We start from the raw sequence: 144179 nt of genomic DNA on the forward strand, positions 1-144179 counted from the left end.
AATGTCATGTGAAAAATGTATTTGGCTTAACAACAGATTATAGCTACATGTCAAGATTCTATGATGCCTGTGTTTTATTCTATATGGAGTGTGAAGCTACTTAGACAAAGGGAGATTAAAAGAAGAGCAGTCACTGGGGCGCCTGGGTGGCTCAGTTAAGCATCTGCCTTTGGCTTAGGTCATGATTCTAGGATCCTGGGATTGAGCCCCACATGGGGCTCCCTGCTCTGCAGGAAGCCTGCTTCTCCCTCCCACTATCTTTTTCTCACAAATAAATACAATCTAAAAAAAAAAAGCAGTCAAGGGTATCAAAAGTTCTAGAGATCATCAGAGCTAATTTAGAGTACAAAACACTAGCTATGACAATCCAATCACTGTTAACCTTGGAAGAGGTTAATTTTTCACTGTGACTTTCAAGAATTTGACATGGTTAGAAAATAAAAAGTATTCCAGTGCTCACCAATTAAGTGCTTTCACAGATGCCAATGCTCAACAGCAATCTTATAATATAGCCATGTATGGCTATGTACATTTAGCAATTCAAGGGCTTAATCACCAAATTTGACTAGCGGCTACTGTATTGGACAGCCCAAGTACAATCTATCATCACAAAATTCTATCAGACAGTGCTGTTCTAGGCAAAATTCAGAGTGTAGGTGGCACTTGGAAGAGACACTCCTTAAAAACCTGACTCACTTGTGATAGCAGCAAGCCACCTATAATGCAGCAATAGGCATGAAGACACAGGTTAGACAGTGCTTTTTAAAATTCTTTCTTAAGATTTTGTCAGAGAGCGCATGCACAGGAGCACACTTAGAGGGGGAGGGACAAAGGGAGATGAAGCAGGCTCCCAGCTGAGCAGGGGCTGGATCCCAGGACCTTGGGATCATGACTTGAGCTGAAGGTAGATGCTTAACCAACTGAGCCACCCAGGAATCTGTTGTCTTTATTTCTAGAACAACATATATACCTCACAGCAGGAAATCTCACTTCTAAATTAACTATAGGATCACCAAATGTTATATATAAATCACCAGGGGCACTTAATGAGTACCACTGTCCTAGAACACAGCAGGTACTTAGTAATTATCTCTGCCAACACAGGCTTTAGTTGATGTAGAAGGCACAGAAGTATATCAACTCTGGGCCTTCATGTCTTCCCATAATGATCTAGAATTCTTTTTAAGCTAAATTTCTGTACTGTCTCTGAATACCACTAATTTCTACAGTTAACAAGTTCTCTGTTACAAAGGCTTTTCCTCTGAATTACAGCAGGCTTTCTTTTGCTTTCCCAAAATTGTTTCTGCATGTTTCCTGACTTCTTTGCTTACTTACATTTCTCTGATAATTAAAAATAAGATTCACGAGTTACAGATTGCTTTGTCAGGCCTTAACATCACCTCCATCACCTCTGAAACAATTGACAAAGCCTCTTCCCAGTCTCTGTCCCATAGAGGGCCTTCATCACCACCAGACTTCCTTCACTGAGAATTTCACCACCTCGATAAAACTTCTAGGGCCTATTCTCAATCTTATGGCATGGACTATGTATGCAATAACTTGGTACACAAATTATAGTTATATGCCCCAAAACTATGACTAGAAGCAGGTTAGTCTATCCACATTTGGCATAAACACTACAGTGGTCATTCTGGCTGAGGAAACTCTATTAAGATGAATTATTGAAGGGTTGTTCTAGTTCACGGTGTCCTAGGGGACTAAGAAAATACAAGTACTCTAACTAGAAACACTGCTCCACAAGTACTTGGAACTGTTTTACTCAAAATTTTGGCATCAGTCATTAAATCAAGCACATTAGAAAAATGATTTGTGATTGTTTTTAATTATCTTAAGCCTTATCACATAATTTACAAATTTGTGCTGATGATGTATCTCCCATTTTAACCCTTCTAACAAGTTGGCAAAAGGACCATTACCAATCATACATATATGGTATTTCCACAGTTGTCTCTCTGAATAGCTATTTAAAAGACAATCCTGAATTATAACTTAGTCTGACTTAATAGATAATTCACAAGCCATGTCTGCTGCTTATCCTGTCACACTGAATTTTAAAAAGCATCTAACCTTAGATTATCTATAAAATGAGAAGTGTTAAATACTCTTTATTTAATATTATACATAAACCACACTAAAATGCCTTTCATTAAGCAAAAGGCAACATTTTAGATGCAGGAAATTTTAATTAAATTGGCATAGTTAAGGAAAAAAAAAAAAAGTGGACACTGCCAGCTTCTCTTCAACCCTTGCCTTTAACAGGCTAATGAACACAACCTGAAACACAGCTCAGTCTTGCTGGTTCTGAGACAGTGAAGGGATTTCCTCAGTATTTAAATATATTAATATAACCAGTTATATAAATCTAAATATAAAACCAATCTCCTATAAGTTTAGAGATGCATTTACCACCTCTGTGAAAAGTTGAACATTACTAATCAATTCCGATCATATTTTTAAAAGGGGAAAACTGACAGCACTTGCTGAACCAGAATTACTATCAAAGTTCAAAAAGCTGATCATATTCATTTAACCATAAGCCAACCTTATTTTAATCAGGACTGTCCAAAAGAAATATTCTATCGGCCATTCATGATCTGAATTCTGGTGTATGAGATCAATTGAACACATAAAAAAAAGTCATGAAACATTTTTGTTTTGCAATAAATAAGGCAATGGCCAATTATTACTCCTTAGTAGCTTTTTTGAGATAAGCTATCAAGTCTGCTCTTTCCCCTGTCTTCTTAATGCCAGCGAAGATCATTTTTGTCCCAGGGATGTACTTCTTGGGATTCTCCAAATACTCCATCAGTGTCTCCTCTCCCCAGGTGATGCCTAAAAAGGAGGAATGTATTGTTAAATATTTTACACTCCTGATAAAGGATTTACCATTGGTTATATTCATGCAATTTGTGCTCCTGTTATTTACAAACTGCCCCCTGCCCCCAACCCCTTACCTTTATTCTTGTTGGCATCCGTGTAAGAAAATCCAGGGGCCTGACCGGTCTTTCGGCCAAATAAACCATGGAGATTTGGCCCAGTCTTGTGCTTGCCTCCCTTTTCCACGGTATGGCACTGGGCACACTTCTGAACAAAAATCTTCTTGCCCTTCTCAACATCACCCATTTTTAAATCTAAAAATGAAACACTCAATTTATTACTTTTTCCCTCCAGGTAAAAATCCAGTGGAAAGCAATCAGTGGTTACTCCACTGACAATTACTACTGACTGCCAATCTAGGATATAAGAACCAGGATGAATCTCTGAATCTCGTTTTACTCAGTACACTTGCAACAAGACTCTGTAATACAGAAACCACTAGTTGGAAGGAGAACTTCCTTAAATACACATCCATGAGTGTTTACGACGGAATTAAACACCAAGTAAGCAAAGTGGGAGCCTAGTTCAAAATGGTTTCAAAAGTTGAGGTCAAGGTCACAAAGAGTCACAAATCTGAGTAAGTTGAAAACCATGATTACGTTAAGCCAAAACCACAAAAATTTCAACCTTTAAATAAGTCTAATTATTCATACTACAAATCGAAGCCACTTCGCTGATTAAGTTAGAATACATTTAAAAAACGTAAGTCGTGCTTGATTCAGGCTGCTCAGGTCACTATTAACTGCCTTACTGTGTAGGTGAGAGGGCAGTGGAGGTCTCCCGGGGACACCCGTCCTCTAGTTCTGGGATCTCAGGAGGCAACTACGAGGTCACCCAATCAGGCCGGTTTCAAGGAGACTGATGAAACCTACCTTCCCGAGATGCCTAGGCTGGTTGAGGGGAAAAGCGGCAAGTGACCCAGAAGAAAAATGACCTCTTTTCGGAGAAGCAACAGTTTTTCCTCCCTGTGAAGGAGAATGTGAGGCGCTACACGCGTCCCTCACATTCCCGCCCCCATCTCGGTTAGTTTTGTCACTTCCACAGCCCCTCAGCCCGGACTACGAGGGCCTGGGTCTCAGTCGTATTGTACCCAAGTCTCCTCCAGGCTTTCACGACCCTGATCGAGTCCATATCCCCACGTAGTCGGGGTTCCGCCCCATCTCAAGCCGTAACCCATCGGGTGCTGGCTGGCCACAGGCTGGGGTCGTCGTCACTCCCGGGCTGCCGGCCTCACGTGGGCCGCACCCGCAAAACCCGGGCGCTGGCCTCAGCCTGCCCGCGCACCCTTCAACGCAATCGCGCGCCCCCGCGCTCGGCTTCCCGCCCGCTGCGGCCTCCGCGCCGCGCGCTCACCGCTCTTTCGTAGCGCGCGAAACGAAGGTGTCCGCTCACAAACCGGACGTCCCGCTCTCTAAACCCAAGGACACGCCGGTGTGCACCTAAGTACCGGTGTTGGTGCAACCGAGCTCTCTCCGTCCCCTCGCGGCAAGACGTGCGGCTGCGCCGCCTGGTACGTGGTGACGCCACCGCGCCTCATTGGCTCCAGTCTCCAGGGCCTACGTCAATGACCCGCGCATATGCCGGCTAGCAGGGTAGGGTGTGCTGCGCGGTGCCCTTCTGCTCTCTTGCCGGCAATTACGACAGGCCATTGGATGTACGACAACGAGGTGGTGCCGGAAGGGCTGACATCACCGTTCTGCCCGTGTGTGCATGCGTGTACCCAAGGGGAGGGTGGAGCGGAGTTGCGTGCTGGACCGAGGGCGTTATCCTGCCGAGGTAACTGCTCTAGTGCTCGCTGACGTAATGTGCTTAGAGGGGAGGTGTTTTGCCTGCCCCGAGGGGAACGCCCTGACTCTGGCGCACGTAGAGGTCTTCGGGCTACGGTGCCGTCAGCTGACGACCTTTACCCAATTTCTATCGTGTTTCCACGAATGGTGCTAACCGCACCCAAAAGGGGTAGCCTGGAACTAAGAATTGTTAAGAGTTGGACCAGAGCTCCTGACGTGTTCTTGTTTCGCCTTCATTCTGATACTTGAAGTCATGTTTCAAACCTCCCCTTGATGGACGCCCCAAAATTGTGGAATGGGGAAGGTTCTGCAGCTGCGGCAGAAACTGGACTGTAGGTCTGGCCCCACACCTGCCGGCTTCTTTTGTGCCGACACCCGTCTCTTCCTCGCGTTGCTGTACGGAACAAGGAGGATGTGTAGGCAACATTAGGAAGAAACATTTTTATGGGATTAGAGAATAGTTGGAAATCTAGAGAGGATTTGCCTCTCATCCAGCCTAGGTGGAATGATGTTCAAGTAAGAGAATGCGGTTGGTGTCGTATGAGAAATGCAGGTTTGGTACTACAGCTTCCGGTTACACTTTTCCTCCAGAACTAGCTCCCCTTCCAGACCTGGTCAGTTCCACTGGCAGGTTTCTTCTTGACTCACTTGTCCCTCTGATTCAGACCCCAAGTCGTGAATGAATTTTTCCTCTTACATTCTAGCGCTGCCTGCATTCAGTCAGATGTTTACTGAATACATACTATGTACCTGGAGTAAATCATTGAGGACTCTTTCTCTGGTGGAGCTTACATTCTAGTAATCTTTCTCCTGCCCCCAATTTAAGCAATAGATATTAGATTGCCTTGCAACCTTTCCAAATTACGGGTACTATGGTATCTGCTCCAGACCACCCATCTCTCTGTATAACTGGATTCTTCTTTTTGTTTTCTGTGTCCTGACTTCCAGTTCCCTCCTCTATAATTGCACACACTACTGCTACAAAAGCGGGCTGTGAAACAGCAGAAATTACACTTACTCAAGACCTTCTGTGGCTTTTGGAAGCGACCAAGATAGTGAGCATTTAGGTGTACTGCTGAAGTAGGCTTATTTGACTAACCAAGTATTTAAAAGACCAAGCTTAGCAACACCTTGAAAATTTAGCCTGTACTTTGGAAACCAAGTACTGGTGTTCTCACCCATTTCCCTCCGAGAAATACGTGTGGTCTTTAAATATAGTTCTATCAAAATCTGTTGTATTAGTTATATCAGAAGTTACTAGTCTTTTTTCACAAAGGAGTTGACTCATGGGGAGTATCATTGTGCTGATACTGCAGATCATGTAGATGTAATATTAAGTCACTTGACCAAGTGAATTGATTGACATCATTTAAAATTTATTCCCATGAAGGGGAGAATAGAAAACAGAAGTTCTTAATACTTTTAATTAAGAACATTGTGGATAGAGTCTTGTTATTGAGAGTAATGGGAAGATGAGGAAAGAGAAAACAGCAAAAGTAAATAATTGGCACATTCCTTTACTAAAGCAGATACCATAAATTATGTTTTATAATATCTTTGTATTCAAGTTGGAAGAGACAGATAGTACTTATAGTTTACTCAAGATACCTGAGAGAATTAGTTGAGAACAATAATATTCTGTTTTTTATTCTATGTCATGTCTTTTCCACCTACCTCTATCTTATCCAATACGTTTGATAGTGGCTGGTAAGGAGTATAGCTATCATAAAACAAAGGTCTTTGATATTTCCTTCCACCAACATACTGGATGCCATATTTTTAAAGACCCTTCTGATGAAAAAGATCTAATAAGATATCTTTCCCCCAGATCAAAACATTTAACAAAGTCACATGAAAGTAAGAGAAATCGGATTGAAGGCAGGGGTGATGTGGGGAATAAGAACTGAAAATGAACATGGCAAGTTTAAGCTGACTTTAGGGACATCCTGGGGACTTTTGCTGAAGTAAAAGAACTTTAGGCTTTAACAGCAGCTCAGCAGAATGAAAGTAAACCTCATAAGAGGTAAGAGTAAGGGGGTGAGGAGGTAGGCTTGGCTGAGACCCCAGCATAATGCTGAAACACTTGAATCCAAAGGATAAATTATAGTCTGTTAACCAGCAAAGGGAAGATCCAGGTTAGTCTTGTTAGTCTTGTTTGGCTTGGCCCTAGATGATGTAAGGAAGAACTGACGTTCTTTGGGTTTGAAGCAGTTGGCCAACAAAGAATTCTTGAGACATCTTTGGTGCAAAAAGGTGGTTTTAGTAAAGCACAGGGGCAGAACCTGTAGGCAGGAAGAGTTGCACTGGGATCATAAGGAATGGTCCATTATATACTGTAAAGTTGGGAGGGGTTTAGGGAATAGCACAAGTCTCTAAGGAATTTGGAAGCAAGGTTTCCAGGACTTTGAGGGGGCTAGCTATTGTTGGGACAGGTCATTTATTACTGTTGGGACAGGTCATTTATTACTGTTAATAAAACCTTAGTCATAAGGCCCTTCAGATTTATATCAGTGGGCCTATGCTTGGGGCAGGGGTGCTTGCCAACACACATCTTCGGGGGTTTAGAGAATAAGTAAATTTCTTTTCTTTTCTTTATTTCAAGATTTTATTTCTTTGACAGAGAGACAGCATGAGAGGGAACACAAGCATGGGGGGTGGGAGAGGGAGAGGTAGAAGCTGGCTTCCTGCTGAGCAGGGAGCCCGATGTCATGATGTGATGCAAGTGTTGATCCCAGGACCCTGGGACCTTGACCTGAGCCACCCAGGCGCCCAGAGATGAAGGAAATTTCTAAAGGATTTTTTATATGTTAAGTAGATTTATAGGATTGGGGGTGCGGTTGGACTAGGATGTCTTTTGCCCTTAGCAAAGTATTAATATCGAGGCAGTTGAGTCCGTAGAGGACTGTCACTCTGACAGTTTCAAGGACTTGTCAATAGGCTGTAGGTAGTAAGGAAATTTAATAATTTTTCTTCTTTGTTTCCCACATCATTAGGTACTGGGCGGAAGGAAAAAGTATTCCCTGAGAATTCATAACTGCAGGTCAGCCCTCATGCAGTTTTAGGGTTTGATTTTACTCTACCCACATGGTCTGGGAAATCTCTAGCTGAAAAGTTAACACAGTAGTTCTGGGTGAGCAGTGTGTTCTGGTGTCTGGCAGAAGCAAACATAAATCTGCAAAGGAGTATTTTAACCCAGGCTCTCAGGATTCCCATTCTCAGTGGGAATCCTGAGAGCCTGGGTTCTTAGGCTTAAGAAATGCCAAGCATAAGATCATCATGAAAAACAGCAAAGAGCAAAATTACACCCACAAAGGGCAGTAGGAGTTGGAATTCTTAGATATCATTGCAGAAGTAAAAATAGGACCAAGAAAGAGATGTGTTCTCACTTTACTATATTACAAAAATAAACTTGTTCATTATTGAGTAAGCACAATGTAGTGGTTGTATATAGGTAGCTCACAAGAAACTACCCAATCAGAATAAAATCTCACAATTTATACAGCTAAATTAATTATAATGCCTTTATGCCATGCTGTTTTTAGCTAGCATGTAACAAACATGAGGCTTTAGGATCAATAGTAGTCTGTTTGCTTTTGGCAGCACAATTACTGCTTGTTATTTGGATTAATGGTAACCAGTTTTCTGTAGGAGGACTTGTCATCACAGTTTGTGGCTAGATCCTTCTTGGTTGAGTTTTTGGTTTTTTTTTTTCAGTCTTTCACCCTAAGTTCACTCAGGAATTGGCGATTTGTTTAATTAGTTATCCTCATCCAAAAGAATAATAAAATTTATTTTCTGAAAGAACAAGTAGTTTTACCTACGTTAAGGTCCTAAAGGTGAAGAAGCTCTCTCTTCCTAGGTGTTTACATACCGCAAGGGATCAAGCCCAGACCTCTCAGATAGTCTTACATTCTTAAAGGCTAGGGTGAGGACTTCGACCATCTTGATTTTCACAGGAAAAACTTAGAAGGGGGAAACAAGAGAAATGGTGTCATTTTCCTTTATAAACAAAGAAAATAATTTTTATTTACCTTTTGAATGTATAATATGAAATGATATTTAAAACATTTAGACAAAGTAGAAAACAGAAGCGTTTGCAATGAACAAGAGACTATCAAAAACAACCAGGCAGTTTTTTTATGTTTTTAAGGATTTTATTTGACAGAGAAAGAGTACAAGCAGGAGGAGCAGTAGGGAGAGGGAGAAGCAGGCTCCCCTGAGCAGAGAGCTTGATGCGGTCTCCATCCCAGGACCCTGAGATCATGACCCGAGCAAAAGGCAGAACCTTAACCCATTGAGTCACCCAGGCACTCCAACCAGGCAGATTTTTTAAAAAGCTAAAGCTAACTTGTAGAAATAAAAATTATGATCATTGAATTAAACTGCATATAGTATGATAAGCAGACATTTATTATTTATCTTACAGTTCCTGTAGAAGCACAGTTCTGGCTGTGTTTGCAGTCGAACTGTTGAACAGAGATACAGCTATCTGAAGTGTCAAATGGGACTGGAGAATCCAAGTCTCTCTGCCTACTTGTTATCTCTGTCAAATAAATAAATGAAATCTTAAAAAAAAAAAAAGAAAGAAAGAACTCAGTTTGCACAGCAGATCCCTGAAATTGGTGGGCTTGACTTCCTGGCAAATTGCTGCATTTTTCCACTTTTCTATTCAAGACCACTAAATGCTGAGATATAGATGCATACCAAAATAAAAGTATTCGTTGTGTTCTAAAGTGTTTTTTTTTTTTTAAACTTATTGTTTGTGTAAACTACTTTTTGAGGCAGCAGCTTTCAAGTCTGAAAAGCAAGTGATGTTTCCATTAATCTTTTTCTGGGGGAAACCTTAATTCTATAAGATCAGTGCTCTAACCCCTGACCTATGGAGGCTTCCCCTGGGGGAAACCTTAATTCTAAAGATTTAACATCCTCTAAGTAAAGTTTAACATAGCAATATTCCATAAGCAGCCTTTTTATTGTCAGACCGTTTTAATATAGTAGAAAATATACATTAATATTTAAAAATATATGTATACATAACAACTACAGCATATAAATCCAAAAAAACATAGTACACTGGTCATGTATGACAGATTTAAACCACTTGTAGGGAATGTAATGGTTTGGGTTTCAGTGAGGTTTTCTATGTTGGGGTTTTAATGTCAGCTCTCTCCAGTACAAACCTTCTTTTTGGTATCTGTGAGTTTTGGAAATGTTTTTATGTCATAAATGTTTGATCTTTTGTTGGGTAACAAGGTGGGGATGCATAGGTAGATAGCAAGCTTTGTTCTTAATCTTGTATTCTGGATGTTTGTCCTTTGTTAGATATGTGGCGTACAAAATATTTTCTCCCAATTTGTAGCATAGCTTTTCATCCTCTTAACAGGCTCTTTCATACAGCAAAATTTCTAAGTTTTGATGAAGTCCCCTTCATCAGTTCTTTCTTTTATGTATCACATTTTTGGCGGCAAGTCTAAGAATTTATGTCTGAATAGAGCACATCTAACAAACATTTTCTCTGTAAGGCACATCCCAGACTTCTTGCACTTAAGGGTTATTAGATGGCACTTCAGCACTGAACTTGGGGACTGTCTTAAACAGCAAAATTACAAAAAAAAAAAATACAAAAGTGTGAAAAACGTGGCATGAAGTAGAGCGTGAAAAGGATGTTTTTAATGTGAGAACGAAAATAAGAGAATAAGAGGGCAGTGTGTAGCTTGTTCAACCTCAGCTGTGAATTCTTTCTGTCCTGGAGAGTTGATGTATGTCAGTTTTCTGGTAGCCTGGTGTGGAAGGAGGCTGTACCTGTCAGCACTGAGGAGTTGGTATTTATGAGAACATTGTGCTGGTTATTTTCTTCTTATCTGTCTACATCCATTTTCCACCATTCTTTGCCTTAGTACAGTGGAATCGAAGGATACATCACATGCACCTCCTTACTGTCTGGGTTCTGGTTGGGTTTATCAGCAGGAGGCACTTGTAACACTGGACTTGACCTCTCCTAAAGGGCTGGGAGTAGTATGGATTTCCTAAACCTTTCCTAAACCTTTTGAGCCTGTGTAAATCAGGCTGTTTTCCCCAATGCCAGTTCATAGTTCTTAGTGTCTTCAGCCAGTTAGAATCTATCTTTCATTTATCTCCTTTCCAGAATGTTCCTAATGTCTTGGCTCTATTCCCCCTACTGACCAGGCTGGTTTATACTTTTTTGTGTAGGATAAAACAAACAAAAAAATACAGTAAAAAACCAAAATAATTTGCCATAGTTTTAACATGCTATTTGGAGTAAGAAAGAATAGATGCATGGATTCAATATATCTTAATCTGGAAGTCTCCATAAATATTTATCAAAGTTGAGCTTATGATGAGCATACTTGGAGGATAGGTATTCGCTGTCACCTAGTGAGGCCTTAACAACCAGAGAGTTAGGAGTAGGTCTGACATCCTCTTAGGAGTATTGAGGAGTTAGGGCTATGGGCATTCACTCTACCCACCTCTATGCAGCAGTGACACAGCCTTCTCTCTTCACACATACCCACATAGAGGTGGGTAGAGTGAATGCCCATAGTCCTAATGCAGTTCTGTGTGCCTGCAATCCGGGGAAAATGTACAATTAAAACCCCCAATTCCCATACTGCAGAGTCCTATCTTCCAGAGTTTTTCAGAATTGTAGTCTGATAATAACCTGTATGATAAAAAGATCAAATTAATTTGAGAAATGTGTATATCCCTCCCTTCCCCTCACGTTCCCAGATATGTTTCATATTAAAGTCTGTGGAGAATTCTGTGATTAGTAATGTGATGGTTTTGTTGCCCTTAGTTTTCTCCAATATTATTTTTATCACGTAACTTTTTTTTTTTTTTAAGATTTTATTTATTTTTTTGCCAGAGAGAGAGGGAGAGAGAGCGAGCGAGCACAGGCAGACAAAGAGGCAGGCAGAGGCAGAGGGAGAAGCAGGCTCCCTGCCAAGCAAGGAGCCCAATGTGGGACTCGATCCCAGGACCCTGGGATCATGACCTGAGCCGAAGGCAGCTGCTTAACCAACTGAGCCACCCAGGCATCCCTTATCACGTAACTTTTTGCATCCCATAATACCTAATATAACAAGGGCTCTAAAATTGAGATTGAAAATAAAATTCCATTATTTTGGTCCAGAAAAGTTTTAAAGGAGGTGTAATTAAATGACATGGTCAGGAAACATAAAAACTAAATGAAATCTCAACAAAACACTCCTTAGAATTTCCTTATGAACTCTTCTTGATAAACTATGTCTAAAATAAGTCTTTTGGGGATGCCTGGGTGGCGCAGTTGGTTGAATGACTGCCTCCGGCTCAGGGCGTGATCCTGGAGTCCCGGGATCGAGTCCCACATCAGGCTCCCAGCTCCATGGGGAGTCTGCTTCGCTCTCTGACCTTCTCCTCGCTCATTCTCTCTCTCACTGTCTCTCTCTCTCAAATAAATAAAATAAAATCTTTAAAAAAAAAATAAGTCTTTTGGCACATTAAATGAGTTGACTTGCATTTGAGGGTTAGCCAAACTCTTGGTAGACCCCTTCCAAAAATACATGGCTTTAGAGTAATTGCTATCAAGCCATCTGCTATGATGTATATGTTTATGTCCCCCTAAAATTCATATGTTAAAATCCTAACTCCTAAAGTTTATTAGGAGGTAGGACCTTTGGGAGGTGATTATTTCATGAAGGTGGATCCTTCATGAATAGGGTTAGTGCCCTTATAAAAGAGGCCCTGGAGCGATCTCTTGCCCCTTCCACCTTGTGAGGTTACAGGGAGAAGATGGCCATCAGTGAGGAAGCAGACACCAATTCTGCCAGTGCTATGACCTTGGACTTCCCACCCTCTAGAACTGTGAGAAGTAAGTGTTGTTGGTAAGACGCCTAGTTTATGGAATTTTATTTTAGCAGCCCAAACAGACTAAGACACCATCCTTTCTTGCCACAATTAGAACTAACCAGTTATTAATTAAAGCCATTGTTAGATTTTCATAATAAAATCAATTTTTTTCCCTGCATAAAAGAAATATGTTTCTCTGTAAGGGAGCTAAAGGAAAGGAAACATCTAGCTTTGAATGTGTGCATGCAAAGCATTTTTGGTTTTATTTTTTCTACCAACTTATTTTGTCCACATGTTTACTTAAAAAAAAAAAAAGGGCCCATATATTTAACTTATTAAGTTAATGTAATTTATAGACCTGTCTCGCAATTAACTGGGCATTTGAGTTTTGTCTTTTGTATTTGGTGTTATTTTGTACAAATATTTACAGAAGGGGACAGGGTTCACATTTATGAAGGTACTATAGTTGTATAGACATCTGTCAGTTACTGGGCATAGAAATTTCAACTACTCATTTTTGTAAAACAGTGAGGTAAACTTTATCATACACATTGTTTTTCAAGATTTTGGAAAATTTCCTTGGAGTATAATTTGAAAATGAGATTAAAGACTTTAAATATTTCTCATTCTAATATTTTATTGAAATTGTTAAACTTTTCAAGAAGTAAGAACATTTCCTTTTCTGGGTTCCTCTGACCAGATCCTAACTTAAGTTCCTGAAAACATAAACTTCATTAGCAAGATCATTATGGCTCTTCTAGAAAACAGAATCCAACAACATGAAGAACTGTTATAGTTTTACTTTCCTTGCAAGAAGCTGGGTTTCAAAGGAAGGGATGAATATCTCAATTGTAGAAATAATAGGAATTATGGCCATAGAATTGGTGTTTCATCCCTGAATGCTCCTTATCCCTGAGATCTTTATGGTCTTGTAGAATTGATTTATGGAAACGTTTTTGTGCACCAGTTTTTGAAAAATTGTTCTTAAGCTCCAGCAGGTCAGTCTGAGGCTTGGCCACTCCAGCTCTAGGAATCCAACCCAGAATAGGTCTTGTTTCCTCATCGTTTTCTATGTCCAAGGACAACTGTTCTTCTCGCTTACTTAAAAAATGTTCTAAATCTAAGGCTTCCAAGTCTTGTTTACTTTCTAAAATACTAGGCTTATTAAGGCTAACAGAGTTTTGACACATACTACACTGGTCACGTATGACAGATTTAAATCGCTCATATGGAATATAATGGTTTGGGTTACAGTAAGGTATATGTTGGGGTTTTAATGCCAGCTGTCTCCAGTACAAATCTTCTATCTTTTTAGTATCTGTGATTTTTGGAAATGTTTTTATGTCACAAATGTTAGCCAGATCTTTTGTTGGGTAACTAGGTGGGGATGCACAGGCAGATAGCAGTTGTTGTTCTTGCTTAATCTTGTCTTCAATTTCCTGTTTTTTATGGGTGGCTCCCGCCAGTGTGTTATCACGAAGTGCCATCATTTCTGTAGAACTGGGTATAAAGGTATGAAAATTACACAAAACTCTAGGGGTACAATCTGGACAGGAAGGTGGTTTTTGCTGGACAGTAGCCTCCAGAGGACGTCGGTTCTGAATCAGTCGAGCAATTCGTCCTTCCAAGGGCCTTGGAGGTTTTAAAACAGGATGGAATTTTTCTTGCTGTAGTGGTGGGATAAAAAGGAGGAAATCAGTTAATAACTCTGGCATTGTAAGTTTATCACTACAAGTGGCAGGTCAAATTCATACCCATTTTCACTGAGTAAACACGGGGTGGGTGTAGGAGTACATATTGCAATATTTGTTTGATTATTTATAGACATTGACATTTATGCCATAATAAACACATGTTTTTCTCTTCTACTCATGTGGAAAGGGGATAGATATTTTTACTTGGCTATAGAAAAACTCCTCGATGTAGGAAGTCTTTGCTTTCAAACTTTCAGAGATATTGAAGGGATCTCAGGAGCAAGACTTCTGCCATCCCGAACAGATGATGGTAACAGTTATGTGCAGTTATTTAAATCTCAGTGTAAGCTTTCTTTATTTGGCCAGCCCAGCCGTTCTTAAACCTTGGTTGAATCAGAATCAGCTTTGGAGCTGGGAGAAAAATGAGATTCCTAAGCTTGATCCTTTGAGATTGTGATTCAGAGGTTCTGCAGTAGGGCTCAGGAATCTGCTTTTTTAACAAGCATCTTGGGTGAATGCTGAGGCCAGTGATGTGCTGTGCTCAGAAAAACACCCATCTGTGGGGAGATGTTATGTCTGTGCTTTTTGAGATGTTTTACAAATATTGTTAAGTCTGTCTGGTAACTGCAAAAGTAGTGTGGGTATTTAAAAGGTTATTCATAGATGTCTGTGGTGGGGGGACAGGAGGAAGAGGGAGGAGTTGATGAAGAAAGGGCAGGTAGAAACTTGCTGGGATGATAGTAATGTTCATTATATCCGTAAGTGGTTGGGTTACAAAAATATGTGCATTTGTCAGAACTCATTGAATGTATGCTTAAAATTTGTGCAATTTCAGTGAATGTGTACTTGCCTTAAAAGAAAAACTGCAACAAATTGAGCTGTTTAATTGTATGCATGCTGAATATTTAAGGCTGAAGTAGCCTGTTGTCTGCAATTTACTCTGACATGTGTAAAACATAATAAAGTGTATTGATGGATGGTTGGAGGGATAGAAAGATGGGTAGATTATGTGATAAAAGAAGTATGGTAAAATGCTAATGGTAGACTCTAGATGGTGGGTAGATCAATGTTAACTGCAAAATTATTTCAACTTTCCATATGTTTGAAAATTTTAATGACAGTATATTGAAGAAAAATTAAAAAAGAATGGCTGGATGGTGAGGATGGAATTGATAGCAGAGATAATACAAACGAGAATGGTGACAAACTGTATTTTGGATTTAGAAAACAAAATGGATTTAGGAGTGTCTTCTTGGATCCTAATTTGCTTGGAGTTGGAGGAATTTCCATGTTATTAACAGATCTGTTATAACCTTTAGGCAATCAGGTTTGAGTAGATACTATGAAGAAAAAAAGAAACCCCAGCTCTTTGAAATACTGTGTTAAATTTTGATAAGGTAAAAGTCTAGGTTGTATCATATCCTACTTTACAGTGTCCTTTTATGCAAAAATCAGTTTTAAGTATCTGTATTTCATTCTACTACAACAAAATATTTCAACACTTTGTACCACTACAACATGCATTCCCAGAGTCTGTTGTCTTTTAGAAACCAGCAAGACTCACTAAAACTTACTTTTAAACTAACTATTTTAGGCATATTTTATCTTGTTATTAATAAAAATTTAGTTGATGATTTATTGCAGAATAATTTTGCATATAATATACTCGACAACCATCCTTTGTATAATTATATATGTATTTTTTTGGTAAATATGATAAAGCTGCTTTCCTATAGGGTCAAATCTGTGGAAATCTGGACAGCTGCTAAACATGCTTGACAATGTCAGTGTATGTATAGTGTTTTCTAGTATTAGAGAATATTTGCTGCAAGTGTAACATAAAGGAAAAAACCCTTCAGTGAATGATAAAGCACAGTCTGTGTAACTACTTCAGGTGTTTCAGTTTTATCACCTTGGGAAATAACTGAAGCTAATGTAAAATAAATGAGTTCAGTCTAAAAAGAGTTCATACTGAAATATCTTATAATTACCTTTTATGGGTCTTTCCACAGTTTATATCTTTGAAAATACTTATTTTGTTTTAAAAACTTTGTAGTTTTATAGGATAAAATCTAGGCCCTAAATAAAACAACATATGTGTATACTATTACATCATTATATTTCAAGTAAATCAACAGATGATAATTTCTGTTACTAAGGGCTTGATCATTTCTTTCAGGTCATTTCACATAACTGATTAAAAAATCTGTATTAATATTGGCAGAGAATTTATTGCTTTCAATTTTAATTCAGCAAACTAATTATTGTGGGTATTAGGAAGAGGCCCTATCTCTTCAAAAGCAGTGATACTGTACAAGATACACAAATATATAAAGATGCATGGAATTTATTAAGAATCGCATTAAAGGGTAAGCATTTGTAAACTGACTCCTTTGTAAATTTTAGAAGAATAGTATAGTAGAAAATCTGTTTAAAAAAATAAAACATAAAACACCAGCGCTGAGAATAGGAAAAGAAACCTTGCCTGTTTTTGAAATAGTGGACAAGGGTATTCAAACTGGTTCAACTCAATTCAGAATTAACTTCTAAAATGAGTTAAATTTTCCCTTTGCTAACTTGGTCACCACGACTCATGAAGAAAAAGTGGTAGGAGCCTAACACCTGGATACTTTCACCCTAAATAACTGAGAGTTGACTGCAATTACTTACAGGCTCCGGGTCAAATCCTATCTGTCCAGTTAACTCTGCTACCTCCTTTTCATGGTAATCATCCAGTTCAAGGGGGTTCATGGGCCCCAGACCTTAATGAAAACATCACATCTTATTACATTGTTAGAGTAAATGAAAGATGACACTTAAATGACCTTTTATAGAAAAACTTACCCATTTCTCTTTGTAATATAATTAAAACAAATAAAATGAATTTTACCTCCCAGTTTCTCACTAAGAGAAGCTTACCACCCACCCTAACTTCTTTTAGTACTTTGATTAAGAAACAGGGAAAAACACTAGAAGATATAAGCTATATAGATATAAGAAGATATAAGCTATATAAGATATAACAGCATTTCTCAAATATTCTAATTTTGTTCTTTTTACTTGGATTAAAGTAAACCCATACCTGTAAAATCGTGAGTGTACGAAGTGATCCAATGGGACCTCTCAAGATTTCTTTGTATGTTGGCTTCTCTTAGAGAGCTAATAGGGTCCCACGAATTTAAAGTAGTGTTAGGAGCGAAGGTTTTAGGAGGTTTTGGGTAGAATATAGGCTTGTTTTTCTCAACGCATTTAGGAAACTAGAACATGAACATAAGAGTTTATCATCATTAATGTTATCTAGTAGAATAAGGGCTGATTGACCACGTCAGTAGGAAGGAGGGTAAAGGAAATTCTAAGTTGAAATCAGATACTGTTTTTTTCCTTCATTAATTACTAACATTCTTCAACTTAACCATATTTAGAGTTAAATACAATATTTTATCAAAGGAATGGTGAGGTCTTTTCTGAAAGGTTTTTTTTTTTTTTTTTTTTGCTTTAGCAGGGACTCTGTCTGATAAAGTACATTGGAGAAATGTCCCTGGGAATACTCTACCTCCAGTAACATTTTGTTAGAGATATAAAGGCTCTGAGGTACTCCTTTGGCTAAATACAGCCAATGTTGTGTGCCTCCTACTTCTTTTTCCTTGCCTAAAATGGCACCATTTGATATATTATTTTTATTTATTTATTTATTTTTTAAGAGAACGGGAGGCAGGGATGAGGAAAGAGAGAAAGAATCTTAAGCAGACTCCACGCCCAGGGCATAGCTCGACACTGCTCATTCGACCTGAGCCTAAATCAAGAGTCTGATGCTTAACCAACTGAGCCCCATTTTATTGATTTCTGATGAAGTTTAAGTCACTCAAATTCAAATAAAAATTTTTATTCTGTTGACATAACTGTTTACTATGGATTTTATTTTGTATTTTCAAAAGGAGGTATAAAAGTAAATGAATGAGTTTCATTGTAGTCTTTTTGGCTATTTAGAAATTCACTTTTTCTCAGATTGATAACACTCAATAAATATTTACTGAGTACCTATATGGGCAAGGTAGTTGCAGGGAACAAGGATGGATCAGAAACAAGTCATCCAGGAATATTGACTAGAGGGGAGATAAGGCATGGACATAAATGACTATAAGATGAAAAGTAACTCTTTGTTATAAAAGAGGTTAAGAAAGAATTATTTGTTAAAAAAAAAGTAAGAATTATTTGTAAATTCAGAGGAGGAAGAGATTGATTCCAGCTGAACAGTAAAGTAGTGCTGGGAGCAGAGAAGGGAGACAAGAGACCATGTTATGTTATATTATAGAAATAGGCCTTAAAGGACATGCAGAGATGGGGAGGCCCAAGGAATAGTAAGAGCAAAGGTATGGATGGTGGTGGAAGTATTGAGTTAACTTTCTTGAACACTATGCATTTGTCCTGACAGGCCCACCCTTACCATTTGCAGGTCTTCGGGCTAGAGTATAGTGAGAGCCCACAGTCCATCAGTCTAACTAGCTTAATTTATAAATTAAGCAAATAAGCTGCTAAAGAAATAAAATGTGTTTCATCCTTCTACCTTGACAAAATACCTTCATGACAACTTGGAAGACCACGTTCAAATTTAGACTTCTTCGACTATCCTAATTCTGTATTGGGATATGGTAGTTCAGAAAGAGCTAGTCGATGGCCCTTGGCCTCAGCATCTCTTACGGCTTTCTTCCTGCCCCCAATTCCATCCCAAATGATGAAGTGTCTTGAATATAAGTGTACCCGGTTCAAGCTCCATTATGCCTTTTACCTCTGCTTCCAGCAAAGAGCCACCACTTGGCCACCCCTTTGAGTTAGAGGTATATACTAGCTTAGAAGCAGTGTCAACCCCGGGAGGATGGACCTGAGGAAGAGACCCCCACGAAGGCCCTAGTACTGGGGTCAGTGCCATTTTGTCAAGGATTTCTTCAGTCCAACATCAGGCTGGGGTGGGAGACTGGGGAACATGGGCTCTTGATAGATATATCCCCTTGTACCCACAAACATTCTGTGCCATAGGGAGGGGTACAGCCAGAGGAAGGCTAGGGCTGGGCCAAAAGGCATGGAGCCTTCTAAAGTTCTGGATCTAAGGATGATACTGATTATAGCAAGCTTTTGAAGTTGGAATGATTCCCATTTTCCATATATGGAATAGTCATGGTAAAAGGCACTTGACAGAAGACTGTTTCAAGTATTAAGTAATCACCTCTATAAATCTTTAACAAATACGTGACTTGTTTATTCTTCTCTCTCTCTCTCTCTTTTAAAATATTTTATTTATTTATTTGACGAAGAGAGCACAGCATGGGGAGCCGCAAGCAGAGGAAGAAGGAGAAGCAGACCCCCACCGAGCACGGAGTCCGACATGGGGCTCCATCCTAAAACCCTGGGATCATGACCTGAGCTGAAGGCAGACACTTAACGACTGAGCCACCCAGGTGCCCCATTCTTTGTTCTCTTCATCATGATTTGCAAAAGCAGCTTAGAAATAAGGACTTTTAAAAAAAAATATTGTTCCAAGGGGCTGGATTAACCCTGTGTCTTAATCTAGTTTAAATAACTATAATGATCTACTGAAATGCAGGTAAGGGTACAGAGGAAGAAAGAAGGGGACATGAGATTTTATTGGAACCCATGGTATCTTGGAAAGAGTTTAAAGAGTCAGGAATAGGGACACCTAGATGGCTCAGTCAGTTAAGTGTCTGCCTTTGGTTCAGGTCTTGGTTCAAGTCCCACATCCAGCTCCTTGGACAGTGGGGAGCTTGCTTTTCCCTCTGTCTACCACTGCCCCTGCTTGTACACTCTCTCTCTCTCTGACAAATAAAATCTTAAAAAAAAAAAAAGGAATATTTGAGAGTGGAGAGCTCTCCGATTTTCAGTATGTTAAGGCAATGGTATTCTGAGAGGATGGTGAGAGGGGGCTGCTGGTGATCATCCATCCACTCGATAAGAATTTGTTGGTCCAATGTACTATTCACAGGGTGACATTTGTGTTTGATACGCAAGACAAGTACAAAAGCAGGAAGGAATTCCGGTTCCTGAGATATTATGTAGCTAGGCAGATACTCCAGTCTACAAAGGAGTGGTGTCAGTTGTTTTAACTGAGGAATACATTTTCAGAGGAGTGGTGCCATATAAATTATAGTTACATTCCCCGGTAGCCCATAAAGTCTGTGTAATTCATAAGTCGCCTAATAAACATTTACTGAATACCTGGTACATGCACAGCTATATGCAGGCATCTAAGGGTCTGTGGTAAGGACCAAAACTCCATAAGTTGCCATAGAATAACAGAAATTAATACTATTACAATACATTAAAAAAACCAAGAAATTAAATATCATTTTTTGTTCTTAGTCTTGAATGATGGCACTTAATCAGGTTTAATAGGGGGAATAAGAACAGGTTTATTTTGGAGACCACTCTGCCCTTTGGAGAGCTTAGTACTGGATATCCTGGCTCCTTAGTGGATCATGTTTCACTTAATTCTTTTATATCAGCATCATTTTACATTAAGTTGTGATTAGAAATTATTTCATTTATATACGAAATGAATAGAGAACACAAAAGAGAGTGTGTGTGTAAATAAGAGATGAGAGACTGGCAGAGATACTTTCCCTTGGTATCTAGCTAGGACTTGGGAAGAGAGAGATGAAGGGAGAAGAGGTTGCACAATAGGAGGAAAGTCTGCCTGTGATGGAGGAGGAAGAGTGGAGGGGCAAGACCATAAATGGGGAAGCCTGCAGGGTAGAGAAGAGAGAGCCTACCAGTTTATTTCCCATTCTGGATGCGTTAGCTGTTGCTGGAGATGAGCAGGTGGGAGGGTGGGGCCCAGGGTCCTGGTGGTGATGGGAAGGTGAACTGTGGGCAGCCAGTTATTTGATGACACATCTTTAAAGGAGGAATCTGTGTCCTTGCCAAATCTATTGTGGTTATTTGAGGATGAGTGTGGATTATGGGTGTTCTTGTGGAGAGACAGAACTGTCCTAGGAATGAGGAATATATCTTTAGGAGGGGAATGGGCAGAAAAAGAAAAATAGCAAAGAAAAATAGCAGGTAGTTCAAGCAGGAAACCACAATCCTCTGTAGGGGTGATAGGAGTGGATGCTCTTTCCAAGAGAAGCCAAAGGTCTTTCCAAATATTTACCGTTAAGGAAAATTGGATAGCAGGCTCAGTTAGGCTTTGAAAACGGTTTGTTGGTTAGAGAGGTTTATGGCGCTTGACCTCCGTGGTTATTATATCTCATCATACTGAAAAGATCATTACAAGGGGCAACTGGGTGGCTCAGTTGGTTAAGTGTCTGACTCTTAATTTTGGCTCAGGTCATGATCTCAGGGTCATGAGCTTGAGCCCCTGTGTTGGGCTCTGAGCTGAGTCTGGAGCAGAAGGCAACGTTTAACCCTAAGCTTTCTGTCTACTAATAGTGCTGAGTGCTCTTACATGCATTTCATTCTTAAGACAGCCCTACGAGGTAGAGTGCATTATGATTGGTATTTTATCTATGAGGAAACTGAGGTGGTAAAGGGTTAAATGTATTATTCAGGGCCATACAACTGATACATTTTAGAGCCAGGAGCTGTGCCACTTTAAAATGTATACTCTTTACTAAATGTTACACATGTTGTCTTATTGGCTTGGATAGAAACACTAAAATATGGCTTCTGCGGTTTTCTGTTCTATAGCCAGGAGATATATTTTGGAATGACTTAAGTTAGTCATGTCCTTACCCCTCCCTCCCACCCTCAGTGAATGACGATTATAATTATGTCATCAGTTATGATGTGAGTAGAGTACAGCCTGAGAATTGGGATTTCTAAAAGCACCTCAGGTGATTCTAATGTGCAGCCAAGGTTGAGAACCACTGTTTGAGCAATAGGAAAGGTAAATACTATGAAAGTATTCTCCTTTAATAAAAATAGAACATTGCAGATACAGTTGACCACTTCCACCGGTGAAGTGGTGAAAGGAGGGGAGGACCAGTATAGGTATTATCGTAAAAGGGGAAAAATGAGCCATGAGATACTCCCATCAAGCTCAGTATTAATTTTATTTTTATTTTTTCATCCAGCAAAGTGCAAAACTTGATTAGAATTAGGGATAAACCAGAAAAATAATTGAGAAGTTGATGAGATTAGAATAGATTAAGAAAAGATTAATCATTGGAAGAAGAGTCAAATCAGTCAAAAATATTTATATACAAAGTGCTATGGGAAATATACATATTATAAAATATTCCATTTTTAAAGAGCTTGTAACTTAGTTGAAATATAAAATACATGTGAAAAATTACTGGTTACTATAAGTGTTACATAGGGGCACCTGGGTGGCTGGGTGGGTGAGCCTCTGCCTTCGGCTCAGGTCGTGATCCCAGGGTCCTGGGATTGAGCCCCCCATCGGGCTCTCTGCTCAGCAGGGAGCCTGCTTCCTCCCCACCCACCCTCTGCCTGCCTCTCTGCCTACTTGTGATCTCTGTTGAATAAATAAATAAAATATTTAATAAAAAAATAAGTGTTATAGAAAGTCAGAAGAAGAGAAATCACTTCTATTGGAGTAATAATGCTTATAAATTATAGCCCTTTCTATTTTTCAAAGTGCTTTTATATCGCTCATATCCTCATATCCTGTGAAGTTTATAGGACAGATTTTACTGAAATCATATAGGTACATTTTACCAGTGAAAGCTCAGAGAAGAGAAACAATATTTCTTATATCAACAAGAGAACAAATGGCAGAAATTGGAATAACTAGAACACAGGTCTGCTGATTCGGTTCACTTTTTGATGTGCAGCAGAAACAATGAGAGTTGCACTGAGCCCTGAGGAATGAGCAAGTCTGAGATAGATCAAGGGGCCCTGAAAGGAGAGCACTGCAGGAGTGGGCCATGGCCATCCACCTGTTCAGGGACCGGGAGCTGAGCCAGGCTGTAGGAAGGAAGGCAGGCCAGACTCTGAAGGGTCTTTGGAGCTCAGTTAAAGCCTTGGGATTTACACTTAAGTGAAGTGGAGCTAGTCAAGACTGTTGCAAAGGGGCAAGATTCGGGGACAGCAGCGTTTTCCTGAGCAGGAAGAAGGGAGGGAGATTGAAAGAAAGAACTGAACCACAGAGCTGGAGACTTGGGCTATAACGTGTAATGACAGAATAGTCTCAAGAATAACATCTATTTCTAGGTTGCTTTGATATACAGCTTGCAAGGAAGAATGAAAGAGGTCCAGTAAGATAGATGATTCTTTAAGGATTTTTCTTGATGTACAACTTTACAAAGAACAGACACGAAATTGCTTCCTTCAGAGGTGACTATGTGACACTGCAGGGACCACACTCCAGCCTGCCACAGTCGTCCCCTCAAATAAAATACAAATATTTCTAGCCTTGTATAATTATTTCTTGCCCACCTCATGGATTCTTAGATGCAAGAGGATGATATATGGAGAATGCTTGGCACTGCCTCTCACAAACTAACTGGTCAATGGTAGCTCTTATAATTTTCAAATGTGTAGATCTTTTCCTTCATGATTTAAAATTTTGTCTTTCTATCTACGTGGAGTCCTGGTACAGAGGTTAAGAGCAAAGACTGGAGTCTGACAAGCTTGAGTTCTATGATTATAAGATATCCACAAACTCTCTGAGCCACAGAAATGGGAATGATGACACTAAGTTTTGGAGTTCATGTAAGGGCTAAGCAATATACTGTATCCAAAGTGCTTAGTGTGTAGCAATTTCTCAATGCACAGTGGCCATTGTTTTACTTTTGATTCTATACAAATATAGTGCTTGGAACAATAAATTGTAAATCTTCCTGAAAATTTTTCATTTACCCTGTATATTTGGAGTTACTTAATATACGGTGAATTATAAGAATAGAGTTAGGGAGTACACAGTGAGTGAAATGCAGCCCTCCACCTTCTTTCAGTGGGGAACTTTTTTTTGTAATCATGGAAATATTGTATAACTGCCCAAAGTATATGAAATCAGCTAAGAAAATAAAGAATGTGTATCATGGTCAAAAATCTCAAGTTTTTTAACCAGATAGAAAATAAAAGAATCCATCTTTTGGATTTTTATAAATGTATACAGTAAAAACATTTTTTACTTTGTTTTAAACACACATTTTAAAAGGTACTTACATCATAGTATACACCCTGTCCTGGCCAGGTCAAGCCTTTCTTTTTTGAATCCATTGGAAGATCAAGCAGTTCATATCTGTAAGGATTACCTGAAATTTTCAGGAAGAGCACAGTTATCCTGAATATACAAGAAAATTTTCTGTGAGTGGGGTTTTGGGGTGCAATAAATAGAAATGAGATGATGGGATAGAGAAAATGCAGGTGGACGTTTTAGTTACTGTTATAGCTTTGTTTGAATTCCTCCTCCTCTTAATGAGCAGCACACAGGCCACACACAGTGAGACTGAGCCTCTAACCTGAGGTGTGGCCAGCAGTACAAGAGAGCCCTGTACTGCACCTCTCTGATTAATGAAAGGGATTCCCAGGTAAGTTGTTAACTTTTAAAAAAATTAACATATAATGTATTATTAGCCCCAGGGGTACAGGTCTGTGAATCATCAGGCTTACACAATTCACAGCACTCACCATAGCACATAACCTCCCCAATGTCCATAACTCAGCCACCCTATCCCTATGCCCCACCACCCAGCAACCCTCAGTTTGTTTACTGAGATTAAGAGTCTCTTATGGTTTGTCTCCTTCCTGATCCCATCTTGTTTCATTTTTTCCTTCCTGACCCCCCAAACCCCCAACGTTGCCTCTCAAATTCCTCATATCAGGGAGATCATATGGTAATTGCCTTTCTCTGATTGACTTATTTCGCTTTGCATAATATCCTCTGGTTCCATCCATGTCATTGCAAATGTCAAGATTTCATTTCTTTTGATGGCTGCGTAATATTCCATTGTGCATATCTACCACATCTTCTTTACCCATTCATCTGTTGATGGGCATCTAGGTTCTTTCCATAGTTTGGCTATTGTGGACATTGTTGCTTTAAGCGTTCGGAGGCATATGCTCCTTTGGATCACTACATTTGTATCTTTAGGATAAATACCCAGTAAGTTAAAATTTTCCTGGATCCTCTTTCTGGTCTCTGAAGGCTTGGCAAATACATTTCTATACCACATGATTTGGGCTTTCCCTGACCAAATATCAAGACACAGAATTAGTACTTGCTTACCAGAAATTTATTGCAAGAGAACATTTTAAAGACTCTAGCTTCATAGGTATTAGTGGTGGTTTGATAAACTTTATCAAACACAGCATGGCCTCCCCTGATCCTGTAATAAGTTCTGCATTAAAGAATGCTCTAACATCCATCCTCAGGGGTAATAAGAGTGTAGGTTGGCATTTAGTGAACATTTACCATGTACCAGTGCTGTACTAAGTGTTTTATATCTATCATCACATTAGCATGAGGAACATATTGTTATTTCCACTTTAACAAATGAAACTGAGGCACGAAGAATATAAGCAGCTTGCCCAAGATCACACACCTAGTAAGTTGAATAATTCAAACTCAGGCAATGTGGTACTAGAGCCTGCACTCTTAACCCATATACTATTGATTTCTATTAGAGAAAAGTTAAAGTAAGTGTAAAAAAAAAAGAGTAGGAAACCTAATGCAATAGTAGTTTTTGGAAAGGTTATTTATGAGGTCATACAATATACTCATTTTTTAAAATACTTATCTTTTTAAAGTCCTCCGAGAGGAGCTTTGCTATGGTCCATGGTACGTGGCAGAGCTAGAATTTTATCCATGTAGTCTGACTCCATAGCTCTTAAACACTCCACTATTCTGTCTCTCAAAATGTTACTGTGTCCTAATTAAGTACTGAAGCCGATATTGATGATGGTAAACATTTGGACCTCAATATTTATGTACAGAGGAACTGCATTATAGGACAGGTCTTGGGTCTTCCCTTCCTCAAAGCCTAAATGTATTCAACAAATATCTTTTTCGGCCAACCATGCACCTTTTCTGTCACCTTCAATTACCTCTTCTCTAGTATGTTCAGTCTTTCTCCATAGGTTTTTTTCTTTGTGTTAAGGTGTCTAGTGTAGGGGAATCTTGATGACTAGTATATGGGCTTACTATCCTAATACACATCTGGAAAGACCCCAAGGTGTTAAGAGGACCTAAACAACCTGTTCCCATTTCCTTCCGAGTGTTATTTCAGTGACAGCCCTTCAGTTTCATCACAACTGCTATATTCATGTCTAGACCCTGATGATCTGATCCAGATATCATCCTTGTGCTGATCACCTGAACTAGGGTGAAATCTTGAAAAGGTAAACCATGAGAGAGAGCAGGAAGGAAATAGAAATAGAAAATACAGGTAGAATAAAAACAATGCTACAATGTTTGGTTTCTGATTCTACCATGGAAGGTTCTGTATAAAGAAGAAAAGTTAAGAGCACCTGCAGAGAATCTGATGTACTTGGTCTGTGGTAGGGTCCCAGATAATTCTAAAGTGCAGCCACTGTTAAGAACAACTTTCATAATGTACTGGTGGGTCACACTTTTGTGACTTGAGTCCTTTGCCCTACTTAATTTTATTATTGAATACAGTTCACATATGAGAAGACTCAATACTGTTTTGATATCAAATCACATTTACCTCTTGTTTTCAAAATCGTTGTACCATAAGCCTTTGTTGGCACAGTGGGAGGAAATGGCTGTTGGCTTCTGGCTTTAATGCCTGTGTAGAGATCCTTAGGTGATGTAAACGTCGGGAACATGGCACCACGGGAGATGTGTGTGTGGTATGGATGTTCAATCGGATATGAGGAACAGATTTCTCTGAGATTTAGTTGAGCAAACAAAACAGAAGTGCAATTGAAAAAAATTAATCATCAAGTATTTATTGGGATTCTTCTGGCAGGTACTGTTCTAATCCCTGGGGATATGACAGTGAGCCAAAGTCCCTGGACTCATGGAGTTAGTGGAGTATATTCCACTAAACATGAGATTTTCTTAATTTTGCTAGACAAATTAATTTTTAAAGTAAATCATACTGAATTATTTATTGGTGTATAACTCTCACAACTATTGCAGAAGATACATGAAATTTGTAGTTTTTAGAATGCTATAGGAAGTATTTCCAGTTGCTTTTCAATTCCTGCCACTTGTTTAAGAGGATTCCATTACTTTATTTTATGGGATCATTTTGGGCATTCAGTATGCAGAATGATCTCTAATCATTTTGCATTGAACTTTCAATCTAGGCCATCTGTTTCTTTTAAGCAGTCAATCAACAAACTATCCTGCCTGTTTATGCATGCAGGACTGTTTAGAAATCAAAAAGCCGAAAATTGCTAGTGTGCTGATGGAAAAAAAAAAAAAACCAAGTTAAAAAACCCACAGGGATATAATTTTCCTATGATTTGAAAAACTAGCAGAGTTCTTAAAAGAACTAGCAGAGTGTTAAAAAAATTGTGAGAGCTGGCCCAGATTTGGGCCCCTACTACTTCCTTGTCATACTGATGCTAATCTGTACTGAATTCAGCAGCCTTGGCATCTTGGTGGGCTCTCTGAAATACCTAGCAGTATAAGATTCTTAACAAGTTCTTGGTCTCTCCTAGATACCACAAGAAGTTAAGGTTGATTTGTAAGAGAAAAAGTTGACTCCCAAGCAAAAGTCATTCACAAGGCCAGCGAGTTTTTTCTGTTTTTGTGTATAGTGATTGGTTTTCTTGCCCTTGTGACAAACTCTTCTCAGGTGAACACATTTTTGCCTTGGGTGTAGCATCATTTTATTGTGAATCACTAAGCACTTTTCTGACTTATTTACTTTGCTTAAAAAGCACCACATCAACTACTACATGCTTGGTATGAGGCACAAGCTCATCAACTCTGTGATGACATGAGAACATAGAATCAAGACTTTCCTTCCTCAATTCTAACTGACTGATGTCCCTCGTAATTATAAAACCACTAGCCTAGTAACTGCTTTGAATGAAGCAATACCAGCTGTACTTCATTTTATAGAAGACACAATAATTTCCATTTATTCTAAATAAATATTTCCATTGTCTTAATTTGGTAGATTCTGTAGTTCACTATCCCTCTTGAATTCACTTCCCCTTACAAATTGGCTTGAAAATAAGTGATCATTTATAGTTTGAGCAAACTATTTGTGTGAATAAAACAGGAATGAACACATTTTTGCTCATGGGGAGGATGTCCAGTCTAAGGAAAAGGATGGAGTTTACTGAGGTCTAGTAAAAAGCCCATGTTCTAGGGGAAGTTCTTAGACATTCAGAGCCTTGGGTGACTGCAGGTGAAGTGGTCAGAAAGCAGGGGACCTGGGCAAGAAAGAGACCCCGGGGACAGTGGAGAATGAAATGAGAAAGGCTGGGGTTCAAATACTGTCCAACAGTCAAAGACATTTAGTCACAAAACATATTGGAAAGAATGGCTGAGTTAATAGAGTGTAATGATTGTCTCAATATTTGCTAATTAACTTACTTATCTGGGAAGAAGATTCGTCCTGATTCTCTTGGATTTTTTCCTAGTATGTGTCAGTTTGAGCAAAGATGGATGAATTAGTGGGAATGGGGAATCAATGAGGGATTAAATTTTTAAACTTCCAGTTCTATTTCCCACAGACTTGATGAAATTTAAGGAAATGTGGTATGACTGTTTCGTAAAATGGTCATATTTGTACAAAAATATCTCAGTGGGTAATGTGGAAGGTCCTGAGACATTGTAACTACTGTATGAATAGGAATTCTACTCAGAGGACATTGCCTTGACATGATAATCCCAACAATAAGTACAACAACAACAGTGAAGCATTTATATGCTAGGCCTTGTGCTAACTGCTTTATCTCTAACCTTTATCAGAGCATCATTCAACAAGCTAAGTAAATGCTAGCATGCTCCCAGAGGTCAGGGCAGGGTGGCCCCATTTTCAACTAATCTGATGTTGGTTAGGACTTCCTGACAAAGGCCATTACATTGGTTTTCATTGTATCTTGTTCTCATCACAAAGACAGGAACAGAAAGTAGAGATTGAGGCCAAGATCATGTTAAATTACAAAAAAAGAACCACAAAAATTTCATAAGCCATTTTTCCCCCCTGGGAATTGGTTCCCTTGATAGAAAGCTTGCAAAATGTGTATACATAGTTATTGGGTTCTTTTGGTTTTGTCTGTAGCTAGGATTTTGGCTTTGTGAAGAAGGGATAAAAGGTTAGGAAGTTAGGAAGGCATGGAGTGGCCCTGATTAATTATGATCATTTGGGATGAAGGCAGAAATTTTTTCCCCTCAGATTCTGGAAACTGTTTCCTAGTTAATAGTATTGAGTTATTTCTGGTAATGATTTAGCAAAACATATTTTATTCTAAGACCTGCAAGCTATGGACTCTGTGTGTCTTGAGTCTATGTATGATACAAGATTTTATTCAATATCTTGTATGTATTATAAAGGTTATTTTTGTTTGTTAAAAAATCTGAGTAAAGTATGGATTTTAGTTAATAGCAATGCATCAATAATGGCTCATGAATTATGACAAATATACCATACTAATATAGGATGTTGTTAATAGGGAAACTGGGTATGAGGTATATAGGAGTTCTATACTATTTTTCAAGTAATTCTATAAATTCAAACTCTACTAAATTAAAAAGCTTATTAAAAAAGGATAGCAGTATATAATAGCCTCTTCTCCCACTTGATAATAAAAATCTTTCATGAGGGGCGCCTGGGTGGCTTAGTAGTTAAGTGTTTGCCTTCAGCTCAGATCATGATCCCAGAGTCCTGGGATTGAGCCCCACATTGGACTCCCTGCTCAGCGGGGAGCCTGCTTCTCCCTCTCCTATTCCCCCGGCTAGTGATACATCTCTCACTGTGTCCCTCTCTGTCAAATAAATAAAATCTAAAAAAAAAAAAAAATCTTCCATGATAAGGTGTATTTATCCTCACGCTGTCTGAGGATTGCCAATATTTCTTTCTTGATTGTAACAGGGAAGGAAAATATAAGTATATACTTACCCTACTGTTGAATTAGGTGGTTTGGGTATCCTAGAATAAAAACAGGAAATAAATCCCAATTTTTAATATTAAGGACTTTTAAAAGCATACATTCCTTTTAGAAATTTGCTTAAGAATAATGATGTATCCCACTTTCAAACTACAGTGTCTTCATGATAATATTCTTGATTGGCTTTCTGGAACACTGGATATTGGCCAGACAGATACGATGTCCTCATATCTCAGTTCTGTTGATCCATCTAACTTTAGTCCCACTCACCACCCATTTTGCATTTCCTATTAGCAGTACAGGTGCAGGACTTACTGCTTCTAATGATAATATGGTTTTGGTTCTTATTGACATTCACCCTCATAATCAGGCAATAGCCAAAGTGCTCAGAGGCAGCCTGACACAATATATGTGGTGCAATTACATGACCTAAAGTGAACTGAGTGGCTGGTGGGACAAGATGTGTAAGTACTGTGTGTGCTTTGTCCCTTTGCCCAGGATTGCTGATCTCTCATGATCGTAAATATTGCCCACTTCACAGAAGGGCTAGAACAAAACTGAACAAGTTCCTGGAGGCATGTCTTTTCTGAATCAGTTCATTTGAGGCCAAGATCATGTTAAATTACAAAAAAAGAGCCACTGTTGTGTATTTACTAATTACTCTGAGCCCTGCCTGCCAAGAAATAATACTGAACCTCAGGAGCAAAGTCCACACTAGAGAAGGAATGTTACCTGCTTTTATTGGACTCAACACTTAGTTTCAGCCTATGCAGATATTTCTGAAATATTTCAGGCATGAAAAATGAATATAATGTTATCTGTTGATAGCAAAGATCCATAAAATAGAGTATACTACTCAATTGTTGTATGTTTATTTAGAAAGTAGTACATAAGCTATATACTTTTTTAAGTCCACAGTGTATTACAAACACATAGTTCACATTAATTTTAAGAAATTTATGTCTTTCTTTATTTGGACTCCAGGTTTGTAGGCTTGGTACTAGTAAAAAAAAAAAAAAAAAAACCAAACCTGAAATATATCTTCTAGTTATATTTGTGGTTGAGTTGGGATGGGGGGGCAGTGAATATGAAGAATCCCAGGGGTATTTTTACTAGGGTGGCTATGAAACATTAAATCAGCATCTAAAATTTTTCTCAAGTGATAAATTTAGCTATGCTATTGACAAGAATATACCTAAAATGCATTTACTTTAAAATGGAAAAAATAAAGGAAAGCTTTTCAAAAAATTACAAGTTTAAAAGTTTGAATAAAAATTAAAAATGCTCAGAGACACCAGTTCCTTGGCTTGAACCCGTCCATTATTTTACTGCTGCACTCTACATTTACTATTCAAAGTTTACTGATCCCAAAGGGATAACCAGAGCCTACCAACCACAAAATTCATGTCTTTTTGGCTCCCTCTTGTGGCTGAACTCTGTATTAACTTTCTTCCTATAAATAGTCCCAACAGTTCTAATAGTTAAAGGGAAGGAAGTGGTATTTTCATTTTTAGTTCAGTGTTGTCAGTGTTTTATTTTTATATGAAAATTAAAAAGTATGCTTTTGTAATAATGTACACCAAACTATTTCAAAGAGGAAAACATAATACACTGGAAAATAATTCCTCTGATTAAAAATATCCCTATCCAAAAAGGAGACTAAGGGAGTAATTTTATTACAAATTATTTGTTAGTTGTCATAATTAAGCTCCAGGCTCATAAGATCCTGATGAAAACTATTGTTGAGGGAACTGGGGCATTTTCTGTGAACGTTTTAAGAAATTTAACTGATTCTTACTAGATTAACTAGGTCAAAGGCCGGGAAAGGGACCCAGATGACTTGTGTGAATTCTTTCAAACATTACTATTCCATATTTTGTGTCTTTTTCTTGTTAAATGCCACAAACTCTTAGTGGGTTTTGGATTATTTGTTTTATTTCTGTTTCTTTGGTCTTGGTTTCTATTATTAATGATAGCTGTTTTAAGAAAAAAAGGAACACGTTTTCTAAAAGTTCCCATTTTGGGGCTTTTTTATTTCTCATATAACTCATTTTTACTTAAAAAAGTTATTTGTCCCAATATAAGGAAAAGAAACCCCAAACTTACAAAGAATCATTTCCATAGATGTCACTTTTTTTATTCTGCGTCAAATAATAGAATTGTTCAATAGGAAATTTTCTGAAAAGAAAAGATTAAGTTGAACACCTTTTCAAATTAAAGCAGTGATGTCAGATATAAAAGACAAATAGACTAATATAACCATGTTTATATGGAAATTCAGTATATGAAAAGTGGCATTTTAAGTCAGTGGAAAAGGATTTACTTTTCAGTAAACAATGCAGGAAAAATTCACTAGCCATTTGAAAAAGAATAGATTTGTATTTCATACTGTGCATAAAGATAATTTCAGATGGATTAAAAATATAAAGAATTGGGAAAAACAAATATTAAGATATACAAGAATATGTTTTTTTCTTTGTGGTGGGGAAAACTTTTTTTTTTTTTTAATAAAGGGAGAGAGGGGGAGAGGGAGAGAGAGAATGTTAAGCCAGGCTTGCGCCCCCGGCAGAGCCCAGGGCAGGCTCAATCTCACAACCCTGAGATCGTGTCCTGAGCTGAAATTAAGAGTCCAGTGCTTCACTGACTGAGCCACCCAGGTGCCCCATGTGGTGAAAACATTTTAAATTGTATTTTTCTTTTAAACTCAAAATCTAAAAGGAAATTTTGTAACAGCAGAAAAACTTTGGAAGACAGGATGGAATAAAAAAGCTAAAAGTTTGGAAGAAATTTTTGCAAATAGATATATAAAGGAATATGTAGAACATAAGAATCTGTAACTAAAAGACAATAAAAATGGGCAAAGAATAAGATCTGAAAAGGGAATGTAAATGACCATACATAAGAAAATATAAACATAAGTACTCAAACAGAGAAATGTACTCTGATAACCAAGATAACCTTTATACTTATTAGATGGGCAAAAATTATAGTTTGATAATATAACACAGTTGTCCAAGAGTATGGGGACATAGATATTATTATATAATACCATGAGAATATAGGGCTATATTACTGAAATTGAAAATATTCATATATTGTGACCCATAACTTTCACTAAGGATTTTCCCTAGAGGAATATTTGTGCCTGAGCTCAAGGAAGCCTGTACAAGAAGAATATTCATTATATATAGTTAATGCCAAAAAAAAAGAGGAAACAATATGAAGATGTCTAAATAGTCCATGATGCATCTATATTGTGGAACACAAAGAGAAATTAAAAATAATTTAATAGATCGGTGTTTACAGTCTCTAGATTGTAAAGAGAAAAAAAGAACCAAGTTGCCTACTACTATATATGCAGTGATTCCACACATAAACAATATACTGCATGTATTTTCAATGGGTACATGTACGATTATATAATAGTGAACAAAAAGTGTGAAGGAGACATACCAAAGTGGTAACAGTGGTTCTCTCTAGGAAGGAAACTGGGTTTAGTGGGGTAGTGGTCAGAGGAAACTGGACCTTGTGTTTGATTTTTTTTAGAAAGACTTATTTTTTTAGAGCAGTTTTAGGTTCACAGCAAAGTTGAGAGAAGATAAATTTCCTATACACCCTTCGTCCTCACACATACTAAGCCTCCCTCACGATTAACACGTCCCACCGGAGTGGTACATTTGTTACAGCTGATGAACCTACATCGTTACCACCTAAAGTTCATAGCTTACATTAGCCTTCACTCTTGGTGCCTGTAATATTTTAGGATGTATGGTGGTGCTCAACTGTCACTTGTGGCTCCCAGTATCTTTTAAATACTCATCTTTTATCTCACCTACCCAAGATAGGTTCTAAAAAACTTGCTTTTCAGCCTCTGAGAATGGTCCTAGAGTGTGAGGGTTATTTTTACCACACAAGAATGCTTGAAGGGTACTTCATCATTAGGTAGATAAAGTGACCAACTCTGTATCAGTCAGGCCCTCTCCAGTCACCCCAGGGCTTGCTCCGTGGCTTCATACACATGGAGGCAGGACAGAAGTCATGGATAGATTCAGCAACATGAACTTCTCTTCAAACTCACCTGGCCACATCTGAGTTTGCCAGCAGAAGTCACTAACCCTGAGTATCTCATAGAGAAAAATCTCCTTAGGTGTGCTAGTCAGCCCTCTGGGGGCAGGTTGATTACACTGGACCCCTTCCATCAGGAAAGAGGTGATTTATCCCGGCATGAGTATATACTTACAAAGATGGACTTGCCTTTCCTTCTCACTAAACTTCTGCCAGTTACATCACCAGTGGACTTACTGAATACCTTCTTCGCTGCATGCCATCTTACAGAATACTACTTTTGACTAAGGAACTCAATTTACCACCAAAGAAATAAAGCACTCATTGAATATAGAGAACACACACACTTACCATATTTACAGAACGTAGATGAGCCTAATGAAGATTCATTTCTGGTTGAAGCTTGTCCTTAAGAGTGTGGCACATGCTCTGAATGAGTGACCAATAAATGGTTTCTCTAGCCAGAATGGATGGTGTAAAAAAAATGAAGGGTGGAAGTGGGAGTGGTACCTCTCACTGTTACACTTATTATTACACTTGAGAAAAATTTTACTTCCTTCCCAGCTACATTGAGTTTTGCTGGTTTTGAGGTCAAGGGAGAAATGCTTCATCAGGAAACACAGTGGCCCCATTGAATTGAAAGTTGAACTGATGATGTGGTAATTGGGGTTCCTTATGATTGGGGAAAACAGGCAAGAAGGGATTATACCAAATACATTGGGATGATTGATCCTGAATGTCAAGAGTAAGAGGACTGCTGTTATGTCATGATGGGGAAAAGGAGTGTCTCTAGAATCTAAAGAATATTTTGGGCACCTCCTGGTATTGTTTCTAGTGGCATAAAGTTAATGGAATACTGGAGTAGCTTCACACAGGCAGAACCACTAATTGCTAGATCTCTCAGGAAGAAAACTGCAGGCCCTGCACCAGGTAATGAACTCCTACCAGCTCAGGTACTGGCTGAGGGAAAGGGAACTTGGATGTAGGTATGTAATTATATTAATATATAGATAATGATATTATACAAGTATGTTTTTATAGACAGTAATATATAACATGGAAATATTATAACGTATTTATTATATTTCTAAGTATTAACTAGTTTTATTTTTTGCATTCACCTTTTCCCCTTGTTTCTTTATTACTCTTTATAGGGTGTTAACGATGATTTACTTCATTAAGTGCATAGCTGTGGATATCAGGACAAGGTTATGACTGAACTAGAGAGGAGAACATCACCCAGAGCTCTTGGACTTGGAGCTGGATGCAGGAACTGATAAGACTCTGAATTTCCCCTTTTGAGGAGGTGAGTGCATTTTCATTTGTATGAAAAAGTCTTGCATTTTCTTACTCTGGCAGCAGTTCTCCAACTTTGTTACATGTTAGAATTACCTGAGGGATTTTCTTAAAATGGGGATTCTGTCTCGGTCAACCTGGGGTGGGGGGCGGTCCAAGATTTTGCATTCACCGTTTCCTTGATGCTGCCGGTCCCTGGACCCCACGTTGAATAGAAAAGTATATTATTGTCGTTGCTGCAATTATTTAGCATGGCAGTTGGCTGGCTGGCACAGATGGCTTGCATCTTTATAACACCCTCTCTACATTTTGTTAGTTTTCCACATTTTGAATATCCCATTTGCCCAGGAAGAATCCAGAAAATCTACTTCCAGCCTCTTGAGCAACCAGGGTGCAAATGTGTACCCTCCGTTCTGCCAGTCATCCATATCTGCCCTGGACTTTGATTTGAATGTGAGTGGCCTGAGAACACAGGCTTCTTTGTGAATAAAATAATATAACCAGGTTGTATCTCAGTGTCAGTAGTTCCACTTCAGTTTTTTTCCATTGTATTAGGTAAGTCTTTTTGATTTTCAGATTCAGTTCTTAATTTCAAGGGAACTTTCTTGTGTATCTCTGAGTACTTATTTCTGTTAGATTTACTTATTATTTGTTGTTTTACTTGTTAGATGATCTACATTTGGGACTTTAGTTTTCCTTATGATAAGTAATTATTCTTATCTTTTTAATTTAGCATATCTTCATTTTTATTGCTTTAATATCCTTATCTTTCCCCTCTGCCTTACCGATTTGCAGTCACATCTATCTGGTTTCTTGCTGCTGCTTTTTGTACTAGATTTGTGCGTGCTTTTGTGTAGTTGTTTTTCTCATTTTTCCCTTAGCCCTGTGATCTCCCCTTTTATAATGTTCTATTGTTTAATCATCTTTTTTTTTTTATTAGATTCACATACTTATTTTGTCCTTTAGAGAATCTACTTTTGTTTCCTGGGCTGTTTTTTCTCAGACTAGTTTCTTCATGTGTTTTATATACTAAAAAAATATGTAATATATGTATTATACATATATATCATATCTTTTCTTTTCCTGTTTTACAAAATTGCCTTACCATATGTTCTCATGTTGCATGTATTTAATTCAACAGCTCTGCCTAAACCCAGCTATTTGTTGTGATACAGTGTGAGTAAATTCTTGATTCTGTCATCTGAAATCAGTTTGCCTTTCTGTCTGTGCTACAGGCTTGACGACGGAATATTATTGTCTCTGTATTTCTTTAGCCTCAGGGGATGGAGGTGTCAGAGAGTAAGTGCTGAGGTTGTGTCAGATAGAATACAAGCATCTGGGGTACGACAGTCTAAGATCCTGTTAAATGTCCTCTATAAGGCTCATTCCTTTCAGTTAGGGAAGTAGCCATACCTTCCCTCCAGTCATCACAGTATTCTGGAAGAGTACACATTCTGCACAACTTCATCTCTCTTGAGATCTTGCTGTTTTAAGATAGAGGCTTCTATTCTTGAGGCATTCTTTCTACTCTAACAGGATTACCTACTCAGTCTTTCAATCTTCTCTTCAAATTGGAGGATTTGAACAAACATCAACAACACTGAACAAACACTGAACAACAAAATCAGGATTTTGTTGACTCACCTAGTCTCCATGTGCATTTGGAATGAAGGGATGGGATTGGGTATAATGCCTCTCAACCAATAATGTGGCTTTCCACTGTGCATCCAGCACTTCCAGGGAGAGTCTGGAAATACATGCTGCTGGTATTATTTTGGTTGTCACAATGAATGAGACTGGTATTAGGTTAAGGGCCAGAGATGTTAAATATCTAACAGTGTATGGGCCAAAGAATTGTCCTGCTCCAAATGCCCTCTTGAGAAAAATTTAGTTAGAACTGCAATAAACTACATAGAATTTTCTTTCCTTAGCACATTCAAATTAATGGCATAAGGTGTTCTTTTTGTATTGTTTCGGGGCCTGCTGGTAAATTTTCCATTTATTTCACTTATTTAGGTAACAGGAGAGGGATATTCTATGATTTTGCTTCATAAACATTAACCTTCAAGCATCACTACCATGACCACCACTGCCACTGCCCTTACTACTTATCATTATTATAGAGTTCTAGTTATAGTTAGCAGGAATTTCAGAGTAGTCTTTAGTTCACAGAGCTCTGGATATCTATTTAACAGCTTCTTAACATTTGCCAGTACCTTAGAGGAAGATCCATTTCCTTTTTCTGAAATAAAGTAAAAATGTTGCTACTTTACTAACTTATAAAAAGAAGTGCTTATAGGGGCGCCTAGGTGGCCAGTTGGTTAAGCGTCTGACTCTTGGTTTCAGCTCAGATCATGATCTCAGGGGGGTGCGATCACATGGGCTTCACGCTCAGTGTAGAGTTGGCCTGAGATTCTCTCTCTCTCCCCTTCTGCCCTGTCTCTGCTTTCACACACACATGCACTTTCTCAATAAATACATAAAATCTTAAAAAAAAGAGAAGTGTTTATGGAAGTGAAAATGAAGTTACAAATTTTTATTACTTTGTAACATCATTCTTCTTAATGAATGTGTGCCGGGGCGCCTGGGTGGCTCAGTGGGTTAAGCCGCTGCCTTCGGCTCGGGTCATGATCTCGGGGTCCTGGGATCGAGTCCCGCATCGGGCTCTCTGCTCAGCGGGGAGCCTGCTTCCCTCTCTCTCTCTCTGCCTGCCTCTCCATCTACTTGTGATTTCTCTCTGTCAAATAAATAAATAAAATCTTTAAAAAAAAAAAAAAAAGAATGTGTGCCAAATTAGGTGATGACAGCTTTGCTTGGAATTTCTGAAACTTGCCCCTCTGGTTAAGTAGATACTGTTAAAGTTCCTTTACAGGAGTTTTACTTAGATATATAGTTATGTCATGAAGCGCTGGGAGGAAGAGTGACATTGGGAAGGGGGACGTTGCACTGGAAAATGCATATATAAATGCATGTGATCATAATTCCATTAGTAAGCCATGTTCTTTTACTTTCTTAACCTCAGATGACATACCGTAGGACATTTCATTAGATACTTTTCTAAGCAGTAGGTACTTTCAGTTTACCAAGTCAGATGACAGGAGGGCTGGTGAGGCAAAGGAGTGATCCTGTTCCTGATAAGTGACGCCTGTGTGTCACCACAGCACCCCCTGCAAATCCCCTGCAGGGAAGGTGGTAGAGTATGATTGGTAGCACAGGCTCTTACGAGGACCACGTGAGGCTTCACACCTCAGAGAGCTAGAGAATACTCTTATTATTTTGTATAAAAGGCCCTTTTTTTGGGAGAAAAAAACACTGTGACACAAGTTATTCCCAATAAGAAACAAGTAAAATCTATGTTGTAGTGGTTTGTCAAGGGATGTGCGTTATATCTGAAAACAGGACTGTGTCCTAAATATATTTTTAAGAGATAAATATGCCAAAGTGGTTACATTTGACCTAAAAGGATGTGAAGAGAACAGAACACAGGAACCTGCATTTCTGAGTCGGGGATGGTGGGTGTTCTGATTGGAACAAGTACTTCATCTCCCAGTGGCCTACCCAAGGCTGCCTTCAGTGAGGCAGCAAACACAAACCTCTCATTTCAAACTGATTTCCCTTAAGACACTCCTCTTTGGGTCTCTCTTTGCTCTAGGATTCTGTGAGTACAATTCTGATCCTTTTAGAAGGTTGTGCATTTTTTTAATACATAAATTTTGAGGGTAACCCACATAAATTCCGTAAGGAGCTGTACCTCTAGTATCTAGCACAATACTTACTATACTCAAATTGCTGCATAAATGAATAGCTAGAGTAAATCATGAATGAAATGAACGGATGAAAGAATTTGCTTGGGCTTTGGACTCAAAGAAACATGGACTCCAGTCCCTTTCCACAACTTCATAGTTGTCTGATCCAGGGAAAGTTCCTGCTGTGTATTGTAAAACCAGGAGAACAATAGTTTCCTTGGAAAGTTATTATAGATCTGTATTATATTATAAAGTAAGTTCCATGAGAGTGGGAACTTAAAAAAAAGTGTTGGATGAATGAATGATTTTGAGGTCCTTGCTATCTAATAATGTGTCAATATTTGCATCTAATAGGACTGACAGGCCTTTTCATTTGCCTGCTTTTTATTGCTTGACTGAGGCTTCATTAAAGTTGTTGGCTGCCACATGTCATTAATGTGGCTCTTTCTCTACTTGCAGCCTGTCTTCCTTTATTTTTTTTAATGGCTTTGGCTAGATTGTTGTAAACTAGGTAAGCAGGTTTGTTAGATAAAAACAAGTAGGTAGGTACCGTGTTAAAGTTTGATTGTGCTTTGAGTAAATTCATAGTTTTTTTTTTTTGAAGTTTCATATTTTCCGTAAATAGTTAATGTGACATTTAATTTGCTCAGATTTTTTTGCTTTCTCTTCAGTTTTAATGTGTTTTGAATAAAATTGTTGCAAGTGACTGTAGGGGCGCCTGGTGGCTCAGTGGGTTAAAGCCTCTGCCTTCGGCTCAGGTCATGATCCCAGGGTCCTGGGATCGAGCCCCACATCGGGCTCTCTGCTCCGTGGAGAGCCTGCTTCCTCCTCTCTCTCTGCCTGCCTCTCTGCCTACTTGTGATCTCTGTTCTGTCAAATAAATAAATAAAATGTTTAAAAAAAAAAAGAAAAGAAAGTGACTGTAAAAGTTATGATTATTGCAATATTTTAATACTTGAAAATGGTGCCCAGTAGATTCTGATGAGTACAGATTGATGAACAAATTAGAAATCAAAAGTTCCCCAAATCAACAACATCTGTACAAATTAGGTCAGCTATTTACTCAAGTAAAAACATTTTTAATTTAATGTCTCTCAGGAATATTCTCATCTAGTTTTAGATAAAATGTGATTAGCAAGGGAATTAATCAAAATTTCTGACCACAATACTCAAACATCTTTAAGGATTGAAGAAATATCCATAAACACAGATTTTTTTTTTTTACTGATTTCAGAATTAGAAATTATATAATTAGTTTTTCCATTTGTGTCTTTTCATAAACAGTAAAAAAAGTAAGTTTGGAGGTAGATTTAACTCATAGTAGAAATAAAGAAAAATGAAAAATAAAGACCTCTGTGTGAAGGGTAGGAAGTTTACTTACCTAGGCCAGGTTTCTCCACCAAATCCATAATGCTGATGTCCTTTGCCCATGACACGAGGAGATCCACATTTTCGCCTGTGTTCCTCAGGGAGTGAAATGGGCATTATCCCACCATATTCCCTATCAGCACCCCATCGATGTCTACATTGTTGGAGTGACTCCCTTAATTCCTGATACCTATGAGAAAAGAGAGACTTCTGAAATAATTTCAACATGGAATGCAGTGGTCAGAATGTTTTTGTCCCCAAAGTCCATAGGTTGAAATCCTAATGCCCGATGTGATGGTAGAAGAAAGTGGGGCCTTTATTCAGTGACTAGGTCGGAAGAGAGTCGTCATGAGTGGGACTAAAGCTCTTATGAAAGAGACCCCTGATGGGGCACGTGGGTGACTCAGTGGGTTAAAGCCTCTGCCTTCGGCTCAGGTCATGATCCCAGGGTCCTGGGATCAAGCCCCACATCAGGCTCTCTGCTCAGCAGGGAGCCTGCTTCCTCCTCTCTCTCTCTGCCTGCCTCTCTGCCTACTTGTGATCTCTGTCTGCCAAATAAATAAATAAAATCCTAAAAAAAAAAAAAAAAAGAGAGAGAGAGACCCCTGAGAACTTACTAGCCCTCTCCACCATGTGAGGACACAGCGAGAAGGTGCCAGGTCTCCAAAAACAGACACGTAGATCAATGGAACAGAATAGAGAGCCCAGAAATAGACTCTCAACTCTATGGTCAACTAATCTTTGACAAAGCAGGAAAGAATGCCCAATGGAAAAAAGACAGTATCTTCAGCAAATGGTGTTAGGAAAATTGAACAGCCACATGCAGAAAAACGCAACTTGGACCATTTCCTTACACCACACACAAGAATAAACTCCAAATGGATGAAGGACCTCAGTGGGAGAAAGGAATCCATCAAAATCCTTGAGGAGAATACAGGCAGCAACCTATTCAACCTCAGCTGCAGCAACTTCTTCCTGGAAACATCACTAATGGCAAGGGAAACAAGGGCTAAAATGAACTTTTGGAACATCATCAAGATCAAAAACTTTTGCACAGCAAAGGAGTCAGTCAACAAAACCAAAAGACAATGGGAGAAGATATTTGCAAATGGCATATCAGATAAAGGGCTAGTATCCAAAATCTATAAAGAACTTATCAAACTCAACACCCAGGAACAAATAATCCAATCAAGAAATGGGCAGAGGACATGAACAGACATTTCTGCAAAGAAGACATCCAGATGGCCAACAGACACATGAAGAAGTGCTCCACATCACTCAGCATCAGGGAAATACAAATCAAAACCACAATGAGATACCACCTCACACCAGTCAGAATGGCTAAAATTAACAAGTCAGGAAATGACAAATGCTGGCGAGGATGTGGAGAAAGGGGAACCCTCCTATACTGTTGGTGGGAATGCAAGCTGGTGCAACCACTCTGGAAAATAGAAAGTAGGTTCCTCAAAAAGTTGAGAATAGAGCTACTTTATGACCCAGCAATCGCACTACTGGGTATTTACCCTAAAGATACAAATGTAGTGATTGGAAGGGGCACGTGCACCTGAATGTTTATAGCAGCAATGTCCACAATAGCCAAACTATGGAAAGAACCTAGATGTCCATCAACAGATGAATGGATAAAGAAGATGTGGTATATATACACAATGGAATACTATGCAGCCATCAAAAGAAATGAAATCTTGCCATTTGCGATGACGTGGATGGAACTAGAGGGTATTATGCTGAGTGAAATAAGTCAGTCAGAGAAAGGTAATTATCATACCATCTCCCTGATATGAAGAATGTGGGGGGCAACGTGGAGAGTTTGGGGGGTAGCGAAGGAAAAAATGAAACAAGATAGGATCGGGAAGCAAACAAACCATAAGAAACTCTTAATCTCACAAAAACAAACAGGGTTGCTGGGGGAGGGGTGTAGGGAGATGATGGTTGGGTTATGGACATTGGGGAGGGTGTGTGCTATGGTGAGTGCTATGAATTGTGTAAGCCTGATGATTCACAGACCTGTACCCCTGGGGCTAATAATACATTATATGTTGATAAAAAATCAAAAATTAAAAAAAAAAAGAAAAAAAGAAGGTGGCAGGTCTCAACCAGGAGGAAGGCTTTCACCAGAATGTGACCATGCTGGCATTATGATCCTGGACTTGAAGCCTCCAGAACTGTGAGAAGGAAATGCTGTTTGTAAGAAGCAACCCAGTCTATGCTATTTTGTTACAGCAGCCTGAACAGACTAAGACAAAGTTCCTATAGCTCCAAATTACTTTTTTTTTTTTAAAGATTTTATTTATTTGACAGAGATCACAAGTACAGAGAGGCAGGCAGTGGGGTGGGTAAATAGGCTCCCTGCTGAGCAGAGAGCCTGATGCGGGGCTCTATCCCAGGACCCCGGGATCATGACCTGAGCCGAAGGCAGAGGCTTTAACCCACTGAGCCACCCAGGGACCCCTCAAAATTACTTTTGGATTGCATTTTTAAAACACGGACTTCTCTGTGCTGGGTAAATTATGAGATACACCGTTGCTGTAGGAGATCTTCCATGCCTTCTCACCCACCCTCTCAGAGACGTGGCCTGCCCCCACCCCCCATTCACTGCCTGAAACTCTGTCCCATTGGAATCAAACTACCCAGAAGACCCCAGAATGTCCCTTTGTTCAAAACTGGCTGATGGTAACACAGGAAAGGGAAAGCAAGATGGAGATCACTTAAATGCCAAGCACTGTATCATGTACCTAATATATGGTATTTCGCTCACGAGAGCTCTATGATATGAAAGTAATAATGATATGCCTAAATAATGGGGCAGTAGGAAACAGGGGGAGTCAGCATTATTTCAGGGGTCAGCAAAATCACAAGCTCACTAAGAATGATCTGTAGAACAAACAAACAAACATCTTACGAATACCACACTACCAATTTTCAAATACATGTGGGCATTGCATACTTAAATGAAACTTCATTGTAAAGCATTGTCAAATACATAAAAGCTTCTGGTCATTATGTTTTTTTCCCAGTGTCAGACAATGAATCATGACACGTGTGTGGGAGATAAAAACTATTGACAATGAACAGAAAAACAAAGAGATCCTCGTCTTCGAAAAATACTGAGAATCACTGCACTGTCGCATTGTAACTGCACTGAATCCTCAGCAGAGTCAGTACCTTTGGGACAATGCTGAAGAGTATTAGAGTGGTATCCTTATGCCAAAAGCCTAATTTTTGCCATCAAAGTATTTAAAACTAGACAAGGAAGTCAATACACAGCTATGAAGGACATCATCAGATTGCTGAAGGAACAAGGTTAAATTCTTGAGGGCCTACAGATGATTACTATTATTATTTTTTTACTGTTATTCATGTGCTAATTTCTTTTAAACATCTTTATTGAGATACAGTTTACATTCCATATAAGTCATCCATTTAAAGTGTACAATTAAATGGTTTTTAGTATATTCACAAATATGTATAACCATCACAATAATTTTAGAACATTTTATCACCTCAAAAAGAAACCTTGTACCCTTTAGCCATCATTTCCCCACTTGGCCTTCCCCACCCAGGCCAAAGCAACCACTAATCTCCTTTCTCTCTTTTTTTATATAGCCTTCCTAGTGCCTTGAAATAGTAGCTCTTTGTGGTTCTGATTTGCATTTTCCTAATGACTAATGATGTTGAGCATCTTTTCACATGCTTATTGGCCATTTGTATATGTTCTTTGGAGAAATGTTTGTTACTCAGATCCTTTGTCATTTTTTTTTTTTAAGATTTTATTTATTTATTTGTCAGAGAGAGAGGGAGAGAGAGCGAGCACAGGCAGAGAGGCAGGCAGAGGCAGAGGAAGAAGCAGGCTCCCTGCCGAGCAAGGAGCCCGATGTGGGACTCGATCCCAGGACGCTGGGATCATGACCTGAGCTGAAGGCAGCTGCTTAACCAACTGAGCCACCCAGGTGTCCCTCCTTTGTCATTTTTAAATTGGGCTCTCTTTTTATTACTGAGGTGTAAAATCACTAGATAGGAGGAGTCCCTTCTCAGATACATGATTTGCAAATATTTTCTCTTACTTTGTCTCTATATTGTCTTTTCATTTTCTGGTAGTATCCTTTGAAGCATAAAGTTTTTTATTTTAATTTTGATGAAGTCCAGTTTATCTGTTTTCTCTTGTTTCTTGTGCTTTTAGTGTCAAGAATATAGCACTGAATCCAAGATCATGAAGATCTACCCATATGTTTTTTTTTTTAATAGTTTTTATAGTTTTAGCTGTTACACATTTAGGTCTTTGATCCATGTTGATATGTTGTTAATTTCTATTCATGGTGTGAGATAAGGATACAGCTTCATTCTTGTGCATGTGGATATCCAGTTGTCCCAGCACCTTTTGTTGAAAAGAATAGTCTTTCACCATTGAATGGTCTTGGCTAGAGATTTTTTTTTTAATTTAAATTCAGTTTAATTAACATTTGAGCATATTATTAGTTTCAGAGGTAGAATTTAGTGATTCATCAGTTGCATGCAACATCAGTTGCATGTAACCAGTGCTCCTTCTGCCAAGTGCCCTCCTTAATGCCCATCACCCAGTTACCCCATCCCTCCATCGTCCTCCCCTCCAGCAACCCTCAGTTTCTTTTCTATAGTGTTTCTTTCCTATAGTTAAGTATAATTTGTCTCCCTCTCTGCTTTCATCTTATTTTTCCTTCCCTTCCGCTATGTTCATTTGTTTTGTTTCGTTCTTTTTTTAAGGTTTTATTTATTTTTTTGAGAGAGAGCATGAGGGGGGTAGGGTCAGAGGGAGAAGGAGATTCCCTGCTGAGCAGGGAGCCCGGTACTCCAGGATCATGACTTGAGCTGAAGGCAGTCACTTAACCAACTGAGCCACCCATATACTCTCTGTTTTGTTTCCTTAATTCCACATTTAAGTGAAATTATATAATATTTGTCTTTCTCTGACTGACTTATTTTGCTTGGCATAATACTCTCTAGTTCCACCCACATTGTTGCAAATGGCAAGATTTCATTCTTTTTGATGGCTGAGTAATATTCCATTACACACACACACACACACACACACACACACCCATCTTCTTTACACATTTATCTATCAATGGACATGCAGATTGTCTTTTAATTTTTAAAAATGGAAAGTCATGGGGTGCATGGGTGGCTCAGTGGGTTAAAGCCTCTGCCTTCAGCTCAGGTCATGATCTCAGGGTCCTGGGATCAAACCCCGCATTGGGCTCTCTGCTCAACAGGGAGCCTGCTTCCCCCCATCTCTCTCTCTGCCTGCTTCTCTGCCTACTTGTGATCTCTGTCTGTCAAATAAATACAATATTTTTTAAAAAATGGAAAGTCATGTAAGGAGCAGAAGCCCTTGCTCCTAATCTTTATCTAGAGCTCCTTTAATAGTGGTTCTCAAAGTGTGGACCGTGGACTAACAGTAGCAGCAGCATTTCTCTTTTTAAAAAAGATTTATTTATTTATTTATTTGAGAGAATTTGAGCTCACAGGTGGAGTGAGGGGCAGAGGTGGAGGGGGAGAGAGAGAGAGAATCCTCAAGCAGACTCCGTGCTGAGCACGGAGCCTGACACGTGGCTTGATCCTAAAACCCTGAGATCAGGACCTGATCCAAAACCAAGAATTGGCTGCTTAACTGACTGAGCTACCCAGACCCAACATCAGCATCTCTTAAAAGCTTACTAGAAATATAAATTCTCAGGCTTTCCCTCAGGGCTAGGAATCAGAATTTCTTGGCGGGGGGCATAATCTATTTTAATAAAGCCCTGTCGATGATTGTTATACATGCAAAAGTTTTAAAAGCGTTGCCCCATTCAACAAGTTACTTTTCATAGGAATCAGATGTGATTCTTCCTTTTGATCCCTAACTGATCAGGGAAGTTTACCAGGCTCACAAATGCTCTGTGTGGATGAGGTCTTTGGAGGAAACTGGAGATGACTGTGTTTCACATCTGGGTCAAAGTGTTACTGAACAAAAGCAGCAGAAGTAGAACAAAAGGAAAACAAAGTCAGAAAGTCCATTGGTGACCACTCCCACCCCTGTCCTGAGAATGTGGAATATTTTGAGAAAGGCTTTGGACTTCCAGAACGTATAGAATAAAGATTTGAGTGGAATTTATCTTGATTTTAAGGGCTGAGAAGTGGAGTTGAATTTTGGGCCAAATCAGTAGAGATGATATAGAATTCAGGTATTTAGAGCACATTGGAGAAGAGGTATGGTAAGAGGTGAAGCAAGAGAGGACAACAAGAACAATAGCCTGTGGGCCTTATAAGCCCTTTGGACTGTAACTGTGTAGTGGGGAGACAATCAGAAACACAGGAGAGGAGTCCAGAGAGGGCTATGTGGAACTTCTCTGTACCAGTATAGCACTCGGCTTAATGTAAGCCCTCTGTAAATAGCTGCTGAATGGAATGAAGAATTAGCACTGTCTTATAAATGGAATACTTTATCTTGTGAAGTTACTAGATAGGGGTTGGCAAATTATGGCTTACAGGCCAACTCCAACCTGCTGCCTGTTTTTGTTAGTAAAATTGTATTGGAATGCAGCCACAACCATTCATTATGTATTGTCTATTATCTGTGGCTGCTTTTTGCCCTGCAATAGCAGAGTTGAGTAGTTTGACAGACACCATACATAAAGCCTAAAATACAGTTGACCCTTGAGCGATATGGGAGTTAAGGGTACCGACCCCTTACACCGTTGAAAATTGGCATGTAACTTTTGACTCCCCAAGAACTTCACTACTAATAGCCTACTGTTGACCAGAAGACTTACAGATAACATAAATAGTTGATTACACTATTTTGTAATATTATACACACATGTGAGCACACATATTTTGTATATGTCTTACATACTATATTCTTACAATAAAGTGAGCTAGAGAAAAGAAAATGTTAAGAAAATCATAAGGAAAAGAAAATACATTTATATCACTATATTGTATTTATGGAAAAAATGTGCATATACACGAACCCATGCAGTTCAAACCTATGTTGTTCAGTGGTCAGTTGCATTTACTATCTGACCCTTTACAGAAATTTGCCAGCCTCTGTACTTGCTTGTCAAGGAGAACCTGGATGGCCACTGACTTAGGGTGCTGTAGAAGACATGGCGGTATTCAGCTCACAGACCTCTCAGGCCTTCACCAGCTCTATGGCTGTGATAAATAGACATGGTATGAAGGGCTTGACAAGTGAAAAATATTTAAACACATTTGATTAATGGCACCCAAAGCTTTAATATCTAAGTTTTTTTAAAAGTTATATTTTTTATTTTATTTTATTTATTTTTATTATCATATAATGTATTATTTGCTTCAGGGGTACAGGTCTGTGAATCATCAGTCTTACACAATTCACAGCACTCACCATAGCACATGCCCTCCCCAGTGTCCATAACCCAGATACCCTATCCCTACCTAACCCCACAGCAACCCTTAGTTTGTTTCCTGAGATTAAGAGTCTCTTATAGTTTTTCTCCCTCCCTGGTCCCATCTTGTTTCACTTTTTCCCTCCCTACCCCCCATGACCCCCCTGCCCTGCCTCTCAATTCCTCATATCAGAGAGATCATATATAATTGACTTTCTCTGACTGACTTATTTTGCTTTGCATAATACCCTCTTCTCCATCCATGTCATTGCAAATGCCAAGATTTTGGTTTTTTGATGGCTGTACAGTATTCCTGTGTGTGTGTGTGTGTGTGTGTGTGTGTGCGTGCGCGCGTATTACATCTTCTTTATCCATTCATCTGTTGTTGGACATCTAGGTTCTTTTCATTGTTTGGCTATTGTGGACATTGCTGCTATAAACATTCAGGTGCACGTGACCCTTCAGATTACTACATTTGTACTAAAAAGTTATATTTAAATTAGATGAATCAATTTCCCAACATCTGACCTCCATATATTGTCTTGTCCTAGGAAGACAAGCCAGGAGGAAATGTTCATCATTTGGGTGGGCATCCATCTAAAGACAGTAAGTTGCAGGAAGCCATTTAAAGTAAAAGGCAAGGGGCGCCTGGGTGGCTCAGTGGGTTAAAGCCTCTGCCTTCGTCTCAGGTCATGATCTCAGGGTCCTGGGATCGAGCCCCACATTGGGGTCTCTGCTCGGCAGGGAGTCTGCTCCCCCCTCCACCATCTCTCTCTGCCTGCCTCTCTACCTACTTGTGATCTCTGTCTGTCAAATAAATAAATAAAATCTAAAAAAATTAAAATAAAATAAAAGGCAAAAGCAAAAATAAGTCCTAGTTCTCCTTTATTTTAGTGTCTCACATATCCCCCCCACCCTTAGCTTGAATACTAACAGCATCTTAAAGAAGGAACTAATTACAATATTGAAATTTTAGGATTAAATAATTTGAAAGCTTAAATAATACATGTCTCCACAGCAAAGAAAATAACAGTAAATTGTTAGCATTGCAATTTGTGGCCACATAAAATGGTTTATTTGCTTTTGAGATAGATAGGTTTCCTATGGATAAATCAGCATCTTGCTTTGGAGTCACTAGGGAGTTTAGAGCATTACATTCTACATGGGGGCTGAATCTAGCCAGTAATTATTGGAAGGAATGATTAAAGGAAAGCTCAGAACAAACATATTCTCATTTTTAGTTGGCAGAAGACTTGTGGTAAAATAAATAAATAAATAAATAAAAATTCAGGAATCCTAAAGCAATGGAATGAATCCAGAAACCAAATGGGAATGTTTGATGAAATCTTAAATGATTCTCAAGGTGCTTCCTTAATTGGTATTTGTTTGCTTAATGAACTAGAGAACTTGCTAGAGGTAAGGAGATGTCAACTGAGTGGAAAACAGACATCTGTCATGATTTTGAATAGCTATACCAGCCATTGTTTAATTTTCACTGGAAGGAATATAAAAGAATACCACTTGCTTATTGATATCTTTAAAGGAGATCAAGTCAGAGTATATATAATAGTGACTACTATAATTGCTCTAAAATACATCAGTGAAGAAAGTAACTGAAGGATAAAGAGAACTTTTTCCTATCATAGTCCCCAAATGGGGAAGCCAGGTTGATCACCTTTACCCCTTTAGCCAGAGGGTAAGCCAGAACCGTAGTCCTGGTTTTCTTACGCTTTGTGCGTAAGAAAGCATTTTCAGCGCTTTGTGCGTAAGAAAATATTTTCAGTGCTTTCTGCTAGCCCACTGGTTCTCAAAGTAAGCTGAGAAACTTCTAAAAATGAAGATTTCTTCGACCCACCACAGACCTTGTGAGCCAGAATATCTCCAGACCGAGCCTGGGAATCTCTATTTTAGAAAGCTGTTCACGTGGTTCTGATGTATCCGCACACTGGTGCTAGACTGCCTATTCAGAAAAGAAAAAAGTATGCTGATGTGAGGAGTCATTCTGCATTGTTGTTAAAACGGCTGAGTTCAGAACACCTGGTATTTTAAGAAAAGTATCGCCTTAAGCATATCCAAGTTCGGAAGGGTGAACTGTTGAGAGCTAACATCTGTAGGCATTCCTGTTCACCCTTACCATTATGAAGGGTAATCCCTGAAGACTAGGAGCTTCTTGTCTTGCTTTTCTCTTGAGATCCCTTGAGGCTTGAGTTGGGAGCCACAGACCCTGACTGTGCTCTGAAGAAGTAAGCCTCAGCATTGAGAGTAGAGGTACCAGTGTTACCCTGATGACCACTTTTCAGAGCAGTTCAGAAGAAAAAGAGAACTTCTGTTTCTGTAAGCTGCCCAGCTGCTTTTTAAGAGGGAGTTAATAGGAGGGTTTGTGAGAATGCATGATCATCCTGGCTTTCCCATTTGGGGACTATGATAGGAAAAAGTTCACATGGATTAAAGGGAAAGGAAGTTATTAGGAATCAGGAACATGGATTTGTACCTACCTTTTGCTTCAAGTAGTACCTTATTGCAGTTTATAGGTAACTGAACATATGTTGTATTTAATTATATAATCAGTTAACAAAAAGCAGCATTTTCTCAAAGATGCTTCTCTTAAATTTCATGCCAGCTAAAAGGTTTGGAACCAATTACTAACCAACCACAGGTTGGTAGGTAGAAGAGACAAACATTTCAGTGAAAAGCCTTACATAAGTGCTTTTGAGGGGATAATGAGTTCATTCAGATAGATAGCCTTAAATTCCTGCTCTGACTTTTGGCTAAATATAAAGTTTTACATTACTTTGGAGCCAGGGACAGTTGCCTGTTCCCAGATCATGCACAAACTGCTAAGAGTTCCCTTTGACTCCAGGGAAACCTTGCCTAATCTGATCCAAACTGACAGCCACTTTCAGGAATCAGGTAACAGAAGAGCACGTGCAGCAAGGACTGACTCAGTGTACGTGAGCTGGGCCCTCTTTCTCACAAATATGAAAACATTCCTTTTCATTAAGTGAAAAATTCAGTTTACAAAAAATATGTTAAATACGATCTTTGAATTTAAAAAATGGAGAAGACACATACTGAGATGTTAATGGTGGTTATTCTGGATAAAGGAAGTATGGAGATTTTCTCTCTTGTGCTTTAAATTCATAGCTTTTCCTTCTGTTAGAAAATGGGAAGTTCATTTTCTTTATGGATATACATGATTTCTAATTATTTATAAGGAACATGTGTTAGTTTTATCACTAGAAAAGAAAAGCTTTCTTCTTTTTTCATATAGAGAACATATTTACAAACTGGACTAGATCCATGGAAATCTGATCAAGATAGTAAAAGCCTCAATGGAAGAAAGAGTAAAGTCTATAGAGAACCAGTGTTAAGTCTGGCAGAGAATTCTTTTTTTTTTTTTTTTTAAAGATTTTATTTATTTATTTGACAGAGAGAGATCACAAGTAGGCAGAGAGGCAGGCGGAGAGAGAGAGAGGAGGAAGCAGGCTCCCCGCCGAGCAGAGAGCCCGATGCGGGACTCGATCCCAGGACCCTGAGATCATGACCCAAGCTGAAGGCAGCGGCTTAAGCCACTGAGCCACCCAGGCGCCCTGGCAGAGAATTCTTAACAGCACCAAAGGATCTTCGAACTCTTGAAGGGCTGCTGTCATGGAGATGATAGATTATTCTTACTTTGCGTGCCTTTGGAAAGAAGAACTAGGATCAGCGGATTGAAATCAGGGGGAGGAGAAAATGTTCTCAGTAGAAAGAAAATTACCTAATAATCAGTAGCATTCAGAATTGGGATGGATTGCCTGTGTGGTAGTGACATTCCGTGTTGCAAGTGTAAACTGAGGCTGGGTGGCTTTCTGTGTGATTTCTTAAAGAAGGAATTCTTAAATTAGAGATTTGACCAACTGAAATTATAAACAAAATAAAACAACCACACAGGCTATTTTTTCACTGTCCAAGTGTTTTGAGATTTTTTTTGGGGGGGGGAGCCTAAAAATGATTCAAATAAGTATAGAAAGCTGGCCCTAAGATCTTGGAAAATTACTTGTTTGTACCTGTTACTTCTTATGTAAAATGAGGATAATGGACAGTATTTACAGGGTTGCTGTGAGGATTAAAAGGACTGCTACATTCAAAGCATTTGGTTCAGTGCCCACTCAGTAATTACTCAATATACATTAGGGGCAATTTTAATAATAATTTGTAGTTAATATGTTACAGGAAATTCAATAAAGCAAATATTTGGGTAGCAACTGTGAATAACAGATTCTGGGACTGTTTTTGAACAGATGGTGTTATGGGATGTTAGGGAACCACTACCCTACTCCTTTTAAAATGAAAAGTTTGATTAAAACATCAGTTTTGGGGGTGCTTGGGTGGCTCAGTGGGTTAAGCCTCTGCCTTCAGCTCAGATCATGATCTCAGGGTCCTGGGATGGAGCCCCACATTGGGCTCTCTGCTCAGCAGGGAGCCTGCTTCCCCTCTCTCTCTGCCTGCCGCTCTGCCTACTTGTGATCTCTGTCTGTCAAATAAATAAAATCTTTAAAAAAAACAGATTAATTTTCAAATGAAGGATCATTCTGGATCTGATCATTCTGGAGTTCTAGAATGTAGTGGATAAAATTGATGTCTGTCTTGCAAAAATATACCAACTTACTTTTGATCAATTGCCTAACAGGTATGGATACCTCATAGTTAATTGTCCTGTTATGCTATCCCTATGATGTGAAAACAGAAAGCCCCCTAACTGAATGTTTTTTTCTCACATATATCACATACAAAAATAAACTAATGTATTAAAGCCCTTTTTACTTATTTATGTTCTCTAGTTTTTGTTTTACCTGTCCTCTGAGGCAGTTGGACGAACAGTTGTTTGTAGCGGGGTGTGCAATTCATTAGAGTAGAAAGTATTGGACAGTATGTCAGCTCCTTCAAGCTCTCTGCAACAATAGGGCCTGCCGTGAATTACCTCCATGTTTCTTGATTAAGATGGCACAGACTGGAAGAGAAAAGGAGGGCACACTTCGGCAGTTAGCTTGACTTGGTCACTATCACAAAGACTCCCTCAGGTAAGGCAGGGAACAATTTATACTGCTGGTGTTCAACTTCCTTCTTCACTTAGAGGCTGTCTGTGGACCCTCAAATTGTCATATCAGTAATTAATAGCAGCTTAAATTCTATGGAATTGAATTTCAGTGGAAACAAATCCACAAGTGGAAGATGTTCTTAAGTACAGTCTAAACACTTTGTGGATGACATGTAGGTTCATATCCATAAAAGGCCACTACTGTAGGGACATCGACTGAAATTATCTTTTTTGCCTCAAAATTTACCATAACTATTCAAGAAAGCTCAGTTGACCCCCCCACTTCCTCCCCACCGTATAATATTTCCAAAAAGCAGGCAGAATCATCCAACAGATTAAGCAGTGTGTTTCCAAAGGTTTCAGGGATCCGGAATGAGAGAAGCCCTTTGCAGAGAGGTGGAGAGGCAGGCACGCAGCGCAGGCAGAATCCCAAAGGGTTTAGAATCCCACCCTCTCCCTCAAATAGGGGAGCCAAGGAGGCACCCTGGCTGGGGCCACTTGTCTCCCCCGGGCCATCAGCGTCCCGCCAAGCAGTGTGACTCGAGGGTTCGGACGCACCTGGGACATCGGCCTGGGAGCGGCCCTGGGCTGTGTCTCCCCTTCTCCTCCCCAAAGCTGGTGGGCCTCTGCGGGGCGTGGAATCCCGCTGTTGTCCGCACCTGCGGGCCCGGGGAGCTTGCAGGCTGGGGGCAGGTGCGGGTGGGAGAGAGAGAGAGAGGGACCGCGGACAGGCCAGGGGTGGGGTTGAGGGTGCCTGTGACGGCAGCCGTGACCGTGGCAGTAGGTAATGCATTCTTGCGGGGCAGGGGGCGGCTCTTAGAGGTTTCGCGGGAAGCGAGCCCAGGAGCTCCGCGACTTTCGACTTGTAGGAATCGGAAGCGGGACTGGAAGCGTGGAGGAAGGGCTAGAGGCTCAGGGTAGAGGTGAAAGGAACTCTTCCGGAGCCCCAGCACCCCTCTCCGCCTCCGCGCCAACGCCTCGCCCGGCTCTGTCCCCAGGCGTCCTTGGGTGGCGGCTTCATGTTCTGCTTCGTGGGCTACGTGTTCTAGGCTTTTCCCCTAGCCGAGGCGTTCGCGTGTGTGGACCGGGCAGAGACGAGCACAGGGCCAGGAGAGCAGGCCAGAGGACACCCTGATGAGGCGAGAGCGTCTAACCCAAGTTCCCCTTCCACCTCCCCTTGCTGGAATGGGGGAAGAGTGACGCCACCACATCCAAGGCGGCTTCGCAGGATTGCGCACACTGCTCGCGGGATTGCGCTCTGTGAGAACCTCAGCTCTTCCTCCCCTGGGTGGGTGCGGACGTGGTGAACCGGCATGCATGCCCAATGCAGTTCCTAAGGATCGCCCCACCTCGATGACCTCAGTCAACAGCGACCCTGCCCTTGGCAGTCCCCATCCCCCAACAAATGTGAACCACGTTTCTGTACTTAAAGAGGCACAAGTTTCTCTGATGACTGATAACTGGGATCCCCAGAAGGATGGGGGTGTGGAAAGCTTAGGTTTTGGGAGAGGCTAGAACCGAGCCTGCAGGAACACAGAAGGATGTGGGGGCTAAGAGTGATCACCACCTCTGAGAAGGGAGGTGTGACAGTGTCCTTGTTGCGCCCCCCCCTTTTTAAATGTTTTGATCAGATCAGCTGACCAGTGGTATTCATTATGCTGTGCCTTCTAGGTGAACGTTAGCTGATGTGAGGGAAAGAAAGGTGCATTGGAATAGGCAAAGTAGTTATTCTGTATTCTTGGTCAACTTCTTAGTTCCCACACCTCTCCCACAACTCCACTAAGCTTGCCAAGAGTAAGTACTGCTGGAGATAGAGTTGTGAATTAGGTGGTTTGTTTATGTCTTTACCCCCTTTATACACCCGTCCCTGAAAAAAAACCTTCTTGTGGAAGTTCATCTTAGCCTTTTTAAAAATTTTATATTTTTTGCTGCTCTGGGGTTTTCAGGGGTTCTCTTTAAATTCCTTCCCATTAAATTCCCTGTCAGCTCAGCTTCTTTTCTGTGCCCAGCCTTCCAGTAATTTCCGTATCCCACCTTTCTGTTGTGCTTGACCTTTGTCCTGTTTCCTTATGACTTGATTCTTCCTGGGAGGTAATAATTGAGCATAATAGATTTAATCAGGCATATTCCTGAAGCTGCATCACTAGCCACATGTTTGTGTGTATGTGAATGGTTGTGATACCAGGGAAGTTAGGGCAACAGTGGGTTGATTGACCAGGATATGTGGTGATAGTCTATAGGTTCTACTGAGTTTGTAATTTTATTTTCTGTCAAATGGGAGTAAAGGGTAGGAAAATATATTTACTTATTTTTAACTTTGCTATATCCAAATAAAATTTATGGGCAAGAAAAAAATTCAATGTCAGATCTTTGTAAAACAACTATTCTCTTTGAAAATCCTTCCCTATCTGAAAGGTTCTTGAAGATTTTAAGACTGGGTCTACTTGACCATGCTCCTTGTTCTAGGCTTTTTTTGACTGCACTCTTACAGCTTCAGCCATAAGGTGTTGTATGTGTGACCCCAACAATACAAAGTAGCCACTTAACAGAGGGGTGCTCAAAATAACTGGCTTCTTAGCTGCATCACCACCACCAGTGGAGTCAGTAGCTTCAGATCACTTTTCTGCTTCTCCTGACAGGTTGATCTCCTTTGTCACCTCATTTACCTTAATATATTCTTTGAGTCACCAGTAATCCTTCCAGTGGGAAAATAAAATTTGGTATTGAAAAAAATATATGCATAGAATACTGTGGCTGGGTTGACAAAAATTCCAAAGCACTAAAGTTAGACCTTTAAACTTCAAGGAAATAATATATAGGAAGTATAAATAAAGTAAATTATTAGTATACTCTATAACCTTTATTTTAAATCTGTTATAGAGACTTTTAAATAAGTGGCATTTGATAATGAACCAAATAAGGTTTTGAGATATCTGGTACTTCTTGACAGGGGTATTTAAAAAAATTCCCATCCCTCATTTTTTTTTCCCCCAATGGAGTTTATTTATGAGAGAGAGAGAGAGAGAGAAGGAACATAAGCACAAGGGAGCTGGAGAGGGAGAAGCAGGCTTCCTGCTGAGTAGGGAGCCTGATATGGGACTCCATCCCAGGACGCTGGGATCATGACATGAGCCAAAGGCAGACACTTAACCAATTGAGCCACTCAGGCGCCCGCCACCCCCCAGTTTTGATATAACTGACATATAACGTTGTATAAATTTAAGGTGTACAGCATAATGACTTCTACACGTGTATATTATGAAATAATTATCACAATAATTTTAGTTGTTAGCATCTATCACCATGTTTAGTTATAAAAAGGACTTTTTTTCCTTGTGATGAAATCTTTTAGGATTTGTTCTCTTAGCAACTTCAAATATACCATATAGCATTAACTCTAGTCATCTGTTATGCATTACATCCCAGTACTTATCTATCTCATAGCTTCCCTTGATTCCACCTTCCCTTGATTCCCTCTCCTCTCAGCCCCTGCCTCTGGCAACTACAAATCTGGTCTCCTTTTCTACGAGTTTGTTTGTTTGTTTGTTTTGATTCCACATATAAGTGAGAACATATAGTATTTATCTTTCTCTGTCTTATTTTACTTAGCATAATGCCCTCAAGATCCATATGCCTCCTTGTGAATGCAGGATTTTTTTCTTTTAATGGCTGAATAGCTTGTGTGTGTGTGTGTGTGTGTGTGTGTGTATGTGCCACATTTTCTTTATCCATTCATCTGTTGATGGATGCTTAGGTTGTTTCCATGTCTTGGCTATTATAAATAATGCTGTAGCTGACAAGGGGTATACAGTTATCTTTATTTTTTATTTTTTTAAGATTTTTTTTTTCTTATTTGACAGAGAGAGATCACAAGTAGGCAGAGAGGCAGGCAGAGAGAGAGGAAGGGAAGCAGGCCCTCTGCTGAGCAGAGAGCCCAATGCGGGACTCGATCCCAGAACCCTGAGATCATGACCTGAGATCATGGCTCAACCCACTGAGCCACCCAGGCACGCCCAGTTATCTTTTTGATATCGTGATTTCATTAGTATTTTATAAAGATTTATTTATTTGTTTATTTGTTTGCTTGTTTAAGACAGGGAGAGGGAGAGAGCACAAGCAAGGGGAGTGGCAGAGGGAGCGGGAGAAGCAGGCTCCCTGGGATCCTGAAGTGGGCTCAATCCTAGAACCCTGGGATCTTGACCTGAGCTGAAGGCAGATGCTAAAGTGGCTGAGCCACCCAGGCACCCTCATGAGTATTTTTTTAAATGGAAAAAGTTTGAGCCTTATTACTTGCCTAGAAGATGGGTTGGGAAGTCTCTTTCAGAGACTTTAAAATATACATTTTAAAAAATTGCAAAACTTAAAATCTCATTGATTCCAATGAATATATCCTTTTTACTAGGATGACAATTTAAAAGTACATATTCTGCTGGCTTTAAAATTAAACTGATTACAAATGAGTTTAATGATACTTTAATTAATAGTAAATTGAGTTTTTTGCCTTGAGTAGCTAAGGAACTACATAGTCATTGAAACGACTTAGATGCAAATATTTATAAAATATCCTTATTTAGTAAATAATCCCTAATTGCCTAGACTGTGTCAGCGATTGTCCCAGTGCCTGCAGTCTCTGGGGATACGGAGCCAGGGACCAGTTATAATCCAATGTGTAGGTGCAGCATTGAGAGGCAAACACTCTTGCACTTCTAGCCTCAAGAATTATGGAAATGAGGACTGTAGTCATTCTATTTATTTTCTTCCTAGTCTAGGTGGGCTAGGCTCCAAAGATGGCTCCCAGTGAACCACAGCTCCTACTATTAATGCTCATGTGTTCTTCCCACCTTCTTTTGTATGGGCTGGCCTGTGACTTGTGTTAACCGCTCAAATGCACCAGAAGTGATGCTGTACCAATTCTAGACCTGGTCTTTAGGAGGACTGGCCACTTCTATTTTCTCCTTCTTGAAACATTTGCTTTTGGGAGCTCTGAATGACCATGAAATAAGTCTGACTACCTGACTAGAGAGATGCTGTGGAAAGATTGCATGAAGAGGGAGAGAGACCCTGTTGTTACGATGTCCCTGTTATCTGAAGAGATGACTCCAATCCCACCTGTCATCTGACTGCAACCACATGAGAGGCCCTAGGTGAGAGCAGCAGAAGAACTGCCCATATGATCTCAGTCAACCAACAGAAGCACAAGGTAATAAAACAGTTGCTCTTTAAAACCACCAAGTCCAGTGATAACCAAGCACTTGTTACGTAATGTTTATATATATTACATGATTTTTTTCTTTCTTATCTTTTAAAATATTAGACTGTTTTAATATTTTAATGTTAATTCGGATGTTTGTTAGTGGTACACTTTACAATGTAGTTATTTAAGATGCAGAATATTTTGATGGCATTGTAACTAAACTAGGAGAAGAAATGAACATTATTCGGAAGTAGACAGGTGACTGAGCCTGCTTCCCCTGCCCCCCTCTGCCTGCCTCTCTGCCTAATTTTGATCTCTGTCTGTCAAATAAATAAATTCTTAAAAAAAAGAAGGGAGTGTAGATAATTAAGCACCATCTCTTAACTGTTTCTAACTCATAAATGATTTGCATCAGTTTCTAAACATTTCAGTGGCCTCAGGAAATTACATGGTGTGGCCTGAGATATGTCCTGTTCCCATGTACCTAGACAAAGAGGGAACTGGAAATGTTAGTGAGTTCTGGAGACATCAGTCACAGTGTTCTGTACTTTGTCTCCCTCCAAGTTTTAGCTTCATCCTATCATTCTCTACACTACCACCTGGGAGATTTTTGTAAAATGCAAATCTGACATGTTTCTTGCTTGAAATCTATGACACGTCCCTGTTACTCACAGAATGAAGGCTAACTGAGAAATTTTTTCATAATATTTTCATTTTCAACTCTTAACCACAGGCAGCCTACCCTTTGATTATTTTGAGCTTTTTGCAGTTTCTTGACTTAGCCTTTTTCTGGTCTTCATACCTTTCCTCCTGCCATTTCCTCATACCAAGCTTCATTGTTTTTGGTAAACCATATCTGTGAGTCAGGGTTCAGTGAGGGACAGAAGCCATACCCATTATTTGAGCAGGACAAATTTAATATAAAGGATTATTAACTAGTAGAAGCTGGGTCACTATTGAAAGGGGAGATTTAAACTTCTTGGAAGACAGTATGCATGTCATAGCTATACACAGCCTTCAGATGGAGAAAAAACTTGCTAGAGGTATAGATTGGCACTCTTCTCTAGAAGAGGTCTGGTCTTGTTGGAGGATGTGAATTGGCCTGAACTGGCCTTTAGAGGTGGCCTGGAGGGTATGGGCTGGTTACAGCTGCTGGTAGAGAGGGAGTGGTCTAATGGCACAGCTGGGACTCTTCTATGTGGCTTACAGGCTCTGGTGATGAATAATAATAATAGGGGATCATTACCTGAAACAGAAGTGTCTTATACTGTTATCTTTGCCTTGCAGAGTCATTCCAGTGCCATCTACTGATGAAGCTTAAAATTCTGCCACCTACCAAAGGAGAAGCTTTTGCAGGATCCAAGTCCATTACCACAAAATGCAGGGAAAAGAAGAGTGAATTTAGAATGGAGAACCAATAAATTGATAATTTGCACACCTTAGCAATGATAATTTATTTAACACATACTATGTGCCAGGTGCTATGATAGAATTGTGTGTGTATGTGTGTGTGTGTGTGTGTGTGTAGCTGTATATAATTTTAAATCCCACAGCAGCCCTCTGAAGTAGAAACTATTCTCATTTGACATATACAAAAAATGATCCATGTTTGTTTGGACATCAAAGCTATGTTCTTCTCTGCTATCCTGATATTCCTTTCTTCTCTTTGGAAAATTAAGTGCACCCTCATGTCTTCCCCTTTAGTGCTTGCCTCTTGTATTACAACACTTATATTGCAGTACCTGTTGGTTTATATGTCTGCCTCTCTCCATAATATAGGAGTTCCTAAAAAGCAGGAATAGTGTTTTTTGATTCATTTTGGTTCTCAGCGCATACCTTTAGTACTTAGTACCTAATAGGCACTTAAATGCTCATGAAAAGAATAATTGTTTGGGTATTCCCTCCTTGGAACCAATGCCAGTGGACTGAATAATTCTGGAAACACCTAGGTAGGTGCTGAGTAAATCTTTTGAATTGGGTTGAATATTTTCCTTTGGATTAAGCCAGTTATGTCTTGTTGAGTCTTGAAAATAGGGAAAGCCTTTTTTATTATTATATTTTATAGCTTGGTTTATTTATTAATACTACACTGTAGTGGGGAACTATTTATAATCTCTTTGAGGGGCACCTGAGTGGCTTAGTCATTAAGTGTCTGCCCTCAGCTCAGGTCATGATCCATGGGTCCTGGGATCGAGCTCTGCATTGGGTTCTCTGCTCAACAGGAAGCCTGCTTCTCCCTCTCCCATTCTCCCTGCTTGTGTTCTCTCTCTCTCTGTGTCAAATAAATAAATAAAAATAAAATCTTAAAAAAAACTCTTTGATATGTTTTTGTGCCTAGGAAATTTTTGATTCCTAGAAACACTTGGCCAGTAGTATAATGGTACAGTTTTAGTTCACACTTATTGGTAGGTTTGATGTTGGTCACTCCATTAACTTTCCTTTAGGTTCGGGTTTTACCTCTGTCACTTTTTCAAGTAAGGTACTTTGGAATCATCCTTTAGATTATGTTATTGGTATTGAAAGAGTATTGAGTTTTGTTCTGGCAGGCAGTTAAATTACCAGCATGTATGAGACTTGGTTTTAGGATTTATTAAGGGGTCTATTTCAACTTTGCCCCGATTGTCCCTTTATAAAAGGGCCTTAGCTGAATGGCCAGAATGTTCACCAAAGTCCCTTCAGTCTCCTCGTAGGACTGAACTCCAGTGTGTCCCCAGCAATGGTCAGTGTCCAGAATCTTTGTTCAGCTTTTGTGCTTCCAGCAGCTATTCTAGGCCTGGATTTTGCTGTGTGTTTGAGAGCCTCCCTCACAGGGCAGAGTATAAGATTCATGAATTTCTAGGGTTTGATAACCCCTAATTTATCCTCTGCTTCCCCAGCCTATTGTCTTTATTATTATTTTTTCTATTCTTGTTTTGTTCTTTCAGTACATCTCTGTCATCACTTTTCTATATTAAATTCCCTCTGCTGAAATGCCTAGTTTGGTTTCTGTTTTTCTGACTATACATACTGTATCACACATAGGAAAGAAAAACTGTTGAATAAAAAAGAAACGATGAGATCTAAAGCACCACAGCATTTATTTAAATTAAACACAACCGAAAAATGACATAATACAGTGACATAGGCCACTCTTCACTTCAGTCCCCTTTTATAAGAAGACCAACTATCAACTATCCATAGACAAGACATTGTGAAAATCACAGAATTCTGGGATGAGGCTGAAGCACATCCATGTCACAAAGAGATTGAGAAGAACATCATTAGGAGAGTAGAAGGAGTGACTGCACTCTGATTGTATTACCCCTCCATGCCTGGAGGCACTGAGGTCCCACCAGGGCCTGTGGTTTCACCAGTGGGGAAAAATACAGAGTCCCAGGTGAACATCCAACTTCTGAGCATTGTGGGATGCTTCCCCTGCTTCACTTGGGTCTTGCCTCACAGAGATGGCTGGGAGAATCTGTGGGGCTCAACCATTGGGGATAGATAGAGATGAAGAGGGTAAGGCTTATAGGAACCAAAGCTCCGAACTTGGCAAACCACATTCCTGCTTGCAGTGGTGCTTAAGCAGAGATTCTAGCCAGTGGCTCTGTCTGGAAGGGAACTTGGTTGGCCGTTTTGCTTGATTTGGGTCCCTAGCTAACAGGCTTTACCAGCTGTTGAGTCTGTTTTATGCTTCCTCACCCTAGGCGGGGAAGCAAATTTCCATCCCCACCCAATTCTTGAATATAGCTTCCAATCCCACCTGATCAGGAAGTCCAGGCAACCACAGAGTTCCTCCTACAGCCATGCACAGGCAGGAACTAAGTCAGCAGTTTTGTCCAACCATTAAGTATAGCTCTGGTCCCACCCCATATAACCAGGGAGTGTAAAGAGTGACCTTAGGGAGTCAAGCCTATGTTATTGCCCAGTGTGGAGCCCAGCCTATAGCCCAACCCAATTGCTGGACCCAGTCCATCACATTGCCTAACAGGGAACCCAGCTGGTGATCATGCCAGACCTCAGTGTACACTACCTACCTCCACCAAAGTGCAGAACAGAGCTAGAGGCCCCTTCTGACCATAGAGTATTGCCAGCAGCCTACTAATCATGAAGCATAGCTTGTAGTCTTGCCCATTCCAGGGCCTGTGGCCTTACCTATTCATAGGAAACAAACTGAGGTCTGTCCAACCCTGAAGCTCAGCCTGCAGTCCCACCTGAACTCAGAAGCTGGTCAGCAGCAGCATCCAGTTGGAAAGCACAGTCTTGAGATCCAATCCAACCAGGAACAATTGCAGAGCTCAGCCCATAGCCCTGTCTGACTATGGAGTTCAACCAGTGGCATCGCCCACCATGGAACATTGTCTGTGACCTTGCCTGACCAGAGATGATTGCAGAGCTCAGCTAGGGGCCACATCTGACTATGAAGCACAGCCAACAGCCCCACTCCATGAGAGACCCCAGCCAACAACTCTGCTTGACATGTAGCTCAGCCAGGAGGCCTATCCTGGAGCTCAGCCAGTGGCACCTACCCCCCTGCTATCCTCAGAGTATAAGCAATGGCCTCGTTCAACTAGAGATCCTGAGAGCAAGCCCACTTGCTCAAAGATTGTGCCAGCTGACCCATCCAGTCTACCTGAGCTGATTAGTGAAGGTCTTTCTCTGCTGAAGTGAACCTGTAAAGTATTGAAGAAGAGACTGCTATTCAAATGCGTAGATACTAATGCAGGGAATCAAGGATCATGAAGAATCAGGGAAACAGGACCAAGGGAAACTAATAAAGCTTCCATAACTGACCCTTAAAAAATGGAGATCTATGAACTGTCTGATAAAGAATTCAGAAAATACTTTGAAGAAATTCAGTGAACTATAAGAACACACAAACAAAAAGTTAAACAAAATTAGGAGAATAATGCATGAACAAAATGAGAAGTTCAACAAAAAAATAGAAACCATAGAAACCCCAAACAGAAGTCCTAGAACTAGAATGCAATTACTGAACTGAAGAATTTAATAGAAAGCTTCAACAGCACACTTGGCTATGCAGGCTAAGCAGAAGAAAGAAACCGTGAACTAAAGGTGGGTATTTGAAATTATCCAGTCGGAGGAGCAAAAAGAAAAAAGAATGAAAAAGAGTGAAGAAAGCCCACGGGACTTACGAGATACCATCAAGAGAAACAGTAAAATGGAAATCCCATAAGAAGAATGGACAGAGAAGGGGACAGAAAATCTCTCTCTCTCTCTCTTTTTTTTTTTTTTTAAAAGATTTTATTTAAGAGAGTGAATTGGAGGAGGAGAAGAGAGAGAGGGACAAGCAGGCTCTGCTGAGTGTGGAGCCCAAAGCAGGGCTTGATGTGAAAACCCTGAGATCATGACCTGAGCTGAAATTGAGAGTCACACGGTTAACTAACTGAGCCACTGAGACACCCCCAGAAAGTCCTTTTTAAAGAAATAATGGCTGAAAACTTCCCAAATTTGGGGAGAGAAATTGGCATCCAGATTCATGAGGTTTAAACAACCCCAAATAGGTTGAACCCATAAAGGGCTACATTAAGATATTATAATTAAATTGTCAAAATTTGGAACAAAGAATATTGAAAGTGGGAAAAATAACTTGTCATATACATAGGTACCCCCATAAGACCATAAGCAGATTTCTGAACAGAAACTTTGCAGTCTAGAAGAGAGTGGTATGATAGGTTTGAAATATTGAAAGAAAAAAGACTGTCAACCAAGAATGCTATACCTGGCAAAGCTGTACTTTATAAAGGGAAGAGAAAGACTTCCCCTGAGAAACAAAAGCTGAGGGAGTTTATCACCACTAGATATGACTTACAAGAAATGCCAAAGGGCATTCTTTGCACTGAAATAAAAGGATGCTAATTAACATAATAAAACAAGTGATCTGTAAAAGTCACTGGTAATGGTAAACACATAGTCAAAGTCAGATTTTCTAATATTGTAATGGTGGTGCATAATTTACTTACAACTCTTGTTTAAAAGTTCAAAAACCCGTATTAAAAATAGCCATATCTACAATAATATGTTACTGGATACATGATATGAAAAGATGTACATTATATCATCAATAACCTAAAATGTAAGATTGGGGAAGAAATTAAAGTGTAAGGTTTCTGTAAAGCTACCAAAGTTGCTATTAGCTTAAAATAGGATATTATAAGGTATTTTGTGTGCATCTCATGGCACCACGGAAGAAAATCTGGATTAGATACACAAAAGATTATGATAAAAGAGTCAAATATACTACCACAAAAAGTCATCAAATAACAAAGGAAAACAGCAAGAGAAGAAGCAGGAAAGACTATCTACAAAGCAGTCAGAAAAAAGTGAACAAAATGTCAATAGTAAGTCCTTGCTTATCAATAATTGCTTTTAAAATAAATGGATTGGATTCTTCAATCTAAAGACATAGAATGAATGGATAAAAAAAGACCCAATGATATGCTGCTCAGTAGAGATTCACTTAACTGTAAGGCACATGTAGACGGAGAGTGAAGGGCTGGAAAGCGATACTTCTTGCAAATGATAATCAAAAGACAGCAGGCATAGCTTTACTTAGACAAAAGGACTTTAAGCTAAAACTGGTCAAAAGAGACAAGATCATTATAAAAATGATAAAGGTTTCAATTCATCAAGAAGATACAACAATTGTAAATATTTATGCAACCAACATCAAAGCCCCTAAATACACAGAGCAAATACAAACAGAACTAAAAGGAGAAATAAACAACAATGCAATAATAGCGGGGGACTTAAATACCTCTCTCTCAACAATGAGTAGATCATCCAGACAGAGACTCAAAAAGGAAACAGTGATTTGAACAACATTCATCCAACAGGAGCAGAATACACATTTTTCTTAAATGCACATGGAACATTTTCTAGAATGGATCATATGTTTGGTCACAAAAGAATTATTTAAAAAGATTTGAATCATTATCTTTTTTTTGATCACCATAGTATGAAACTAGAAATAAATAATAGAAAGAAAATTGGAAAATTCACAAGTGAAAATTAAACAGAACACTTCTGAGCAATGAATGGGTCGAAGAAACAAAAAAGAAATAAAAAATATGTTGAGGTAAATGAAAATGAAAGCACAGCATACCAAAATGTAGGATATGCAGCAAAAGCAGTTCTAAGAGTTTATAATGATAGATGCATACATCAAGAAAAAAGAAAACCTTAAATGAACAACCTAACTAGTTCCTCAAGAATTAGAAAAAGAGCAAACTAGACCCAAAGTAATCAGGAGGATGGAAATAATAAACATTAGAGTGGAAATAAACTAAATAGAGAATAGAAGAACAATACAAAAGATTAACAAAACTAAAAGTTGGTTCTTTGAAAAGATGAACAAAATTGACAAATCTTTAGCTAGACTAGCCAAGAAAAAAGAGAGAGGACCCAAGTTAATAAAATTATAAATGAAAAAGGAGACATTATAATTGATACCACAGAAATACAAAGGAATATAAGAAACTACAATGAATAATTGTACACCAACAAGGTGGATAACCTAGAAGAAATGGATAAATTCCTAGAAACATGCAACCTACCAAGACTGAGTCAGAAAGAAATGGAATATCTGAGCAGATCAATAATAAGGAGATTGAATCAGTAATCAAAAACCTCATAACACAGAAAAGCCCAGGACCAGATAGTTTCATTGGTGAAATCTATGAAGCTAATTTACAGAAGAAGTAACACCAGTCCTTTTCAAACTCTTTGAAAAGAAAAATAGAAGAGGGGTAACACTCTCAAACTTATTTTACAAGGCCAGCATTACCCTGCTACCACAGCTTGATAAGGACATTACAAGAAAAGAAAATTATAGGCCAATATCCCTGGTAGATATAGTTGTGAAAATTCTCAACAAAATACTACAAAACTAAGTTCCATAGCATATTAAAAGTATCTTATCAAGTGAGATTCATCCTTGGGATGCAAGAATGGTTCAGCAGATACTAATCAACAAGTGTGATATATCACATTAACAGAATAAAAGATAAAAATCATATAATAATCTCAATAGGTGAAGAAAAAACATTTGATTATATTCAACATTAATCCGTAATAAAAATTGAACAACTTGGATCTAGAAGAAGTATACTCCAATATAATAAAGGCCACATAGGACAATCCTAGAGCTAATGTACTTAGTACTGGAAGGTTGAAAACATTTTCTCTGAGATCAGGAAAAAGACAAGATTCCTACTCTCACCACTTCTACTCAACATAGTACTGGAAGTCCTAGCCAGAACAACCAGCACAAAAAAGAAGAGGAATCCAAACCAGAAAGGAAGAAGTAAAATGATCTCTGTTTGTAGGTGATGTGATATTATATGTAGAAAATGTTAAAGACTCCACTGAAGAGTTGTTAGAACTAATAAATGACTTTAGTAAAGTTGCAGGAAGCAAAATCAACATATACAATTATTTGAATTTCTATACACTAACAAATTATCTAAAAAGAAATAAAGAAAACTATCACATTCACAAAAGCATCAAAACCAATAAAATACATAAGAATAAATTTAACTAACAATGTGAAAGATATGTAATGAAAACTATGAGACGATGAAAAGTCGAAGACACAAACAGGTAAATGGAAGGATATTCCATATTCATGGATTAGAAGAACTAATATTGTTAAAATGTCCATACTACATACAAAGCCATGTACATAGCCAATGCAATTTCTATCAAAATTCCAGTGGCATTTTAAAAAGAAATAGAAAAAACAATCCTAAAATTTTTATGGAAGCTGAAAAATACCTAAGTAGCCACAGTGATTCTGAGAAGAAGAAAGCTAGAGACATCACATGTTCTGATTTCTAACTATATTACAAAGCTAATGATCAAAACAGTATGGTATAGGCATAAAAACAGACACATTGACCAACAGAACAGAATTGAAAGCTCACAATTAAACCCATGCATATATGTCAGCTAATATTTGACAAAAGAGCCAAAAACAATCAAATGGGAAAAGATAGTCTCTTCAATAAATGGTGCTGGAAAAATTCACAAAGAATGAAGCTGGACCCTTTTACTACTCACAAAAATGAACTTGAAATAGATTAATGACTTAAAGCCTAAACTCATAAAACTCCTAAAAGAGAACATGGAAAAAACTCCCTGACATTGGTCCCGACAACAATTTTGTGGGTATGATATCAAAAGCATAAGCAACAAAAGCAAAAATAAATAAGTGGAACTACATTAAACCAAAAATCTTCTGCACAGCAAAAGGAATGATCAAGAAAATGAAAAGGCCACCAGTGGAATGGTAGAAAACATTTGCAAACCACATATCTGATGAGGGGTTAATAGTCTACATATATAAGGAACTCATAAAGCCCAATAGCAAAGAAAAAGAAAAAAAAAGAAACAAAAATCCCCAAACAATCTGATTAAAATGGGCAAGGGGTCTGAATAGACATTCTTCCAAAGGACACATTCAAATGGACAAAAGGTTCGTGAAAAAGTGGTTAAGGTCATTAATCATCAGGGGAATGCAAATAAAAACCACAGTGAGAAATGATGTCATACCCGTTAGAATGGCTATTATCAAAGAGACAAGAGATAACATGTGTTGGTGAGAATGGAGAAAAGGGAATCCTCATGCACTTTGATGGGAATGTAAACTGGTGCAGCCACTGTGGAAAACAGTATGGAGTTTCCTCAGAAAATTAAAAATAGAACTACTATATGATCCAGCATTTCCAGTTTTGAATATATATTGAAAGGAAATGAAATCACGATCTCAAAGAGATAACTAGACCCCTATGTTCATGCGGGAGTTTTTACAATCACCAAGACATAAGTGTCCATTGATGAATAGATAAAGAAAATGTGTTTGTGTGTGTATGTGTGTGTAAAAAATGGAATTGGTAAAAAGAATTTTGAGCATTTTGGTGATACATTTTAATATCACACACAAACACATACACTTTACTAATATATGCTACAGTTGACCTTGAACACCACAGATTTGAACTGTGTGGGTTCACTTACACATGGATGTTTCACAGTACAGTACTTTTTTATGGTTTTATTAATACTTTCTTTTATGTAGCTTACTTTAAGAATACAGTATATAATAAAAATAACGAAGTACCTGTTAAATGATTGTTTAGCTTACTTGTAAGGCTTCTGATCAACACTAGGCTAATATTAGTTAAGGTTTGGGGGAGTAAAAAATTATACTCAGATTTTTGACTGCTTGGGAGTTTAGTGCCCCTAACCCCTGTGTTGTTCAGTAGCAAACTGTGTATATATATTTGTACACAACTTTTTAAAGACATATTGGTGGTAAATATGCATATTGAAATGAGAGATTTTATATGCTTATTTTTATTGCTTACCAAATTTATTCTTTTTTTCCACGACTTCATTTATTCTATAAATGATAGTTGACCCACTACTGTATGTTCGACATAGGGGAAGCAAATTTGAAAAAGTCTGATCCTTGATCTCAGAAAACTGCAGTTTAGTAAGCTGTTGGATTCCAAAGTGGGGTGAAGTGTTACCAACATGGCACAAGGTGATCCAATAGGGCATGGAAAAAATATTAGAACCTCTATATTTTTTATCCAAACATTTAACTTTTCTACTTTTACTTATATTTTATACTGGACTTTATTAATTCTGAGATACACATAAAGGAAGTATATGGGGAAATAGCCTCTCATTTATTTTTTGAGGGAATATAAATTGGTACAATATAAATGGAAGGCAATAAATGGAATATATTGGAGGGCAATTTCTGATATAAATGGAATTTTCCAACATCTATCAAAATTGTGATTGGATAGCATTTTGACCTAAGAATTCCTTTTCTAGGAGTTTTGCCTGCACACATGCATATCCAAAGGGCTCCAATGGTACAGTACTGTATGTAGCAGGAAAAGATTTGATATAACCTAAATGTCCACCAACTAAGTTCTGTTACATCCATACAATGCAATACCATACAGTCATTAAAAACAGTGATGATACTTTTTACTTATTGTCTTCAAACAAGCTCTGAGATATATCTGAAGGGAAGAAAAATATAGGGGGAAAAAGTATAGAACAATTGTAGGGTAGGCTGCTATTTGTTAGTAAAGGAAGAAATTGATATATTTTCTAATAATTGTATATATGTCTATACATCTGTGTATACACCCATTTCCTATATATGCTTAAATTATTTCTAGAAATATGCACAGGAACCTGGCCACATTACATTGATTGACCTTGGGAAGGAGAACTAGTGACTGGAACTCAGTGGAGGGAGGCAGGGTGGTTCACCATATTCCCTTTTTGCACCTTTTGAGTTATCGAACCATTACCTATTTGCTGTAGGTGAGGTTTTCTGGAAGCAGATGCTGAGAGGGAGTTTCGGGTACAAGATGTTTGTTAAAGACCAGCACCTGTGGGGGTGCCTGGTGGCTCAATGGGTTAAGACTTTGGCTCAGGTCATGATCTCAGGGTCCAGGGATGGAGCCCCATATCCAGCTCTCTGCTCTCTGCTCAGAAGGGAGCCTGCTTCCCCTTCTCTCTTTGCCTGCCTCTTTGCCTATTTGTGATCTCTCTCTCTCTGTCAAATAAATAAATAAAATCTCAAAAAAAAAAAAAACCAACACCTGTGGAAGGGAGGAAAGGAAGCAGGACTGGGCAGAGGAAGAAGCCTGTCTGTGTCTCCAGCCTGACAAAAACCTTAACTAACCCTCTGGGGAGCTTTGGAACACAAATGGCCTGACATTGTTTTTCCTACCCCTATACCTCGTTGAGAATTTGGGTGGATATAAAATCCCAACAGTGGGGACGCCTGGGTGGCTCAGTTGGTTAAGTAGCTGCCTTTGGCTCAGGTCATGATCCCAGTGTCCTGGGATTGAGTCCCACATCGGGCTCCTTGCTCGGCGGGGAGCCTGCTTCTCCCTCTGCCTCTGCCTCTGCCTGCCACTCTGTCTGCCTGTGCTCGCTCTCTCCCTCTCTCTCTCTGATAAATAAATAAAATCTTAAAAAAAAAATCCCAACAGTGTGCAGGAAAAAAAGTTATTCTTAGATTAGTAAATCTTTGAACAATGTACCTTCCAGGAATCTTTTACAGTTTGTCAATGATCCTTCCCATTGCATTCCTGTCTTTGAATTCAGAGGTAATTTTTAAATGAAGCAAGTATATAATCATGTTCATTTGTTTGTTTGTTTAGAAACCTGACACCATGTAGGAAAAATCCTAAATAAGTTGGAAGTAGTTGCTTCTGGGGAATAGAAATTGGGAGTGGATGAGGTTGGATTTGAGGCAGTAATTTTCATCCAGTTAGATCATTTTTTTTTAATGGGTGAGAGGGTGGCGCAATTAAAATTACACTAGGATAAGTCTAAATTAGAACTATCCCTGGAAAACTTGGATGCAATCACCCTATACAAATCCTACAGAATTCTTTTGACTTCTTAAATTTTGTACACCTATTTCTTTCTAAACATAAAATTAATCTTAAAAGAAGACTCAAAGTTTGGAAGTCAATCAGTACAACTTCACAGTCTATGCAGAAGTGATGTTTTGGAAATTCCTGATGTATAACTATCATCCAGTCTTTGCTCACACACACTTCCATAGCTTCTGTTAGGTCAATTACTCTGCAGCTATAATTGTTAGAAGTTCCTTTTAAATTTGCCAATGTGTAACTTCCACAGAATAGGTGTAACACAGAAGCTTTTGTCTTCTCTGACTACCCTTGATTTTAGAAGCAGGTTGCTTTCATTAGTCTAAAAGAAGTGACTTTTTTATGTCCTACCGTTCAGCTTTTCTCTACCACTTTCTGTGTTTATTAATATGAGAGCGAACAGTTCTCATAGACCTGAAAAGTGGGGAGAACAGGTTTACTTAGGGTAAGAAACAAGACTTCAGAAATGATTTAGTGTTTCGAGTAAGGTCATGTATAACCCTACAAGGTAAAAGCCTTATCCAGTTTGATTGGCAAGTGAAAGGCTCATGCATCAGAGAAATCGCTGACTTCAGTGATGGATACTGCCTGGCTCCATGCCTGCCCATTCCCCTATCAGGAGAGGGCCATTGCCCTCTCGCCGTCCTATGATGTAGGACATGGCCAAGATTGAACGAGAGAGAAGGTTGAAAGGGCGGTTGTTAAAATGTCACCCACCCAGACTGAAATCCAAATGGCTTTATTTAGCATGATGCATTTTAATTAATGAGAGTGAAAAAGTGAAGAGGTTGTGGTTTCTAATCAAACAGAGTAATGCTTTAATTACTGAAATGCAAATGACTTAATTGAGAGGGAAATAAACATTAATTAGATCAAAAAGATATATTAAGAGGAGACTAAAGACATCTTTGCCAGAAGTAGTTCTATAGCTGGTTTGTGGTAAAAGAGGGTACATACAGGGATTAAAGCATCTGGGGCACCTGGGTGCCTTAGTCAGTTGAGTGTCAGACTCTTGATTTCAGCTCAGGTCATGATCTGAGGGTCAGAGGGTCGAGCCCCTGCTTCAGGCTCTGGTCTTAGCACACTCCACTTGTATCGCTTTCTCTGCTCCTCCCCCTGCTTGCTCTCTTTCTCTCTCTCTCAAAACAAGTAAGTAAAATCTTAAAAAAGAAGAGTCTAATGTAAATATTTTAATTTTGATCACTTTGTGACTTGAATGACTATTTCAATTTTATTTTATTTTTCATATTTATTTATTTATTATTCTTTTTAAAAAAATCTTAATTTATTTTTTTCAGTGTTCCAAGATTCATTGTTTATGCAGCACACCCAGTGCTCCATGCAATATGTGCCCTCCTTAATACCCACCACCAGGCTCACCCATCCCCCCAACCCCCTCCCTCCAAAACCCTGAGTTTATTTCTCAGAGTCCACAGTCTATCATGATTTGTCTCCCCCTCCGATTCTATTTCAATTTTATAATAAATACAACCCTTGGATTTCATTACAGATATTTTAACAAAGAACTTTGCGGATTCTCAGTGGGTGCTGTTTTTTTTTTTTTTTTTTTATAAGTACTCTGCTTTTCTGGGTGCCTGGGTAGTTCAGTTTGAAAGGTTTGTGACTCTAGATCTCAGGGTCCTGAGCTCCAGCCCCACGTGGGTGTAGAGATTACTTAAATAAATAAAATGTAAAAAAAGATAAAGTACTCTGCTTTTCCTTAAGGATGTACTAATTCTCTGATGCCAGTCATCCTTAACTCATAGCTAGACTGAGGATGCAAAAATGTTTGCTTTTGCCTCCTAAAAACTGTTGAATTGAGGTGATTGTACATTAGGTTTAAAAATTTTAAGTTGTTAAGTAAGCCTTACATTTACAGTATACTGTACAGTATAAAACAAGAGGATCTTAAAGACTTTTTTGGTGATGGGAGTGGGGGTGGTTATTGATGTTTTGGGTGTCAGAATTTAAAACTGGTTAAGTACAGGGGTGCCTGGGTGTCTTAGTCTGTTAAATGTCTGCCTTCTGCTCAAGTCAGGATAGCAGAATCCCAGGATCGAGCCCGGCATTGGGCTCCCTGCTCAGTGGGAGCCTGCTCTGCTTCTCCCTCTGCCTTCACCCTGCTCTCGTGCGCTGTCTCTTGCTCTCTCTCTCTCAAATAAATAAAATCTTAAAAAAAAAAAAAAAAAAAAATTGGTTAAGTACAAATGCGGAGCGTTTTCTGCCCTCTGGTGGTTAAAAGTAATTTTGCAGTATCTGTTCTATTTCGGCGCTTTAAATTACATGGGAAAAGCTACATGATATTTCATGATATTTTAAAAGTGGTTTCAAGGGACGCCTGGGTGGCTCAGTTGGTTGGACGACTGCCTTCGGCTCAGGGCGTGATCCTGGAGTCCCAGGATCGAGTCCCACATTAGGCTCCCAGCTCCAAGGGGAGTCCGCTTTGCTCTCTGACCTTCTCCTCGCTCATGCTCTCTCTCACTGTCTCTCTCTCTCAGATAAATAAATAAAATCTTTAAAAAAAAAAAAGTGGTTTCAAAATTACGTGGGCGCCTTTCTGTAGGTAATTATTATCGTTGCATATTTTAAGAAGGAAAATTTTATATTTTGTTAACCACAATATGCCAATTCCTAGAAATCTGGTGAGAAATAAATTTTGAGAGAATTGTTTTTCAGGATTAAAATAATACTTCTCTACCTCTATGAAGAGAGTATTAATTTGACACTGATATCATTATAATTTAATTCTACTCCTTTTCTTTTTAAAAAAAGATTTTATTTACTTATTTGACAGAGAGAGATCACAAGTAGATGGAGAGGCAGGCAGAGAGAGAGAGAGGGAAGCAGGCTCCCTGCCTAGCAGAGAGCCGGCCGTGGGACTCGATCCCAGGACCCTGAGATCATGACCCCAGCCCAAGGCAGTGGCTCAACCCACTGAGCCACCCAGGTGCCCTTAATTCTACTCCTGATTCTAATAGTGATTTTCCTGTTTGACTCCTTTCATAGTTCCTATATATAGGAAGAGACCAATGAGTGATAATTTCTTCCATTTCCTAGACATAGGATTAGACACATTATTTTGGTGTTATAATATGAGAGGAAAACTTCATAATAGATGAAAGACAAAAATAGGCTGTCCATCTTTGTAAAATCTGTATATAGTGTTCTAAAACACTGAAGATTTATTCCTGGGCTTCAGTGCACTTGTGTTTTCCCTTTTTAAAGCTTAATTTGACAAATGTTTCCTGAATGTTTCAAATGTTTGAGGGCCAGAGGGGAGATGGTTGTGGGGTGGTGGACAGAGGAGGAAGAACACCAATGTGGAAGTCAGGTCTCAGTTTTGCCCTCTTCTTAGCTCACATTTCTTCAGAAAGTTCTTTCTGAGCTTCCTTCTCACGTATAAAATGAGCACCAAAAAAAATAGAACAGCGTTAGATGTTAAACCAGACGTAGTTATCATAACAATAAATCGTCACTATTACTAAGTGGGGGAGAGGTACAGAAACATGGAAGTTTTTGTTTCTAGGAATAAAGCATAGTTTGGTGTGTTCATTAAACAAAAGGGCAAATTCCAAAGGAAGAGTGTCACATAATGTCTACAGAAAGAGCTTGAGGACAAATAGAAAGCTGAGGCCGGTGCTCTCACCTTTCATGCCTATTTCAGTTTGTTGGTCACAGTTAGGTGAACACTGATCTTTCATTTTTCTCACTGAGAAATTGGTCCCAGAGTCAGTATATTTTTTTTCCTTTTTGTATTTCTCAAGGTCATTGTCATAGTGTGATGTATGAAATGTGGACCTGAGATCACATGGAAGTCACTTCCCATGAAAATCATTGATGTTGCCCATCCCAGCTTTCCCGAAGCCCCTACACTTTGCTCACTGTACAGGCAGACTGAGGTTTAGGTCAGGACCAATTCAAATGGAATATGGGAATGTGGGAAAGAAGGGAAGTGTTGGAAGAGAGGAGGAAGGGTATAGAATGGGATATTTTGGGGATGTGCCCAGGAAAGCACATTAAGGAGAAGGGCATAATTATCATGTCACTTCCATTTTATGCTACTGTAAAAAGTCAGAATGTGGAGGAAGATCAGGTTAAACCACTTGAGTGGTTCTGATTGTTTTGGCATTACGTTCTCTGCACATAATTGTCTAATTAGATAACAATATTTACTTATAAATTGAATTAGATGTTAATTTAAAGTTTTTCTAGAAATAAAAATCTTCTATTGAAGTGATTCTTAAACTTTATGGAAACACCACTGAGAATTCTCCCAAGAACTCTGAACTCTTTTTCAAAAAGATTCATATATATATGTAATGATTCAGAGAAAATGACATTTTTAGCAGGTATAAGCATTCCTTGTAAGGATAGCTCCAACACTGTTGCAAAGGATGTAAAAAAGAAGTTTTAACCAAACATCACAATCTAACAGACTAAAATTCCACCATTTGCAAGAGGTTCCATTAGTCCTCAATCCCCTTACCTACGTGGAGACTATAAAAGGGTAGAATTTGGGTTTATGAAGAGATTTCTTTGAGGAGCTTTGTTCCCTCACTCTGAATGCGCCCTTCCCATGCCCAGATGTCAGAGATTACTATGTTTCTTACTCTTTACAAGGAGGGGCTTCTGTATGAGGAAGAAATGTGTTCCATGTGGTTGAGAGAAACAAAAGACTGTTGCTCAAATTCAGGCCAAAAAGCTAAAGCTCTGGGAGCAGCAGGATAACAGAGGAGTGTTGGGAGTGTGGAGGGCAAACTGTGTGTGACCAGACTTTGGTAAAGAGAGGTTTGTGAGAACCATCTGGAATCCTACTGAAGAGGCTCTTCAGAAGACAAATGGGCATGTGTGCAGTGGATGGTTGAGTCCTAAGGTCAGAGCTGAGGCCCACTCGGGGGTTGAGAGGTATTATGGGCAACAGAAGGTGGAGGGAGAGTGGCCCAGCAATGGGGCCCAAAGGTGAATCTATCCACCCTAGTAAGAACTGTCCTATCCCCTTGACTTTGATCTCAGACTGTCTTCCATCCCAGTAGAGTTCAACAAAGCAGCCAGAGTGAGGAATCAGGTGAGCCTAGAATGGAGGCAGAAGTTGAGTATAGTCCTGACCCCAAACTCAGACCCGGTGTGGCAACAGTAGAGAATGAATTAATGGACGGCTGAACATAGACTGAAATGTCGATCGCAGTGGAATTGAGACCCCACATTTTTTACTTAGACCAAGAGTCTGACGTCACTCAACACCTGTGAGGTTCAGGGCATCTGTGTAAGCGTCCATCTAGGACCAGGGGGAAATTGCTGTATACCTTCTTTTCTGTCCTTTACATCTTAAGCAGGTAGGGGGATACAAAAATAAATTTGCATTTGACCACATCTTACAAGTTGTGCAATTATACTGATATCCGCTGTATGATATAAGCAGACCTCCCAGGCCCATGTGACCAGCTGACCCTTGGGTTTCATGTGGAAAATGGGAGCTTCTTTGATTAATACACATGGGGAGAAATGGAATACTAGAAGTGTGGGAAGAGCCAGAAGGACAAGTCTGGGGGAACAGGACAAATTGCATAATTTGAGGGAACCACTGCAAAATAAAAATACTGGCCCCTTCTTCAAATTTATTATGAATTTCAGAAGGCAACAACAGAGCATTTAACCAAGCAAGTGCCCTGTGTGACTGCATGGGCTGCACATCCACGATGTTACCCTGGGGTGAAGCAGGAGGGAAACCTACTAGTTGTCCAGTTAAAGAGATACTCGGGAGAACAGGCTTGTCCAATTGAAACTTTTTCAGTGAAACAGTTTGAGTGAGATCCCCTTCTGAAGATCCCACAAATGCTTAGCAAAATTGTGAACTCCCTTGTGTGAATGGTTTCTTGGGGAAGCCAGCGAACAAGCCACGTAGGTAAGGGAACAGCTGGCAGCAGTTATTTACCTGACACTTTCCATGTATTTCAAGGGTTTAGGTAAAGAACTCATGTTATATGACAAGAAATTTCTCCATGTCATACAGTATGAAAGGATCACATGGCTTTTTGTTTATTTCTTTATTAGTGTATCAGGATGTTGCGTGATATTTTCTCTGTTGCTCAGAATTGGTGACTTGGGACCAAATCTGGATGTAAAAGCTGCCAAAACACCTAGTATTATAATGAAAACTGTGGATGGTAGGGACCAACACCCCTTCAGGGTTTACAAAGAGGTGGTAGAGCCACAGAAGCCCCTCCCAACTGTGTTTGAGAGGTAGGCCCAGAGGAGGCCCTGCTGCAGGGGCTCCTCACCCTGAAGCCAAGCTAGAGAAGTTTCTAGAAAACCCCTCATTGAGAGCAGGGGCATGAAGCAGGCACTGGCACTTCACTTCTGACTGGCTGTTTGCTTAGGCAGTAGACTTACTGATCTGCCCCCGCCCCTCCTAAACAGGGAAAAGAGGGTTGGAGACAAATGTACTCAGCATGGAGCAGCCGAGGGGCAGCGTGCAGTCCAGCCCTCAGCATAGAGGGATGACTGTGTTTTCTATGGATCAAGTGGACGCTGAGAAAGTGGTTGGCCCTAGCCTTCCTTTCTGGCAATAAGAAGCTAGGGGGAGTACAGATGAGGTAATGGTCATTGGAAGAGATCAAGTAGCATCCTGGTCTCTCAGGTCACTGCCCTAGATAGGGCTCCCTGAAGAACTCACTTGTAGAAGCAGTGTCATCATTTAGAGAAGACACAAAGGCTACTCTTGACCCCCTACCCCATCTCTCCTTTGCCCATTCAGACACCCTGGAGAAAATAGGAGAGGGGATTGTTTTCCAGAGGCCTATCATTCCTCTGAGATGAGGAAGCGGAGGAAGAGGGGAAGAAGAGCAGAGAGATACCCCTTTCACCTCTTCAGGTTCTTCCAGTCACTGGCCCAGCCAGCAATGGGAGATGGGAAGCTTTGCTTTGGATATGAAGTTGGCATCTTTAACTGGACTTGAGTTTTTTTTTTCTTTTTAAAAAAATTCCAGTTAGTTAACATACAGTATAATATTAGTTTCACGTGTACAATATAGTGATCCAACACTTCCATTCAACACCGGGTGCTCATCACAGCAAGTGCCCTCCTTAATCCTCACCACCTATTTACCACCCCCCCCCACCACATCCCTTCTGGTAACCATCAGTTTGCTCTCTGTAGTTAAGAGTCTGTTTCTTGTGGACTTGACTGAGTTTTTTAATATCAGGAAGTGACCGAGGAAGTTATTGATTCTGTCCAAGGTCTCTCATTAAGGAATCACTACCCAGCAGGGAAAGGACATTCAACACAGCACAGCTGGGGGCAGGATAGGAGGGAAAATAACACCATTTCTTATTTGCACCCTATGGACTTGAGACTGTTCAGTAAACCAGCTATATCTGATTAGGGACCTCATGTTCTTATGACTAAAGTTGAATAACTGTGCATTTGTGTTGTAGGGTACTGTGTTTGTAAATTGTTAGTTTAGGAGTGACCAGATTTTTTCTGCAAATCAAAAACTTGAACTATTAAATTAGAAAAGAGACACACCAGAAAGCAAGTTTCCAAATAGAGGAGACACTTAAAGAAGTATCTAATAACTGCCTTAAAAAAAATCTCTCTTTTTAGAAAAATTTCAGCCTATCATAGAATCACTAACAGTTGATGCAATGGAAAAAAAATGGGTGTATAAAAACATGTTTGTAAGTGATTTGTTATTCTTGTTCACTTGTCAACCATGTTACTCTCTTAAGTTATTTAAATTTCATAAAAACATTTGTTAGGCTATTCATCTATTTAATTTTTTTTTCCCAATTTATTTATTTTCAGAAAAACAGTATTCATTATTTTTTCACCACACCCAGTGCTCCATGCAAGCTGTGCCCTCTATAATACCCACCACCTGGTACCCCAACCTCCCACCCCCCCGCCACTTCAAACCCCTCAGACTGTTTTTCAGAATTTAATTTTTTTATTTCAGTGTGACTGTGTCTATGATTTTTACATAAGATGGTGAGATGGCTTCAGCCTTCCTCTGTGCCCCACTCCTTCCTCTTTCCTCATTACCAGAGGCTTCTTAAGTATTTGCCATGTTCTTTTTATTTAGACAAAAATTATTTCATATTTACATTATATTCTTTAAATTTTTTTTAAATAACTTTTTAAGATACTAGCTCTAGTGACGAAGAAAAATTGTTGTCAGTGCTAACCCATCAGAAGAATACAGTGACTCTTCATCCATTGGTGTCCTCATTGTAGAGTTGCTTGTAGATTATAGACCACAGCTTAAATCGTCTTCAGGGACAAGCTCCAGGCTTATTTTTCTTGTTTCAGTTCTGCACCATCTATTTTCTTGAATCCCAGTCTCCTAAAATGGAAGCCATACAAAATGTTCTCATCCATCATAACAATGCCATGAATACGTACAAAAATACTAGCCATGATCCTAACTGCCTCATTATACTTGAGTTGAATTGTGTTGCACTTGAAACGAGTGAGATGTTGATGAGAACCTTAATTTGTAATGGGTGCATACTCAGGTTTACCAACTTACCCTTGACTCATCCCTCTCCCTCATGACTGTCCCACTGGCAACATCTGGTGAGCTGCCAAATTCTGCTTCTGTGTTATGTCTCAGGACTTCAGCAGAAATGTCAGTGGTTCTCCTTTCCTTGATGAATAATGTCCTTTACTCATCCTTTACTGAGCCCCGAGTGCACTTTCTGCTCTTACCCCTACCTCCTCGCCTTCTTACCTTCTTTCCTCTCCTCTTCGTACCCCTGCTGCTTTCACCAAACTGAACCCCAGCTGTGGTTCATACTCTTCTCTTTGCCTGAAAGTATCTTCTCTCCTCCCACCAGTCTGAATATTCAAAACAGAGCCATCTTTCAAAGTCTAACTCAAAAAAATTTCTCAGATTTCCACATGGTAGAAATACTCTCCTTTCTCTCTCTCTCTCTCTCTCTTTTTTCTGGGCACTGGGGATATGCAGTGGACAAAAAGCATGGGATTTATGGGCCCGAAATTCTACTAAGGGGGAATGGACTATGAACATATGTCAGATAGGGATAAGAGCCACGGTAAAAAATAAAATCAGGAATGTTCTGAAAATGTCTCCCTTCTAAGGTGTCACAGCTTGCTGCCTTCCTTTCTAAAGGCCTTAATTAAAGTGTCATGTTCCACTTTATAGTAATTTGTTGGTTTTGTTGTTTTTATATATACTCTATTAGAAAATAATAGGTATGTTGCCTGTTAATTTTATGGACCTCTTGCTTTCCGATTTGTACATAGTAGATAACTTATTAAATACTTACTAAAGCAAACAATGATTGAATTAGAACTCAACTTATAAAATGAGGTCCAGAAAAAATAAAAAAAAATTGATTTAAGGTTGAGGATGAAAACCTTTTGAATTTGAGACCTGGGGTATTGGGATGCCTTCCTTTGTCCTTGTAGATAGCTTCGTCATGTGGGACCTTTCACATTAAAAGGTCAAATGTTGGACTATATGTCACAGGCCTAATTCCCAATCACGTCATCGAATCTTCTTACTCAGTGTGTGACTATAGAATAATGAGATTGATGCCCATGTGGGGCTTAGGGGAAGCCACGTCATTACTTCCTACTGCTACTCATGTTTATATCTGGCCCTCTCAGTTTAGGTACTTATTTCCCTTTCTCTTTGCTTTTTTCCTCCTAAGACTCTTAACTTTCTTAGAATTTCTTTTGAAAAGAGGTAATCCTTTTTCACGTTTCTGGACCAGCTATATACAAGAGCCCATGCATTTTAACTGGTTTTCAGGTATTTACCCTGGGAGTTTTTGATCAGAATTCTGGATTTCTTGAGGCTGGCAGTTCTTGGAGTAGCTCACTGGCAGATGGCGAATGCATGAATTGTTGGAGCAAATCACTCAGTGTCTTGGCGACACTTTTGGCTGTTGTTCTCCCAAACCTCTGGGGCAGGTTAGGAACATGTCTTGAGATGCTTTCCTTTATATTTCTTCCAAATCTCAGAGGCAGATTGGCCATCACCCCAGTGCTTCTTTTTTCTTCCACTGTCCTCCCAAATCTTAATGGCAAGTTGGCTGCTGAGTGTGGCATTTTGTTGACTGTGGGTGCACTCATCTTAATGACAGATTTTGGACCCCAGTTTTTTAGTTCTTCAAAATTCAGACTTCTTTCTTTTTCCCCCTTAAGGTCTCCTTCAGGCTATGATTGGAAATGTATATTAAAATAAGTTATTGTTAACCATAAGAGACTCTTACTCTCACAAAACAAACTGAGGGATACTGGGGGGAGGGAGGAGGGAGAGGGTGGTTGGGTTATGGACATTGGGGAGGGTATCTGCTATGGTGAGTGCTGTGAAGTGTGGAAACCTGGCGATTCACAGACCTGTACCCTTGGGGCTAATAATACATTATTTGTTAATAAAAAATTAAAAAAATTAAAAAAATTTTTTTTAAATCTTAAAAAAATAAGTTATTGTTATAGGCAATAGGTCTAAACCCCGAATTAACTTAAACCCAGACTTTAGTTTGCAGAACTGTTAAAGCAACAAACAAAGTTTGTGTTTTCATAGGCAGAATTTTTAAATAAATAGTTCATATTAGGTTTCTTAAAGCAGTCCAGTTTCTCTATCCCTGGACTATTGTAAGACAACCGTAAAATATTACTAAAATCCATAGAGCGAATACAGCAACGTGTTTGAGCAGCCGGAGCATACAAAGGATCGAAAGGAGGCAAAAATTTATCTTACTGCAGTTGTTCTCCTTCAGCTTTTGATCCATGTTATTTATGAAATATTCATGTATTTTTATATTTTGATTTTAGAGAAACCTCCCACTGCCTCTTCATGTCCCCGTGTCTCCTCTTTTTAAATGCTGAAGTGGCGGATACGTGAAAACAGAGATGCTGGCCAGGTTTTGGGGTAGAGTTAGAGGAGGCTCCATCGTCTTTCTTACCCGCTCATATTCAGAGCTCTGCTCTAAGAAACTGATTGTATTTTTATTAGTACACAAGTTACATTTTTAGGAAAGCACTGTTTGGTTTGTGGGCTATGTACCACTAACATACCGACCTTAAATGAACCATTTAAAATAGAGCAAATATTTAATTAGATTTAGCTTTACCATGAAAATTTGTCCCTATGAAGATTTTTAAATGATTGTTTCTCTGATTGTGAAAAGAAATACATACTCATTTCAGCAAGTTTGGAAAATATATAAAATCATAAAAAATAAAATAGAAACATCTTGCAATTCTACCATCTAAGGATAAATACGTTACTTTGATATAGATGTACCATAAACTTACTGGCTCATCATTACTAAGTAGGACAGATAATCCTTATATATTTTTGTTGTTGTTGTTGTTTGTAGTTGAAGACAGCTCAAATGTTCAGCTGAAATATATCCAGGTCTTATTTCTGCAACTATTTATTACAACTGTGTACTTCTGAGTCAATTGAAAATTATTAATGTACCTTGTGCTTGCTAAGTATCATATCCTGTATATAAATTGTCATTATGCCAGACTGTTTGCTGTTGTATTAAAAAATACAAGTTACATCAACACACTGTCATGGAAGGCTGCAATTGGACAAACAACAAAGCACCAACAAACATTCCTTTTTCTTTATAAAATAAAAATGCATTAGATTTAGGACAAATATATAGTTAATATTAGTCATGTTGGAGTTAAAAAACTTACCTCAGAATCTTTGTCATAATTTTCTTTGCTGGCAAGATTGGACATCATTAATTCATCTGAACAAAAGACATTTGATGTTAACAAGCTTGAAGTGGCTAAAATCACTAAAATGAAACATTTTGATGAAATAACTTTCATTTTGTTCAGAATCTAGAATTAAGTTTCAATGTGCAGCCTGATGTCTACACGGAGGGGAATCGTAGTCTTTTTATACTGTCTAAAACAAAGGAAAGTTTGATTTATCAGTGAAACCAATCCCACATATTTTAAGTACTAATATTAATTAGTGTTTAACTATATATTTAAGGAATGTGGGTAATTCATTCTGGAAAGACAGCAATCTTCCTGTTTGCAAATTCATTAACTTTGAAAATAATTTTCCTCATTATGAAGGAGCTTCTAATTAGGTAAGTTTGGGACCATGGTAATTAAGATTCCAAACAAACAGAATGCTTCATTTCTTTGAGCTCGAATGAAAAATATTTTGGTGTTTGCGTCAATTCTTGAGAAGGGAAAAAAAAAATAGTATTCAATTCATGCTAGCTATATTTTAAAAAGTGCTTTTTTTAAAACCCACACAAAAGAGTTAGGCATAGTATTTTCAAAATGTCAAACAAAATTCAGAATATAAAAAGAGTTCTAAGTCACATAGTACCCAAATAAAATGACATTAATTAACTTTTTGTAAAATGCTGTTTGGTTATTAAACAGTGTCAGGATTAAATGTCAGCTATGATGTGAAAGGAGGGCATAAGACCATGAGCTAGGCGTTTTGACAAACAGGCTGTCTCAAGAGAAGCTGGAGGCAGTTCTAGGCCTTTTGTATCTTCCCCGTGGGCCTTATTTGGCAAAACTGTATAAATCACTGGGATTGTATTTCTGTGATGATGCCGTATCCTACCTTCCTCCTCAGAGCCCTTAAGAACCCTGGCAAAGGTTTGGTAAGTCACACACATGCTAATTTTGTTGCTCCCCTCGCCCGTATTATTTGGGTAATCTCACATTGCCACAGGCATACTGACATCATGGCATCAGAAAAGAATTTATAGAAATAAATGCTTATGTCCTGAAATGCCAAAGCACGTCCCTTTTGGAGCACATGACTGATATTCTTAAAGACCTGCCTTATCATTAGACTGCCTAGGTTCTAGAGAAATCATTACTTGTTCCCATCTGCCCATTCAACCCTCTCAGGAGACAAAGACCTTACAGTGATGGATCTCTAGCTACTTCTAGACACAGACACTTAGAGGTGAATTCACAAAAGAGCAAGTCATAAAGTTGCACCTTTTGTGTCAAGGATTGTGCCACCTCGAGCCACTCTCACAAAGTGCCATAATTTAAGGTATGTGATGGGTGGAAGTGAAGATCCTTCTCCAGATTATAGATCTCCAGAATAAATTAGAAAAACAACAGTGCGTAAACTCTTGGGTACCCTGAGGTCCCACTGCCCACAGCTTCTCTTCAGGCAGTTGACATCATTGGCTTCATTTGTTTTGGTCCGTGCTAGCCAAGGATCCCCGCAATAGGAGGCAATTAATTCAATTTATAGTCTAGGGTTAATTTTGTAAGACTGTTATTGGATTATTTGGGTTTAATTTCCCCGAGGATTTAATGCATTTCTCTTTCAAATTGTTCCTTTGCAAAGTGCTGATGGAACTTCCTTTTTTTGTGGTCAGTAGATTCAAACTTTTGAGAAATGGGTGAAGCGAGGAGCAAGTTATGTGGGGGCCGAGTTCACACCCTGGAAAGAGTGGAAGGGATCAGCCTGGGTCTCTTTCAGGATATGCTTGCTGGCTGGTTGTTTCAGAGGTTAGCATTACATCAGTTTGCAATTCTGCTACTTGGGGTTTTGGCACATCTATGAGTTTTTCGGATTGCAGTCAGCACCTAGTATAGCTGATCTGACTAATCGCTCCTCTGCCTCCACCAGGTTCAAAACTCTTGTTCAAAACAAGACGTCTTAACGTCTCCTGCGTTGCCTCTCCCACTCCTCCCTGCCACCTCTGTGCTTTATGACAAACTTCTTTCTATTCTTCCAAATGGCTGCAATTTCTCTCGCCTCTGCTCATGGTTTTCCTGTGCATGGAATATCTGTCCACAAGTTTGGAGTGTACTTAGAGTTCGCTTATTAATACAGGGCTTGGCACTTTTCAACCATATTCTTAGTTAGCTTGGAAAACATCGATATAAAATAGCATGACCTGACATACACAGTACGAAATCACTCTGTCTTTCGATGAAATGTGCTCCTGTATACGTAGCCTATGTAGGGATTCCTGATGAGACATAGAAGCATACAAAAAATGAAAACAACGTCTGTCTCCTGGCCATGTGGCATTTCCATACATGCTTCATTTTACTAAGACTTTAGAGACTTGAAGCTACTCCTGTCTAAGACTCTCTCTCCAGCTTGGACACTTCACGTCCTTGGCTTCCTACCAGATGCTGCCATTGGGATGCCTCACAGGCGTCTCAGGTGCTCTATGTCCCAACTGAGAAAGTATGGATGCCAGAGAAGGGTGCTACTCCAGGCCAGAGCCTGTCTCTCATCACAGGTGGGAGGTACTCTTCTGGGGTGCGAATGGATCAAGGCTGGGAAGGCAACTTCTGGGGAACTGTGAGACTCATTGGGAATCTGCCATAGCCATGATGAATGCTGCCACGTGTCCCCCACCTGTACCACCGGCAGCCATGTGTAGGCAAAAAGAAGCAAATGGAAACCCATTTGATCCAGAAAGAGATGTCTCTTCCTCCTGTAGTATACCCCTCTAGTGCCTTTTACTGACAAAGCATAAAATTATACCTGCTGCAAAGGATAAATGCTTAGGGAGTCCATCTCTCTTATCTCAGAGCATGAAATCAAGAGTGGATTTGGAGTTGAGAGGCAGTAAATAGATTAACTGGCATGGCCATTCACCCACTTGACCCAGCCCAAATCCTTTGGGAGATCCATGACTATTTCCTCCCCTTTTCTCCCTCATCCTATTCTAGAGTCAATGAAAAACTAATTTCTAGTTTTGAGTTATTACACTCAATAATACTAGACACACTATTTTTCTGAGCACTTACCACATACCAAGAACTGTCCTAAGTACTTTGTGAATTAACTTGTTTAGCTTTCATAATAATCTCATTAGCAGTTACAACTACTACTGCTCCTCCTCCTTCGCCTCCTCCTCCAGCTTTCTGGAAAGGAAGACTAAGGTGCCAAAGGATGAAGTAAATTTCTCTACAAATGGCAGGGCCAGGATTTGAACCCAAGCATTCTGAACGTGTTCTCGCTGTGCCAGTCTGCCCCATCAAACCTGGTCTGTTCTAAATTCCAATTAATCTGTTCACATCTCTCCATCCCCAGTGCCAGTACTCAGCTCACTATGTTCTCTTGCTTACACTTTTTCCTTGGTCCTCTCCAGTTCTTCCTCTATGGAGCAATCAGAAATGTCTTCACAAAGTAGAGCGTATTTGAGATTTCTTTTCAAAAACCTTCCAGTGGTTTCCATTTTTTGTGGAATCACCTAGGCCACTTTTCATTACTCGTAGACGTCTTAACGTCTCCTGCGTTGCCTCTCCCACTCCTCCCTGCCACCTCTGTGCTTTATGACAAACTTCTTTCTATTCTTCCAAATGGCTGCAATTTCTCTAGCCTCTGCTCATGGTTTTCCTGTGCATGGAATATCTGTCCACTCTCCTCTCTTCTTCTTGCATCTCCTCATCGTTTGAGTCTCAGTTGAGGCATCACATGTTGTGAGAAACGTTCCTGTTTGAATATCTGACTTTTGACGTCCAGTGCCAATAAATGGCTCTTTGTTCTTGCCCAGTTGTGGTTTTTTCACTTTTACAGACTTGCTCTGTACTGTACCTTGCCTCCTGTCCCCCTGTACTGCTCGGGGGAGCCACTTGAGGGCAGAGCCTTGCTTGCGTAGATCACAGTGGCATTTCCATTGTTTATCTTACAGATGCTACAGCACTATATTTCCGTCTTTTAAAAAAGATTTTATGTATTCATTGGAGAGAGACAGAGACAGAGACAGAGACAGAGAGCGCCCATAAGCAGGGGGAGAGGCAGAGGGTGAGGGAGAAGCGGGCTCCCTGCTGAACCTTATGGGGCTCTATCCCAGGACCCAGAGATCATGACAGTCGAAGGCAGATGTCTAACCATCTGAGCCACACAGGTACCCAGGACACTTTATTTCTAAACAAGTGAATACATTTTTTTCTCTGGTATAAGGAATAAGGGTTAAAACTGAAGGTGCTGGGATGCCTGGGTGGCTCAGTTGGTTAAGCAGCTGCCTTCAGCTCAGGTCATGATCCCAGAGTCCTGGGATCGAGTCCCACATTGAGCTCCTTGCTCCGCAGGGAGCCTGCTTCTCCCTCTGACTCTGCCTGCCACTCTCTGCCTGTGCTCGCTCTCACTCGCTTTCTCTCTCACAAATAAATAAATAAAATCTTTAAAAACAAACAAACTGAAGGTGCTGTTTTTCCTGGTTTTGGCTGTTGACCAGAGTTTCCTCTTTACTGTGACTTACACATTATTAAAGCTTAAGTTTGTTGCCTTACCCTGAAATCTTAACATCTTAACATTTTCCCAGTGAGGAATCCCTCCTAAAGCTTTCCCAGACTGAGACCTACATGTGGACAGTCAGGTATGCGTAGGTTGAATGTGAGTATAGGTTTATCCTGTTAACGGTGCTACATGCAGCTTGATAAGTTCAGTATGTTCTGATGTATCTTGCTGTGTTGACGGGTCCAGACACCAGGAAGGGTGTGAGAAGGGATGATACAGACCTAAAAAGGGCTTCCTGACGATGCTTCAGGGTTGTCCAGGAGGCGGACTTCATAGGTTCCCCTGGCTGAGGACAGAAAAGTGTTCTCTGATTGTTCGTTATTTTTCCACGCCCACTAGATGCCTCCAACCTCCGGCAGGCAGTTAGAGTAGGGGACAAATCCTTCCTACCCATCAGGAACTGAGCTGACTGAGTTGGGTCTAGGACTTTGTAAGGTTCTGGTTTATCTGGACCTCTAGGACAATATTTAAAATAAATGATTGTTTTTGTGCCATGGGCTGCAAGTTTTTACTTAAAATTTTATGCAGCAGAGCTAGCTTCCCCCCCACATTGATCCGTGCCCTCTAGGGCCCTGGTGAGGTCTGCCGAAGAGGTGGTGAGTGTTAATATGCAGAAGAACTTTGTTATAGAGCCCTGTCCCTCGCCCTCAGCCCAGCAGTGGACTCCCAGGCCTTAGGCCTCTTGACAGTTTTTTTCTTCCTCTCCATCCAAGCATAGTCCAGTTGTTGCACTCTGTAGAAGAATTTATGGGCATTGTAGTCTTATTTTGCATTGCATGTTTGCAAAGTATTTTGTAACCATTTGTTAACTAATTTCAGGTGGGTGGTGGCATTACTGTATAAATACATTTCAGTATATTGTGTGCAGAGACAAAAGAAATACCTGTCTTGGTTCCAAATGAAATCATCCTATGCAAATTATATAACATTACTATTTTAAAGATGTGTGGTGGTGCCTTTATTTCAAGATTTATGAGTGGTTTTTAATAATGAGCTTGTCATATTTTGATAGCAGGATTGTATTTACTTCTCCTGCTTTTTATTGTGACACAGTATAGTGCCATGTCCTTGGAGATGCTGATGTGGACAAGAGACAAAGATGATTCCTCCATGTAGTAAAAGCAGTTGAAATTCAATTCTACTTGGAGTCACTTAAAGAATTTGTTTGTATAGGAATACATATTAAATAATTATAAAAATCAATTCACAAGATTTATTCTAGAAGGTTGATGAAATGACAAGGTCCCTATGACTAAAGGACGTATTTTAGAGCAATATACTGAACAAACTCTTCAGTATTAAATCTTTCAAGTGATATGGAGTGGTAATGTTTTAAAGAATTTTTACAGCAATTGTGCAAGGCTGATTAGGAAGCCGCCTCTCTACAGCACAGCTTTCCAATTCAAGCTTTTACGCTTTTTAATGTTTCATTTTTATTGACATTTTTTTCCTTGCAGGAAAAATGTGTGATTTTTACTAGCCTGGCAGGGGGTTATGGTACCTCTTGCCAAAGTGTCAAGAAAACTCAGAATTCTCTACATGAGGGACAAAGACCAGATGTTTAGTTAAAACAGCACATAGCTTTTATACAAATATAGGTAATGGAAACCAAGTCTTTTCCTGGGATTTCCCCCCCACCCCTTTCTTGAGCCAGTTTTGCCTTTGATATTTTTAAAATAAGCAAACCATCTTGTTATTCTAACCTGAGCAGAATAATTTAGCTTTTTGCGAAGAGGGTGACTTTTCAATATCTTGTTTGTGTTTTGAAGGATTCTGCTCTAAAATGTGGAATGTGCTCTTCAAATAATAATTTGCTTTAGTGAAAAGAAAATTTGAGACTTATAGTTTAGGAAAGACCTAGCCTAATCCACTAGCCTGATTTTTCCACTAGCCTGAACACATCTTCACTGGGGAGGACATTTGTTGCTTAAGCCTACACTGATGCGGGTTTTGGAGAATGTTTTTAAGTACAACTGTTTTCCCATTTCAAATAGGAGTTAGGGCAGATGGCTAACTAATAATGAGCATCATCACGAATGTGGACTTTTCTAGATCCTTTTTCATCACGATGAAAACAGATGATAAGAGGGCTACTTGAGAAATACACATGAATGGGCTGTGGTTTGTTTTTTCTTTTTGATTAGGGGTCATCTGTCTCCTGTGCTCCTGAGTACTACTCGTAGGAGTTTCTTGAAGGCCCACAGCAGCCATGCAGTTGCTGTTCTGAGCAGAAGCTGGCCCTTGTGTTAACACACTGGCGCTGGGACTTTATTCTTCTCTGTTACCAGTTCCTTTGGCTTTGGCCATCCTGCCTGCTCCTTCGTTCTAGGTCTGAGCTCATGTGGGTACCTCATCCCAGTGGGCACCTGTATCCCTTAGATCATAGTGGCTGGATCTCATTACTGAGGAGGGGTTTACACTTTCCTTCAACACCGGGTTTATGAGACCCTCAAAAGGATGTGTCCATGACGTAGCCAGGAATGACAGCATGGCAGTTCTGCTGGTTAAACTCAGCCAATTCCATGACAAATAAAATGCAACCAATGCCAAGCAACCAAACGGAAAACCCTTAGTCAAATAGTTGTTGGAGGAGGACTCAAAAGCGTACTTTTAAATCTGTAGTGACATGGAGTATAAATTTAATTAGAGGAGAAGATTTTCTGTCCATCTCCTGATTCTAAAAGGTGAAATCTACACACAAAATTCTGTACTGACTTGAGGTTAAATGAGCTAAATAAATGTTAATACCTAATGGATATCATTTTATACTGGGTTCTGTACCAGAAGGGTTTAAGAAATCAGGTATTTACACTTTGAGAAACAATAATAAAGAAGACCATGGTATCTAGAACATATTTTTAGGTCTTCAGAACATATTTAGATATACAAGCAGCCTTACCATTTCTAGGGACAATAGCCTATTGTAGACACAATAGTTTACATGACAGTTTAAATGACCCAGAGCGGTTTTATGATGGTGGGCTTTGGCTGATGGGCCCTGTTGGAGCCCTCTCTGATTCATCGAAAAGGAGTAGCTGATGATCCATGATCTAGAAACATCCCACTAGGAGACTGGTGTGGATCTTTCTGTGAATGCCACCTCTGTCCATGCCCTGTTCCTCAATACCTAAGCCAAGAGCAGTGGAGCTGCCCTTCCTATGTTTCCATATCTTTGGGTTGATTTGTTTCTTTAAATTTATCACTTCAAAACTTCCCTTAATGACTCTCTTAACCTGATCTAACTTGGATAAACATAACGAAGGAGGAGGAGTCCCAGAATCTTGGCCATGGTGAGAGATGAAAGAGGAGAGAAATCACTGTGAGCTGACTTTGGACCTTCCTGCCTCTAGAGTGGTTTTCTAGTCTTGTAAATGTTTCGCAGTTGAGGCTTTTCATAGGCACAGCTGCAAAACTAGCTCTCCTTTACCTGGTATATTACTCAGAGCTCCTTGGTTGCATGTTACTGAAATTTCTAATGTGTTTAAGCAAAATGGAGAATTTATTATGAGGATATGGGGATATCTTATGAATGGGGTTGGGGCCTCTAGAACATCTGGTGCCTAGGACTCAAATCACCATTGGGACTTTCTCCTTGATTCTGATTTCTTCTCTCAATGCATCAGTTTCGTTATTCCTTCCTACTGCTGTCTTGATTTTCCCACCTCTCAGCCCATTTATTAATGCCTTCTGAGTTTATATATCCTCAGTTTCAGCAACCTCATGAGAAAACTGCTTTATATCAGTTCCAGATTCAAAATCACCAGGGAAGGATTCTGATTGGCCCATTTTAGATAAGGAGCCCCATCCTGAACCAATCATTTATAGCCAGAGGAGGGTCATATTGCATTAACATTGAAGATAGTATCGCAAACCTGTGAAAGCGTTGGGGGTAAGTGTTGTTACTGGGAAGACAATACAAAAGCGTCTAAAACAGCTGGTTAGATAGAGCATGAGGAAGAATCTGGACGCTTCTCTTCCTGAGGAAGAGAATTCCCCAGGCAGAGGAAAACTACTTCCCAAGCTGGTGAAATACTGAAGTTCTGAGTTGCAGATAGAAAGCCACTTAAAGGGGCATGTCTCTGTTTTTCTTTAAAGATGCTGAGGAGGTCTCTGTCCTAGCTCAGTGATACTGGTAGACAGTGCTTTCATCTCTGCCATCTGGGTCTTTGTTTTTGCAAGCAGGTGTTCTTGTGAGATATTTTTGTGGCTCATATGGGGCTTTGATGGTAAAAACAAAACAAAACAAAACAAATTCAAGATCTTCCTTCCCCAGGGGCAGCTGAGGGCACAATTCCCAGCTATTTCTCCATATATCCATCAAAAGCAGTGCCAACTTTGAGAGCCTGTAAGATTCCCTTTCTCCCCTGGCAGGTGGGAGGCCTGGCTCAGGTGTTTCTCTTTGGCATTTGGAGGTGCTCCTGTTTCCACCATTATGCTCAACACCAGATATGAAGCACTGTCCTGAGAATTTCAAGACCAGGTGGTTTGGTCCCTAAATGGTCCTAAACTCTTTTTAACTTGGGCCTCTTTCCTAACTGTTTCACACCCTTTGTTTTTCTGTGGTGATACTGGCTTGCTTCATTTCTTCCCACTGTGCTTACTAAGGTTGAATGAGTTCTATGACCCAGAGTAGAGTGGTTCACTGCTTTTTGAGCAAGCAAGTTTATTTTTCTATTAAGTTGGTTGACTTGCCATTCTCTGCCTGGCACTTGGGTAGCCTTTGGAAACACTCCAAAATTCTCGTTCCTTAGACAATGAACTTTCCTTAAATAATAGATTAGTAAATGTTTATTTTGGAGATAGTAAAAATAAGATTCTTTGTGTATAATTCCAAATATAAGCAATTTTTTTTGATAATTAGCTTCATTGTTTTCTGTCAATTTTTTGACATTATTTACGCTAAATTAGAAGTAGTAATAATGGGACATCCTAGTTCAGTCCTACAAATATATCTGTCTACAATAAAATATTTGCTTTCAGTGACAGAAAGTATTTTAGAAGTGTTCATTAAAACAATTTGATAACTGTGTATCCATTATTAATAACCCAAGACAGGGAATTACATGTTATGTGACTCATGCAACCAATAAGGAAGCTGCCATTTCCATAATTATAAAGAATTCATACCACATCCATTTTACCATTCAATATCATTTGACCCATTTATGGCTCATTTTGAAAGAATAAGATTAAAAAATTTATAAAGTTTTTCAAATGAAAAATCTGCCAGGTAATTTCTCCCTTCCACTGCTTACAGTAGATGCTCTCCATCTAAGAGGCTGGACCATTTAGTTCTACATCCCTCTCCTTAACTACAGTAGTAAAGGAAGTTGAGGATGCCCTGGGTGATGCCAATCCTTCTCCTTCAGACCCCCTCCTGGAAGCCTTCTGAGGGGTAAATTGTGAAAAAAAGTGGAAGTCGGGGAGGATGATGTGGGTTGGCTACATTCTGGAACAAATGACAGCTGTGGGGTGAAGGGCAGCTAGTCAGTGTCCACGTGCTCTCTGTTCGGCTGCCTGCAGTTTCTAAACAGCCTATTTGGGGAAAAAGTCGAGCAAATGCTCAGCTAAGTCATTAGCCCGCAAGTTCCTCCAAAATGTCAGTTACTGATCACTGCTACTCCTCTGCTTTTATTCTGACTACCCTCTAGAGTTAATTGTGGTGTGGAAGGAGGAGGAAGAGGGATGTAGGCTGGGAGGGAGGAGAGCATCATTGGAAGGCTGGTAGAAGATGAACTTGTAGCTTCAAGGTTTTCTTTTGGGCACGGAAGAGAGAATGAGGCCTAGTGAGTGATTCTGGGCCTGTTATTCTTTTCCTTTACCCCCATCCCAAATCTCAAAAGTAGTTGAATTTGGAGCTCACAGTAATTAGAGTCAAGGAGACCCCCAGATCTTTGTCACACCTGAGAACCTGGGCAGCACTGTTCTTAAGAAACAGTAAATTAGTACCACGAGACTCCAGCTCCTCTCCTGCATGGTCTGATTGCATCACCTCACTCCCTTTGGTCAGGTCTGTGAACAGTTGCTGAAGTGATTTTGATGTGATGTGACATTTGCAGACTGTGGCCACCGACCAAAGAATCTGAGCTTCGATATCCAACATTTTACAGGCTACAAAATATAAGCTGGCCAACATTTATTGCTTGTCCTAGCAGCTCGAGCCAAGTTTCCTAAGCCTACAGAGCAGACCTCTTGCTGCTGCTAATTTTACTATCAGCAAACAAAAGGGAAGTAGGACACAATGCAGAACAGCTGAAGGAGAGCCTTTGCGAGAGTGGTATACATTCAAGTGATCTCAAGAGAGAGTGACTTTCTTTTTTCTAAAACCCAAAGGGACTCAGTTTGCACAGAAATAAAGTGGAAAAAAATGTAATGTAGAAAAAGTTACAAGCGGAGATTCTGCACTGGTCTCCCAGGATGGCAGTGATTTACATATGAAGACAGCCACTAGGGAAATGTTAAAAACTCTCTAGGAAAATTTCCAATGTGATGGATAGAACTTTAATATTAATATAGGATTCATCATGATAATGTAAGTCATAGATCTAAACCTTCATCAGTTGGATCAGCCCTTTTCCAGCCTATTATACAGGTAGTAAGTATGTGCTTTAAATAGTGTCATGTCACAGGCCTGGAGTCTTTCTTTATCTGCAGTTTCTCAAGTTCTGTTCACAGAAATAGTGACCCCATGAATCATTCATCTTTTACTATGTTATCTAGACCATCTGCATTTCTTCCATTTTTATTAATATTTAGTACTTCTTGAAATATACTTAATTATACTTTTTTCACAAATAGAAAGAGCATAATTCAACTAACACGTGCAGTGAGTGTGAGTGGAAGATCTGATAGTTAATCTATTTGTTGGTTATTATACTAAGAAAATAAGTGATTTCTGGTTTGCTATTTGGTTGAGTTATCTTAGACATAATTGCCAATCAAATGCATAGTACTGCTCAGTCATTTTACTCTGGGTTTTTTCATCTTCTTCGAACACTGACACCAAACAAGACGGTGGCATAGCCTCTCTAGAATTCTCTAAGATAATGACAGCCTTCAGGAATGAGAATGATTGTAGTGTTGATGGCAGTAATTATAAATGTTAAGAATTTTCTGCTGCTTTTTCCAATAGGGATTTGAACATTCACTGGTGGAGTATACAATCACCTTTTCTTAGTCTAAAACACACATGAAAATAAATCCATGAGTACAGATCATGAATACAGATGTAAAGTGTGGACACGGACAAGTAGCTTCTCAAATTCTATAAAGAAAAGGGGACTTTTTTAAAGCCTAGAAATCACTGTATATTTTGTCTCTCCTTTCTAGATTCCTGTAATGCTCACTGATTCTACTCCACCCCAGTTATATACCCATGGAGTAACCAATGTTCACACTTGAGTGTATCATTTCATGTATTTTGTTAGCATAAAATTTGAGAGTGCAAAGGTTCTGAGAAGTCCTGCTGAAGGAAACTTACATGTTGTAGAATCCAGCATTTTCTAAGCTTTCTTTTGACTGTGGAATCTTTTTTTTTTTTTTCCCTCTCTCCCAAATAAGATCTATAAACACATTGGGAAATGCTGGCCTAAAGGAGGTATTCATAAACTTGGCCTCTTTTATTTTCAGGTTTTGATTTTCATTGGAAACTTTGCAATGAACTCCAACTTCTCCCTAAGTCCTGGCTCAGGTGTCACTTCCTCTGTGAAGGTTTTTCTACTTGCCCTAGAATAGATACATAATTGTTCCCTTTTGTCCCCTATCCCCACAGCAATTTTTTTTATCTGTGTGGAAAATCTATGTGTTTATGTTTAGAGCATGAGCTAGTTTATTTATTTTTTACTTTCCTCTTCTAGTCTACAATATCCTTTAAGAAGAGTGTTTTTGTTTTTGTTTTGTTTTGTTTATTGTTGTTGTTGTTGTTCTCAGTGCACTACTGAGTGCCTGGATCCTTGTAGGAGTTCAACAAGTATCTGGTGAAGGAATGAATGAACAAATAGAGCCTGGAAACTTTAGCAGAAAAATTATCTTTCTGGTGTGTTGATATGTGATTAATGAATGAACCTTTTTGAGTTAAGTACTTTGTCGATTATAGTGACTCATTTCCATACAGTTGATTGGATTGAGACTGACTCAGATGTGAGATGGTTAATCATATAGTCTGCCCAAAATATAAGATTGACTGTTACTCTGTTTTCCCCCTTGTATAGACATGGGAAGTATGTATGAAAAATTCTAGTACCCAATCATAACAGAGACATTTTTCTTCTGTATTCATAATCAGTCTGTAACTCAGAATTTCCCTATTTTTAACTGCTAAGGGAAAAATGGAATTTACAGATCTTTTTACCTTTCATTAAAAGCCTGACCTAATAGATTTAAAGAACTATATGGTTATAGAATTATATAGTTATATAACTATTTATATTATATAATCATATATAGAATTACATAGTTATAGAATAAGAATTATATATAGTTATATAATATATATTATTATTATATAGTTATAGAATATATTATATAACTATATATAGGATTATATAGTTATAGAATAAGAATTATGTATATAATTATATATATAAAGAATTATATATATAAATATAATATATTATATATATATATAGAACTATATTATGCCTGCAGCATTTTTATTTGCAATATATACTTAAAATATTTTTTCCCCTGATATACTCTAGGTTTCAGGGTTATAATTTTTATTGTGGTTTAGGCATGTTTTCCCTCCCATTTTTCCTTTCTTCATTTTCCCCTCATCTTTTTAAAAATAATCATTTATTTTATTTTTTCAGAGTTCCAAAATTCATTGTTTATGCACCACACCTAGTGCTCCATGCAATATGTGCCCTCCTTAATACCCACCACCATGCTCACCCAACCCCCCATCCTCATCCTCTCCAAAACCCTGTTTGTTTCTCAGAGTCCACAGTATCTCATGGTTTGTCTCCCCCTCTGATTTCCCCCAACTCACTTCTCCTCTTCATCTCCCAATGTCCTCCATATTACTCCTTATGTTCCATAAGTAAGTGAAACCATATGATAATTGACTTTCTCTGCTTGATTTATTTTGCTCAGCATAAGCTCCTCCAGTCCCATCCATATTGATGCAAAAGTTGGTATTCATCCTTTCTAATGGAGGCACAATACTCCATTGTATAAATGGACCATATCTTTTTTATTCATTTGTCCATTGAAGGGCATCTTGGTTCTTTCCATAGTTTAAAAAAATATGTTAATAGGATCAAGGTAATAATCTTCCTCTCTGGCTGTACCCCACTCCAGTTCTATACTGGAGTGAAGTGACCAAGTTAACACCACAGTGTATCACTTCATGTATTTGGTTGGCATAAATTTTGTGGGGAGGCCAAGGATAGAGGTTGGGTAACCCAGGCCAGGATAGAGGTTAGAGACTACATTTATAACATTCTCTTCTACATTTCCTTGTTCTCTTTTGAAGATGGTTCACAAAGCTGCAACCTGGTGAGGACAGTAAGAGGAATTAATATGCCCAAGAAACTCAATTGTATTTCTGTCATGGAGACTAGGCTGGCAAATAAGCTAGGGTGAAGTCAGCTCATTCGGTGGTGTTCTCAGAATGGGAAAAAGAGGCGGCACACCTGACTGGAAGAGGAGGAGGAAAAAAGTTGTTAGACTGGGGTCAGGAATGTCCACTATTTATTCCCCCTGCCCATCCCTTAATTTTTTTTTTAGCAATGAAGGCTACCACAGCAGATAATTGATACTCTTGGGTTCCCCTGGCACCATGGAAAGGCCTAGAACTAAAGCAAAAGCAATGAGAGTAGTTGGGGGATAGGAGAGGGGAAAAAGAGAAGACAGAGATTGGGGGGGTGGAGAGTGAGACTCTGATGTAATGGGAAAGGCATTTGATTTGGAATGCAGATTTCAAAAAGCACTCTATTTAGAAAACAATTTAGAAAATACTAGTTTCTGGTTTCTGTGTAACCTTGGGCGATTACCTGGCTCATAGCTTCTTCCCAGGAAATATTTGTGGATTGCTGGATGATCACTAAAGACCCTTTACCTCTAAAACATCAATGTTGATGATATGAGATAAAAAAACTTGAGAGAGCTGGAGAGAAGACAGAGATGTGTGTGTAAGTGATTGATAAGGGTCACCCAAGTCAGATGGCTCGGAACTTGTCTGTTCAGGATCAGTTTCTTGACTCCTCAAATCTGGGGGACAGTTGATTAAATCTTGAACTTTCTGTTCATTAGCTGGGGTGGAGATGAGAATCTGGCTAATAGAGAAAGTTATTATATAGGCTGTTTTATATATAATCCCTGCCAGGAAGCCAAAAGATGGTGGGCAGTAGATAGAGTCCTCGTTAACCAGGTAAGTCTTGCACCTGCAGGTTTATCCCAGGAAACCAAGCATGGAAATGGTGGCTGGATCCTCAAACTTACATATTTAGATGGGATAATTTTTGACAGAACACAAACTTCTTGGCTAAGAACCAAAGGCTCTTGGGAACCAATCTCCATAGCAGGCGTTGGTCTCAAGACTGTTTGAAGGTCAAAACAAAGAGAATGAGTTTCACATTTTCATGAAACTGTTCTCATGTCTGACTTCAAAAAGTGCTTTAGAAACAGAGCTCAGACTTGGACCCTTGACCATCAGAGTTCTCCCTGTGGGCCATTTCAGGGTAAGCTTGGGGACAGTCAGCTGTGGAATGTTAGGAGCATAGAGAACAAGTTTCCAGGACTGTAGGCTGTTAGTTGATTCCCCAGAAAGTAGTTCTGTGAAGCCATTCTGATTTTTACATATGGCATATCTGAAAAAGGGGTTATTTGGCAATTGCAACATTTTTTGTTTTATGTGCCTCTGAAAGAAAGATATGTTTTGTCCTCCATCAAGTCTTAAAAAATATTTATCCTGGCATCTTCCCATTTTTCTTTCCACATGGAAACTCTGATATTTTTAAGACTAGTTGTGAAATCATTCCTAGGTATGCACATTATATGGGGATCTTAGAAAAACTTTTAAGGAAAATGAGTATAAGATGGTATTTCTTTTATGTACCAGACATTATAAACCATTCTTTTGTTGGGCTTTTCTTGATGAGCAAGATGTAATAAAATGATGTATATTCTCACCCTGTGGCAGATACCCTTTATCTAGTGGGACAGAATATTGAAAGCAGCATGGAAGATTAAAAAAAGGGGGGGGGGCTTTGAAAAAGTGTCCTCATGATAGCATTGTGAAAGCAATGCTATCTTCTGGTTAAATAAAGCATGAACAATAATTTTGGGTTAGGTATGTTCTTCAATTATGCATTTGATTTTGGTAATAAAAGACGCATGTTTTTCAATAATGTTTGGAATTTAAATACACTGTTCCTTTTTCCCAGTCTTCAGGAGAACACTTACCAATGCAAAAGCTACCTCTAACCCATTCTTGTCCATTAAAAATTAAATGCTTTTACAGTAAATTATTAAAAAAGCTAGGTTGGCTGCAAATCATCAAAGGTACCATAAACCATTATGCAAGCAAGCGAGAAGCCTGATTAAATCTAAGGGATCAGAAGGCACATACATCCCTCGATATCCATCGCAAATTCTAAACTACAAAAGCAGCCATAAAATGCTACATTAAATTACTTTAAAAAACTCTTTCAGGATTTTCGAAATTCAACAGTAACTTGCCTTTTCAATTAAGTATGAACTAAAAACCTTTACTATAAAGCACAGATAAACCACTATTTAGAGGTTATTTCCACTTTCTTTAACCTGCAGCAAAATTAGCCTCATTTTTCCAACTGATATCACTTACTTAACGGAACTGAGGCATTCTAACAGAGTTTGCCAAAAAGCTAGTTATTAATTAAGTCCTGTTTCCCCAAAGTGTCTTTGTTATCTTTTGATTATATTGGAAAAGAAAATAATGGGCCCTGAACATTGCAAAATCACATTGACAATTTGGGAAGTATCTAAATAAGATATGTTTAAAGATAAAAAAGATAACTTGTGGTTTTGGTTTAAATGAGATAATATATAATCAAATGTAGGATGCCTAGCTTGGTGCCTGACACATAGGAGACACTCAATAAATAGAGGCTTTTCTTGTTGTTAAGGTCATTTTTCATTTGAAAAACTCAGGCTCCACCAAGGCTAACTTGTCCAGTGCTCCCTGGATGGAGTGAGCCCAGTACTGGTTGATTTTGAAGCACATGCTCTTTCTTCTGTCATCCCAGTGTTATGGCCTTCTTAGTCTCTGCCCACACAGGCAACTATTTGGCTACTCATGTATGCATAAATTGGTCTGCTGAAACAATTCCTTGACAAATTAAAAGATATAGGAAAAAAAGAAACATAAACATTGAGGTAACATTTGGTTGAATTATGATAACTGTGGAGGAGAACAACAGCCAGAACAAGTGTTTATGGTTGGGTTTTAGAGCAGAGTCTGCTCCCAAGTCTCCCACCCATTGTTCCCATCTGCCAAGTGTGATGAGGAGAAATTATTCTGCAGCTTCGCTGGGATTGGTGTGGGGGCCAATAAACCTGAATGAATAGGTGAAAAGCAGACATTGAGGACAAAATGAGAGTTAGGTGATTTCATTTGTCAGTGGTTCTCAGACTCTAGTCTAGATCTAAATCTAGACCTAGGAAGGTTTATTAAAGCACAGACGAAAGGGGGCAACCTTTCATCTGGAAAACCATCTGGAGTTTCTGCTTCTGTAGGTCTAGGGTGGGTTCCAAGATTTTGTGTTTCTAACCACCTGGCAGGAGATGTCAATGCTGTGGATCAAAGGCCCTCACTTGAGAATCCCTGATTTAGGTTATCTTAAATGAGATAACTTGTTACTGCAATGCTGTGGTGTATACACATTATTAGCTCCATTTTATAGATGAGAAAGCAGATGAGTGGTGCATTTGGGAAACTTGTCAGAATAATGGTTTGAATCCTGGTTAAAGAGAAGCTGAGATATTGCCTTCAAAGAATCTTCAGATTTTCTGAATCACTGTGATAGGAGACAGAAATGCAAGACTATGGCTGTTCATTCTTATTCTCCTATCACCCTCCAGAGGCAAGGACGCCATCAGAATGAGACAAAAATTGTCACAGATACATGCCCAGCAGCACTGAATTGTCTACAAATGACAATGAAAACTGAAGCCATTCTTTCCGAGATCCTTGAACACTATAGATGGAGAACTGAGGTATGGAAAGTTTTAATGATTTCTTTGACTATACATATATGAGAGGCAGAGTTGGGGTATCAGATGTCCTGAAACCCAATCAAGGTTTAATTATAAGAGTAAAAATTTGGAGCTTCTATTTGCCATCTCGATTGCTGTCTGCCATGCCCACCATCCTGAAAGTGACTAAATACAGGGGCAGCATAATGAGATGGAATGGGTCCTAACCCAGGACCCAGAATTCATTTATATATCCTATATTTATTGACTGTCTTTCACATGCTAGGCAACTTATAGGTGCTGGGAACAAAGGGGTAAGCAAGATAGGTGAAATGCTTGTTTTTGCATTATAAAGGCAGTGAGACTATCTATGACATAAATAATAATAGTAATAATGTAAAAAGGGGGCCCTGGAAAATTAAGGAGTGATAAATGTTATGAAGAAAATTAAAGCCAGATAATGTCAGAGGAAATGACTACAGACTCAGAACTTCATAAGCATTGGTTTAATGGTTTACTAAAGATGCAGAAGGAAATGTGGATGATTGACTACCAGTCAGAGGTTGGGACTATCATACTGCAGTTCTCAACATTTCAATTTTGTGGGTTCTCTTTCATCTATGAGTAAAACCCAAGATTTCCCTTCCAGACTTCTCCAGAAATTATTTTAGGGTTCTTAGATGAAGGAGGTTCTTGTACTCACAGGTGAACAAACTTTGAAATGCATACCTTTCAATGTATTTCAAAGACAAGGGCAAAATCATAGAAATAACTGATTTAAGCAACAACTATCAGTGGTATCACAGTGGAAGCTTGAAGTCAGCCGTGAGGTAGTATTTAAGTCAGAAAATTGGCAGATGATACAATGCAGATCTCTAAAAATTACTATTTCCCCCCCGGAGGGCTGGTTGTTACTGGGAAAAACTCCTTCATAAGTTTCTCATGCTTCTATACATCTTGTTGTGTATACCAAGAATGTCAGGCCCTGACCTCTCTTTACCCAGGCTATTTCTCAGGGTTGTATCTGCAATGAGCAATTTTGAAGATTAAGGTAATGTCTCCCTCTGGGACAAAAGGTGGACTTGCTTACTGCTTGCTATAAAATTGGTAGATTCTTGAAGCTAAGTGTTTCTTTATTACAGTGCAATACACTGTATATGCAGGAGTCCATCTGGGTCATCCATGTTGTCCCCATAGGACCTGGGGACGAGGGGAACCAATGTAAGCATGCTGATGCTCGTGATGTTTACTGTGCTCTAAGTGACCAAGTCCATGGTCTGTGATAAGCGTCTTGTGTTTTCTATAAGCATCCATGAAACAACAACAGGCTAACTTCATAGCTTATAAAAGTAGGGTAAAATCAAAATTGCAATTTTGACAGTCTTGGGGACAAGGATGGGATACTAACAGAAATGTGACTTTCTAGAAGAGGAAAGTCTAATGAGCCTGGTTCAGAGAGATGAGAAAACTTCCTTCCATCTGGTAGTGAATATTCTTGCCCAGGTGTGGGGAAGAGGGGTGTGTCTGGGAGATGGAGGTAGAAGAAGGGTTTCCTGTTGTCCTGTTAATGAACACAAGCTGAATGCTTCGAGACTCAGCTAATACTTAGAGGCTGAGCAACAAGAGGGAGGACTAAACAAGCTACCCAGTGGTGCCTGATTGTTGCATATTCTTTCCTCTTTGTGGACAGAGGAAGGGATGTTATTATAAAAACAGGAAGGCAAGCTTGATGGCCCTAGCTGAAAAGCAGTACATCTGTGGTTATTGAGCCAGGAGTCCCCCCAAACCAAACAACTGTTGTCAGCAATGAGGACCTTGTTATTTCACTAGGACTTTGGGTGAACCAAAAACATTGGTTTGGATGAATTGAAAGCATTGATTAAGTCATAAGCAGGAGGCCACTCCGAAAGGAAAGTGAACCCAACACCTTGTTTAATGACACAGAGACACTGCACTCATCTATCTGGCCCTTTTCACAGCTCAGCTTGAGATGATGGGGTGCTAGGCACAGGGATCACCAAACCCCCCTGAACAGCAGGGTGGAACTGTTGTGGCATATGTTCAGGGGCAGAAAGAAAAGGGATCCTGGGTCCTGGTGCTTGCTGGATAGTTGAAGCATCTGAGGGAGGAGGTGCTGTGCTTAGGTTCTAATCCTAGGGTGAGGTCTCGAAATGGGAGAAAAAGCCTAGCAGTCAACTTTCCTTTTGGTGACCCATGACATCCTACCATAGCCTAGATTCTCCTACTACCCTTTACTTCCCACCTTCCCATCTGGGAAATAGCGTGGTGGGGAATCTTGTGTAGACTCTGATGTGCGTCAGGTTAGACTCCTTGGTGCTTGAATTCAACTTAGGGAATTTGGGCACAGTTCAAAGTGGGGAAGGGAAGCTCAAGTGTTTTACAGCATTGGGCTTCTGGGCCACTTCACTATACTATTATTTTGGTTTCCACTGCTGAATGCATAATTGGCAATGGTGTTTTTTTTTGCTTGTACTGTAAATGCTCATAAACGTCAGAGGATTTTCCTACTTAGGGACTACCACATGGACTGTCCCCTTCTGGCTGATTCAACAGAAACAATGTATAAATCCATATGGAAAAAGGGATATCTCAGCTTTAGTTAAGGGTGCAATGATTGCTAGAGTATTGGAGAGGTCCCTTTTTTTATACAATAGATGACCTTCCTGACAGCCACCAATTGGTGTCCCTCCCGCCCACCTTTTAATGTAGCTGATAACCCGCCCCTAAGCTCTTGTTGAAACTGAAAGCCTTGTCAACAGAGGCCTTGTGACTCTCAGGCTGGGTATTTCCATTTGGGGATGAGTCAAATGGGCTTGAGAAAACACGATGGGAAGGGTTCCATAAGTCTCTCTTGTCAAATGGAAATGGTATATTTTAAAGTGGCATCTGAGTTTTACATTAAAAAAAAAAATGGCAGTCATCTCTTTCAGAGGAACTTTATCCCAATTTTATCCCCCATCCCACTGCTGGCATCTTTACCAAATAATAAAAGTTAATATCACCAGGAACTGGACAAATGGAAATTGTGTGCTCTCTGAAAAGATGCAATGAGGGGGGAACACAACATATATAAGTATTTTGTCAAAAATATATAACTGAATCTAATATTGAAAAACATAAGATAAACCTAAATGGAGAGACATACTACAAAATAACTGGCCTGTATTCTTTCAGATGCCAACGTGATGAAAGATAAAGACATACTGAAAAAAAAAAAAGACATGCTGAGGAATTGTTCTATATTAAGGAAGATTCAAGGAGACTCATGATCCTAGACTAAATCTGAGTAGCACAGACTTAATTTTTCTAGATTAGATTGAGTAGTACAAGTTTTTTCTTTTTTGCTATAACAGACATTATTAGGATAATTGATGGCAATTAAATAAGATCTGTATATTATGTAATAGCTGGGTATCAGTATTACTTTTCTAGGTTTTAATAACTGTACTGTTGTTATGTAAAAACATGTCCTTGTTTTTTGGACAGAAATACACTCAAGTATTTATGTCTGTAACTCTCTCCCAAACAGATCAGCGGGAACACACACACACACACAATGATAAGTAAATGTGTTAAAACATTAATATTTGGTGACTCTGAATCAAGAACATATGGAGATAACTTGTGCTACTATTGAAGTTTTTCTAAAAGTCTGAAACTACTTCAAAATAAAAAAAGTTAGAAATGAGGAATCATAATTAACAAGGTGAAATATCCACTGAAAGATTTAGACATAATTTAAGAAGAAAGGCAGTCACAGTATTCCTGGTCTTCTCCAAGGGAGTAGGGCTTTAAGGAAATGGAACATTAAGAATGTTTTTATTCTTTGAGTTTTTAACTTTTAGAATATTTGACAAAGAGTTGTTTTGATTATGGAGGGGCCAATTTGATCCTTAGCTGCGGGAAGGAGGATGTTAGAAGCTTTACCTGGGATGGTCTAACAGAGCCTCCTTGACCTGGGCTGCAAAGGATGAGCAGACAGCTTTGCATAGATGTTGGGGCAATGACCAACTAAAAGAGCCAAGGGGTCCTTTGGTCAAGATCTTGGTGTGCTCCGGGCTCTGCAAGAAGCACACTGAGGCTGGAGAACCTACATGCTAGTCCCGATTCTAAGAGTTCGACTTTGAGCCAGTCATATGGTGTCACTTTCTGAATTTCTAGTGGAGCCCAATCTGTCAGTACATTATAGTTCCTGATAAATATGTATTGACTGAATGAGTGGACAAATAAGTTGATCTGAAACGAAGGCAAGATATGATATTTCTAAAGACTCTATAGCTCTAAAACTTTATGATTCATGTAATATTTATTGAACAGTTGCAGAGTGCCTGCCATGGTGTCAAATGTTTTAAGTTGGAGGAAGACAGCATGGAAGATGCATGGTTTCTGCTTTTGCTGTGTTTATAATCCAGTGAAACAGGCCTCCAGAAAAAGTGATGCAAAATTTTCACAGGAAGCCAACTCTCTTCTCTGTTTTTAATAGATATATTTGTCCTCTTGGCATAAGTTAGTTTGTGTGCACTATTCTAGATTTGAAGATGTGTGCAGGAGGATTCAGAGCAAAATATACTTCTACCTGCTTTTTAGGTGAGGAGATCAAACTCTACAGCTCTTCAATGTAGGCAGACTTTTTAGCTGAACCGTCATGGGCTTGGTGGCTCCAGGAAAGAGTTGTCTCAGCAGTGAGAGAGCATTTCTTTCTTTTCTCACCAGGCCCACAACATACTACTACTAATAATCACCTCTAGGAGGCTACTGTGTTCCAGGGGCTGGGCTTGGCATTTCTATCTATTACAACCCTCTCGACCATGTTGCAAGACAGATATTCTCAAGTAGAGCTTAAAAACTCTTTTGGCAATGATGTTAAGATTCTTGCCCAAGTTTCAGAGGAAGGAAGGAGCAAATTCAGGATTCAAACCCAGATTTTTCTGATGCCACTGCACACACCTCTTCCACCATGCAGTGCTTCTTAGGTCATTTTAAATGATCCCTCTGGTTCGGGCCCCTTGTTTCCCAATGATTCTGTGGATCTCAGAACAGGGCTCCCATGGTCAGCCTGCATCCGCTGCTGTGAGCACGTGGTCGGTGCCAGGGAGGCGGGTTGGCCTGGTGTGCGATACAATCTCCGACGAATCATTGACTTGCACTTCAGACAGGGCTTCTGTCCCACAAGTGTCAAGAACTGTGCTGTGTTGGGTGGAGCGAAAGCAGATCTGGTTTAACAAATGTCCTGCAATACAGTGGCTGAAGGAACAGAGAACTTAATTCTCATTCCCAAAGCAGCCCAGCATGGGTAGGTGGACCTATTTGCCCTGTGAAGTCATGGAGTGTTCCTTCTGCCTTGTCTCTTCCCACCCCTTAGGGCACTGTTCTCTACATGACTGAAGGTCATTTTTAGGCAAGTCCATATTCCAGTTCTTGAGAAAGTGCTAGAGCTCTGTGTAACATTTTAAAGCCTAGTGGTGAAGGGGCACCCATCACTTCCCCCTCATATTCCTGATGGGGAGAAGTGAGTCACTGGACCATGCTTAGTTGCCCAGAAGAGAGTTCAGGGGGTGGGGGCTGGCTATTTGCTCAGCTAAAGCTCTATTAATATGGAAGAAGATGGAATCGATTTTGGTGAACAGCTATAAATCTTTGTCATGAGTACCCTGTGTAAATCTCTGTCATAATATTTGTAGCATAGTTTTATTTATTTATCTTCCCCCACTAGTCTGTGAGCTCATGGAGGACCAAGGTCTGTGCTTTCAGTTCTGAACCCTCAGTACCTAGCTCACCGCCCCTCACAGATGAAGCACTCATTATATTTTTTGTTGAAGAATGAATATGGCAAGTTAAGAGTGTGGGTTTGGGGGAGTAAGACAAGGGCAGAGATGAGCGATACTTTCATTGCCTAGTTCAGAAAGCAATGCTGAGGCTACCTAGGGCACTGTGTGTATAAGGCATTTGATGAAAAGCTTTGCCATGAAAAGAATGAAGTAATTCAGCTGAAAGCAAAATAAAGGCAAAATTTAAATGTGACACTCTGCAGCTCAGCTCAGAGGAAACAATTGCCCAATTGTCACCAGGTGACCTCACTTTTCTCCGTAGTCATCGGCATGGGAAGATATAAAACAGGTGAACCCCTGAGTTTACATAACTTTTAAACAGAGGTAGAGGATGTAAAAGTAGGTTTGAAACATATGGCAGGGGCCACATATACAAAACCTGATTTCCCAGCCACTGGGTGGGATCCGAACAGGGGCCAGGGACCTTCATTCTTTGGTAGACCCCACCCTGTGCTCCTTACAGAAGGAGGGTTTCCAGCTGGACTAAGTCAGCAGGACCAAGCAGGCTACCCATCTTGGGCTCCTGGAGACAACAACAGATGGCAGATAGGCAAAGCAAATTAATCAAGCCACCAAATGTTCTCAGATTTGGTTTTCAAATTCACGAGGCTAGTTATACACGGCCACCGTCGTTACTGTGCATCATATTTATTTGACAGCATTGTCCAGGCTTAGATTTCTCTCCCTGGCTCACACAAAAGAATGTGTGCTTTGTATTTCAATGAGCACTTCCCCAAATTCAAGGGAATTCTGAGGCTAAAAAACCTGGTATGCCAGCAATTCATGTGCAAAGACTATCCATGGCTGTTTCAGTGTTCTAATATAGCCTGACGAGCAAGGCTTCATCTCAGTATTTTTGAAACACAGGTTTTGGAAAAATTTCCTTGACCATGTTACAAGGTGCCCTGTTGGGATTCATGACCATCTGTCATGGCTTTTAAGATCTCTTTGCACAGTCCACATGGGAACCTGGTTTATTACAGAGCGGGCCATGTAACAGTCTAACCTCCTGTCCATCTCCCCCTCTCTGTGGTACCCACTCTTCCCCATGAAAGGTTTTGGACAGTGAGTAGGTAGCCACATGTCAATGTGTACCAAGCTCCAAAGGCAGCACTTGTCTACACAGATAACCATAGGGTATGGGGTCTGCTCATACAGCATCTGGCTGGGTTGTGTCACTCCTACAGGGTATTTTTAGGATTAAAAAAAAAAAAGCCTTCTGGGAAGAACTGTCTAGAGGGCAATTTTGTTATAGGCGGGAAGATAAAGAGACTGTGTAAAATTAGAGTATTGGTCTGGGCATGATCGGCACATCTCTAAGCACTATAAAAATGTTCCAGAGACATGTTATGGTGTTGGATATAGTGATGCCAAGGCAATGTGGCATACTGGGCTTCGAGTTAGAAGATTCAGGTTCTGGCCCCATTTCTCCTGCTGTCTCCCACTACCTCTCTGGGGCAGTTTCCTTCTTGTAAGATGAGGGGGTAAGACTACGTGGCTGATGCTTAGTGGGCCACATCCACATAATGTGGCAGGTCTAAGCCAAATTCATGAGGATGGAGAAGGACAAAAAAGATGAGCTGCAGACAGGGTCAACTCTGAGAATCCCATTTTCACTAATCAAAGGATGTATTTGACACGGACTTGGCTGGAAAAACCTTAACAGAATTTTTTGGTTTGCTACAAAGAGTGAAAACCAAGAGAACAGTTGCCATGACATCTTTGAATCAGGACTGGTCTATGGATGAATTATAATACATTATTTTGCTTATGTATCACTTTTTAGTTTATACAGTACTTTAAAGTCTTACTCTTTGGGAGACTAATGGGGATTATGAATTCATTTTAGAGATAAAGTTGTATAGATTCTGAGACCTACTAGCAAAGGGTAGACAGGTTAGACCTCATGGTGTAATTTAGAAGGCCAGGCTCTCCTCATCTGCCCCAGAAAATATCCTTTAACACTGACAAAGCGCAAGAAGTACCTATTCATTGACCCTTTTCAGAATGGATTAATGATAAGACCAACATGGTTAGCCATCATCTACTGAATGGCTGAATCCTGGGAAAATTAGGCAGAGATGAGTTCACGTTTTGTGGGGTGGGAGGGTGGAGGGAGAGGTCTAGAAGCTCATACAGTGCTCATGAGAGTAAGGTAAGTCTAGGTTGGAGCTTCAAGGGAGATCAGGGGCTGTAGGAGTGCACTGATAAGGAGTGCTGTGGCTTCGAGGAGGCTGCTTTGAGGAGGTAGTACAAGGTGAGAGGTGGATTTGTAATGCATGGATTTTGATATTTTTAGTTATTCCATGGTTTTGTCTAAGGTAGGCCCTGCCTGGAATATAGCATTTAGCACAATGAAGAAAAACAGAGTGAATACTTGGAAGGGAGGTTCTTAAATGTTAGCATTCATAAGAATGGCTGCAGGTGCCACTTACACATCTGCATTGCAAAGTTCTACCCCTGGGATTCTGACAGTGTAGGTCTCGGCTGTTGGCCTAAGAACCCGCCTTTCAAATGATCATGCCAGATGATTCTGATTCAGTAGATTGAAGGATTACACTTAGGTAAATACTCTTCTGGATTTGCATGCAAACGGACATGTGGTGTAATAGCTGAATGGTATTTAGGTGTTCCCTTACCTGTGGGTATTTTGTACACTATGTGTTATTGCTCCTGGGGGGAGCAGTGCCAGCCAAATCTAGAGGCAATGGGTAGATGCTCTGTGTCACTTATATGGCTGCTATGAAAGAGGGGTTTTCCCACCACATTCCTGTGGTGAGTCCTTGGTTTGGAAGGGCTGTGGGGAGTCCCTTCTGCATTTCCTCAATAAAGAACAACTTGTAGCTAACTTGTTATACTTTCTGCCTCTGAGGCAGATCATGAAGTAGTTAGGGGGCTTCTTGGTGTGACTGGAAGGGAGTGGAGGCTAGAGAGTAAACAGGGAAAATGAGCAGGAACCCATCCTCCAATACATCCATTAGAAAATGGAAAGAGCCAGCCCACTTTGAGTTATGGGGCCATAATTCCATCTCAGGATTCTGGCAATAATATAAGCCCCGTGAATTCTTTATTGTTAGTTTATGAACCCTCCCCCCTCCCCAGCTCACCCTACCTCCTGCCTTGGAAGATTAATAGCTCTGTAAATTACATTTATTAAAATATATGCATTATATCTCAACATGAGGCTTTCATATGGGTCTGAAAGTGCCGTCAACTTACATCTCCTTGGATGACATGTCTTGCTCTATGCAGCAATGCAGTTTCAGTTTTGTTAAATAAAAAGGGACTTCCAGACTGACAATAACTCCGCAAGACTATGAGCCTTGAGTCAGACCATTCTGGGCTGGGAAACAGGAAATGCCAAAGCATGAAGGCAAGAAACAGATGGACATTGGAGGACACCCAGGAAGAGAAAAGTGGCTAGAAGTAGAGACCTTGAGTATGTTGAGACAATGTGTGTGTGTGTGTGTGTGTGTGTGAGAGAGAAAGAGAGAGAGGGAGATTGATCCGGAAGGTACAAGGTATTTAGACTTTGAAGACAATATACCTTTGAAGAGTCATACCTTTGAAGGTATGTTTGAAGAAATATATCTTTGAAGGTTTCTGTGTAGAGAGGTGTTATGATGAAAATGAGATCTAGGATGGATTGGATGCTCAGGATGGTCCTAGAGTGACAGGCTGGTTGGAATAGGGCCATGGTAGGAATGAAGAGCTTTATCTTGTGGTCACATTTGCATAATGACATTGTTTTTGATTACTTATGTTGTGTGTGCTTGGGTGGCTTGCTGATTTGCTGGTGGACATGATGGGTAAGGTACCCTTCTGCTTTTCTTTGAAGTAGGCAGAGGAATCCACTTTGTCTTCCTGCTTCCGTTTCTCTAGGAAGCAGGACTTATGTCCAGATTTCTTAGTTTGCATACAAACATGTTACATTCATATCATAATCCAGGGACGGGGACAAGGCCAATGAAACCTGTGTTTCCCGATTGTTCATTAAGCATCTGCTAAGCTCTCTAGATGTCATAGTACTAACACTTAAGGTGATTATTATTTAATTATTTATTGAAAGCATATTGTCTAAATTTCTTAAATCAGAATCCCAGTTCTCTCCCCAGGTCTCCATCAGTTTCAGCTCTCATGACTGGGCTGCTAAATAATGATATTATGAAAGGCTCTGGAAGGCGAGGGGGAAGGAAGAAGTAGATGAGAAGAAAAAGAAAGACAAAAGGAAAGAGAACAAGAATAAAAGGGGGAAGGAGGGTGGAAGGGAGAGAAGCAGTAAAAAGAAGCTCAAAGGTTAAGATGGTGGTCAAAATGAATTGCTGCAAATACCCTTCCACTGACCTAGAGCCAGAGGCTCCAGGGAAGAGGAGATCAGCCTTTGCTTTCACCACGTGGGGGCAGACTCTGCTCGTAGAAAAGAGACTCCTAAGGGAGAACAGCTTTCCAAGGCTGCCAGATGAAAGCCATCCTCCTAGCTCTGAGAGGAATCAGTATTGACCTAATCAGACACTCCCTGTGGCCCCCGGGGTCCGGGGTCCATTGATAACCACAGCCCTATCTCTGGGCACAGCACCTAGGTAATTAAAGAGAAAAAAAGCCAACTTTGCTCAGTCTCAGATTTTCACATAATGTGGAATATAGAATTACAGTTAAACAGGTACTACAAAGAACAAAACGCTTTGACATCTCACCTTACTATTTGAAATGTATAATTACCCAAGCTTCTATGCAACACTCTCTTTTCTGTATGCCTTTCTCTTTACTGCAGGGTTACTGCATATACAATATGTGTGCATTATTGTTCTATGCTTTTCAAAAGGTTGGAAGGTGCTGTTTCTTCCAGCTGCTTCTCAGTCTTTGCTTCTGTTAGATTTTCAATGTGGGCTGATGGAGTGCAGGGGAATGTAGATGTCAGTTTCCAATAATAGGAATAAATAATAATTTATAAACTCAGAGCCTTTGTGTTAAAACATATTTAGCACAAATATTTTTGTTTGGAGAATGGTTGGAGACAACAAAATTACTGCAGCGAGTTCTGTGGTGCTTAAAAAGCAATTGTCTCAGGCATCTGATTGCTTCTGAACACGATGGGACTAGCATAGTGATAGCGGAGGGGAAGTGTGAGCTGAGATATTAAAGGAGAACTACTTCCTCTACCTAAGCTGTTAAGTATTATTGTCCCAGATAACTGCATTCCAGTGTCCATGCTGTTTTCCTTCTGGTAGAATTTGCCCTTTTTCGAACCGTATAGATCAAATTAACTCCAGTGAGTTTGTACATTTTCTAAAACAGACTTTCCAAGTAACCAATTAAAAAAGGAATCTCTTAAAAATAAAAATCTTCTCTCTGAAATGGTGATTAGGCCTTTGAGATAAAGAATCCCATTTGCAAGTTGAAAAAGACTAATAAGAACTTTCTGCTATCTACTAGTTGAGTAAGGGCTGAGGAAAATGCAAATTTCCTCTTCTACAGAAATTTAAAAAATAAAGGGATAGCAAATTGATCAAATAATTGTGGGAAGTTTGGCTCCATTAGTCTCATGCTTTTCAGTATGCCCCAGCTAGCAATAAGATTCAGTTTATGTGAGTATGTGAGGCTACGGTTTTATTCAAATTGTCTGTTAAATTTGGTGGTGTAAGAAGAAATGAAGCAAAGCTACTGTTATGTAGCAAAATCTTGTGTCTCACCATCTCCTCATCCCCAAGTATAATGAGAAGAACGTTACCTCCCTTTAAGATTTACATAACTTTTTATGAAACAGCAGCACACTAATTTAGTCAATGGCCCTTTTAACATTTATAATCTATTACAAGTGGCTTGGAGATGATTATTTCTGGATGTGGTTTCTGTTCTCTCCTTCTATTTTGTGAGTGGTGTGCCGATGTTATGAAGCCCTTGTAAGGAAAAAAAAGGTCTCCTAAAATGATTTCTTGTTCTTAAAAAACAGGAGGACTGACCATAAAGAATGATTTATTATTGGTCTCTGTCTTTACAGCAGTGGGAAATTGGAAGAGGATCAAACATCCTCTCCCAATTTGGCCACCACCTCCTTGGTTTATTAGTATTTTTGAACGAAACCCCTGATGCATCTTCATCAGGGCTATTTGTACCTTGCAGAGATAGGATTCAAAATTTTCTGGAATACAGATCACGGAGAGGGATATTTTACAATGAAGAAACATAGGACCATCTGGAACTTTCTCTGAAAGCTGATGTGCTCTCTTATCCGAAAACCAAAAGTTTTGACTCAAACTTTCAGATTCCCTCTCCAGGTTAATTCATGTAGGTAAAGATACAGGAGAGCTGACAAAACTTGTGAGGTCTGGTTTTTTTTTTTTGCAACTAAGAGAAAAGTCAAGACTTTGTTTTTCTCTATTTGGATCCATCCCTTGAGAGCCTTCTTTGTTTTTAGTACCTAATTTTACTGTTTATTCTTACTAACCTTCAAATCTCAGTGCGCTTTTAGAGAAAAGTAAACCCAAAGTAATTACTTGGGGGAACACAAAGGCCATATCTATATATGAGATCAAACATTTCCAACCTTGCCTTGCTATTTACCTCTAAATAACTACTTTTTTTTTTCCTGGTCTTTTCTACTTGTTTTCGTGACAAACAAACAGCAGGGAATGTCTTCAGGCTAATTATAGGGGACCATTTTGGGATCCCGCAGGGAGCAGGATGAAGTAGAGCTCTATCTCTGCTTTAGTTTTAGGAAGAAACTAAACCCCAAGGGAGGTCAGGCCTATGCTGTCTTCTCAGATGACAGGTAATTGTGGTATAGGCGTCCTTCCCGTGCACTAAGCAGGAGGACCCTGAGTGTCCAGAGGATGACTACTGGCCATCCTATGGACTGCTGGCCATTCTGTGGTGGTGTAGTATTATCATATAACCAGCCCCTTCCCTCCCCTCATCCAGAATGTTGAGTGTGAGTGTGAAAAGGATGAGAAACAAAAAGGAGCAGAAAAAATACAGCAGTGACCAAAAATAAAGACTTCACTTCTCTTTTGAAAGATAAATCTCAACATAAAAGCTGGTAGTCATTTTTTTATTATGTTCAGTTAGCCACTGTGTAGTACATAATTAGTCCTTGATAACTGTTCAGTGACTCATTAGTTAGATATAACACCCAGTGCTCAACACAGCATATGTCCTCCTCAATACCCATCTCCCTGTTACCTACTCCTCACCCTCCTCCCCTTTGAGACCCCCAGAAAATAATAAAAATAATAAAAAGAAAAAAAAGAAAATGAAAAAATTTGTATCCAAAATACATAAAATATATGAATAAAGAACTCTTACAACTAAAAAAAAAAATCTGGTAGTCACATTGAGAATTATGAGAATTTCTCAGAAGATCCAGAAGATCCAGTGTTCTGCCCATAAAGCAAACCTGGCCTCAGGTACCTGCCAAGCCCTGCATACTCTTAGGAGCTGTGCATGTTGGCCTCTAAGAAAAAAGGACTTCTTTGCCAGCAGACACTTTTAACTTCTGTTAAAAGGAATTTCAGAAGTAGCCTCTTGCTTCAGGGATCAAATGATGTTACCAAGTCTCTGACCCTCTCTGCATCTCTCACTTGTACTTGTTTCTGCCTGTTCACTGTTGAGCCAGGTAAGCAATATGGCTGCCAGGTGCTCAAGACTTACAATAAGCTACCTTAGGAATCCATGCAGCCTAGGGAAGGAACCTGAAGTCAGGTCTGGGTTATGTGCCCACCCTGGAGCCAGGTGTGGTTGAGGTTAGCTCCACTCAAACCACAAGGAATGGTCTTTCTGCCGGAAAGATCCATTTTACTACCAGATGCATATAGAGAAGTAATTCTGGGCACACAAAATCCAAAAATGTCTAGTATGCAGTCCTTATCTATACACCAAGAAGGCCGCTGATCCAGGATCAACACTATGTTGCCATTGTCTTATAGTGTGGGTTTTGTCTTTTAAGGAAACCGTGCCACTGCTTTCTCTTCTTTTTGTGCTCCCTTGGGTCCATTCTGAATCTGTACCTTGACGTCTGCCCAAGGCCTTTGGTCTCTGCCTCTGCCCTCACATGGGACTTCTGTCACAGGACATTATGCCCATCTTACCAATGTTCCTTAACACTTGTGGGTTCCTTAAGTGGGGACCTGATTCCTCCTTTGGCTTCATCATGGATATTCCCAGAATCCAGAATCTGTCTTTGAGAATGGACATGGGTTTCTATCCTTGCCCCTGTGGTGACTCTTGCCTATATGGAGCATTTTTTTCCTCATGTTTGTCCAGATTGGCCTGGCCCGTTTGGCCCCTTCAGTCTGCCCTGTCTCACGGCCAGACCTTACCAGGTACTGACAGGAGGATGACTCGTTACACTGCAAAGAACCTGCCAACTTTGTGCATTGACTTATCCCTGGCCAACATACTGATTTACTAGCTTGCAAATAAGGTCCTGGAGAAATGTAAGGGCATGAGCTTCTAGATGACAACACTGAACATGTGCGTTGCGTGCACTTTCCCCTTTTATATGCATGGAAAGTATTAGGAGGGGAAATATTCCCCTCAGGGCATATTTTACATTGGCAGTCATGTTTTCCTGGAAATTGATTTAACTTTTAACACTTCAGAAAGGATCTGATGTAAAACACTTAATAGCCAGCGAGAAGGACTGTATTTCCCGTCTTTCAACACCACCATGACTGTAAAATGCCTTTCTCCACTGACTAGTGTGTATTGTTCCTTACAATATGATCTCAACACACTTCATTCATTCATTCCCTCATTGATTCACAAGCATTTGAACACCAGGCTTTTGGAAATGTACCTAGGGATGCAAAATGATTAAGACCATGTACTTGCCCTCTAGGGTTCCTGGTCTCAGCAGTCAAAGTCCCAATAAATAAACACAGAATTCAAACATATGCTCTTGGGTGCATCTAGGACATCAAACATGGACTCAGGAGATAAAGTTGTGGAGTGGGCTGGGGGGCAAGCAAGGGGGCAGACAAGGGTCACTATAGAATGAGCAAGAATTCACTAGGTGGAAACATGGAGGAAGTGTATTCCAGAAAAAGGAATGTTCCAGGAAGTGTAGTCCAAGAAGGATCATGTTGGATAACATAGGGCTTGAACCAGCATGGTGACACACAATGCCAAGGGAAGAGGGCCAAGGACAAAGCTCCAGAAAACACCAACTTTCAATGAGGAGCAGGAAAAACTGTCAGTGGACAGAGAGTTCCAAGGCAAATGAGGAAGGTGGGGAGGTCACGGAAATTTGCGGGCAGATTATATTTTAATGAGAATGGAATAGGAAACTGTGCTGTGAAGAAGAAAGGCAAGATGAAGACTGATAGATCATCATTGGATAGGTCAGTGAAAATTTCCCTGGAGACTTGGCCTGAATAAAAAAGATCAGCATGTTGGAGAGGCAAGAGCTTGACTGCACAGAGCTGAAAAGCCAAAGGAAGGTGGAAAAGTAGGAATAGTGACATACCGTGTTTGTATTGCTGATTTCATTCTCAGTTCTCTCTCCTTGACTATAAGCTCAGCGAGAGCAGGAGCACTGCCAGTCTTGGTCAACATTATAATTCTAGTACTGAGTACAATGTCTCATCTATGACAGGCATTTAATAAATTTTTGGTGAATGACAAGAGGGAGATTCAGTGATAGATAAGGGACATAAAGGGAGGCTTTTTATTTTCTTCCACTACATTTGAGGGAAAAAAATAGATCAGCTTAAAAATACATGTGAAACAAGGTTCTGGAGAAATACAAAGAGACAGACTTCTGCTGTATTACAACATTAATTTGGCATTTTCTCTAGCTTTTTCTAGAAATCATCCTAAAATAAAAATAAGCATGAGAAACAAAAACACAAATTCCCAAACTCCAGTTTTGGTGTAACTAAAAAACTGTAAATTCCCAAAGCAATGGTAATGGAAGAGAGGGGAATTTATGAGAATGGGGAGAGAGGATATAGAGATTGCAGATCTCAAAGAACCAGCAAAGGTGAAATGGGTACCCCCTGAGGTGCAAACCCCTAAATTCTTATCGCAACCAGATGCATAGATAGGGGTCAGGAATGGTCCTGGACTCTGTTTGCTCATAAGAATCAGAGGCAGAGCCAAATAAATCATGCAGGAAGTCTGTATAGAGGAAATGGACCATCTCTATGGCATCAGGGGAGAAGAGGAAGCTGCTGTTGTGAGAAAGGGCTACTGCTGCCAATCACCCCCCTCGCAAAACCTTGTAATGAGAAAATTTCAGCCGGATCGGAATGTGCCACAAGCCCTTTCCCAACATATACCTGCAAATAGTTGGTCCAGAAAAGTGTATGTCTTTCAGTAATGAGGTGAAACACTTTCACCATGAAGTGAGTGTGAGTGTGTATATGTGTGTGTGTGTGTGTGTGTATAGTAGAAAAAAGGAAGAAAAGGCAGAAGGAATGGAAAAAAATGTTAAGCAAAGGATACTCATGAAAATAATGTTGCTTTAGAGTAGATGAATGTTGCAACCAAATATATTGCATGAATTTTAAAAATAACCAATAATTTTATGAAACAAGAGCTACAAACAGAGGTGTGAGAGTCCAGGGAAGAGACAGTGAAACATAAGAGAAGATAAAATATAAATGGGAAAAGCTCATGAAAGGAATGTAAGAAAGTAGTAAAATCGTCACAGAAATGATGGCAAAATTGGAAAGAAAACAGTGAGAATAGACACTCTAAAACAGAGTGAAGGACAGAGAGGATTAACTAAGAAGAAAAATTAAAAGTAAAGAAAAAGAGGGTACCTGGGTGGCTCAGTGGGTTAAGCATCTGCCTTTGGCTCAGGATCCCAGGGTTCTTATCAGGTTCCCTGCTTAGTGGGGAGCCTGTTTCTCTCTCTCCCTCTGCCTGCCTCTCCCTCTGCTTGTGCTCTCTCTCTCGATCTCTCTCTGTCAAATAAATCAATAAATAAAATCTTTTTTTAAAAAAAAGAATGAAAGAAAGAGACATGGAAAAAACAGGGAAAGAGGATTCAATGTACACAAAAATGTTTGAAAGACAACTTTCCTCATATTAAGAGAAATGCGAATCAAACTCACTGAGATTAAGACTTCTATTTCCAGCAGTATTCCTAAGAACCATGTAGATTCTACTCAGGGACAACATGGACATTGCTTAATGGTTGGGAAAGAAAGAACATCTTTTTCTATGAGACTAAAGGGAAGGAAATAGAATTGGTTCAGATACAAGAACGTCAACTTCCTGCCTTCACAAACATATTTTCTCTGTATAGAGACAGTCAAGCACATCTGCTAGGGAAGAGGGGGTGGGTGGAAAGGAAGGAATAAGCATCAGAGGAGTGCTGGAGATCTGGAAAATCATCTGTGTGGGATGGAAGAGTGTTATTCAGAAGATGTAAAAGAATTAGGTGCAGAGTGTCTCTGAGTTGCGGTATCTACATTGTTATGATCTCCTCCAGCATGGCTCAGCAACCTGTTTGGGGAGTGAGGACAGCATCACTTGGGGGTTCTGGAGTAGATCAGGTGAAGAGACAAGAACGATTGAAGTAAAAATGGAGGGGTTTCAGGAGTGATTTATTGGATTTGAAGATTTCAGAGGTTGAGTATTTCAAGTCATGGGCCTCTAGGGGAGGGTGGGCTCCCTTATGTCTTATGTTCCTTCCTTTGCCCAAAGTAGAAGACATGCTAACTTCCTTGGTCAGATTCTAGGATGTTGATTAGGCCACATTCCCTGACGGTGAAGTTAATTTTTGAAAAGACATCAGTTCATGGGTGTGACGTCCTCTCTTCTATCCTTCACCCAAGTGGCCACAGTGGTTTTCTGACCAGGGCTTATTCCAGGGACCAGTGTCCATGTTTTCTTTGTCTACCTTCCTTGTCCACGCAGCTTAAAGAGATATGCACTGTGGACTCACACCCTTGGCTTATTCCTGCTTTCAGAAAGGAATGTGGAGGAAACCAAGATGCAGGTTTGGGCCTCATATCCTGCCTAATTTAAGTCTTTGTAGATTATGGGAAAAGGGTGCCCCGTATGCTCTGGGTCAACCCACTGTTTTTACTTTCCAGGGTTAGTGAGTCCTCTGGGGAAGGGTGGCTAAGACCAGAGACTTAGCAAATATCTTTTTGACATCAGGGCAGGGACAAATCCCTCCAATCTTTAGCAACAGAAGGAAGGAGCGTAGGGTGTGTTCATGGACATGGAGGTCTGCAGTGAAGAGGAGCTGAAGGCCCTTGAAGTAGGAGAACAAATAAAGCTCCATGTCTTGTTTTAGCCTTAGAAATGTCAGAACCACTTTTGATTCAAACTTGTAGTAAAATGACTTAGCAGGGAGATGACAGTTTTAAAACAGCCATCTTAAAAACCATAAGATATGTTGTGGTTTTTACAGTAGTGAAAAGAAAAGGGGTTTAAGACTAGGTGGGAAATTACTGCTGCTACTATAATAATAGTAATTTAATAATAAACCAAGAAGTTCAGTAACATATGAAATGGGTACTACATAGCAATTCCTAAGCTATGACTATAGCAGTAGACACAAATTTTGATATGAAGTTTATGTAAATATAGAGGTTTATATTTCAGATGAATAAAGATAAGTTCTGTAGTAAGATAGTTTGTCATAAGGGGAATCCAAATCTCTTTACAGGGAGATGCAACAGAGAAAATCTGCCATGTATGACAGAACAGAGTGTTTGCTAATCTTAGTTATGACTTTAGGCTTAGTCTTTGTTTGAGATTCCTAAATCATAACTGTGGCTTCTTTATTAACATTGATGGATTTATAGCACAGTGTTTGAATAAGCAAGATACTTAATTTTAGATCCAAATGATGTTTTTCTTTCTCAAACAAGCATTTCCCTGGGGATAGTGGTGAGGTTATCTTAAATCTCCCAGACCGGAATGGGATTGAGAAGATGCCAGCTTCTCAGTGAATGGGTCCTAAAGACTCCATAGTTGGTAAGTGGGGTGAAACTTTTGTATAGAGAGCACAAATAAAGGTAGGTAATAGAAATTAGACAATTTTTATGCAGCAGCTATCTCTTAAGTAAGTGTTCAATACACACACACACACATACATTTTTTTCTTTGAAAGAATGAGTGAGGGAGAAGAGGGAGAGAGAGGGAGGGGGGGGGAGAGAATCCCAAGCAGGCTCCATGCCCAGTGAAGAGTCCAGTACAGGGCGCGATCTTACAACCCCAAGTCTGTCGAAGGGCATCTTGGCAAACTCAACACCTAAAAAGCAAATAAACAAGTCAAAAATGTGCAGAAGACATCAATAGACACTTCTCCAAAGAAGACATATGAATGGCTAACAGACAAATGAAAAAATGTTCAACATTGTTAGCCATCAGGGAAATTAAAATCAAAACCACATTGAAATGCCACCTTACATCATTTAGAATGGCAGAAATTAACAAGGTAGGAAACAACAAATGTTGGGGTGGATGTGGAGAAAGGAGAATCCTCCTACACTGTTGGTGGGAATGCAAGTTGGTACAGCCACTCTGGAAAACAGTACGGAGGTTCCCCAAAAAGTTAAAAATAGAGCTACCCTAGGACCCAGGGTATTTACCCCAAAGATACAATTGTGGTGAAAAGAAGGGGCACATGTACCCCAATGTTCATAGCAGCAATGTCCACAATAGCTGAACTGTGGAAGAAGTCTTAAACAAGTTTTTTCACTGATTGGGGTGATCTTGAGGTGGAGGAAGAGAAAGACACCAGTATTGGGCATGGGCTTAACCATCCTCCTTAAGCCTATTCTGAGACCCAACCAGCTCTGGAAACTGGCCTTCAGTAGCTATTACCTGGGTCTGTCTGTCTAATATCTATCATCTACCTACTGATCAATCATTTTTTATTCTAGCTATATTGAGATATAATTCACACATCATATAATTCACCCATGTAAAATGTACAAGTCAATGGTTTTTAGTATTTTCCAGAGTTGTATGTCATCACCACAATCAATTTTAGAACATTTTCACTCCAAAAAGAAATCTGTATCTTAAGCAGTCTCCTGTTTTCCCCAAGTTACGTTTTCCCTCAACCCTAGGCAACCGCTAATCTACTTTCTGTCTCTATAGATTAGCTTATCCTGGACATTTTCTATAAGTGGGATCTTATGTGGTTTTTGTGACTGGCTTCTTTCACTTGGCATAATGTTTCCAAGGTTCATCCATGTTGTCACATGTATCGGTACTTCAGTCCTTTATTATGGCCAAATAATATTCCATTGTATGACTATACATTTTATTTAACCATTCATCACTTGATAGACATTTGGGTTCCTTATAGTTTTTAGCTTTTTTGAGTAATGGTGTTATGAACAGCGTACAAATTTTTGTGTAGACAAATTTTCTCTTTTTTCTTGGGTATATGCCTAGGAGGGGAATTGCTGGGTCATATGATAACTCTATGTTTAAACTTTTGAGGAACTATCAAGTTGTTTTTCAACGTGACTGCACCATTTTACATTCCAACCAGCAGTGAAGGCAGGCTCCAACTACACCATATCCATGCTAACACATTATTTTCTATGTTTTTGATTATAACCATCCTAGTGTGTATAGAGTGGTATCTCACTGTAGTTTTTATTTATATTTCCCTGATGGCCGGTCATACTGAGCATCTTTTCATGTGCTTATTAGTCATTCATATATCTTCTTTGAAGAAATGTCTATTCAAATCCTTTGCCCAATTAAAAATTGGGTTATTTATCTTTGTATTATTGAGTTATAAGAGTTCTTATACATCCTAGATGCAAGTTTTTTTTTTTTATAGAATATGTAATTTGTAAATATTTTCTCCTTCTGGGTTAATTTTAGTGAACAGGTTTAGCCACTATTAAAAGCCTTTGGAAAAGAATGAAAAAACATTGCTGGTATACTATCTGCATTTATAATCACTATGTGGTTCTACCCACAGGCTTTATATTTGTGGCTTTAGATTTAGGGAGAATGAAAAAAAAATGCACTTGCTTTGTAAAAAGTCAATCATTATTTCATCTTTCCCATTTAGTGGTAATACAAGAGGAAGAGGAAATTGGTTGGTACCATATATAAGCTCCCAATATTCTAAATTAGCCTTAGTGTTTTTCCTCATATTTAAAGTGTAGGATCTGATGTAAAGTCACTTTGATGGAATAGCTAGACTTCATGCTTTAGAACTGAAAGTCATTTGAAAGAATTCCAGTGTAGAATGTAAGTTCTGACCTTTTCAAAGATCACCTTTAATTTACTTCTTTTTAAAGGGATTAAAAGTCTTGTTTACTCTGGTTTTTCAACATATTCTTTTAGAGAAAATTTATTTGTTTCCAATCATTTAAAGTTGAGTTCTCAAAACAAGCAACCTCTTTATTTGTTGCTTTTTTAACAGCATCACAACATAGGCTTTCACAGTGCAACCAAAATAGCTTTGTACCTCTAAGTGCATGGGTCAGAGCAATTTTAATTCTTTATTTCAGTTGCTACGGTGATTTATATACCAAAGGTGTTGCCTGGTGCATATAGTTATTCAGCTACTTTCTAGGATACCTTTATGAGTACTAAGAACCACAGAATGTGGGAACTCAACCTCAGATATGGTTTATTACAACTCCTCTTGACAGGTTTATAGTAATACCACAGTAAGCACATGTAAATATGTCATCTTCTCTTGTCTTCTGTTTTTGCCCAATATTCTAGAATTAACATGTGTTATTTTATAATTCAATAAGCAATTATTTTAAATTTTGATCTTTCATTATTACACAAGTATTACTTGCTTATTGTAGAAAATGTAGAAATTACATGTAAACAAAAAAGAGCAAAACAAATATCATTCATATTTCTACCCCACAGAGATGACCATTATTAACATTTTGGTGTGGTTCCTTCCAGAAAAATTTGGATGACAAGGCAATACTGGTTTGTTAGGCACTCTTTCAGGTAATAGTATATTGTGAACATCTTTGTATATAATAAACACATTACATGTTTAGAGAAACTAATCTTGAAATCCACGTCCCTGTTTGACAATTAAATAAACTTATAAAGTAGTCAGGGAGAGTACTATTTCTTTATTTTATGCATGAAGAGGAGAGATGAAGAGAACTTAATTAAAGTTTTTCAAGTGCTCAAATAAAAAAAAATAACAGAAATGGGACTAATATTTGAGTTTTGACTCAAAATCCAGTGTTCTTTTCAATTCTAGGCCAATGATAGGCTGGTGACACTATAGACCCTGAATTATCAAGGCTGGAAATTATAGCAAATCTTAATTAAGGGCATTCTTGAGTCTGAGTAAATAAAAAAATATTGGATTGAATTATGAACTACTGTTGAATTACATGACTTTTTGTGCCTCATTAGCAGCTAATTAATTGCTGCCACATAAATAATTATGCAACATCTTATGAATAAAGGAGATACTAATTTATAAACAAAAGAAAGAACAGATGTGACTCCACACATTAGATAATAAGATGATTATCTGAAAAGTACTCAACTAGTTGGAGAGGTGAGCTGAATCTATCAAAATGATATGTAACATAGATTGAGGCAAAGTTCTCCACTTGGGACCTCCAAATTCACTGCATTATCTGTAGAAATCTTTCATCATGATGGACAGCAACTTCCTTCCATGCTAAGCTTAGTTATGGAGGCACTTGGGTAGATGTGTGGTGAGCAGATCGCTGCTGTATCTGCAAGAACTGGTAACAAGGAGCCGTTCTTCATTGTTCCAACATGTTCCTCTTTGCTGCATGTACCAAGAGGGAGGTTGGCCAAACTCTGGTCATCTATCTGTATCCTTCTTTGCACTCAGAAAGGCACTCAAATTAATGCTCTATTGTTTAAGATATAGCTCATTGGGAAAGACAAAAGACACAATAGTGTGGTGCAGCTATTGAAAAAAACCAGTGGAGAATATAATCTAAACCAGAGGTCAGCAAATTATGACCTATTGGTCAAATATAGACTGCCATCTGTTTTTGAAAAGAAAAAAAAAAGGTTTTATTGGTACATAGCCATGTCCTTTCTTTGACATATGACTACAGTTGCTTTTGTGCTACAATGGCAGAGTTGAGTAATTGCATGGAGGCTCTATGGCTGGTAAAGCTGAAAATATTTACTATTTGGCCCTTTACAGAAAATATTTGCCCATCCATAATCTAGAGCAAGGATAAGGGCTAGGGAGAAAAGTATAGCTCTAATCTCAACTCCAGGCATTGCAATTTAAAGAGATAAAGGTCAAAGGAAACATATTATAGGAGGAAACTCCTCACCATGGTGCAGGAACTTGAAATTAAGTCTCATATGGGAGGATACAGAGATTGAGATATTTTAACCCTGTAAAAGAGAAGCTTTGAAGATGGTAAGGAGATGGAGTGGAATGGAAGCTTCTTATCTGAATTAAAATCTGAAATAATGCTGTGTGGAAGGATTTTGTAGCCCCAGCTAGAACCATGGTTGACAGTTACAAGGAGACATTTGGTGGACTTTCTAACAATGATGAATTAAAAAACATAACACAGTGGCCTGGGAGGTAGGGTTTCTTTGTCAAAACTCAAAGTTCTCATGGCTGGACTAAATAATTACATAACAGGGATTTTAGAGAGGAGATTCAGGAATAAGTATTGTTTTCATTTTGGGGATGCCTACTGTCTGCCATCACCTCTTTATACACATCACTTCTAATCCTGTTCTTCTATTATCATGAACTCACTTTGTGGATGAGGAAACAATTCGGAAAGAGTAAAACATTTGCCTAAATTCAAAACTAGTAAATGTCAGATCTACAAACGAACAGGTTGTTGGGTAAGAGTTCTATAAAAAAAATTTTTTTTGAGGTATTTTCAAAAACAGAAGAGGGCAGAGGCATCTGGGTGGTGCAGTCAGTTAAGCGTCTCTCTCTTAGATTCAGCTCAGGTCATGATCTCAGGATCTCTTTTAAATAAGTCAATCAATCAAGCAATCAACCAATCAATCTTTAAAAAGAAAACCCAAAAGGGCAAAGAATAACATAACTAACCTATATATTTCTACCACCTAGAATTTATTAACAGTTGTTAATTTTGCATTGTTAAAAATATCTACAATACTTATTTTAAGTTGGTTATAATAATTATATAGTCATAATTACACAATTTTAAATATCCTTTAAAATGATATAATTAATTTATACCCTGAAATGTACTTTTAATAATACTTATAAGTAGTATTTTCTTTTAAAACCACCAAGTCTCCTTGTGCCTATTGTCACTAACATTCTTCAGTTCTCTGTGTTACTATCTGAGCACAAACTGGTTTGGGGGGCCCAATATTATATATGTTGTTTATTTTCATTGACAAGTTAGTTATCCAATCCATTGCTTCCCTTTGCACTTTCCTGATACCTCTTTACATGGCCCTGCTCTAATAGACTCTGTAAAAGAACAAGGTCTTGCATTTTTTTTTAAAGATTTTATTTATTTATTTGACAGAGAGAGATCACAAGTAGACAGAGAGGCAGGCAGAAAGAGAGGAGGAAGCAGGCTCCCCGCTGAGCAGAGAGCCCAATGCGGGGCTCGATCCCAGGACCCCGAGATCATGACCTGAGCCGAAGGCAGCGGCTTAACCCACTGGGCCACCCAGGCGCCCCAAGGTCTTTCATTTTTAAACAATTAAACATATGTTTTATTTAGGGTGCATAGAAAATTGGAAAGGACTGATTGAACATTTTTGCATCATAATCTTGCTTCCTGGTTTTTTTTCTTTCTTTCCTCATTTTACTTTACATTTTTCTTCTTGAAATAGTTGTATAAGCTGTACTTGACTGGTAGTCAACATAGCTGACTGAAGTTGTTAATGTCTTCTGAACCTATTTCCTTTCATTCTCTGTGTAATCCTCAGTGTAAGCCAAACTGCTGTGCTCTTCAGACACAAAATGATTCTGGTTAACATCTTTACCTTAATGATATGGAAAGTGAGAGCGTGCTGCTTTTCTAAGATGAACAGAGTAATCCCAGTAGAGAACTCAAAGTTATGGGTCATTTTCTTAATGAAAATGTTGATCAGTTTAAACTGGTTATTTCAGTGACTTTTGCTCTACTTTTTCATGGGGGAAATTGTGCCTCCTGCTAAGTAGTGGTCCCCAATGTGTTCATGGGGGTTGTGTGGGGTAGGGGGCTCTCACATACATTCCTACACAAATGGAAACCTCAGCTTTTCCTTTTTCATTCTACTCTGATGTCCTCCTTATTGGATTCTTCAGGATCCCCCAAACATCCCATTGTGCCAGCCAGTTCTGTGGTTTCCTTTTGTTATGACCCTGAGCACCACTGCTGATGACAGGAAGCCTGTGAGGTGCCACAGCTTAATTTGGTTTGTGACACAGTTGTGGGGGGACACTGACTCTTCTTTGTGTCCTCTCTATTGGCGTGGCACCAATGCTGATAGTGCCCAGTGCCTCTCAGAGATTGTGGTAAAGCTGTTTGTGTTAGTTTGCTGGGGCTGTTGTGACAAGTACCACAAACTGGGTAGCTTAAACAACAAAAACTTATTGTCTCACATTTATGAAGGCTGGATATCTGAAATCAAGGTATTTGGCAAGATTGTTCTGGTCTGAGGGCTGTGAGAGAGAATCTATTCCATGCCTTTCTCCTAGCTTCTAGTAATTTGCTGGTAATGTTTGGTGTTTCTTGGCATATAGAAGCATCACTCTGATCCTTAACTTTGTGTTCACATAATGTTTTCTCTTTGTGTGTGTCTGTGTCCAAATCCCTCCTTTTCACAAGAACACTCATCATATTGGATTAGGGCTCACCTTAGTGCAGGATGACCTCAAATTAACTAGTTACATCTGCAGTGACCTTATTTCCAAATAAGATCACCTTCTGAAATGTTGGTGTTTAGGACTTGAACATATGAATTTTAGGAGTAGCCAATTAAATCTGTAACACTGCTCCTTTAGTTTTGTCTTTGTAAGAATTAAAAGAGACATTTTCATTATAGAATTATAACCAAAAGGGAGAAATAGGCCAACACAAATGAGTCACTTAGTAAATGGAAAAACCCATTTCAGATGGTAGCTATTATTAAGAAATAATGCTTTTGTGTGTGTGTGTGATCCCATCAAGAAGTCTGCGTGGATCATGGATTCTTCTCCTACCCACTTAAGCCCCATGTTGCAAGATGGGATAGGGAGGGAGACAAACCATAAGTGACTCTTAATCTCACGAAACAAACTGTGGGTTGCTGGGGGGAGGGGGGTTGGGAGAAGGGGGGTAGGGTTATGGACATTGGGGAGGGTATGTGCTTTTGGGTAAATTGGAAGGGGAGATGAACCATGAGAGACTATGGACTCTGAAAAACAATCTGAGGGGTTTGAAGTGGCGGGGGGGTGGGAGGTTGGGGTACCAGGTGGTGGGTATTATAGAGGGCACAGCTTGCATGGAGCACTGGGTGTGGTGAAAAAAAATGAATACTGTTTTTCTGAAAATAAATAAATTGGAAAAAAAAATATAAAAAAAAAAAAGAAGTCTGCGTGGAAAACACTAAAGAAAACTCTCCAAACATCTCTTTCTTTAATCATAGAAATATAAGGATGGTTGCTTTATTTTTCCCTATAGGAATTTGTTGGTGCAATAAGGAAGCTGGTATTAAACAAAGCAAGAGGCTCACTTACCTCTCTTCTCCTTTCCAGTCAGAGATTGCTTACTATCTTTCCCCAAAGAAAATGAGCCCTAATTCAACCTTTCTGTTGCTGGCATGGGGTAAGAGCACAATAAATGTTTTTGGAAAACCCAAAAGACTCCACCCCCAAACTACTAGAACTCATACAGCAATTCAGCAGCGTGGCAGGATACAAAGTCAATGTGCAGAAATCAGTGGCTTTCTTATACACTAACAATGAAAATACAGAAAGGGAAATTAGAGAATCGATTCCATTTACTATAGCACCAAGAACCATAAGATACCTGGGAATAAACCTAACTAAAGAGGTAAAGGATCTATACTTGAGGAACTATAGAACACTCATGAAAGAAATTGAAGAAGACACAAAAAGATGGAAGACCATTCCATGCTCTTGGATCGGAAGAATAAACATTGTTAAAATGTCTATACTGCCTAGAGCAATCTATACTTTTAATGCCATTCCTATCAAAATTCCACCGGCATTCTTCAAAGAGCTGGAGCAAATAATCCTAAAATTTGTATGGAATCAGAAGAGACCCCGAATCGCTAAGGAAATGTTGAAAAACAAAAATAAAGCTGGCGGCATCACCTTACCTGATTTCAAGCTTTATTACAAAGCTGTGATCACCAAGACAGCATGGTACTGGCATAAAAACAGACACATAGACCAGTGGAACAGAGTAGAGAGCCCTGATATGGACCCTCAACTCTATGGTCAATTAATCTTCGACAAAACAGGAAAAAATATACAGTGGAAAAAAGACAGTCTCTTCAATAAATGGTGCTGGGAAAACTGGACAGCTATATGTAGAAGAATGAAACTCGACCATTCTCTTACACCGTACACAAAATCAACTCAAAATGGATAAAAGACCTCAACGTGAGACAGGAATCCATCAGAATCTTAGAGGAGAACATAGGCAGTAATCTCTTTGATATCAGCCACAGCAACTTCTTTCAAGATACGTCTCCAAAGGCAAAGGAAACAAAAGCGAAAATAAACTTCTGGGACTTCATCAAAATCAAAAGCTTCTGCACAGCAAAGGAAACAGTCAAAAAAACAAAGAGGCAACCCACGGAATGGGAGAAGATATTTGCAAATGACAGTACAGACAAAAGGTTGATATCCAGGATCTGTAATGAACTCCTCAAACTCAACCCACACGAAACAGACAAACACATCAAAAAATGGGCAGAAGATATGAACAGACACTTCTCCAATCAAGAAATACAAATGGCTATCAGACACATGAAAAAATGCTCATCATCATTAGCCCTCAGGGAGATTCAAATTAAAACCACATTGAGATATCACCTTACACCAGTTAGAATGGCCAAAATTAACAAAACAGGAAACAACATGTGTTGGAGAGGATGTGGAGAAAGGGGAACCCTCTTCCACTGTTGGTGGGAATGCAAGTTGGTGCAGCCTCTTGGAGAACAGTGTGGAGATTCCTCAAGAAATTAAAAATAGAGCTTCCCTACGACCCTGCAATTGCACTCCTGGGTATTTACCCCAAAGATACAGATGTCGTGAAAAGAAGGGCCATCTGTACCCCAATGTTTATAGCAGCAATGGCCACGGTCGCCAAACTATGGAAAGAACCAAGATGCCCTTCAACGGATGAATGGATAAGGAAGATGTGGTCCATATACACTATGGAGTATTATGCCTCCATCAGAAAGGACGAATATCCAACTTTTGTAGCAACATGGACGGGACTGGAAGAGATTATGCTGAGTGAAATCAGTCAAGCAGAGAGAGTCAATTATCATATGGTTTCACTCATTTGTGGAGCATAACCAATAGCATGGAGGACAAGGAGCGTTAGAGAGGAGTAGGGAATTTGGGTAAATTGGAAGGGGAGGTGAACCATGAGAGACTATGGACTCTGAAAAACAGTCTGAGGGGTTTGAAGTGGCGGGGGGGGTGGGAGGTTGGTGTACCAGGTGGTGGGTATTATAGAGGGCACAGCTTGCATGGAGCACTGGGTGTGGTGAAAAAATCATGAATACTGTTTTTCTGAAAATAAATAAACTGGGAAAAAAAAGTGATAGAAAAAATGAATAATAAATGTTGCACAAAGTTTTAAAAGCTGAATATTATAAAAATGTTATGAATGAATTTTGATGCAAATATGGATTAAAATAATATGGTAGGATTTTCATGAACCATCTGAAAAAATTTAATTAATGTTGTCAGGAGTTCTGTAACAAAAACATTCTAGCTCATGTTGGCAATAAATGTTACTAATTTTCATAAAAAAATTAAATAAATTGGAAAAAAATATATCAAAAAAAAAAAAAGAAGTCTGCGTGGAAAACACTAAAGAAAACTCTCCAAACATCTCTTTCTTTAATCATAGAAATATAGGGATGGTTGCTTTATTTTTCCCTATAGGAATTTGTTGGTGCAATAAGGAAGCTGGTATTAAACAAAGCAAGAGGCTCACTTACCTCTCTTCTCCTTTCCAGTCAGAGATTGCTTACTATCTTTCCCCAAAGAAAATGAGCCCTAATTCAACCTTTCTGTTGCTGGCATGGGGTAAGAGCACAATAAATGTTTTTGGCATACATAAATGAAGGTGAGGAAGGTACCATATATATGATATGAGAGACTGTGGAGAGAGAAAAGGGAATTGCTTGTCTGCCCTTTCTGACTTCCCAGGGTGATGATGATAAAATCAGATTATTCACTAAAAGCACTTTGAAAGCTGCTACACTTTTGGCCAGTTCTGTTAATGTCTATTATTTAGTCCTGAGGCTTGACACGAAAGAAGACTCAGAGACTGATAGGTATGGGAACAGAGGAGACAAATCTAGTTTCCCTGCCTCTATTCTGAGGCAAAGATAGTCAAAACTTTGTACTTCCCTTCTTTCTGGTATCTTCCCCTGGCACAGACCTTCAAATTCTGTCTAGTCCTTTTTAAGAGGAGATCTAGCTTCCATATATTTTTCTAGTCTAACAAAATCAGCCATAAATGAATAAAACCATAAGCCAAGGAAAATAAATCTATAGTTGGTTGAAAAAAAATAGCCCATTTGCATAAATGCCAATTAAATAAGAAATGATATTCATACACTCATGTGTTCCATAAAGGTTTCCATGAAATCTCCTGACTAATCTCATGGAAAAATAGAGATATGGTCTGTTTCAAACAAATTATTAAATATAACTATCTATTGATTACTGTAACTCATGATGCTGTTGTGTTAAGAATTCATTTCTGACACATACCTATTGAAAAACAAAATGTTATCTTGAGTCTGTGTTGATTCCAGAGCTCTCATACTTATTTTCCAAATCACTTGAAAATTGGAGTGGTTGAAAAAAGATTAGCTCCAAAGGAAGGAATGTGGAATCAGTGGGCAAACTACTACTAATTGGATTGTGGTAAAAAAAAGCCATAGACGTCAATGGTTAGTGCTTCTTGAGAGTCAGTTGGTAATAGAGCCTTGGGTAGAAAAAGAGAAGAAGTTAATGGGGGAAAAAGGATTAAAGATTTAAGAGAAAGGACAATATCTTGATGGAAGCCAGGAAGGGTGTATATGGTTCTCCAAGTGAAGGGGGAGCTGTAGAATGAAGAAGGGTCTTCTTTGTCTTCTGGGTGAGGAAGGAGTGATGGTGGACAAGGAGGGGATGGTTCCAATTTTACCTTGTAAAAGTTTTAGATCTCATCTTCATCTCATTTTATGGAGGAGGAAACTGAAGTCCAGAGAGGTGAAGTGACCGAAGATCGCCTTACGCAAGGTAAGTCCCAGGTCTGTTCGCAGGTTATGGTTCTCCTTCACTACTCCACCCTATCCCCTCTCATTTCCACTTCCTTACAATCTCACTTTTGTTTCCCTGCCATATTAAACAGTTGCTTACTGGATATGGTTGATGGCCATGGAAAAAGTAGCTTGTGTCAAGTAATAAAATTCGGGTTTATCTAGTTTGTGCCCCAGAAAGTTAAGGGCTCCTTCAAGTCTGTAAAGTGTCATATTTGGTCTCATCCAGCAGAAAAACAACTTAGAAGGGAGAATATAGTAGATGCCAGGAAGCCTAGTCTCAACCCTGGTTCTGCCCCTAACTAGGGGACTATGCATAAGTTATATCATTTTTCTTGGTTTTTGAGGTTTTTTGGTTTGTTTGTTTTTTGGTGGGTTTTTTTTTTTTTTTGGTCTAAAATGACCATGCTAATGCTTGCTTTTCCTACCTCAGAGTTACTAGGCCAAGTAAGATCATGTGTATTAATGAAAAAAAAAAAGCTGTTTTAAATTCCATATGCCTCTAAAGTGAAGCCCCTTAAAGAAAATATGGCAATCTGCTAATGGTTCTTTCAGACAGGAGAGCATTTTGATGAGTTTTGGGAATATGAAAGTGAGTCTGGCAATAGTTTGGGAATAGACAATGAGAAAGCCAAATTGCTCTCAATAAGCTGGGTGTGAACATAAAATCGGACTGTTGAGGGGCAGGGAGGGAGAGAAGTGGTATATAGAGAGAAACAGGAAGGAAGGGGGAAAAGGCATAATCAATAAGAAGGCAAGAGGTGCAGAGATATACCGGAGCGTGGCTGATGGAACTTTCAGGAATAGTGATGGGTAATATGACCTGCAGACTTATTACAGTGCAGGATACTATCCTCCACTTATGACCTTCTGTAAAGGCTTTCAAAACACAAGATCTTTATGTATGCACCTTGCTTAAGATGAAGGCAGGAAGGAGCTGGTTTGGGGGACAATCTAGGAAGAAAATGCCAACACCTAAAAAGTGCAAAACAGAATAAAAATTTAGTAGAAGCAGGGGCACTGAGTGGCTCAGTCAGTTAAGCAGCTGACTCTTGGTTTCAGCTCAGGTCATCATATTGGGGTCCTGAGGTGGAGCCCCATGTCAGTCTCTGCACTCATCATGGAGTCTGCTTGTCCCTTTCCCTCTGCTCCTTTCCCGGCTTTCTGTCTCTCCCTCTCATAAATAAGTGAAATCTTAAGAAATTTTCAGTAGAAGCAGAAAACCCAAACTAGAAATGACCATAGAATATAAGTCCCTTCAGGAACACAAAAAAGGACTTGGGCAAGCATTCCAGAGAGCTCTTCATTCTTCAGAGAACAGAAGGTTGAGCCAATTTTATAGACCTTAAAAGACAGGGTGACTGAACATGATATGTGGGCAAAGAGTATCAAAGAGTTGGGGAAAAAGATAAAGCAACAATAGTGTAAGTTGTTACTCAGGGCAACTATCTAGATAATTCAAACTAAAATAAATTACAAAATCCAAACCTTAACTTTCTGTCTTAATATTCGCAGTCAAGAAACAATTTTGTGGACCTATATAAGGAAGCCTACATGTATCTCCTTTTTTTGGTGTCAAAAAAGACAACTAATTTGAAGTGATTCATGATATTCATACTACAAGGATAGGTTCAACACTTTAAACTCAGGTTTCAATGTTTTCTATCTGCCTAAAATCTGAACTTATGTTTTAAACCTGAGGTCACATTTGGAGCTTAGGTTGCATATTCAAGTTGGAAAATTTTGAGGTTCCCCAGACTTTTCTTGAGGCCTGATTGGCATGTATTCTCTATTGCTTGAGCGAGGGGGGAGAAAGAGAGAGAGAGAAAGAGAGGAAAAGATAGCGGACTTGACCTTTGTTTTGTCTTTCTTCCTTTGAACACTGCCTAAAACAGATAAGGCTGTGGTACCTCTATCCTTGCTACTCAAAGTATGGTCTAGGGTCTGGTAGCACCAATATTTCCTGGGAGCTTATTAGAAATACAGAATCTCAGAGACCCACTGAATTGGAATCTGCATTGTAACAAGATCCCTGGGTGAGATTTGTATGCACATTAATGTTTGAGAAGCCCGATCTAGGAAGTGTTACACAAATTTCTTTCTTAGATGATAGGAGAGCCCACCAATGAAAAAGGGAAACGATGTCACTGCTGCCACTAGACATTTCATTAGGGATTTGGCTGTGAGTTCTGTGTGAATTTTGCAGCTTAGGGACAGAGAAAGGACAGCAGGGACTTGGCCACACCTGGGGCTCTGTAAGAGCTTATGAAAAGGCCTTGTTGAGAGGCGCTGGGTGGCTTGGTCAGTTGGGCATCTGACTTTCAGTTTCAGCTCAGGTCATGATTGCAGGGTCCTGGGATCTGGCACTATATTGGGTGGCACACTTTTGGGGGGGGGTCCATGCTCAGTGGGGAGTCTGCTTGAGATTCTCCCTCTCCCTTTTGCCCCTCCCCCACTAAAATAATAAGTAAATAAATCTTAAAAAAATAATAAAAGGCCTCCTTGGAATGGCCCACCAGGAAACCTGGTATAGCTAATATTCCCACTATTGTGAACAGGATTTTAAAGCTGACAGAGATTTTGAGAAGTAATCTAGCTGTTGTTCCAAATGAAGGGCTGAGAAAAAAAGCAGCCTGAGCTTCTGAGGTCAAAAAGAGTGTCTTCTATTTCCTTTGTATCATCTTAAAACTCCTGGTAGAGTGGGACCCTTGCAGAATGAGCACTCGATAAATGTCATTAACAGTGATTTGCACCACAGTGGCAATATTTTTAATGCAGCTCATTCCAACAAATGTTTCACTTCCCATGTTAACTTTTATATACCCAGCAACCAAAAATGTACACTGCTGAGTGTACAGAATATTGGGCTCCAGCTAAGTGTGATTAGATATTGATTTCTGAGCCCCGCAAACATTTAGCGATGCAGAAGCTCTCAAGCTCTGGATCATTATGGACTGTGGGGCTGACGTTGGCAGAATTCCAACAGTCACAGTTTGTGAAAAAAATTCTAGAACTGCTAGAAGGCCCAGGCTATGGATTTGACCCTGGTATTGGCCCTGATCTGTGCCCTGGTCCACTGATTATCCTTCTCACCCTGTCTTTGCAACTGTCTTTGCAAATGTATGCTTTTGGTCAGCAAAGGTACCAGGCAGAGAGAAGAGATGTATAGTACAAACTCATTGTGACTTCTGGGGAAAAAAGCCCATCCAGACATATGGGTGATAAGCTTGCAGTGAAGCATAGCACAGTATTACTCTTTTATGTTTGTATTATACATAGTATAGCTCTTTTTTATTTGCTGTGGGAGTTGCTATCAAAGAACTGTGATGAAACATCACAAATATATGGTGTTGAGAATAAGAAGAACTAATCTTTTCATAAGTTGTGGAAGATTAAAGGTGGCTATAAATTTTTGACATTCTTCTCTTGAGACGTTGGGTCCGTGTCCCCTCTCCTCAAAAAGTCACAGACTCTGGGACTGCTTTGATCAACAGAATGTGGTGAAAGTGAAATTTGCCAGTTTCTGGACTCAGACTTTGGGAAACTGGCAGATTCTATTTTCTGTCTCTTAGAACCCAGTCATCATACTTTGAGAAACACATGTCACATAAAGAGGCTCATGTAGGCATTCCAATGATTTGCCCTAGCTCAGCTCCCAGCTGGTGGCCAATATTAAACAGTGATGTGAGTGCACCACCTTGGATGTCCAGTCCAGTGCTTTCAGACAACTCCAGCCACTGTCCAACCACAACTGCATGAGAGAATCAAGGAAAATCCAGGGAGCTGAATCAGGCAACCCATAAAATTGTGAGTGGAAAAGAAATGTGGTTTAATGATTTATTTATATATGAGAGAGAGAGAGAGAGAGACAGACAGACAGAGAGACAGAGAGAGGGAGCATAAGCTAGAGGGGCAGAGGGAGAGGGAGAGAATATCAAGCGGACTCTATGCTGAGTGCAGAGCCTGACACATGGCTCAGTCTCACAACCCTGAGATCATAACCTGAGCCGAAATCAAGAGTTGGATGGTTACCTAACTGTGCCACCCAGGTGTCCTGAGAACAATAAATTGTTTTGAGTCACCGCATTCTTTTTTAGTGGCTTATTGTATGACAATAGATGAGTTACTCTAATAACCTATAGTGGGAGGCTACTCTAAAGCTATGTGAATCCATTTTTACCCTTTCAGACAATCATTTAAAAATTTTTGTCGTGTTATGTTAGTCACCATAAAATGCATCATTAGGTTTTGATGCAGTGCTCCAAGATTCATTGTTTATGTACAATGCCCAGTGCTCCAGACAATCGTAAGCCTCACCCTTATAAGACTCCATGCTGCCCATTGCAAACACTTGGCTCAGCTAAGTTTGCCACACCATATCCTCTAAAATGCATACTTTGAAAGGTGTCTTCTCATGGAGAAAAGCCAGTGCTTGCTTTATTAAATTGTCAGAGATGCTATCACAATGTTGAGACCTTCAGATGTTCCTGGTTCTGTTCTCAAACCCATATCCAAAAGCAGCATTATGCACACTCTGCGAGCTTGCCTGCTTGTGATTCCATGTGGTCAGTTCCTCACCCATTTCCTCCAAGTGTGAGCTATTCTGGCAGAGAGTCTCTCAGAGTACTACCCAGTGTCCATCAAGTTCCTATGCCATTGCCTCTTCATCTGAAAAATGGAAGCTCCCCTGGGACTGTGACTATGTTGAAGTCAACATTATATTCTGATCTCTCTTTCTAGCTTATCTGGAGGGAGTTGTGTCAATCCATGAGTCATGGCACCTTGGGAGCTGGGATTCTTATAAAGTTTTGGCACAAACTTCCAAAGCACATTCTAGTCTCCATGTCTGCTCTGTTCTAACTCAGGATTCTCAATCATAGCTGTACATTAGAATCATCTAGGGAGTGTTCGAAAAAAGCAAAACTACATGTCTGTGTCTCAACTTAGAGTCATTAAATCAAAATATCTGGGGGTAGGGCCCCAGCATTGATATTTAAAAAATTCTCACCAGGTGATTCATAGAGGCAGAGAAGGTTGAGAAGCACATCTAGCCCAATAATTCACTTGGCCTCTTGTTTGTGGTAGAGAGAAGAATACTGTACTTCCCACTAGTGTATCTGTATGTCCAAATCTTACCTTTTCTTAGCACAAATACTGTTTTCTTCATGAAGCTACATAGTCCCACAATTGGCATATTTTCTTCTTCTTTCGAATTAGTAATATTTTATTTTACCTGTGTTTTCTACATTTGTATATTTTATCATCTCTTTTCTTCCTCTTTATACTTATGATGTCTCTGACGTGTATGTATACACAGTGAGAGCTCAATAAATATTTATTAAATGAAAGCATAGATAATGTCAGGAAAGTCATTCCTCCTTTGTCATTGCTTTTGTCATTGTCCTACCCTTGGACACCAAGAATGCTTCTGTGTGGTGGACGTGGAGGTGATTTTATGTGGCCTCCATCTATGTTCTTCTATTAGAATTGCCCCATAGCTAGCCCACAACCCCCACTCCCCCACCCCCGCCGCCACCGTGGCAGGGCTGAGCCACTGTTGCTCTTGGATCTTTGTCTCTGGTGGGTTGCTTCCTATCTCCATTTCTCCATTTCTTACTATTCAATTAAATTTTTATTTTCTCATTTAAATGATTCTTCTTTACAAAGGTCTAAATATCTATGTTCTACTTTCATCGGCATGGATGACCATCAGAGGGACAGTAGGTGCTCCACAGTGTGCTGTGGAATGAAAACCTTTTTGAAAGTACCAAGACTGATAAGGCTGTCTGCTTATCTTCCCACTGGCAAAGGACTAGCTATTCATTGAGCAGAAATGATAAATATTCCAAGAGCAAGCTCTGAAGTTACCAAGCCCCACAGTACTCTTTATAGTCTCTGTGGTGTCTACACTGATGAGGCCACTAGATGTAAATCTTAGCCAGCAAAAGAGCCAGTGGATAATTGTTTTGGGTTTTAGGGCCTCTGCTGAAATGTTACTGATTTTCAAGTTTCCAATAACCTTAGAACTGGCTTCAAAGAGATGTGTTGGCGTGCTCCTTTTTCACTTTCTGTGTGTAACATTTCTTCTGCACCCTACTGTGTACTCATTCATTATTTCTTTTGCTCTGAAACACAAAAGCTGTCTCATTTTTTTTTCTTTAAAATTCAGGATTTTGAGAGGTTACTAGAAAAGTCCTTAGATTTGCCTGTAATCAGAGAGTTCCCCCTGTGAGTTCAGATATTTCTTAGCTCGAATTCAAGAGGGAGTTATGATTCTGTGATGGACTCATGACATTTCTTATTGGGGATATAAAAGGTCAGGTTTTAATGCCTTCTTGTGATATATGCATCTGGCCCAAGATCAGGCAGTTTTGAATGATGGAATTTAATTGTAATTTAGTGAAGGGGTAAAAGATGAGAAGTTATGGCTTTGCTGCAGTGCCTGAGCTGTCCACCACTTCCTCAGCGCCCTGTGTAAAGGTTTGCAGGTTAAAGCCGCTACTTAAAATAGCTTTTCAGGAACACCATGAAGATGCTCTTGGAGTAAAAGTAAAAGCTCATCTTGGTGCATGTTCTAGTGATTACCTGACATCCTGCCATGAAAATAAAGCAAACTGCTAAGATATAAATCCTTGTTATCTAAACATTCAAATGGATATTTACCTGTCACCTCCCATTATGTCCAACTGCCTCAAAATTCTTACATTGTCACCTCCTTTTGTCTCCAATAAGTATTTTTGAATACACAATGATCCCTACCTACTTCCTTACTTTTTTTTTTTGCATTAAAAAATGCTTAAGAGCAAATGAACTGAATCAGAGTTCTCCCTTCCCAATCTAAGAAAATGGCTTCTTTCTCTTCTGTTTTACATGAATCAAAGAAATGATCCAACTCGCCAGCATTTTTTAAGAACAGAGATACTGTGATGCAGTAAAGAAAACCCTGGCACTGGACTGAAGCTCTCAGTCTTTATTAGCCTGAGACTCTGAATTTTAGTTTCCTTGCCTGTAAATCACCCATTAGCCTCAGTTTTCCTATCTAGTAAATTGCTTTGAGGTTTAAATAAAACTGTGATCTCTTTGGAATGGTGCTATTATCTTATTTTCTAATAAGATGCTAATCTATTGCTCCAGGAACCTGATAATGTCCCCTTGTAGTGAATTCTGTTTTCATACAGTGTTAATTTTTGCTTGTGGGCTCATTCTCAGCTGGGATTATTTTTGGTCTGTATGAGTCATTTGTGCTGTGTTTGGTGGGAATATCGTTACAGAGAAGTTTTATATTTACCGTGGCTGGGTGTCCCAAGATTTTCACTTGTCCAAGACAAATTTTCATAGTAGTTGGTCAGTTTGAGATCCCAACCCCACATGGATAGTATTCATTTGGACTCCATATCTACATGTGGTACAGACGAGAGCTTGAGGACCCACCACATACCTGATGCTTCTTTGCTTTTCCTCCAGCCCCCTTGGGAAGCCTCCCATTTCCCTCATACAAAGGGGGCAGGGTTTATGGAGGAGTCTGTGTTCTAGCATCACATTTCCTAGGGGTCCAAAGCCTCATCTCTGATTTTTATGGGGATTGGATGACTCTAGTACCTTGCTGTTAGCACTTGCAGCCAAGTCTGCTATCTCTTGGGATTCTGATACATTTGCTCATACATGATGAGTTCCTTTGTGAGTTTTTTTGGTAAGTAGAGATTTCCCTTCTGTCTTTGAGTTTGGCCTTTTTTTTTCCTGTTAAATTATTGTAGTTTATCCAGCATCTGTTTTATAGAGGTCAAAGAGGATATTAACTCCATTAGCAACATTGCTGGATAATTGAAAATCAAATGTGTATTCTTTACGAGTATTTTTCCTTGCTTGCCCACTTTATTTTATTTCATAAAGACACCTCTGTTCACTGGCAACAGCTTTGCTTCTCAGATGCTGATGTGCATAGGACTCCCCTAGGGAACTTGTTAAAAATGCAGATTTTGATTTCTGTAGATCTGGGGTCTAGATGAGATTCTGCATTTCTAACAAGCTCCCTGTTGATGCTCCTGACCATACTCAGAGTAGTGGGGGTTTGAAAGAGACCAGTAATAACCACTTTCTCATTGCTAATTTATCACTTGCTGGAACTCATCTGGTGTGATTGCTTGATAAAATCTCCACTCATCTGGCTGCACTTGCAAGTGAGACTATGTAGCAAAAGCAGTCTGAAAATTTTAAAGAGCTATAAAATATTTCATTTGGAAAAAAAATTCATAAATTCAAAATGGAATGAAATGTAATTGATCTTTAATGCCCTTGCAAATACCCAGAAGTTCCCATCAACTTTTCTAAAAGTTCCCTTCTACCTCCCCATGTTCCTTTTATTAAGTCTATTTTTCCTCAAGTTGGAATTCTGGGCAAATTAATAAAAGAATTAACTTTCTAATTCAATTTAAGTTTTCTTTGTTTACTTATATTGTTAATATTAATATTGATTTTTGTTGTAATTGTATTATTTTGTAGGCTATAGCCTAGAAAGGTACTCTTTATGGTTAACATCCGTTCTAGAGAATGGAGAATTTGAGTTCCAAACAATTGGTGTATTGAGCGAATCTTCAGAATATAAGAGATTATTTATATGATCAAAGTTTCAAGTGAAGTTATAAGATTCTATTGCCCTAATGTAGGATGGGAAGCATTTTCCAAACTTTTTCTTGGTACCCTGAAATGTAAAAAGCAAATCAAAGGTTGACTGGCATCATGGCTGGTCTAACTTTTGCTTATTTACATTTTAATTTTATGGACTAAAATTGGTGTGACTTTTAAAATTAACCAGGGCCTTGTAGTAAGGTGTGAGACATATTGGCTTCCTTTCTCTGGGCTTATGGAATGCTGAAGGTGACCTCACAACTATGAGGCTTGGTGAAAGAGTCACACAGGGGAGGGGACAGCAATGAGAGGCAGGGCTTGGGTCAGCTGCCTGACTCTATGATGGCTCTGCCATCATGTTACCTGCGCTAACTTGGCAAGGTGCATCGCTTCTCAGATCTCTGCTATCTCATCAAGTACTTGAAGGGTTGACCAAGGCCATCTTCTGTTTCTTCCATCTGAAACCCTACTGTACACTTCCCATCACTTATGGCCGTGTTTCATCTGCAAATGAATGAGCTACAATGAGATTTTGAGGAGTCTGACTAGAGAGGCCTCTGAACAGGAAGAGTGAAGACATTTGTGGGAAAAAGAGGACCCATGTTTTTTTCACAGAGGAAGAAAAAGTTTGAGACTTGCATGACCTTAACTGACTCTTTCAGTTGTTGAAAGGGTATAATGGTCTCGATGGTGGTCTCCCCAAAAGATATATCCACAAGGAATCTGTGAATATTACCTTATTTAGGAAAAGGTTCTTTGCAGATGTAATTAAGTTAAGGGTCTTGAGATAAGATCATATTGGGTTAGGATGGGCCCTTAATGCACTGACAACTGTCCTTATAAGAGATGACAAGGAGAGAAGACACAGAGGGGAGAAGGTCACCTGGAAGCCTGGGCAGAGATGAGAAAGATCCAGTTACAAGATAAGGAACACCAAGACTTGCCAGCAGCTATCAGAAGGTGTGTGCATAAACAATGAATTCTGTTACACTGAAAAGAAATTAAAAAAAAAATAATTAAAAAAAAAAGAGAGAGAACGTAGAAGAAAGGCACAGAATGGATTTTCCCTCCTGAGACTGCAGGGGGCACCAACCTAGATGACCTCTTTTTTGTTTTGTTTTGTCCCTTTCTCTCTCTCTCTCTCTCTCTTAATTTATTTCTTTCCAGCATAACAGAATTCATTGTTTATGCACCACACCCAGTGCTCCATGCAATACGTGCCCTCCATAATACCCACCACCTGGCTCCCCCAACCTCCCACCTCCCGCCCCTTCAAAACCCTCAGATTGTTTTTCAGAGTCCCTAGTCTCTCATGGTTCATCTCCCCTTCCAATTTCCCTCAACTCCCTTCTAGATGACCTCTTGATTTTGAACTTCTGGCTTCCAGATCTGTTAGAGAATAAATTTCTGTTGCTTTAAACCACCTCCTCTGTGGTCATTTGTTACAAACAGCCACAGGAAACTAATACTGAGGACATAACAGCACCAACTTGCTGAATATTTAAATAAGTTTTACATTCATTATTTTATTCCTTGTGATGATTTTATAAAAATGTTGCGCTATGAAGTGATCATTATTGCCATTTTATAGGCTAGGAAATTTGGGCTCAGAGAGGTTAAGTAGCTGGCAAGAGGTCATACAACTAATAAGTAATTAGCACCCCCCCCTTCTTAACTTCTAAGGGTAAGGGCTACCTTCCCCTTCCCCCCAACAGTAGCATGCTGGTTATGGAATGCTCTGTGTCATATTTTCTTCAGTGGCCAATGCACCTGTCATCTTGTTTCCCATCACAGCTGGCCATGCCACTGTTTGAAGGCTGCAGTGACAGAGCCTCTTAAAAATCCAATGCAGTAGAGCCTACGGCTTGCTGTCTTAAAGTAGGTACTTTTACTTACTTTACTAAAGGCAGTTTAAATCAGGAAGCTTTACTGTCCCAAGCTGCAGAGGTATAGGAGATGTGAAAAGCATTCTCCTTTTGAAAACACAATGCAGTGCCAAGGGTATCTTTGAACAGAAGAACTGCTCTATTCAGTTGGGCATTTTTCCAGGGAGTTAGTACTGAGAGAAGAAAGAAGAAAATGTGAAAAAGAAATTCATTTCTTGAAGGGACAGAGGATTATTTTCTAAAATAAATAGGGGAAAAACACTTAAAACCCTAACTATAGTAAAGATAATCATTAAAATAGTTTCAAAAAAAAACAAACCATGTTTCTACCAGAATATTCCATTCTGGAAGCAAGCAGCCTGGAAAGAGACAAGGGGGCCTGGATGCCTGTTAAGATGCCCTTCTTGCCTGAGGGGGGCTGGTAGGAGGGGGCAGGTTTCCAGTGGTCTCTTCGGTCTGCGAAAGTTTCCAGAGGGTGAGGCTTATTTGAATGGTGGCAGACCCTTCACTTTCATGGAAACATCTAGGTGGGTGGGGTTAGGGATGTCAAAACCCAGGCACATTAATTAATTAATTTATCACCCAGTTACCCTATCCTTCCACCCTCCTCCCCTCCAGCAACCCTCAGTTTGTTTCATATGATTAAGAGTCTCTTGGGGCACCTGGGTGGCTCAGTGGGTTAAAGCTTCTACCTTCTGCTCAGGTCATGGTCCCGGGGTCCTGGAATCAAGTCCTGCATTGGGCTCTCTGCTCAGCAGGGAGCCTGCTTCCTCCTCTCTCTCTCTGTCTGCCTCTCTGCCTACTTGAGATCTGTGTCTGTCAAATAAATAAATAAATAAATAAATAAAATCTTAAAAAAAAAAAAAAAAGAGTCTCTTAGGTTTGTCTCCCTCTCTGATTTCGTCTTGTTTTATTTTTACTTCTCTTCCCCAATGATCCTGTTTTGTTTGTTAAATTCCACATATGAATGAGATCATAATTGTCTTTTTCTGATGACTTGTTTCATTTAGCATAATACCCTCTAGCCACGTCATTACAAATGGCAAGATTTCATATATATATGAAATACACATTATGTGTATTTATTAGATGTGTATATATATTTCATATATATATGAAATACACATTTATGTAAATGCATGTATATATATGTGTATATATACACATATATATGTGTATACACACACATATATACACACATGCGTGCATGTGTGCATGCACACACACACACATACATACATACACATACCACATCTTCTTTATCCATTCATCTGTTGATGGACACACACACATACATACATACACATACCACATCTTTATCCATTCATCTGTTGATGGACATCAGGCTCTTTCCATAGTTTGGCTATTGTGGACATTGCTTGTATAAACACTGGGGTGCAGGCCAGGCACATTATTTTAACTACATCACTGCCTTATTGAGATGGGGAAGGAGAAATCAAATTTCTAACATTTCTGTTGGCATTCCTTTAGTTTAGAAACTTTTGTCAAATTTTGTGAAAGACAAAACTGGTTTCTGAAGGATGGTGCTTGGGTGTCTTGCTTTGTGTTTGAGGGTACAGGGTTCGCTGCTAGGGGACATCTATACTTGGTCAGGACTCATCTTATGGCTTGGGGACTTTATATTTGAATATTCTTGGAAGGAATGGAATCATCATCATCATAATAAGAAGGAATACTTGTAAATCACTTTAGAGTTTAATAATTACGGGATGCCTGGGTGGTTCAGTTGGTTAAGCCACTGCCTTTGGCTCAGGTCATGATCCCAGAGTACTGGGATCGAGTTCCACATTGGGTTCCTTGCTCAGCGGGGAGCCTGCTTCTCTCTCTGCCTCTGCCTGCCACTCTGCCTGCTTGTGCTCTCTCTTTCTCTCTCTGACAAACACATAAATAAATAAAATCTTTAGAGTTTAATAATTGTATTTGTCTCCATTATCTCATTTAATTCGCACAGTAATCCCCTGATTTAACCATTATCTCAGTGTAACAGATCTGAAAACTGAAGACTAAGAAAGAGAAAATAGTCTGACCTTTTTACTTACACTGGAAATATTATTAAATGAGATAATATGTGTAAAGGACTAATAATGTAGCCTGGCTTATAATAAATATGCAGTAAATGAAGCCACCTGTTATCACCTGCATCCTTCTTCTTCTTATTGTTGTTCGTTCATTAATACCTGATAGAGTTGGCACTGCAGCCGAGATTGCTACCCCGCACTGCCAATATTTTCTCAAACAGGAGGATGCCACTTCCTATGTGACTACATTTCTTTAGTTTTTTTTTCTATTTCTCTTCTTAAATTAAGAGAGTCAGCTAACAAGTAAAACCAATGGATTATGAGAGCAATATGGATGCACCGTGTCCTTCCATGGACTACCAGGTTCATTTGAGTCATCTGGCTGGCAGCACTTATATATGAGTCAGAAGGATGGATGACTAAGATCAAGTAGACTCAAGAGTGGAAGCCTAGATTCTAAGAAGGTAATAAGACTACCAAGAAACATGGGGCGTTTGAGAAGCTTGCAGAGGAGAGATTTTCCTGGATGTGCAGTAGGTAAATAGGTGAATCCCTTCATTTCTGCAGAGGCCCTGACATTTATACACACCAACTCTAGTTGGAGGACTGTTATGGAGAATAGGAGGAGGTCTACAGTACCTTGGATTTGGGCTTGAGCATGTATAGAGACTTCTTGATTCTTGCCCATGATAAAGAGAGACTGGCATGAAGGACACCTTCTTTTTCTGGATGCTTCCACACAAACAGTTCTTGTTTTTATAGCTGTTAATTAAGAAGACAAGAATCCTCATTCCCCTGGGCTATTGAACAGAAGGATAAATATATCCTACAGATATCTGTGGAGAGTGATTGGGGTGTGGAGGTTGTAGAGGGGGCAGCTTGTTTGACCGACACACTTAGGATGACAAGCCTGGTGATCGTGGACTGCTATTTTCACTGCCCACAGAATAGGTGCCATTTTTCAGAATCTTCAGAAAGTATAAAAACAGAATAGAGGAAGTAAAAGTTCAGCCCACTTGGGAGAAGAAGAAGCCAAAGCTAGTCTGTGAGGGAGTGTTAGGTCAGATCTCCTATCCATGGAAGGAGTCTTCATACAGCATACAGATAGTAAAATGGTTATTAACC

At 39.4% G+C, this 144179-nt stretch overlaps 3 protein-coding genes and 1 long non-coding RNA gene across 5 annotated transcripts; 1 reads left to right on the plus strand and 3 right to left on the minus strand.

Annotated features, from left to right (window-relative positions):
- Positions 1-1824: 1824 nt before the first annotated feature.
- On the minus strand, positions 1825-4355 carry LOC122904917 (cytochrome c). Its single transcript, XM_044246248.1, has 3 exons — positions 4252-4355; positions 2976-3152; positions 1825-2853 (listed from the first exon to the last, which is right to left on the minus strand). Exons 2-3 carry the CDS (start codon positions 3142-3144, stop codon positions 2705-2707), a joined length of 318 nt encoding a protein of 105 aa, XP_044102183.1. The 5' UTR covers positions 3145-3152; positions 4252-4355; the 3' UTR covers positions 1825-2704.
- A 101-nt stretch (positions 4356-4456) lies between these two features.
- LOC122904918 lies at positions 4457-59826 on the plus strand. Of its 2 annotated transcripts, none has more exons than XR_006384282.1 (4): positions 4457-4674; positions 35455-35606; positions 57955-58390; positions 59672-59826. It is a non-coding gene; the product is annotated as an uncharacterized LOC122904918 (long non-coding RNA). The 2 variants fall into 2 exon arrangements; XR_006384281.1 differs by having other exon boundaries at positions 58085-58390.
- C4H7orf31 (chromosome 4 C7orf31 homolog) lies at positions 13295-53079 on the minus strand. The gene is made up of 9 exons (XM_044246247.1): positions 52946-53079; positions 40724-40900; positions 32342-32413; positions 30247-30276; positions 26869-27050; positions 24365-24453; positions 17307-17481; positions 16895-16986; positions 13295-14197 (listed from the first exon to the last, which is right to left on the minus strand). Exons 1-9 carry the CDS (start codon positions 53077-53079, stop codon positions 13376-13378), a joined length of 1773 nt encoding a protein of 590 aa, XP_044102182.1. The 3' UTR covers positions 13295-13375.
- A 20791-nt stretch (positions 59827-80617) lies between the features above and the next one.
- NPVF (neuropeptide VF precursor) lies at positions 80618-82639 on the minus strand. Its single transcript, XM_044244556.1, has 2 exons — positions 82502-82639; positions 80618-81001 (listed from the first exon to the last, which is right to left on the minus strand). The coding sequence occupies exons 1-2, from the start codon at positions 82637-82639 to the stop codon at positions 80618-80620; spliced, it is 522 nt and encodes a 173-aa protein (XP_044100491.1).
- Positions 82640-144179: the final 61540 nt, after the last annotated feature.

This window comes from Neovison vison, chromosome 4, assembly GCF_020171115.1.
Source record: "Neovison vison isolate M4711 chromosome 4, ASM_NN_V1, whole genome shotgun sequence".
Lineage (NCBI taxonomy): Eukaryota > Metazoa > Chordata > Mammalia > Carnivora > Mustelidae > Neogale > Neogale vison.

Excerpts from the sequence above, each read along its gene's own strand:
- LOC122904917 (XM_044246248.1), bottom strand. The coding sequence starts at position 3,144 with ATGGGTGATGTTGAGAAGGGCAAGAAGATTTTTGTTCAGAAGTGTGCC. Across the intron at positions 2,854-2,975 it reads GGATGCCAACAAGAATAAAG|GCATCACCTGGGGAGAGGAG; the intron begins GTAAGGGGTTGG and ends CCTCCTTTTTAG.
- C4H7orf31 (XM_044246247.1), bottom strand. The coding sequence starts at position 53,079 with ATGGAGGTAATTCACGGCAGGCCCTATTGTTGCAGAGAGCTTGAAGGA. Across the intron at positions 17,482-24,364 it reads GACAGGGTGTATACTATGAT|TTTCCTAAATGCGTTGAGAA; the intron begins GTAAGTACCTTT and ends TTCATGTTCTAG. Across the intron at positions 16,987-17,306 it reads GTACACTCACGATTTTACAG|GTCTGGGGCCCATGAACCCC; the intron begins GTATGGGTTTAC and ends GTTTTCATTAAG.
- NPVF (XM_044244556.1), bottom strand. The coding sequence starts at position 82,639 with ATGAAAGTTATTTCATCAAAATGTTTCATTTTAGTGATTTTAGCCACT. Across the intron at positions 81,002-82,501 it reads ATTATGACAAAGATTCTGAG|CCTGAAGGAGACCTTAAGGG; the intron begins GTAAGTTTTTTA and ends TTCCAATCATAG.